This window comes from Tamandua tetradactyla, chromosome 12 (assembly GCF_023851605.1).
Source record: "Tamandua tetradactyla isolate mTamTet1 chromosome 12, mTamTet1.pri, whole genome shotgun sequence".
In the NCBI taxonomy this organism is placed as follows: domain Eukaryota; kingdom Metazoa; phylum Chordata; class Mammalia; order Pilosa; family Myrmecophagidae; genus Tamandua; species Tamandua tetradactyla.
Window position 1 is genome coordinate 4,730,840 of NC_135338.1, and position 144,179 is coordinate 4,875,018.

Here is a 144,179-nt window from a genome sequence, read left to right on the forward strand (position 1 = left end):
GGATGCAGAATTCAATGACTTCAGACTTTTCTAAAACAATATTTATAGAAACCCTCAAGCAGAACGTAGCCAATGAAAACATATATTTAAAACAAGCCCAAAAGGAAACAAAACAAAACAAAAAACCACAAACCTGGAGACTAAAATAGGCAAACAATCTGATTTCAGACATAAAAATAAACCCAAAGGAAGAAGGATACTAAGCAAACTTCTTTTGATTGATCTAGACATAAACAGTTTCATTGCCCTTATTACATGTAAAGATCTCTCTCTCTTTACTTGACTAAGAATCACTGCAGCATGGTATAAATATCCTGTTGAAATATATCAAGAAAGATGGACAGTTACAAAAGTTGAATTTACAGCCAATTATATAAAGACTTTTGCTATGCCTAATGCCAAGTTTTTTAAAAAGGTCTCTTTCAGGGCAGTGTGATGGTGGCTCAGTGGCAGAATTCTGATCTGCCATGCTGGAGACCCGGATTTGATTTCCAGCGCCTGCCCAGGCAAAAAAAAAAAAAAAAAAGTGGTAACATTAAAAAAAAAAGTCTCTTTCCGTGTGCCTCTAATCACTAGAAAATTTTAATTATTTTTTAGAAATGTCACGGAAATTTTTCTTTAAAAAGATCTTGTCAGCGATAGTAAGCATAAGTTCAATGGCTAAAATGATTGAGAATAATTTTGCTCTTAATAATATATATAGCAAATCCTTGGAAAAATAATTTCTTCATTAAACAGAATCAAATACACATTCAAGTTTGTTATAGTGGCAATGTATAAGACAGATAATCCCAGAAAGGTTTCAGTACACTAATGTAAAGTACACATATATCTCCTTTGACCCAGAACAGTCACCAACTTTTAGCAAACCCTTTGGTTTCTAAATACTAGACATTTTTAGTTACCTGTACCAAGCCAAATACAAACAACAAAATACAGTACAAAAAAATCTTTAGAAAGCATACAGCATGGCCCCAACCTGAGTCAGAGTTTGACTGTCACCTAAAGCATCCTCATCCACCTTTGACAAAGATTGCACTTAAAAGAACATTTTCAGGAAATATCTCAGCAATATCTCACAGGCATAGACTGAGCAAGATGCACACATTTCAGACCTTAATAAAATATTTAAAAAGTATTCTCCATCTACCTTAATTACCTAATTTGAGGTAAATCTTAAAAATAATTTCCCCACCTTATTTTTATTTTCTATTGTCACCCTACCCTGAACACTGAAATTCTGACATTATTGGAATAACATTTCACCAATGTCTAAGCAGTGAGAGATTTGCTCTAATACCAAAGCGTGAAAAGATGGAATGACAAAGGATAAGTTGGTAACTTAAAATAAAAATAGCTGATATCTTAGCTTTCATTTAACTTCAAGGTAAGAATTATAAATTTGATAATGTATATATTTATCCAACTTCCTATTTGCAAATTTGTTCAAATATATGTTGTATGTATTTTTTCTTTGAACCCATTATCTGAAACCCAGTTCTGAGGATTCACACTTTAACTGAAACAAAAATAATGAGAAAAGTACTAAATACTGACTCACAGTCTGATCATTCAAGAATAACTCAATTCAGAAGCTATTGAACTGAGCCACTTTTTAAAGATCAAAAATGGTCAAATATTGGAAATTTCCCTGGTTCAAATTAGTATCTGGAAAAACTTTTGCATAGCTATAAGAAAAGCCATAGAGAAAGCATTTTGGTCTAGAAGACCCAAGCCTGTACCTAAACTGTAGCAGAGAATAACATATATGTAATATGTTTAGCTAACAGTACAACTATTAACATGAGAAAACACAATCTTATAAAAAGGTTTTAGATACTTTGAATCACCTTATATAGGATATCAGAACAAACAAATATGAATGTTGTGTAAACAACAGGTAATGAGCTAAGCATAAATCCTTTACCAGTCTCTGGTAAGTAGTTGGTTTTGTGGCAAGTAAGCAAATTCCTATTTAGGGCATGCAAGCCAAGTTTTCTGGGGTAGCTCATGAAAGAATAGAGTTTTCAACTAGAATCAAGATTTCTGTGTTTTGGGGCATCCAGTCTGGACTTCTGTGGTAACAAGGAAAAAGAGAAAGAGTACCCCAATATACTTCAACTGTTATTAATATTTTCTCAAATTTTTGGTATTAGACCACATAAAAAAATAACAAACAATTTTGCTAAAGTCAAAACAGTAATTTCAGATTTCAAAAGGGACTAAAAAAAATGAATAAAAAACAAAACTGTAAATACATTTTTGATAAGGGGTACCAGTTATACATAAGCCAAATAAATTCTTATTCTTATTACTTAGTTATAAGACTTGCTAACCTTTGGTTATATTTCATTATTGTGTTTTCATGATATATTTTACATTTTTTAACAAGTGAACTCTTGCAGCTCATAGAATTTCACTTTATTACCTGTTCAGTGTATTCTAAAATCCCTATGTTTGATCAATTTTGCTTGAAGCAGGTACTACCAAGGATACCAGGTGGAGAAGTCCTTTCCCAGGCCACTGCCCACTTACCAATCTCCATTCTTCAAGAGAGTAGGAAATATATCTATACAAAGGGAGACACATAGAAATATTCTCATCCAAGAGGAACAACTTCAGGCTTCTTGATTTCTGGCCTGGTTCATGACAGTCACCATCAACCCAAAGCTTTCAGTCATCTTTCTAAGTCTGGAAGGAACAAGCCTAGTTCAAACCGTGATTTTCAGATTTATCTTTTTAAATGAATTAATCAAATTCAATTGAAAACATTTTCTCTTAACGACTCCCAATAACTAATTTTAAATTCTTAGGTTTTTCAGCAGGATGAAAATACTGCTTGTAATATTAAGCAATCATAAATACACACACATTATACAATTGCCTGTTTATTTAATGGCACCATTTTTGCAAACTAGAAATTATTTCTACTTTTCATCTCACATACAATCTGCAACCATTCACAGGCTGAATGCAATTTCTTCAACAGACTGGAAAACAAAAAGTACATTCTTAAAATCAGAACTGAATTCACATATTTTCTTTGGACCAAGAAATGGTACATAATACAAAATATACATTTATGGAATTTTTCTAAACAGTTTGAATCACATAAACTGCAAATAGTGGATGAGCTACTACGGAGAATTTTGTATACATTGTGTTTAAAATATTTCTGCAGTTATATTAGTCTTACATTTATAGATTTAAAAAATGAATCCATATATAATGCAACATGCTTTTAACACATATACGTCTCTCATTCATAACATTTATACAAATTAAGTGAAATAATTTCAAGAGTGAAACCAACCAGTATTGGGTCATATCACTAGAAACAAAATTTCCTGCAGATAAGCTATTTTGTCAAGGGCTAACCAGGTAAGCCAATGGTTTCTAAGTTTCAAAACTCCCACAAATGGGAATTAAATAAGCTGTAACTGAACATCCAAATTTGGCAACAAATTTAACAATCCAATCAATTTTTCCATTGCAGTTGTATTTTAGTAGAAATCTCATTGACCCTGGACATTAGTGGCTGTCCATGTTAGAGCGTATTGTAACATTCTGCATTAGTAGTTCAGTATCTAAAGCCTAAGACTCCGAAATGAATTAAACATTTAATGAACTGTAATACCAGGAAGCTGAAAATCTTAAAACCTGAGTGAAATCTGACAGTTAAATGTATTGTCTGTTAATATAACTGCACTACACAGGTCAGAAATATGCCAGAAATGCTAAATTCCCCTCTGATCTCTTTCCTATTGAATTTCAAATCTTCTTAGAGAAAAGTGTTATCCTCTAAGACTAATCCTAAGACTACTTTTTCTACCTTTAATCATTCTTCCTTTCCCTGAAATGTAACCTTTTTTAAAAAAGGGTATTTTAATATCAGATTCTAGCCCAGGCCCCCCTCCACCTCCCATACCTTTTAAAAAGTGAAATAATTGCTTAAAATAGACTCAAGTTATTTTGATGTCCTCGAAATATTGTTTATGGGCTTTGCAGGGCAAGGGATGACACCCCATTATGCTGTAGTATGGGATCTTAATCAGGGGCCCACAAACTACTGCAATACTGTAAACTTCAGTATTGAAGGGGTTATATACATTCTATGCATTTCTTGGCTTGAGGGAGTCCACAGGATTCATCAGTATCAAAGTGTCTGTGACTCAAAAGGTAAGAACTGCTAAAATGAACCTGTCCCATCCACACTTAATTAGAACATTACTAATTCTGTTCTGCAGCCACCCAATCTTTTACACAAATCTAACTTACTTCAGCTGGTACCACACAAATGCAAATGTTACTAAGTAGCTCTTTATGGGGTTGGAAGGACCAAGTTAAAAATAAAGAAAAACCCTAAATAGTTTTCCAAACACTTAGTTTAATCAGAAAGCCATTAGGAGAAAACTGGGTTTTAGAGCAATGAAAAGAACTGATGGGTTGGGTTTTGTGGTAAAGAAACATTGTATTTATTTTTCTCAATTGCTTCTGTTGAATAAGCAGTAACTTTTATCGTTGTCTCTCTTGTGGAAACCCCAAATTATCTAAAGAAGAAAAGGATGGTTCCTGATGGTTTATGTGATGCAACAGTACTTAATCATTCACAGCTGGGTCCAAGGAAGACATTCCTATGGCTTTTAAAAGAATTAAAAAGTAATCTTCTTCTCTCCTCACTGACATCTCCCCACCCCTCCATCTCTGGTTTCCTTATTTTAAGCCCAGTTTAACACAGTATTAGTAGGCCTTGATGAGGTAATCACTAAGCTTTCTTGCTCAAGAAAACAGAATTGGCCTGTTTCAGTTTGAAAAAAGAAAGAGATAACCAAGAGGGAAGGAGAGGAAATGGGGACATTTTGTTGTTGTCACATTGGTTTTTTTTGTCAACTTAAACACCTTCCCTGCACCTTCATCTAATAAAAGTATAACAGCAATTTCAATACTATCTAAGTTTTTCTCATTAGTATGCCTACCTGCTGGTTATAAAAACAGGAAAGCAGTGAGAGCAGAAACCATGAGTCTTATTATATAAGTGGGTGAAAGGAAAAGACTCGGTGCTGAGGTAAACAAAAGTGGAAAACATTCATTTGACAGAGAAGTGGAACCAAATACCTGTTTCATTTCTGTTATTGTACTCTATCAGCAATCACACTTAACCGAGACTTATTATGCTAACCAATAATACAGTATTATACTTATATATTTAGGAAATGTATTCTTAAATATTTCAAGCATATTCTGAAGTAATATATAATTTAAAACAAATACAAACCAAAACAATGGCATACTACTGAAGTAAATAAGGCAAAATTATGTTTCTAAAATCTTAAACCATAAGGAATTCTTCCCAATGTGTAAAGGAAAAGCTAATTAGAAGACTAAATTTCTCAAATAAAAAATGGTCATCTCACCAGCAGTATCTATCTGCAAGCAAAAGTATATGAAACTCTTTAAGGTCCCTTCAAAGAAAAATCTCAAATGAGGAACATTTATATACTGAAATATTTACATAATATTTTCTAATCAAATTCTAACATAATACTGTACAAACAGCTATCAAAATATTAAAGGCTTAAACCTCTCAATCAAACTTAATGAACTAAAAGTATACACCATGAAATTAAAAATTAAAAACAACAAAAAGTAAACTAGTACCCAGTTTAATCTGTTTTTTTTTTTGGCAGAAATAATAAATTGAATTCCTAGAAGGATTTATCCAGTAAAGATGGGCAGTGAAATTATTTTAAAAATTTAAAACACGCCGAAATTTTTTTAAACATTTTAAAACAATTTTATCTGGTTAAAATTGGATAGTAACACTGACATGTTTTCAATAAAAGAACAGTTTTACTTAAATAAGATAAATTTAACTGGAGATATATATTTCTAAAAATATCTTAAATGCAAACCCCACCTGTATTTTCAGGGCTGGAGAATGCTAAGAAATGCATGACCTAGTTCTCTGAATTGCTGCTGTTAGCAGGAAGCAAAAAGACCATTCTTTCTAGACAATCAAGCATGCCGAGTGGACTTAATTCTCATCAGTCCAATTTCATTCCTATGCTAAGAATAATTTTCTTTAGAATGAGATTTTTAAATTTGGGGTGGGGGGAGAAAATAAACAGAAGAAGAGTTCAGGTGAATAAAGGAAGCACAAATGAGTTCTTTGAGAACAGGGACCTGCCTTGTTCAGAAGAGTACCTGGTAGGCGAGCTGGAGGACAGTTACTATTTTCTTGGATGAGTGATGCAGTTATAATATTAACTTACACTAGATTCTAAATTCTGTGAGAACATAAATTCATGAGGACAAGGACCTATGAATTCTCTTTAGGTGCTTAGCCTAGAATAGTGTTTTGTAGATAATGCTCAATACATTTTGTGGAAAAGCAAAGTTTTAACTGGATTAATATATAGCCCAAGGGATGATCAGTAAAAGTACTGCTACAATTCAGATCATTTTAATTTCATAATTGATTTATTCTTTAATCCAAATTTCTTAATGTTATGAAGTTAGTAGAAAAAATTAACTGGCTGGAGTTACACGAACTGCAAGAAGTAAGTTAATACACTGTAATTAAAATGTTTTAGATAGTTTTAATGCTGAATAAGGAAAACACCCACTTTAATTTTTAAAAGTTAGTGCTAATATTGAGAACATCTTCTCTTATCTGTAAAAGTACATTCCCCAAGAAAGTGGAAATTAGATCTTATTTTGCGAAAATATTAAGAGAGAGATCAGTGAAGTTTTTTTTAATTTAGGGTAATAACAGTCTGGTATACAAAATTGAATTTCCTATTAAAAGCAGCAAATTGGACTCATTAAGAAGTTTAAATCAAAGTACATTTAGAATATTATGTTATCAGCACATTATCCCTCCAAAGAAAATAACATAGAACACATCAAAAATTTTAAAGCGTTGCCCTGAGATGCTAATTAGCACAAAAAGGAGGGGATGGAGGTCAAGAATTTAAGTGGTACAAAAATGAAATGCACAATAGAAGTGCAAAAGTGCTTTTTAAAAATGTGGTTGATTCTCCCCCCCACTACCACTGCCCCCCAAAATCAGAAATACATACAATCTGCTGTTATAATGTATACTTCCTTCTTGTATTGTTATAATGAAAAATCTTATCTAGTATGTCAGTGCTGACTCACGTGGGAAAAGATTTAGTCTTCTTATATCACAATTAGTTTGCTCTCACTTCCAAGCCTAATTTCAGAAATAATTCTAAGAGAAGGATATTTTAATCTCCTCTTTTTTCATTTAGCTAAAAACTCAAATAAAAAGGCTCTTACTTTGAAATACAGTTTTCCATCATATATTTTACTTGTGGTTAAGATTTTGCATCTCAAATGATTCCACAGTACAGTTCAAGGTTTTGAAATTTCTGGAACTAAAAACTTCAGTCTACATTAAAAATTAAGGAACTTGCTTATCGTAATAAGGGATATTTAACTTTCAGGACTTGTGTGTCTGATACTCAATATACATTAGAAGCACTACTATTCATTAAATGTACATTTACAGCTTGCAAAGCCATAACTTAGAACATTATGATACTTCGCACTCTACCACAGATTTAGACATTAAGCATTTATTTGTAAGTTAAGTATGGAATTGGTTATTTAGTTTCAATGGTTATGAGTTTCTAAATATAATACTTCAATTTTTCTTCACTCATGCTGAATTAGGATATAAATTAAATACAATTAAGTAACATTTAATCACCTCACAAATAAGAGGGATAATGTTAAGATTTTGCTGGTATGTAACTACTTAAATCTGAGACGTTTCACATTAATTTTCCCACTACTCCCCTAACTTTACATTAGTTTTAAGGTTATATATACAAATAAGTATATTTCCAAGTTAGGGGAAAAAACAAATATAACAAAGTGGATTATACTACTTTTTATACACAAAGTTTTGATTTGGTCTTCTTATGATGTTATTTTAATCTTACATTATAATAGTTTTCTGGTGGGGAATCTGCCTACTGAATGATTAAAATACATAGTGATAAATACAATATTCAACCAAAAGAGACAAAAATACAGGGCACAGAACAGTAGTCTTTTCAATGTGACAGATTTGAAAAACTAACTTTCACATGCTTAATCAGAAGAATTTAAGCCTAAATTAAATTATTTTTTAATCTACAATTCCTTAAGCTCTGCAAGTTATTTTAAAAGGCCAACAGCTAAATATTATCAACATGCTATATTTCAAATCACAAATACATCTTAACCACTTGTATTCTAAAGACATGGGCCAATTAAAAATCACAGGCAAACACACGCTCACAAATGCACACATACCTATCAGAGAGTGTTAGACTGTCAAGTTTTGACAATTATTTTAACTAAACAGTAGGCAAATCCAAGCTGATGCGCATCTCAATGTAAAACAAAAACAAAAACAGGCTGAAACAAACCTATTTAAAAACAGATTAAGGAACAACAGAGACTTAATCTTTCAGTCTTTCTAATAGAAGGGAAACATTTCCAACTCTAAGCCTTGAGTAACATTATTGTCCATCTCAAGAGACTAACATCTTTCCCCATGAGAAACTTCTCATTACAATGGCATGGTGTTTTAGAAGGCCGGGATAAAAGAGGAATTACACGTACATGATTAAATTTCTTGTTTGTTAAATCAAGCTTTATTGATAAAATGGAATTCAGAATATCTTACTAGGAACAGCAGCAGGCCCAGCCAATCATGATAGCAAAAATGTGGCAGTTTCCTACTATATGTAGGAAGCTGCTGCTTATCAATTAGTAATTTAATGTAAGGAAGGACTTGTAAAACAGGTGCAAAGAATCAAGGCATTCTAGCCCCAAGATCGATATTCTTATAAATATACTGTATTACCTGCAATACTCATGGCAACAAGGAGAGAATATCTTAAAAGACAGTTAAATGAAGGGACCGGCTTTATCTACAATGCCAATCACACTGCCAAGAACATTAAGATAGCTTTCAATAAATCCCTGCATGTTCGGCTTTGTAAGGTTTTGAAATTATCTCCACAATCATGTGCATGTTTAAGCATCTAGCTGATGTGGCTGCTGCTCTCCCTGTCCCAACCCCAAGTCCAAAACACAGCATGACTTGAAAGGGCTATGTATCTGTTGCATCACACAACAAGCCAAACAGTTCTGTAACTTTGATAGTGATTTAAAGCAGTTCATAATTAAATATCAGCATTTTGCACAAGGACAATTACTTTACAAAAAACAAAATCATACAACAAAAATTGCTGGAGTCTGATTTACAACATGAATTATGGTTTGAAATCACGTTTACATAAGTCTCAAATTTACAAAACAAAAACAAAACAAAAAAGATCAGTTCTGGGCTAGCTGTTGTACGGCTGAAGTTCTCTGGTGTAATCAATCACTCTCACCCATGTCATATCCTTCTTTAAAGTTGAGGATGGATGTTAAAAAGTTTCATCGAAGTTGAGCTATACTCTCCTTTGGAGGTGAAGGCAAACTCCATAGCTAGATGAGCAGTTTTACCACATATCATCAGTTGATGTAGAGTCCTTTGTAAAAGGAAACAAAATGAAACAAGGAGCTAAATTAATGCTTGGAGGTGTCAAAACATACTACTTTGTGGGTCACAGAGATAAAGTTTTGTCAAGTTGATTTTTAGAATACAAATGTTTTAAAAAGTATGTAAATATGTGTGTATATACATGAAATACCAATATTTAATTTGTTTAAAGAATTATTATGCCTTTGTTTTTGGAATAAAATACTTGAAATCTGGTTTTCCTAATAGGTCGACCAAATGTATTTCTAAGTCAATAAAACTACTAAAAATAATTTCATGTATTTTCTTTGATTAAACCCAATTTATTTGCAGAACACCACTTTTATGAACTTTTATTGCATAAAAAGATTGAGACTTCATGTAATATGAGATTTGAAGAGGGTTCATAATGTAATATATAAAATATTTCAGAGCTATCTATGCTCAAATGATTTTAAGTTACCATTTTTCTGTAAATATTCTTTAGCAGAATTGAAAGAGAAAACTTACTTGAGAATATGGCACCTTTACGTCTTTTTAAAAAAAAATCAAAAAACTTTTTTCTAATGTCTATGTTAATAGAATTTTTTATTTTAATATTTAAATGAAGCATACATTTTAGGGTCCTTGGCAGGGGTATTTCCAACCATAAAAACTATTTGGTGGAGATAAGCATTTTGAAGTTAAATATTGCAGCTGTTCATAAACCTAGTCTAACTGAAGATTCTGAATAGAGATATTAATCCAAACTTCAAAAAAATATTCAGTGGAGGCAAACGTTCCGAAGTTGATTGCTTGTAGAAACTTACAGAACCCAAAATAATCCAAAAGAACTTTCTTCTTTTTTGAGAGAGGTGGCCACTCACCATGATTATGTCCTCAATCACTAGAACTGTGGTCAAGGCAGAGCTCAGAGCAAGCAGAGTTCAGAGCAATCAATCAGGGGTGTGGGTAAGAGAATGGGTGCAGTGAACAATTCTGCAAAAACAGGTAGGAAGGATATGCATTTAGAGTGAAGGGGAAGGGTAAGCAGAGGAAGCTAAAATGTTACTTACAGTGTCATCATTTTTGTAAGGATTCAGTCTATTGTAAACGGCTTCAATTACATTCCGCCTAAATTTTAAAAAATGCAGAGAATTAATTCTTTGGAAAGCAAAACAGTGCTTAATTCATAGTCAGGTGCTCATTAAAATGTCAAAATAATTGAATACTTAGATATTACTTTAGTTTTATTTCTTACTCTTAATAAGCAAGCCTACTTTAAGATATTTGGACCTCAAAGTTAAAAGTAGAGGTGAATTAATTCCAAAATACAACATTCCACCAGCCCAGTTAATAGAAGACTAATTGTCATGATTTAAAAAAATCAGTCTATAGAGTCTACTTCTATTTGAACTGGCTTAAGTGTTTATGAGTCAGCAATGACAATGAGGTTCTTAAGATATGATATTAATAGCACATAGCAGTTAAAAGCTGCATGTTAGTTTTCAAGTAGAAGTAACTTCAACATGTGTTACAGTAAATTAATTTAGATACATTTTATATTTAAGATTCTGCTTTTCTTAATGCCCCTATTAAAACTCAATGTCAAATACAACATTTCTATGACAAGTCTGCAGTGGTACTGATAGCCTTCCTGCCTCCAAAATTGATTTGAAGCAATTTTATAGACAATTATTTCATAGAAAGTCATAGTGGAAGAAAACAGTTTCTAAAAAATAAAAGCTTCAAACAGGAACATTTGTAATTGTCATTCAGTAAAAATGATTATAAAGAGCATGGCTCTTAGTTGCAAAACCCAGTGGAGATTTCAAGAAAATTAGTCAATAATATATTTTTGTAGGCCAACTTTATGGATATTTAAGGTAAAAATATTTTAACATTTGAATTATAAAATTACTTGAATTCATTTTCTACTATTAAGATGTAAGCATCAATATTCAACACAAATTAGTCCAGTTCTTTGAACTAAAGTGGAAAGGGAAAAAAACAAGCTTCCCTGACTCCTAAAACTAACCAAACAAAAACACTGGGCGGGGGGGCCCATGGTGACTCAGCCGGCAGAGCTCTCGCCTGCCATGACAGAGACCCAGGTTCAATTCCCGGTGCTGCCCACGTCAAAAAAAAAAAAAAAAAAAATATATATATATATATATATATAAAATGGCAAATGTGAGAAGGAGAAAATTCAGCCAGATAGAGGAAGAGGAAGATGTTTATTCCTGGGATGTCACAGTTAACCAGCAATTGACATGATCAACAATAAGAACAGTAGTAAAAATAATACAATAATGACACTTCAAATTTTATAATGCTATGTAGTTTAATTTAAAAAGTGCTTGTATTACATTATCATTTATGCTATATTTGGAAATCAATGTCATCCAACCTCAGTATAACTAGTTACAACTGAGGACATTCGAGCATCTAATCTAAACAAGCACCATATATCACTAATTTCAAAAACCACTGATCTGTAGGCTAAATAAAATATTTTGAAAGCATATAATTATATCATCTTACAAATTAGGCAAACATATTTGACCAACTGCATCAACATTTGCCTACACTAGCCTCAAGTATGAGAGTGTGCAGAACGTAACTTACTTGCTTGCCAGTTCACCCCCTGGTGGGAGGCTGGGGATGTTCTCGCTCGCTAATGTGCGCATCACATGGACTAAGTCGGGGACGCCTTCCCCCTGCTTCTTTATGATTTCTGGGAATCAGAAGTACTTTTTTTGTAAGTGCTATCCAAATTTAATTTAAAAATTGAAACAAAGATAACTTAGCTTTTAAAGGATGTATTTACCACATCCAAGATTTTCTAAACTGGTGTCATAAGAGAAAAAAAATCAAGTTGACCTTTGAAAATTTATGACAAAAGGGTGCACAAGATGATACAAAAAATGAAATACTTTCCTTATTAACTTTAAAGAATGAAAACAATCTAGATCACAATATAAAAAGAATTTCACGTTACATCAATATATTACATAATCAGGAATACATGTGTACAGATGAGAATATCCTTCTTAAGATGACAACCAGTTACTTCTGAGGAGAGCGACTCCTCTCTTTAGACTAGGAACATGCTTCCTGAACTTTGCCCTGTAAAATACATTGCACAGATTTTTTTGGTATAATTTTGGAATTTTAAAAAAGCAACCTTTCAGTATAGGAAATGTATTGGTTACATACTAAACTAAATCATTTTTAGGTACATCTTTATATTTGCAAAATGGTATTAAGTAGCATGCACAGGTTAGATTATATACTAAAACAGGACTCAGCTTAATTTTTGTCTAAAGTATCTTTAAACAGTTAATAGATCCAGAAAACCATTTTCTTGGTTGATTATCTGAACAAAGCCTTGAACGAAAAAGATCTAAGCTTCATGAAAATTTTCTAAAGAGAAATATTTGACAAACCATACATCTGCATTTAAATTAACTTCAAAACATCCAGATGTTAAATGGGTAAAGTGATATGATCTGCAGTGTTGTGCAGATGTATACTGTTATTCATACCACACAATATCAAAATTATGTACACAGAACTTAACAAAGAACTCTAAAACTATTCACTTTACGGGCAAGTAAGTCTTCACTTGGAGTCTTAACACAGTTTACTCCAAATGCAATATTATGCCAAAGGTATTTGTAAGTTTTATCTTTAAGTTTTGTTCAGTCTTTTATTTTTCAATGTTTATGATAGGAAATTTTCTTTTAGTCAACACTGGTGCAAGAAAATTATTCTAGTTTAAATTTGTAAATACCTTTGAAAATAAGAACACAAATAAAGAGCTTCCATTCTTTGATCAAGCCTTGAAATATTAATTCATCATTAAAGGTACACTTTAAAAGACAGACATTGCTACCCATATTTCTTGAAATGACTCAAATTGTCCTTTATAAATTAAGGCCAAATTTTACCATCTATTATTTTTTGCCTTTTTTTTTTTTTAACCACTTTTAAATCTGAACAAAAAGCAAGGATCTCAGATTTGGTTTGCCAAGTTCCTTTATTGTGTAATCTTTAACATCTAATATATTTATTCTACATGATTCTAATGCTGGAAAGCTGCTGTACAAAAATAAAGGGATTTGATGTTTACCTAAACTGCACAATTTTACAATCTAAAGCTGTAATACACTTAACATACAGTCTCTGCTAAGCCAATACAATTATTTGGATAGATAACTAGATACAACAGAAATGAACACTGATGATAAATGTAATCAATGATGGTTTCAGGTCTAAAAAAATATTACCTCAAATCATCTATATTTGATGTATCTTACATCTCTTTTGTCAAATATAAATTAGGATATTTTAACTATGAAGAAAATTACAGGAAAACAAACAAGTTCTTTTTTTAAAAAAAATAATGTAAGGCTTTAAAAACAGTTAATATCCCATATTCCATGTGGGACAATCCATTTAAACTACCTGACCTTTTATACTATACTATACTAGTTGTTCTTTTTGCTTTTGAAAAAGAATTGAATTTTAAGAAATATTCTTAATATTGCTCGTGGACTATATACTTTAATCATAGTTGTAAAAAGACTGGTTATTTTAAATTAAAGAATACCTATGTATAGAAGATCCATATTCTACATACCCATATACAAACATATTCTTCTACCCCTCGCTCTCCTTCCTCAAGTCTGAGGAATTCTACCACTTATCTCTAAATCAGCAATTGTAAATGACACTCAGGCAATCAGCAGCGAAGATTTTTAAACTATACACAAATAAACAATCTTAAATTGGCTTAGAAGGAACACAAACTCAGTAGAGGTATAGTATAAACTATGAGTTAAATTGTTTATGTGCCCAGAAGGTGATTTAGAAAGGCAGGTGACAGGAGAAAGGGAGGTGAAAATCCTTTACCCTTTACTATGGTGTAGAGAGAAAAGCTGTAAGTATTCAAAACAAGTAACATGAAATTTGGCAGCTCACAGAACTTTAGCGAAGGCATGTATTTAAAAAAAGAAAGAAAAAGGTGTTCAGTGCCTGCTTCGGAAGTTGATACGCTGTTTTTCACGTTTTAAGACATGTAACAACTTTTACAATGCAAACAATTACATTCTTTCTATGTTTTTAAATAGCAGCAGTTTTAAGTAATGTTATATTTCTTCTCTAGTTGCAGTCTCATCAAATATATCTTAATAAAGAATACCATAGATTTCATTCATGACACAAAATAGTTTTCCAATGAATGATACAAGTATAACAACATTCAACATATTGAAAATATCAAGTATCAAATAAACTCTGCTCAAATGGCAACTCTTGCTTGATAATAAGCAATATGAAGCTTAATATTGTTAACAAATTATGTATCTGAAGTTAGTATTTTTAATTCCACCAAAATTTTACTTTAAAAGAGTACACGCTAAGGTAAAAGTAGCATTTCTAAAATTCGATCCCATTTCATAGTAAATAAAATACTTATTCCTATTTAAGTCAATAGGAAACCATGTATGTTCCCAAGTCACTTTAAAAGTACCAATGCATTAAATATCAACTTACCCCTATACACATTAATTATTCTCTCCTGATTTCATATTTTTCCCAAATAGCAATGTGAACTAATGTGATAAACTCTGTAACATTAAATATTTTGCTATTTTATATTATCTATAAAAAACATATTTAAAATATAAAAATTCTATGATCCTTGCTAATAGGAAACAAACTCACTGAATATTATGTCCAATGAATGAAATACCAAATGGTACACGCATATATCAGATCTATCACTATAAAGGTGGTAAGGGTAATAAAAGCAAAACAGCAGCTCTAAGACAATACTGAAAATAAAAAACAATCATGACTCTAATATAAGACTGATTATGATTGATATCAAACAGCTAAAAGTGAGAAAATAAAATTAAGGTACATACTCATTTTTATAATGCAGACACAGCAGGATTTAAGAGGTGGTAGGTCAATGCTTGCATGCAAGTAGGGGTCTTCAATGTGCAAATTAATGCTATGAGGAGGCCAAAATACCTTCCAACACTACATAATCATGTCAAGCCCTTCTTAAAGAAACTGCTTACTTCACAAGTTTATTGCATATATGCAGTAAATCTGCATTCTCTGGAGAGACTAAACTATATACCAGGTAGTAGCTATAGTCAAAGACAACTTCAGTTCTTTCAAATATTTAAAGGCACTACACTGGAAAGTTACAAACATCTTACTAATTGTCTCAAAGAAATTTCTGGAATTATGACAAATACGCTCCTGGAATTCCCAATTTACTTAGAGATTCTATTCAGCATTCACATTTCTGCCAAGCAGACATCTAGTATTTTTGTTATACAGGTCTATCTTTGCTTAGGTAAGACAGGATTTAGGCAAAAAAAAAGTCTTGAAAACAGTTTAGAATAAATTTTAAAACGCTATGGCACAGGGCAGGCCACGGGGGCTCAGCAGGCAGAGTTCTCACTGCCATGCGGGAGATCTGGGTTCAACTCCTGGTGCCTGCCCATGCAAAAAAAAAAAAAAAAGCTATGGCATATGCACAAGGTATGACCTTCAAGTTATAAAAAAAAAACCCTACCAATCCTAAATTAATGTACACAGCTTTTCACACAAAGATGGCATTCAAATTATCACCATCAAATAATTTCTGAATTTGTAATTAAAGAAACCACAAAATCAGATTTTCCTCGCATAAAATTACTTATGCCAGTGAATTTATCAAGAATTTTAAAAGCACATAAAACATTTTAGCTTTTTTAAACAAATGAGTCCTGAACAGAATACATAGGGCCACACCAGCTGATAATTCTAATATAAGTGTGATAGGACAGTCAGCACACGTCTAAATTACTACTACAGAAATATTCTTCCCCACTTTTGTACACTTAACACTAGATGTCAAAGATCTAAAATCTAAAAATGTTAAGTTTGTGTTGAAGGTTTTTCTCTAATAAAGTTACTTATTTTTTGTTAAATGATCCACCTTCTACTCTGCATTCCAGGTACTTGTCCAACTCTGCCTCCTTCTTCACTGCTTCGGGCGATACTTTGGGTGCGTTTGGAAAACAGATCAATATCACACTCATGTTGTCTCGACTTCCCTGGGAAGAAAAGAGTTTGAGAAAATATTTTGGTTTTCTTTTTGCCCTCCCATACGTCTTCTTCAAAGCTGTGAGAACCTTTAGAGGCATGCCAATTATATTTGTTCTAGTGAGACCATATAATATTTTTAAAGAGAAAAAAATAAGACATGTACATATTGGGGGAAAGGTACACACATACACAGACACACAGATTATATGCAGTATGTAATAAATAGAATAGCCAATACTCGAAAAGACAAGAGAGAAATATTACAGGTTAAATCCCACTACAATATTTAAAAGAATTCTATAAAGCAAAAAAAATTTCTGAGCATTTACTGGTAGCCTATTTAACTTGAAGTGACATCTAATAAGAATATATATATATATACACATATTCACTCGATGAAAAGAAAATTTCAGTGGTATTCCTCTTAACAGGATTTGGACTGTAGTTAAATTTGATCATCTTACATTAAAAATAAGTTATAATGAACACTGTGGAGCTAATTCATTCACTTCATAAAAAGCAGAAATAGGGAATTAGAGGTAAAACTACAAATAAAACAGGCTGTAAGTTTTATAATTTAAAAAACTTACAAGTTTTAGAAAGCACATTCAATTTTAAGGAAACCTAAGTATTCAAAATGCTGAAATGAAAATACTTGAATCACTGCTTTCTTCCCCGCACCCCTTTTCTGTTAGTGACTGGATTTAATTTTTACATATTTCATTCTGCTACTGATCTCACAGGATTAGTTTAAAAAATAAACAATATAAAGAAATTAATATTTAAAAAGACAATTTGGGGGGAAAATTGTACATAGAAAGAAAGTGGAAGCTGAGTCATTATTTACTAATATATGCTCTGAAAATTCTCTTAAGAAAATGCTTTTTATCTAGCTAACAAGTATTTCAAGTACTATAGAATAAACTCACCACATGGATACTATTTTCATAAAAGGTACAAAGAACATATGTTCCTTAAATCATTTTTCAGTTCTCCCAAAATTCAAAAATTGGAATCAGTGTGCTCTATCAAGTTTTGTTCTACTGACTTTTTTTAACATATGGTTGTGTTGGATGTTACACATACCTGATTTCTAAATATGATTAGATTTTAAGATTTCAAGTAGAGCCAGCAATGTATGTATAAAACTACAAAGAATATTATGTTGGCTTTTTATTTCTGCACTCTAAGAGAAAATAAAATATAGAGCCTCAAAAATGTTTTATTAATGCAACATTTGTTTTAAAAAATTAAAGAATTAATTAATGAGCATTGCTGACAAAATGGAACAGCGTAGTTCAAGGGCCTAGATTCTAGTTTTTGTGCTGCTACTTAAGAAGTAATTGCGTAATCCTGGAGAAGTCATTTAACATCTCTAGAAAAGAGATGTATCAAGTATAATTAATTCAATTTGCTAAACTAGCTACATACATAAATACATCAGTTCATTAATTTAATCCATCAACAGTCCTATGGACTAGATATCATCATCTAAATTGTCGAGTACAAAAGTAATAGTTAAGCCTTGATCCCAGACAGGTTTTTCTGCCTCTGAAATCAACAGAACTTTCTCTGGCTTCGCTTCCTTAGCGGTAAATCCAAAGCCTGTGCTGCTAGCTCAACTATGTATATGATTATATTTAATCTACCAAGTAACTGTCTTATCTTTTTTACAATTAAAGAAACTGATCTTCCAGATAGTTTAAATAGCTTACCTTAGTTTAAATAGTCACAGATTCTCAAATCAAGTTCTTCTTATTCCAAAACCCAAGGCTATTTCTAATACAACACACCAGATGTCCCTAAAGTCCCTTTGTCAGTGCTATTGATTCATTAACCATAGTATCAAATAGCTGCCATAAATGTATATAGTTATCATACGGTAAAAATAAAATGGCAAAATTCTAAAATGCTTTTCATTTGTAGATACTGAGGTCTAACTCTCCCCACTCCCTCTTTTAAAACCTGAAATAATCCTTTTACCTTTGATAATCTTCCACATGATTAAAAAGGTTGAGTAGTCATGGTTATCAAAATACTAAACTTTCAGATTATAACTCTTGCATAGGTGGCAGTTGGGTAATTTTATTTCTAAAAAGTGTTCCTATGATGTATTTTTCATAGTTGATGAACACTATTCTACACTGTGACGAAAACTTACTTCTGAGAACTTAGGTTCTAAGATGATTAAATACCAAGGTACTAATTAAAATGACATAAAATAGTTTTTCTAAAAACATCTATCTACCTTATACAAACAGGTGTCGACTACTTCATTGCAAACTTTCTCAAGATCGTCAGTGACTTCAAGTCTGGATCTTACAAAATCACAGAGCTCTTCATTGCCCATAACATCCCAGATACCATCACATGCAAGAATAATGAACTGATCGTCTTCTTCAGATCTTTCAATATCATGGACTTCAGGCTCTGGGGAGACAAGCTGCTCTGTAGGACCTTTTCCGTGGACACATTTGTAATCAAAGTCCCCAAGGGCCCTGGACACAGCCAGAGAGCCATTCACACGCTGAATCATCACAGAACCACCTGCGTTTTGAATTCGTTCTTTTTCCAGTGGATTACTTGGTTTATGATCTTGTGTGAAGAAGTGAACTTTCCTGTTTCTACAGAGTAAACCTCTCGAGTCTCCACAGTTAATGAAATAAGTATGATGGGGGGAAATTAAGACACCCACAGCTGTCGACCCACTTCTATCTGCGCCATGTTTCTTCTCTGACATGACTCTCATGTGTTCATCAATCTCCAGAAAACCTGTTCTGATTCCATTCTTGACATTTTCCACCGAAGGTGCTCCCGCCGACCCTTTAAAATCCTGGTTATTGGTGATGTGATCTAACAAATGCTCACAGCAGTATTTGGCAACCTGAGACCCAGCGTGCCCATCATACACAGCAAAAAATGACCAAGTTTCAAGTCCACTTGGCAAACCGATCACAGCTGTATGTGCATCCTCCATCTCAACACGCCAGCCTTGCATGCTGCTTAACCCATAGCGCAGCCCATTACCCTGCCCCTGGGCATTATGCTTTTCCATCTTTGGCTTGTCTAAAAATGCTCCCATTATGTCTTGATCCTCTAGGTCTGCAAAGGAAGAGAAACAGGAGAGTTACACACTTGTTTCATAAACATTAGACACGTCCAACAACTCTTACAAGCATGAAGGAGATGTACAGCCTTCAATTAGAATTCACCACTCTGGTGGTAAGCAGGCACTCACTGTGTTGCTGACTTGAAATAGGGAGATTAACAGGGAGATTTGGGAGAAAGGCTAATTGAGCGCGGTTTAGAACGGGCAAAAGGGAGAGCTAAAGCACCGGGAGAGAAGCAGCAGACGGGTCTTTCTTCCTAAGGCACAACAACCACTTGCAGTAGAAAGGAAAGCGAGCAGCAGTCACCGGCTTACACGAACCAGACCAGGCTTTAAGGAGACACTGAACACGCGTAATCTCTTGGGGAATTTCAGAATTGCGTCGTGCGTGTTTATCAATCAAGAAAAGCCAAATGAAGTCGACTAATCCAAACATCTTACTCACACGTTCAGGATTTTCTACAATTTGATTCCAAACTACCTAGTTGTACTCCCACTAGCAAAAGTAAAAATGATCTACTCATACACAACACTCCAAATTAGCTCCTTCCTTTAAGCTTTTGCTCATATCAGTGCCCTTGACTAGAATCCTTTGCCTCTCCCTCCCTAGTCATATTCGAAAAAGTATACCCATTCTTTAAAGTGGTTTTTGAGTCTTTGATAAAGCCACCTAGTTATTAAATGACTATAAATGTTCCTGCCCCAATTTTCAAGTTGGAAGAATTATACATACATAGAAGAAAGCTTATTGAACACAAATAAAAAATTAATCCATTGGTAATCAAATTAATCCATTAATCTAATGGTAATAACATACACCATTACTGTATGAAATGATCGTTAGGTATAAATGATAAACAGAGATCAAAGGATCTAGTGATCGCCCTGCTGAAAACCTGAAAGTTCAGCTACCCTAATCTTTTTCCAATACTCCAAAGTTAAAATTCCTGGTCTGGAATAGGCCCACACAACGTAGGGAAACAGGTGGTCAGGACTGAAGCTGTTCCTTACTTGAGTAATAATCTAGAAAGGTAGACACTTGGAGTCAAAGTCATCAAATGAGTCGTAATTCAATTCAAAGAAATCCAAGAGAGGACTAGAATGATGAACAGAGCTGCAAGGGGAGCTGGGAAATGGCAGGCAGGGCACGGGGAAAAGGACCTAGGTAAATCAGGACGTGGTTCTGAGATGAGAGGGTTGCTGATGCCATTGATGCTAAACTCAGAGAGGAAGCTGGGAGAGAAAGGGGAAGAAGAAAAACCTGTTAGGAGGGAAATAAAAACAACATGTGGTTTCTCAGAAACCTTTTTTTCCTTCTTTATCCTTCTAGGGTCAAACTGATCCATAGGCAGAGAGGACTGGTTGCTTAAAAATTAATTTTATTAATTAACGATAAAACACTCCTGTCTATCCCCTGCCCTCTATTCCACTAACGGAAGGTGAGTAATGGAAACCAGCCATCATACACCCCTATTAGTGGTAAAAGTCAGACTATGTTTCTGATACGAAGTGGAGACCCTCTATGGCAACAGTGAGTTTTGACTGGAGAAAGAATAATGTAATGATTAGCAGGTAATGTTTAAGAAGAATTCCAAATTACTCTGCTAAGTGTTTTACAAGTATTTCCTTATTTAATCTCAATAACCCTTTAAGTAAGTAATAATATTATTATTTATAGATGAGGACACTTTGGGTCACAAAGATTGACAAATTTGGCCAAGGTTAATCAGCTAATATATTTAGGGGAAATCAGTATTCTGATTCAAGTTTGCCTGAATTCAAGTTTGCTGAACAGCACTAACTTTAACCACTAAGGAAAGGGTCTCAATCATGGCTGTTTAACAGAATTACTAGTGGACTTTTTGGGAGAAAACAAAATTCCAAGTCAGAACGCCCAGAATAAGGTTGAAACTTAGGCATCTGTACATTTAAAAAGTGTCACATATGATTCTGAGGTACTGTCAAGTTGACAACCACTGAAAAAATTAGATGGAATGTTCCAGCAGATGATGGGGGAAAAGAGACAGACAAGCTAAGGGCCAAACAGAAAGATTCGACACCAAATGTGTTGAATCAAGACCACTCTACTAGGCTAAATGTACAAGGAGAAGTCTTACAGGAAATAAGGTTCCACTATTTTTAGGAAATAAAATTAAAAGATATGAATAAAATTCATAAATATACTCAACAGACAAACCAAAAGAAGGCAGGAATGGCAAATTTTCCTTTACTCCTTTAAGAATTTCCCAGCACTGTGAAAGTCAGACTAAGCAGTTATGAAGTTAGATCAACCTGGTTCAAATTTTGTCACTACTACTTAAAACTTTGACTACTTATCCTTCCTGAATCTTTCCATCTGTATAATGAAGATGGTAGTAATTTTACAGGGTTCTTATGAAAATTAAATTAAATAATGCACACAAAGCACTTGTATAGTGACTAATACATTATAAGTACAATATAGTATAGATATTATATAATTATTACACTATTTTTTCCTGCCAGAGGGAGGAGTCAGCTATAAAATTTTTGCTCTTTGCCACCATTTTGACTGACATTAAATTAAAAACTTTCTCTGAATGATAAACTTTAAAACACAGTTTTAACATCATCAATAATTAGAGAATGGCAAATGGGCAATAAAATACTACTTCGCATCTAATGGCAATACCAAGAGTTGGTGAGGTGAGGAAATAGGAACTCCTCTATACTTGGGAGTATAAGTCCATACAAACACTCTGAAGAACAACCGGCAACAGGTAGTAAAGTTGAAGATGCACATAAGAAACTACTTAGCAATTCTACGTTCTAATTATATATCTGAGAGCAATGTTTTGCAAATTGTGGACATGAATGACGAAATCAGGTTAGTGGGTTTTGTGTGGCTGCATTTTAAAAAGATAAAATAGAATGCATCCAATATGGTAAAGGTAAATATTACTTCTTGAAGTTTTTGCTTCAGATGCACAGATATGTTGACTGAGTTGAAGTATGTAATTCTTAATGTGCTTACAGCCAAAAAGCTTGGAACATGCTACCTTAAAGAAACTCTTTCATGTGCCCAAGGTGACATGTACAATGATCTTTTTAGAGAACTGTAATAGCAAACAATTGGAAATAACCTGCTTCTAACTATTCATTACCAGCGAGAATGGATAAATTAACGGAATATTAGTTAGCAAAACAGGTCTACAAATACCAGATACATGTATTGTTCAAGAACAACAACAAAAATGGCGATATGCTGAACAAAGCAGCATAAGTTGTATAAACTGTACACACAACTTTATTATGAAAGGATAAAAACAAGGACAGGAAGAGCAAGTCCCACCTCAGGACGGGTAGTCCACCACAGCAGGGACTTTTTATTTTTATTTCTTTGACCTTTTTGTTTTTATTTTCTTCTCTCAGACAGGAAGTACTGTCATTTTGAAAGCAGGTACACTCGACGGGTACATGTTGTTTTTAACAGCATCCAGGACTGTTCTGAATTTTAAAATGAGAAGAAATTTATTCTTCTTCTAACGAATAATGTGCATGGGGATTAGGTGTGAGTGGATGTATTTCTAAACTGTACAGGCAGAGATAAATTTGTGTGCCTTCAGCAGACCCAGACTCGTCCAGGGACAGCTTGTCAACTGTGGCAGCGTTGGGGGCAGAGAGGAGCTGCAGTCAGGGCAGAGTTCATCACAGGGATAGAAAAGAGGGTGCTCACATGGGGAAAAGAAGAAGAGGATGAGGGATATAGGACAGATGAATGCCAGTCACCCCAAGTGGGCAGCCCTTTGAGGAGGGACTTAGGAGTAAAGATTCAGGGGTGAAAGAAGGAAAAAACAGAAGATAAATAAGCACTGTGGGTGAAGGCAAGAAGGGAGCTGCGAAAAGTTATAAACCATAAAGCATTTATGAATATAACTGTCCCTTCCCTAGACAACAGCAGGGATGAGACACCAGAACCCTTTCCAAGGTTATTCCCCCACTTCCTTAAAACAGCAGACAGCAACAAGTTAATTCTGCTGTTCTTAAGGCACTTCTTTCTCCATGCTCCGTGGGGACGAGAGTGAAGGGAGGACAGGGGATGCTACACTACAGACACAGAGCTCAGAACACAGAGACAGAGCGGTTGTCACACAGCCATGGTGACACTGACCCCACCCAGGGCCCCAGCACAGCTCACGACCACTGGAGGGCTGCCTCTGCCTGGGTCACATCCCAGCCCTCCTACTGCATATTCTCTGGGTCAAGTCTTCTTTAGACCCTCCTCAGAGACTTTTTATTTTATTCACTGGTGTCTCCCAACACTTAAAACACAGTCAAATACATAGCAGAAGTTCAATAATATTTGTTAAATGACTAGTTTCTCTCTGGAGAGAAAAAGAAAAGAATGGCCCCAGGAAACTGTTTAAAAGGAGTTTCAACTGCACCTGTAACTGGTGCTTTCTGGGCTTTGAAGCAGTACAGGGACATGCAGGAATAGAATCTAAGCATTAATCTTAGTTTTTCTTTTGTTACTTTTACTAAGAAATCAAAAAGCACATAGAATTCTCATGAAACTCAACTAACATATATTTAAGTATATCTTAGATTAGGAGGGGCCTGGCTTTCTCCCTCATTTTTCCTGTTGTCCACATCTTCACTCTGAACAACTAGATGACAGGTGATCACAGGCTTAATATCAACATGTGACATTTATGGAGGGATTACTACTAGCCAAGCACTGTCCTAAAAGTTTTATTAACTCCTTTAATTGTCACACCATCCCTAAAAGGTAGGCACCATTACCATCCTGGTTTTCCAGATGAGGAAACAGAGCCATGGGAGATTGCTGCAGGGCAACAGCAGGTGGCCCAACCTCTTCTCTCAATGGCCAGGCTGAGGGGAAGGTGGGAGGTACTAGCCCTTAACTTTCTCATCTGAAATGGGCACATCTGAATGTTGTAGAAAGATTTAAATAAGACAATGGCTGTGAAGGGGACACAAGAAGCTTTGCACAAATGAGGCACTCGACAAATGGAAACTATTCCTATATACAAAGCTACATGTAGACTCTGACTACACCCCACAACAGGGAGCTTACTTTCCTTTTTATAGAAAAGTCCAGTAGTTATATTCCAGATATGTGTATGAAATGACCAAATAATTTTTGAAGCTAAATAGGGTATACTATCTAAACACCAAACCAAGACTTTTGAAAACATATTAGATATTAAAATAAATAAAGTCAACCATCTAACATAATTTTAAGTCCATCTCCATAGGAACTATAAAAATATAGCCAAGGGCAAATTAATAAATTTGTGGTTTGACTTATATTATAAGACAGGCAATTCAGAAATCTTACCTTCCTGGATTCTGAGTAATTTTTAGAGTCCTGGTGAAACAGCTAACTATAGCTACATAAATATAGCAGATGGTTATATAAACATAATACTTACCAGAAGTATTTACTTATTATAAATACTATGTTTACAGAGTCATTTTCCATAAGTGAACCATAAAGAGTATTTTACTTACTCAAATTATTAAATTGGCATATACCTATAAATGGTGAATGAACCCTATGGAGAGTCAATTCACTCATGAATTTGTTAGTTTCTGAAGGAAACATTAGTATCATCAGGTGATCTGAATTTCTCACAGTGCTGTGACAATCACAAGATTAAACTCAATCCCACCCCCCCATCCCCTTTTGGGTCTCTTCTCACTTTTTTTTATTTAAAAAAAAAAAAACAGATTTAGGATATGGTAGGAAATTACTAAATTACATTTTTAAAAAATCTGCCAAGTGGTATGGTAATAGAATAAATACGATTTTTAAAAGCTCAATGCTTACAGACCTATTTATAAAAATGAGTGGAGTAGAGGACATTACATAATGCTGATACACACTAGGGAAGGAATTAGGCAAGAAATGGCACACTGTTTCACCACAGTGGGAGACTAACAGCCAGCTAAAACTTTAGATCTTGTGATAGTTTTCCTAGATCTGGAGGGTCCTTATGGTGGAATCTTCTTTATGGTACTTAGCTAGAATAAAGAGAGCAATTGCAGAATTTTACTCTGTGACCCCCCTGTAATGTTAAAAAGAAAACACTTGTTTTATAAACCTGGTGCGTGAAGAAGGGAGGCAGAAAAATAAAAAGCAATTTGACAGTTTGGAAGATCCTCTTGATATATTACGGTGAATTAAAAACAAGTTTTTTTTTTGGTATGCTGTGTGGTGGGGTCACATTTCTTTCTTTTTCTATGTGAATATTCCATTATTGCAGCACCATTTATTGACTTTTCCTTTGTTTGTTTGTTTGTTTGTTTTGGGAAGTGCATGGACCAGGAATTGAACCCAGGTCTCCAGCATGGCAGGCGAGAATTCTACTACTGAATTATGCTTGCACCCACCCCCCAATTTTTTAAATAAAAATAAAGACTAACCCTTTTTCTCTAGCTGAATTGGAGTTCTATAGTCACACAGTCAAAACTTCAAGTAAACCTTATTTTTCACTTTCTTTATTGTAGACAGACAGTATAAACAGCTGCCATATTTCACCTCAGATGAAGCTACATGCCAATATGTAGGGAAAGCCTCTTAGCTAATTATGCTACGTAGCTTGATGGTCTGAAAACAGCACTGACATCTCCGGCTAGCTGACTGTCTACAACAGCCAAGCGGACATGAAGTCATGACAACGATAAGAGACTCATCAAAGAAACTAAAGGGTTTCTAGTTGAACAGATAGTTACTGTACTTTTACTGGCAGGTCTAACAGACAGAACTATTTTGGGTTAGTTTCCCACTATCGATTTCCGTTCACAAATTTGTGCCATGTCTCTACCACTCCCTGGACTCTTGAACCTAGATTGGTTTGTTCTGAAGATGGAATCCCTCAGAGTCAACCACATAAATTTTAGTGGTATTAAAAAAAAAAACCCATAAAACTGTGTCCAGTGTATTTGTATATATTAATGAGATGGATTTTCATAATAAAATGGTAAATCCAGAAAACAAAACAAACAAACAAAAAACTAAGAGCACTGGGAAAGAGGCAAAGGAAAATAAAAATGCTAACTGTAAAGCAGGCAGCATCCTATTCACGCCGGGTAATATGCCTTCATTAAGGTATACTCTTCCTGAGAGGCGAGTAGCCCAGATGAAGAGAGCAGAAGTCATGAACTGTAAGGGGGCTGAGACGCAAGCCAGGCAGAAGGACCATCCAAATTCACCTGACACATTCTCAAGCAGCTCTCGTTTCTGGTGGAGGTTCAACTCCAGCACTAATAACAGTTTACTGAGCCTAGTGTAGACAGACCTGCAAGGAGATGGACAATGTATGTAGCAGTAATAGAATAGAAGCTTCAGCAGATACAAGCACAAAGTCTAATCAAAGTACCAAAGCACAGAAAACCCAATCTAACAAAAGGCAAAAAGGAAATGGGGACATCAAAGATAGGTCCTAAGGAGATCAATCCCACTCTCGGGGTTTCTGGGCTTAACAAATTTCTCCATGAACTGTTCATTTAGTGTGAAACTGATGCATTCTGTTTACACATCAAATGACCCTATCTTTTCTGGTGGGCTATATCAGTGTGTGTTTTGGGGTATGGTTATACACCACCTTCCACAACCCACTGTGCCATTTTATTGGAAAAGTACATCATTATAAGTCTTTTCATCTGACACATCACTTCTTCCCAGATACCTTTGTTCAGATAACTGGAGTTTACTTTGACTGGACTTTGATGCTCACATCAGAAGTCTGTGCCAATGAGGCTAACTACACAAACAACGACAAATGCTTTAGCAAAACCGTTATCCATTCTGGCATCCAGGCTGCTTGCCCATCCTACTCCAGAAGTTTTACCTTCTAGCTTAGACCACAGCACCCTACACTCCCCATGCCTCCTTTGACACACCTGGATTCATATTTGATGTAATCAGAGAATTTCATGAACATTTGTGTCTTTTAAATCCCAACTACCTCCTAAACTCCTAAACTGAAAAATTCTACAGCTGGACCAGAAAGACATTTGTTAAAAGTTTAGCCAGTGCCTTATAATAAGCAAAGCTGATATAATCATAGCAGAGTCTTAAATCTAGTCATTTAGTTTAATCTGTGCAGAATTATTCTAAATAAAAAAAACTCTACAGATAATTCTTATGATTCCTAAGCAACATATTAGATCAGAAGTAACAAGAATTATTTAACTCACAATTTAGGCAGAATATTTTGATATAAAATTGAAGAATAAAATCCTATATGACAGTTGGTGGCCAATGTGTAGGAATGAGATGCCAAGGGACTGCAGAAGGGCAGTGGTTCCAGGGAGCCTTCTACCCCAGTGTCGATAGGTGCCCCTACCAATGCTAGGCACTGTGGCACTAGGACTGTGTCAGCCTGGCTGTCTACAAGATAAATTCAAAAATTTTTAAAAATTTATTTATTAATTAAAAAAAAATTAAGAACAAACAAAAACATTAACACATAATTCCGTTCTACATATATATTCAGTAATTCTCAATATCATCACATAGTTGCATATTCATCATTTCTTAGAACATTTTTATCAATGCAGAAAAAGAAATAAAACAATAACAGAAAAAAAGATTATACATACCATACCCCTTACCCCTCACTTTCATTTATCACTAGCATTTCAAACGAAATTTATTTTAACAGATAAATTCAATTTTTATATCACAAATGCAAATTCACTTCATCATGTGGAGGATGCAAAGAGGAACTCATTTTATCCTTACTATCACACCATAATTACTGCATACTTAATTGTTGGCATGGCTTAAAATCAACTAGGGAACACTCCATGACAAAAATCCTCAACTAGTTAAGACTAGAAGAGAACTTCCTCAAACTGATGAAGGATATCTACAAAAAAACCTTGGCTAAACCATACTTAATGATAAAACACTGAATGCTTCCCCCTAAGTACTGGAACAAGTCAAGGATGTCTTCTTTTACCACTTCTATTCTACATTGTACTGGAAGTACTAGCCAGGGCAATTACGCAAGAAAATGAAGTAAACAGCATCCAGATTGGAAAGGAAAAAGTGAAATGATCTCTATCTGCAGATGACATGATTTTGAATATAGAAAACTGTAAGGAATCCACTAAAAAGTCTACTAAAACTAATAAACAAGCTCAGCATGGTTGCAGGATACAAAATCAATATACAAAAATTCATGTATTTCTAAAGAATAACAATGAAGAAACCAAAAAGGAAATTAAGAAAACATCAAAAAGAGTAATATATACTTAGCAATGGATTCCAAAAAAGAAATGCAAAACTCATACTGAAAACTATAAAACACTGTTGAAAGAAATTAAAGACATAAATAAAAGACAGTCCATGTTCATAGATTGGAAGACATTAACATAATGGCAATACTCTGCAAACTGACCTATGGATTCAACACAGTCCCTATCTAAACTTCAGCTGGCTTCTTGCAGAAATTAACAAGCTGATTCTGAAATTCATTTGGAAATTCAAGAAACCCAAATAATCAAAACAACCCTGAAAAAGAAGAACAAAGCTAGAGGACTCACATTTCAGATTTTAAATTTACTACAAAGCTAAAGTGATCAAGAAAGTGTTGTAGGCATATAGTTCAATGGACCAGAATTGAGAATCAGAAATAAACTCTCGCGTTGATGGTCTATTGAATTTGTTTTGTAATTGGGTTGGCTGTCTTTTTGTTGTTGAGTTGGACAATCTCTTTATAAATTCTGGATACTAGACCTTTATCTGATATGTCGTTTCCAAATATTGTCTCCCATTGTGTAGGCTGTCTTTCTCCTTTCTTGATGAAGTTCTTTGATGCACAAAAGTGTTTAATTTTGAGGAGCTCCCATTTATTTATTTCCTTCTTCAGTGCTCTTGCTTTAGGTTTAAGGTCCATAAAACCGCCTCCGGAATTTGTTTTTTGTAGTCATAAAAATATTTTATTGATAATCTTACATAAAGTGAGTGGGGCTGTAAATACTTCTATTTCAAGATATTGAAAAATGCATAAACTGACAGTTATGTCTGAAAATAGGGCACTATGATTTTCAAAAGGATTGCTACATTTAATAGGAAGCCAATTAAACTGATTTAAGATGAGCTATTTCCCAGTCTGTGCAACAGTCTGTATTCTCATTAATGTATTAATTACTTCATACATCTATGATCCTGAATAATTTGGGGGCAGGGAAACTGTGATAAAACTCTCATTAAATTAAAGCTTCTCCAAAATTGCAGCTTTTAAAATTTATCAGGTTTCTTTTGTTTTTGCCAAATGCTTACAATTATTTGAATCTTAATGTTTTATAATAACACAAAAATAACATTGAACACAGTGTTCAATGACAATAGCACTAAACCTGAATTATAAAGCTAAATAATCAATTTTTATTTACCTTACTAGTAAAAATTAGTAAACATTACAATAGACAAATGTTTTGAAAAATAAGCACAAAAATGAAAAGAAAAGAATAAAACTAGAAACGCAATTCAGGAACAATAATTTAGTAAAATGAGTCCAAAACATTGGCAAATTTTCATGTAAATTCTTTAATAACAGTTTTCTACTTAACCATTCTAAGTACCAGCAGTTGTATTTAAGAGGATTACCGTTTAAAAAATCTTGTTGCACCAATAACTGATTAAGTTGATCTTAGGCTTGTATATTCACAATTCTCAAATAATACATATTTAGGCAGCTTGAACTATTTCATAAAAATTTTTAATTCATTACATGCCAATAGTAGAGAGTTAAAGAATTAGGTGTCAGAATTCACTAAACTAAAAGTGAAAATAGACTTACCAATAACATTGCATAATAAATAATTCAACCACATTTTCATAGCACCTTTAACTGCAGAGACCAAAATATTGTCCGAAAATGTTAAGTAGGCCTAGATTGCAATAAAATCTAATAAATTCTAACAAACAACTATGTGCTGATTGTGCATGAATGTTTGTCATGAAAATGTGGTACTTCTTGGCATAATCTGTGCATTTGCATGGTACAACAGAAATGACTAAGAAATTGGAGAAGATAAACTTTAATTAAATTCTCCATTCAATAATAAGGCTTCTCTTCTGGGTGAAGATGACCTACCTAGACATTTCCCTCTCTGTGTTATCAGAGCTAGAACCACCCTGACTATATCGATCTGCAGAAGAAGTACGAGATGCTGGTGGTGACTTTGCTTTTTCTTTAAAGCCTGCAATAGCGACTGTCAGATCTCCAGTGGTAACTTTCAAATGCTGAGCAATTCCAATCCACATTTTTCAATCTTGGCCCGGTTTTCTTATGATTGTTCCTTTGGCTATTTATTTCCTTTTCACTTTCATCTTTTTCTACTTTATCATTTTTTTTCATTGACTATGGCAGGGGGCACAAACTGCTGAGTAACTTGCTGCGCAACCAACTAGGAGACAAGTTGAGGTTTCTTTTAGGAACAGAGTGTCCCTTAGACTTCTGGTGAATTGCCCAGAGCCTCTTCAGTTTCAATCCAAATGACAATGCTTCTTGAGTCCTCCTCAAGCAATGTTTCAACCACTAAAAACTGGATCTACAAGAGCTCAGAAGAAATGTCAGGGCCCCCCAGACAGGCCTCAGGCCTCTTTTAAACTAGGTCTACTCCCCTGTCCTGGGCTAGCTCTCCTGTGCACTATATTCTTCTTCTTCTAGGCGCCAGGCAGCAATAAAGAGGATAATAAACCCGGGGGTGAGGGGATGGGGGGCAAACAAGGGTGCCAAGAAAATTCAACGGGACAATTCAAATGGCTCTAGGACAACTGGATATTCATATGCGAAAGAATGAAATTGGAAACCTACCTCGTATCATAAACACAATTAACTCAAAATGGATCACAGAGCTAAATGTAAGAGCTAAAACAATAAAAGGTTTAGAATAAAACACAGATGTAAACCTTCATGACCTTGGATAAAACAATGGTTTCTCAGATATGACATAAGCAATGAAAAGACAGATACATTGGACTTCATCAAAATTTTAAATGTTTCTGCTTCAAAGGACACCAAAAAGAAAGTTAAAAAGACCCTTAATATCCTCCCCCCTACGTGGACATGACATCCAGGGTGACTCCCAGGGATGACTCCCAGGAATGAGTCTGGCCCTGGCACTGTGGGATCAACAATGCCATCCTGACTTCAAATGGGGGAAAAGAAGTGTAACAAATAAGGTATCAGTGGCTGAGACAGTTCAAATAGAATTGAGAGGCTACCCTTACACAAGCTTCAGCTAGACACTGCTATCTATCATAGCTTGCCAAACCCCAACCAAAACCATTATTGCCCATCCTAAAGAACACCTAGGCTTTATATGAGATTCTACAAAGCTTCCATCACTAGGATTACTTTCCAGAAACCTACAACCTCCAGATGGGTTCTCAAACCAGATAAGCCCTAAAATCCCCAGAGCATTAACTAATTACATCCCCCATCCCAAATTATCGACAGCCCCTTTCCAAGATGAAAAAATTACAATGAGCACAGCCCAAATAGCCCTAAAGAGTGGGAGAAAGATCAAAGGAGATGGTGGAGTTATATAGAGAAGGTAGGGTTTAACAAATGAGTATGACTGCTATATCATTATACTGATATTTCTTTTAGTCTCCAGTGTCTTGAAGCAGTTAGAAGGAAAAACTTAAAATTGTGTGTGGCGTTGTAACCCATACCAAACTCTGAAATCTGTTCTACAATTAGCTGTTGCAATGTGCTTTGAAATATATTACTTTTTTGTATATATGTTATTTTTCACAAAAAAGAAAAAAAAGTTTGTGATGATGAACGTACAGCTATATGACGATACTGTGGGCATACACTTGGATGATTACATGGTATGTGAATATATATCAATAAAATCACATTAAAATAAAAAAAAAGACAAAATCTAAACTTTTCTTACAACTACACCCTAAATGTAGCTGAAGTTCATAAACTATATTGAACAAAAGAAACCAAACACAAGAACATATACTGTATAATTCCATATAAAAACAAGCAAAACTAATCTATGTTGTTAAAAGTCAAAACAGTGGGTGATGAGAGGAGAGTTTGGAGGGGTGGATAGACAAGGGAGAGTAATACATAGGGAAGTTTCTGCAGTACTGGTAATATTCTGTGTCTTGATCCATGTTCTGGTTATATGGATGTGTTCGGTTTGTGAACATCCACAGAAGTAAAAGTCATACATAAATTTCAATAAAAGTTCAAACACAGAAGAGAAAATAAGTATCAAACAAGAGTTACTTCTGAAGACAACAGACTCTGTTCTAGTTTGCTAGCTGCTGGAATACAATATACGGGAAACAGAATGACTTTTTAAAACGGGAATTTAATGAATTGCAAGTTTACAGTTCTAAGGCTGAGAAAATGTCCCAATTAAAGCAAGTCTATAGAAATGTCCAATCTAAGGCATCCAGGGAAAGATGCCTTGATTCAAGAAGGCCGATGAAGTTGTGTTTCTCAAGTGAGAAGGCACATGGTGGACACAGTCAGGGTTTCTCTCTCATCTGGAAAGGGACATGGCGAACACAGAGTCATCTGCTAGCTTTCTTTCCTCGCTGATTCCTATTTCATGAAGCTCCCGGGAGGCGTTTTCCTTCTTCATCTCCAAAGGTGGCTGGCGGACTCTCTGCTTCTCGTGACTATGTTGTTGTTCTCTGCTTTCTCTGAATCTCTCTCTTTCTCCAAAATGTTTCCTCTTTTATAGGATTCCAGTAAACTAATCAAGACCTACCTGAATGGGTGGAGATAGTCTTCACCTAATACAGTTAACAACCACTCTTGACTGAGTCACATCTCCAAGGAGATGATCTAATTACAGTTTCAAGCATATAGTGCTGAACAGGGATTAGAAGAAACAGCTGCCTTTACAAAATGGGATTAGGATTAAAACATGGCTTTTCTAGGGTACATACATCCTTTCAAACCAGCACAGACTCCTTGGTGAGATATGAGATGTCACTGAATGAATAAAACAATTGTACATTATCAATTTAAAAAAAGGTATTCTGAAAGTAAGTTCATATAAATGAATTAAAAATTTCAATAGAGACAATGAGTAGTAGGTTGGCGACCACAGAAAACAAATCAATATATCAGATGATTACATCAATGAATCTTCTAGAATTCAGAATCAACTCATATAGTTGATTCCAAACAGACAAACTCACCGTATCTGTACCCATCCTTTCTCTTCTCTTTTTGTTATAATTAGAGGACTGTGTCCTCTCACCTAAGAGAAATCCCTCCACTTTAGCTTTGGAGTCCCTGCTTCAAAGGAATCTTACACTACTTATGGTGTTCTCAGGGACCTTACATTATCCTTTTATTCTCCTTTATATTCAAACTCTTCCTTTCAATTGGAGTGCGATTTTTAAAGACACTCCAATGTCTCCCATGAAAAATCCATCTTCATGTGCAGATTTCCTTTCAGCTATCCATCTGCTGCTCTCCACCCTTTATTAAACTTCTTGAAAAAATTGTACATACCCCAAACTATTGTTTGGCCAGTCCACCAAAACAAGTTCTTCCAAGTCACTTAGTCCATTGGACATTTTTAGCCTTCATCTAATCCATTGCTCATAACAGCATTCAACACAGCACTCCCTCTTGAAATACCCACTGCCTTTTCAAGATGCCACATATTCTCTCCCAGCATCTCTCTTATCCCTAGCTTTTCCTTCACTGTCTCCTCTGCAGACTCACCCCTCAACTCCTAAACCATTAAATATTCTCATTCTTCAAGGCTTAGACCTAAGCCTTGTTCCCTAAGTCCTCTCCCTAGGCACTCTTTCACATATCTTCAGCTTCTACCAGTGAATGTCACTATCATCCATCAAAGAGAACTGAAACCAAGAGGTATCTTTGATCTTCTCTACTGTATCTTCCATATTAGTCTGTCATTAAGCTCCATGAATTATACTCCCTAAATATTCTCATATCTGCCCATTTTTTCTATCACACTCTAGTTTCCAAGCTACCATTATCTCTCTGTAATTATTCCATACCAGCCTCCTAATTTGTCTCTCCTCACATACATGCTTGCCTACCTCCAATTCATTCACCAAACTGCAGTCTAAGAAAACTTTTCAAAATACAAATTTCACCATATCACTTTCATACTAAAAGTTTTATAATAGTTTTCCAGTGTTTGGGGGATAAAGAACTGCTTAATATGCCTTAAATGAAGGCCTTGAGTGGTCAGGCCCCACCTATCTTCTTTAGCCTCATCTCACTTCACACTGCCCCTCCTGCCACATTCTCTCCAAACATAAGGCCATCTTACAATTCCTAGTACCTGCCAACCTTCCTTCCTCCAAACATATAAGCAAATGCTATATTTACTCTACCTAAAATGTTATTCCTCCTTTCTTGGTCTAGTTAATTCTTGCTCATTCTTCAGATCCTAACTCAAGCATTAGTAATTCAGGAGAGCCCCCTTTGATTTTGTAACATCAACTCTCAAGTACAGTCAGGGCATATAGCAGACCTTCACTAAATATTTGCTGAATAAATGAATTCAAAGAAAAAACAGATGAAAATAATAAAACTGATAAAAGAAACAGAACGTGCACTCAGAAGAGTAAATATACACCAGAAATAATGAGTTTATGAGAAAACAGAGGCTATAATCAAAGTAATAAGAGAAGCCACTTTCTCTGAGTTGAAACCTTTTCAAACCTAAAAAGTTCACTGAATACCTGGCAGGATTAGTTGCTTAAAACCCACGCCTAATATGATGATACTGTGAGCCAGTGATTGTATATTTTGGATGGTCGGTATGGTAGGCAGGTGAATATATCTCAATAAAATTGCAAAAAACAAAAGCAAAACAAAACACAACAACAACAACAAAACAAAAAATAAATGAAAAGCCCAGCCTGTACCTAGTTACCCACTACTGAAGAAATCCAAAGGAAAAAAATTCTGTAACGTAAGCTTCTAGACAGAAACCATGGATAACTTCAAAGGAAAGAGTAACAATTGGTATTAGCCATCTTCATTGCAAAAGTGAATCCTAAAAGACAACAGAGAAAAAAGAATAAAGGATCATGAACTTAGAATTCCAGAATCACCTAAACAATTATTTATATGTGTATGTAGGGGGGGAGGAAGGGGTAAAAGATATTTTAGAATAAGTAAAGTCTCAAAGTACCACCCACAACCTCTTTATGAAAAAAAAACAAAAACAAACCAAGAAAAGTCCAACCAAGCAAGCATCTATTCTCTCTCTCTCTATATATATATATCACTATATTTTTAAATTACCAAGATCATCTCCACATGACCCATCACAAGTCCAATCCTCTAATAATATTACCGAAAGAGTTAGGAGTAACCTGCTTTGAAACAACATATCTAAGAAGAATATTCCAAATATGCAAAGTAAAAAAGAACTTAGAAAATTGCCCAATTATCCAATTTAGTATTAGGATAACATTATTTTCATGTCTTTAGAATCCTCACATGAACACAAAACAAATATGAAACATCAAAAAAAAACTTTTCATAAGGTTAAAGCTAAAAGTTATATGACTTTAGACAAGTTATTTAATTTCTAATTTTCCTCATTCATAAATAAGTGACCTGGATTATTTGCCGATTACCATATTCCAAGAAATCTGTAAGAAGTTAAGTGAGAAGACAAATATTCTAGGAATATCTAGGTAAACATTATCATTTAATAGTTAAGTCTAAATTCATGCTGATGAATTTTATTTTTTTAAAAACCCTCATTTTTAGTACCAAGATGAAGATTATAAGATATACAAAATTATTTTACTAAAGGAAGACTGACTTATAACAAAGAAAACCAAATGTTTTATGTATTTTTTAAAAAATGCAGTCCATATAAAAGGAATGAGAGAAGTGCTCTGATTACAAGTGTTAAAATACAGAGAAAAAAATTTTTAATTTAATTCAACTGACAAGAAAGATGGTGACATAAATACACTTACAGACCTCCCCTCTAGAAAGTACCAAAATGAATAGAAAGTAATCAATCAAAACAGGGAAGAAAACGTAGCCAGGGCAAAATGCCAGAAAATCTACCAGTACCATCAGCTCTAATTCTCCTGGGACAGAGAAAGGGACAAACAGAGGAAGATTGAGAAGGAGATTGAGAGAGAGAGATCATTTTAAAAGTGGATGGAGAAAATCCTAAAGTCTCCCACTAATAACCCCCAACTTAGAGAAACTCGGGCTGAAAGAAAGGGTTAAGAGAGATAGAATCCACTTCACGCCTTCTTCCTCACCCTGGTACCATTACAGTTTGCTGTCGTTGTTGTCAGTCATGGAGAAATAAAAATGGATTTAATATACACCTTATTAACAGCGATCTACCTCAACTATATATTTTTGTCTATTTTAAATTTACATTGTTTAGATGTTACACTTGGTTAAATTTACATGCTATAAAAATATAACGTCAATAACAAGCACTTGTTCCTTAAAAACTACTCTGTAAGATTAGGCATGATAAGCATATCTGAAATGTTCCATATATATATATGTAATATTTATTAAAGAAGTTGTAGGTTTAGAGAAAAATCATGCAGTAAGTACAAAGTTCCATGTACTCCCCCTTTCACATGCAGTTTTCCCTATTATTAACATTTTGCATTAGTCCGGTGCCTTTGTTACAAGTGATGAGGCAATATTATAACAGCTTTTTGTTTTGTTTTCTCTGACCTTGCTCTCTTAACAACGTCTTGGAGTCTACTGAAAGGAAATCTTTCTAAACTAGAAAAATAAAATCTAGAGATGGAAGTAAACAGTGGGAGAGAAAAAGAACAGTGTGCTTGAGCCACATTTACACACAGAGACATGAAGGTAAAAAAATTAAGAAAATAAAAAGAAGAAGAAAAAAAGCAGCTGCAAACTAGGACTGCAAACTGGTAGCCTGAATTTGACCATCACACATTAGCCTATCTTCCCCAACAACATGCATTTTCCAGAGTTACTACCACTCCTTACTAAATTGTATCCAGCCCATTTTATACCTTTCTCTGCCACGATATCTGAGTTAGCATCATTTGGTAAGAGGATAATCCCTGTGACTCTAACAGTTTATAATCCATGAAACCTTATCCTAATCTGATTTTTCACTAATGTGAAAAGTAGAGAAACAAAACAATACCTGTAGTAGGCTGAATAATGCCCCAAAAGATAACAGTCCTAATTCCTGGAACCTCTAAATATTAGTTAATATTTAGAAAAAGAGTCTGCAAATATAACCAAGGATCTCTGAGATGGGGAGATTAACCTGGATTATGTGATGCTAAATACAATCACAAAATGTCAGTATAAGAGAGTAGGGAGGTTTGATATACACAGAGAAAGTGATGTGAAGACTGAGCAGAGAGAGATTTTTATTTTTTATTTTTTTAATTTTTAATCTTTTTTGCATGGGGAGACACTGGGAAATGAACCCAGGTCTCTGGTATGGTAGCTGAGAACTGTGCCTGCTGAGCCACCTGCCATGGCCCGCAGAGAGTGATTTTGAGATGCTGGCCTTGAAGAGTACTGTGAGGTGGCCAAAAGCCAAGGAATGCTGACAGTCGCCAGAAGCTGGAAAAGGCAAGAAACAGGTTTTCCTCCAAAGTCTCCTGAGTGAGTGTGGTCCAGCTAATACTCTGTGAGCACATTCCTGCTAATACCTTGACTTTGGCTCAGTGAAACTAATTTTCAACTTCTGGCTTCCATAACTGTAAGAGAATAAGTGTACATTGTTTTAAGTCACCAAGTTTTTAGAAATTTGTTAGCGTATCCTAAGGAACTAATCCAATACACAGCAGTTGAGTCCCCTTGCTGGGAAAGAAAACCTCCCAAACTGGTTAGGATAGAAATCTGTAGTAATTTCAGCAAGGGATCAAGAGAAAACTAACACAGACAAAGCTTCTTACCTACAAGCACCTAATAGGATCAGCTCCCTATCACCACTCAAAAAATTGAGTATCATAACTGAAATAACTTCACATTCTATTCACATACCATATAATTATCCAAACTGTACAATCGGTAGTTCACAGTACACCACATAACTGTGTAAGTAATCACCACAATCTATTTTTTTTCTTGTTTCAGCTATCATTTTAAGATAACACACCTAATTTAAACTATAATTTGATAAGTCTAGTCAGCTACTAAATTTCATTAAAAGCAAACTGCTTATTCAAAAGTGATCACAGAACAACCCAAAGGGCAGAATAAGAATAAGAAACATTTCACTGGCCCAAAAGATTGTTTTGTTCTCTTACCATGTCAAATTAAAATTTTTCATTTTTAGCTAGGGTAAACTGTAACTTCAGTAGACAGCAAATAGTCGTCACATAACTATTTTCCATTTAGGCGGTCAACTGTTTCTAGCTGTGGCAACTGGGATAGATCCATTTACAGAACTGGTTGTGACTGAGCAAGCAGTATTAGATTTGCAATGCACTTGGCAATTGCTTCCTTTTCCCGCTGTGCAGAAATGCTCTGTACCACGTGCTTCTCCACCCAGTTTATCAAGTGTTCTTGCTCCTTTCGACATATCATATTCTGCAGAGATCTCCTCATATACCCTACGCAGCCGTTCCCGGTAAGTAACCTCCAAGGCCATAGCAGTGGTATTCCTCTGGACATCAAAAAGGTGACGGTGCTTCTGCACCAGTGCCTGCTGTGACTTCTCAGAGTCAGCTGCATCTTGGATGTTTCTGATAGAAGCCTGCTTCACCTCTTCTAGTTGGGCAATTTTTTGCTCATTGGGTTATCAGCAATTTGTCCAGAAGAGGCACCATATTTTTTAACTGCACAGATGAGTAACCCGACTGTCGATACAGTAGAGAAGGTCTCTGCAGTAACCACATATATTCCTTTGGATAGAAAATATAGGATAAGCCCAGTTCCGAGTATGTAGGGTCCTGTGACACCAGTTTTAGGATAAAGAAACTGGAAGAATTCCTCAGGAATCAGCCCAAGGCGAACTTTTCCTCAATACTCGGGAAGAGGCGGTAGAAGGGCAAAACTTGGCTGCCCAGTATGAAAGATTCTTGTTGCCTGTAACACCCCTGGACCTAGAAGGGCTGCATTCCTTAGCGAAGCTGCTGCGGCTGAGACAGAAAGGACCACTGGGGACAGCAGGGTCAGCGAAGGTCCAGGTAGGGGTCTTAGTATCCCCGTGACCCCAAAGGGAGAGACTATTAGGGGCAGCAGTAAGATGGCCAGTCACCACAATATATTTTTGAACATTTTCATTACACCAAAAAAAGTATAAAAGTAAAAAATACTCAAACATCCTATAATCCCTCTTCCTCCCCTATTAATTTATTTTTCATCTTTTTTCTTTTCTTCTGTCCATACTGATAAAGGGAGTATCGTCACAAGGTTTTCACAATCACACAGACATACCTTAAAAGCTCTATAGTTACTCAACTGCCTTCAAGAATCAAGGCTATCAGATTATAGTTCAAAAGTTTTAGGTGTTTCCCTCTGGCTACTTCAAAACACCAAAAACTGAAAAGGGGTATCTATATACTGTATAAGAACAACCTCCAGAATCACCTCTTGATTCTATTTGAAATCTGTCAGCCACTGAAACTATTTTTCTTTCATTTCTGAAGGGTCTTTCTCAATCCCATGATGTCTGGTTTACCTCAGTCTTACCAAGATCAGCTTCATGCATAAATTTATCTGAAGTTTGATCACCTTTCCAGTGTTTTTAACAGTTGCTGTATAGGGCAATGCTGACTTTCCTAGCTGCAGAACTCGAGCTCAGTCTCAGGTATCACACAAATACCAGAAGTTACTGGGAACGAATAGGTTATACACAAAGAGCTCAGCATCTCAGAATTTAGAAATAACTGCTAAAACTCAGGAATAGATGTGACTGCTCTAACAGCTAACAATCTAGGAAATTTTACAATAGGCCCTCATCTGATAACCTGTGCTCTTGAACTCAATTCTCAGAGTTTGCACATTATAGTTAGTCCATATTAGTGATACGTTATTAATATGTGTCTTTTCGTTTCTGGCTAATTTTATTCAACATACTGTCCTCAAGGTTTATTTCCCTAGTTGCATGCCTCACAACTTCATTTCTCCTTGCAGTTGCTCAATATTTCATTGTATGTATTTTTTTAATTTTTTTACTTTTTAATTGTATAACATACATACAAAGCAAAGAAAGAAAAAAGCAATCATTTTCACAGCATTCTTCAACAAGTAGTTACAGAATAGATTCCAGAGTTTGTCATGGGCTCCCATATGATCTCTGAGTTTTCCTTCTAGCTGCTCCAGAATATAGGAGGCTTGAAGGCATAAATTTTTTTTATCATCACAATTGACTACTTTCTTTTTTTGTGAAAAATAACATATATACAAAAAAGCTATAAATTTCAAAGCACAGCACCACAATTAGTTGTAGAACACATTTCAGAGTTTGGCATGGGTTACAATTCCACAGTTTTAGGTTTTTACTTCTACCTGCTCTATCCATTGTATGCATATACCACAGTTCCCCCCTCCATTCTTCAGTCAATGTACTTTAGACCACTTCCATCCACTGCAAAATGCTGCCACCATAAGCATCAGTGTGCAAATGTCCATTTGTGTTCCCTCTCTCAGTTCCTCCAAGTATATACCTAACTACAGGTTTGCAGGATCATATGGCAACCCCACCCCTGGCTTCCTGTGAAGCCAGCATACTACCCTCCAGAGGGGCTGCCCCACTCCTCTTACCTAATCAACAGCGAATAGGTACATCTCTCTCCACATATTCTCCAGCACTTGTTCTCTGTTCATTTATTTAAAACATTTTTTATTATGAAATGTATATATACAAAAAAGCAATAAATTTCAAAGTACATTACAACCAGTAGTTATAGAAAAATTTTCAGAGTTTGGTATGGATTACTGTTTCACAAGTTTAGATTTTTCCTTCTAGCTGTTCCAAGACACTGGAGACTAAAAAAAAAGTCAATATAAGGATTGAACAGTCATGTAAGGATTGAACAGTCATAGTCATTCATTAAATACTATCTTCTCTGTTATAACTTCTCCTTCTCTTAGGGGTATTTGAACTCTTTCTGCCCTTTCTAACTTTTTCATGTTGGAAAGGGGTGTCGATAATCTCTGTTCATCTTAAAACAGTTTTATTCACACTGTTCCCAGTTTAATCACATAGACATGCCTTCACCACCAAAATCTATATAAGGACATTTCTATTTCTTCCACAGAGAATCCTATACTTTCCACTCATATCCCCCACTTATCTGACATTTAGCTTTGGCACTGCCTTTGTTACATTCAATGGAAGTATATTACAATGTTACTGTCAACCATAGACCCTAGTTTGGATTGATTGTACTGCCCCATGCCATCCCCTTTCCAACACCCTGCAATGCTGACATACACTTGTTCCCCCCTCATACAAAAACATTCTTATATTTTCACATTTAATCATCACTGTCCACTCTAAGCATCGCTAAGTTATACCATCCCAGTCCTTACCCTCTTTTCCTAATGACGATGTCATACATGCCTCCAGCTCTGCTCCCTCAACCATACTCACACTCAGCTTCATTCAGTGTACTTGCAATATTGTGCTACCATCAGATAGTACTGTGCTATCCATTTCTGGATCTTTACAATCAGTCCTATTGAACATCGTGTACTCTTTCAGCATCAAATGCCCAGTATGTACCCTCTATCTCTTGATAGACAAAGCAAAGACAGAAGTTCTTAACTTTGACCCTCAAAGTTCACTTACTAATGTTAGTTTATATTAATGAGACCGTAGAGTATTTGTCCTTTTGTTTCTGGCTAATTTCACTTAGGACAATGTCCTCAAGGTTTATCCACATTGCTACATGCTTCATAATTTTATTCTGTCTTACAGCTGCATAATATTCCATTGTATATATATACCATAATTTGTCTGTTGATGGACATTTGGCATTGTGAATAATGCAGCAATAAACATCGGTGTGCAAATGTCTGTTCGTGTCCTTGCTTTCAGTTCCTCTGAATATATACCTATCCATGGGATTGCTGGATCATATGACAATTCTATACTTTTCAGTTGCACCATTCTACATTGCCGTCAACAGTGAATAAGTGTGCCTCATTCTCCACATCCTCTTCAGCACTTGTAGCCATTCTAGTAGATGTGAGATGATATCTCATTGTGGTTTTAATTTGCATTTCCCTAATAGCCAGTGACGCTGACCATATCTTTTTACATGTTTTTGAGCAATCTGTATTTCCTCTTCTGAAAAATGTCCATGTCCTTTGCCCATTTTTTTTCAGTTTTTAACTTTTTTATTTAATGCTTTTTTGAGTTTTGAATTGCTTTATTCCATTTTTTATTAATTTTTAAATTTTTTTTAAAATACCAAAAAACACCAAACGCAAACATTCATAACTTTTGATCATTCCATTCTACGTATATAATCAGTAATTCACAATATCATCACACAGTTGCATATTAATCATCATGATCATTTCTTGGGACATTTGCATGCATTTATTCAGAAAAAAGAAATAAAAAGAAAACAGAAAAAAATTCATATATACTGTATTAGTTAGGGTTCTCTAGAGAAACAGAATCAACAGGGAACACTTGCAAATATAAAATTTATAAAAGTGTCTCACGTGACCATAGGAACGCAGAGTCCAAAATCCACAGGGCAGGCTGCGAAGCCGATGACTCCAATGGATGGCCTGGATGAACTCCACAGGAGAGGCTCGCCAGCCAAAGCAGGAATGCAACCTGTCTCCTCTGAGTCCTCCTTAAAAGGCTTCCCATGATTGCATTTAGCATCACTAATTGCAGAAGACACTCCCCTTTGGCTGATTACAAATGGAATCAGCTGTGGATGTAGCTAACGTGATCATGACCTAATCCTATGAAATGTCCTCATTGCAACAGACAGGCCAACGCTTGCCCAATCAGATGAACAGGTACCACAACTTGGCCAAGTTGACACCTGTACCTAACCATGACAGTCCACCCCTTGTCAACTTGGCACCTGTATATATATATGTATCACCTTAGACCATACTTAATTTCCAAATGAAAACAAGCACACATTTTTTTCTTTTACCTGACAATACTCAACTGTCCTGCATATAACTGGAAACACATTAAATCTCTCCAGAATAGGGTGCAAATCCTTGGGCAACATTCATTCTTAAACTTGATATCTTACAACTTAAATAGTATAACACAAACAAAACAGCATTACAGTCCTCGTTTCTGTAACTGATCACGTGGTCGAAGTTCATATTTATCACTACCTTCTTCCACTACCCATTCCATGTTCCCTTTCCCCTCAGCAAGCACTTCAGCTGGCCGTGGTTCTTTGCCTGGTGGGGTGACCCAAACTTTCATTCCTGAAGTCTCAGAGCCATTAGTGGTCCTGCCTGGATTGTGTTGTTGCAGTTTTCCATTGATTTTAATCACAGGGCATGGTAGTACTAATAGACGCCCCAGGGGATCTCCTATATTCCAAGAAAACTCTTCTTTACCTCCATTATGTAGTTGCAGTCCTACTTCCTTCTGATAGTCAGGGTCAATTACCCCAGACAATAATGTAATTCCCTTCTTGGTGTGTTGATCCAGAGGCATAAGTAGCCCAAAGTGGCCAGGTGGCAATCTTAACTTCCAGTTCAGTGGTATCACTGTTGTTTCTCCTGGAGAAAGCACACCCTGTTTTGGAACTAAAACCTGTAGACCAGCAGAACTCAGGGTAGCAGGGACAGGAAGCAAAAATTTTCCTAGTGGATCACTAGGAGTAATAGTGAGTGGCACCACACCCATTTCCACCCCTTGGTTCCTGGACCCATGGATCCTGGCTATGGGAGAAACAGCACCATACAGTGGACGCTGATTCAGAGCATACACAGCTTCCTGGAGAACATTACCCCAGCCTTTCAAGTTTTTGCCACCTAGTTGGCACCGTAATTGAGTTTTCAAAAGGCCATTCCACCGTTCTATCAATCCAGCTGCTTCTGGATGATGGGGAACATGGTAAGACCAGAGAATTCCATGAGCATGTGCCCATTCCCGCACTTCATTTGCTGTGAAGTGTGTTCCTTGATCCGAAGCAATGCTATGTGGAATACCATGGCGATGGATAAGGCATTCTGTAAGCCCACGGATAGTAGTTTTGGCAGAAGCATTGCGTGCAGGGAAAGCAAACCCATATCCAGAGTATGTGTCTATTCCAGTTAGAACAAATCGCTGCCCCTTCCATGAAGGGAGTGGTCCAATGTAATCAACCTGCCACCATGTAGCTGGCTGGTCACCTCGGGGAATGGTGCCATATCAGGGGCTGAGTGTGGGTCTCTGCTGCTGGCAGATTGGGCACTCAGCAGTGGCTGTAGCCAGGTCAGCCTTGGTGAGTGGAAGTCCATGCTGCTGAGCCCATGCATAACCTCCATCCCTACCACCATGACCACTTTGTTCATGAGCCCATTGGGCAATAACAGGAGTTGCTGGGGAAACAGGCTGACTGGTATCCATAGAACGGGTCATCTTATCCACTTGATTATTAAAATCTTCCTCTGCTGAAGTCACCCTCTGGTGTGCATTCACATGGGACACAAATATCTTCATGTTTTTAGCCCACTCAGAAAGGTCTATCCACATACTTCTTCCCCAGACCTCTTTGTCACCAATTTTCCAATTATGGTCTTTCCAAGTCCCTGACCATCCAGCCAAACCATTAGCAACAGCCCATGAGTCAGTATACAAACGCACCTCTGGCCAGTTTTCCTTCCAAGCAAAATGAACAACCAGGTGCACTGCTCGAAGTTCTGCCCACTGGGAGGATTTCCCCTCACCACTGTCCTTCAAGGACACCCCAGAAAGGGGTTGTAATGCTGCAGCTGTCCACTTTCGGGTGGTACCTGCATATCGTGCTGAACCATCTGTAAACCAGGCCCGAGTTTTCTCTTCCTCAGTCAATTCACTGTAAGGAACTCCCCAAGAGGCCATAGCTCTGGTCTGGGAGAGAGAAGGTAATGTGGCAGCAGGAGTGGAAACCATGGGCATCTGTGCCACTTCTTCATGTAACTTACTTGTGCCTTCAGGACCTGCTCTGGCTCTATCTCGTATATACCATTTCCACTTTACAATAGAGTGCTGCTGTGCACGCCCAACTTTATGGCTTGGTGGGTCAGACAACACCCAACTCATGATAGGCAACTCAGGTCTCATGGTAACCCATGGTTAAGCGTTCAGTCTCTGCTAAGGCCCAGTAGCAGGCCAAAAGCTGTTTCTCAAAAGGAGAGTAGTTATCTGCAGCAGATGGTAAGGCTTTGCTCCAAAATCCTAAGGGTCTGCGTTGTGATTCTCCTACTGGGGCCTGCCAAAGGCTCCAGACAGCATCTCTATTTGCCACTGACACTTCCAGCACCGTTGGATCTGCTGGATCATATGGCCCAAGTGGCAGAGCAGCTTGCACAGCAGCCTGGACCTGTCGCAGAGCCTCCTCTTGTTCAGGTCCCCACTCAAAATTAGCAGCTTTTCTGGTCACTCGATAAATGGGCCGGAGTAGCACACCCAAATGAGGAATATGTTGTCGCCAAAATCCAAAAAGACCAACTAGGCGTTGTGCCTCTTTTTTGGTTGTGGGAGGGGCCAGATGCAGCAATTTATCCTTCACCTTAGAAGGGATATCTCGACAAGCCCCACACCACTGGAGACCTAGAAATTTTACTGAAGTGGAAGGCCCCTGTATTTTTGTTGGATTTATCTCCCATCCTCTGACACGCAAATGCCTTACCAGTAAATCTAGAGTAGTTGCTACTTCTTGTTCACTAGGTCCAATCAACATGATATCATCAATATAATGGACCAGTGTGATGTCTTGTGGGAGGCAGAAACGATCAAGGTCTCTGCGAACAAGATTATGACATAGGGCTGGAGAGTTGATATACCCCTGAGGTAGGACAGTGAAAGTATATTGCTGACCTTGCCAGCTGAAAGCAAACTGTTTCTGGTGGTCCTTACTAATAGCTATTGAGAAAAAAGCATTTGCCAGATCAATAGCTGCATACCAGGTACCAGGGGATGTATTGATTTGCTCAAGCAATGATACTACATCTGGAACAGCAGCTGCAATTGGAGTTACCACCTGGTTGAGTTTACGATAATCCACTGTCATTCTCCAAGACCCATCTGTTTTCTGCACAGGCCAAATAGGAGAGTTGAATGGGGATGTGGTGGGAATCACCACCCCTGCATCTTTCAAGTCCTTAAGAGTGGCAGTAATCTCTGCAATCCCTCCAGGAATACGGTATTGCTTTTGATTTACTATTTTGCTTGGTAGGGGCAGTTCTAGTGGCTTCCACTTGGCCTTTCCCACCATAATAGCCCTCACTGCACTAGTTAGAGAACCAACGTGGGGATTCTGCCAGTTGCTCAGTATGTCTATGCCAATTATACATTCCGGAACTGGGGAAATAACTACAGGATGGGTCCGGGGGCCCACTGGACCCACTGTGAGACGGACCTGAGCTAAAACTCCATTGATCACCTGGCCTCCATAAGCCCCCACTCTGACTGGTGGTCCAGAGTGACGTTTTGGGTCCCCTGGAATTAATGTCACTTCTGAACCAGTGTCTAATAATCCCCGAAATATCTGATCATTTCCTTTTCCCCAATGCACAGTTACCCTGGTAAAAGGCCGTCGGTCTCCTTGAGGAAGACTTAGAGGAAGGTCAACAGTATAAATTTGTGGCAGTGTAACAGGTTTCTTCCCCATAGGGACCTGGCCTCCCCTTCATTCAAGGGGCTCAGGGTCTGTAAACTGTTTCAAGTCTGGAAATTGATTAAGGGGCCGTGATTCTGTGTTTTTGTAATTCAGGTTAGACTTCTGTTCCCTTGACCTAGAACTCTTTTGTTTATACAGCTCCAACAAGAATTTAGTAGACTGCCCTTCTATTGTATTTCTAGGCACCCCATGATTTACTAGCCAATGCCACAAATCTCTGCGTGTCATATAATTTTGATGCCTCCTTTGAGTTTGTTGTCTATTATAATACCCGCGTCTACCCTGTCTTTGGTGATTAAGTGCTGCCACCTGGCTTCTGCCAACTCGGGATCCTGTCATCCCCATTGTGTTTAAGGATTCCAGCTCAGTGACAGCAGTTCCTACAGTAATATCTGACCTACAGAGAAGTGCAACCACAGAGCTCTTGAGGAATGATGGTGCTAGTCTCACAAACTTATTTCTCACTGTTCTGGTAAAAGGTGCATCTTCTGGACATTCCTGGGGTGTAAGAGCAGGCTTTGCATGATAAATCCACTCTAACATCCCAATCTCTCTAAGCCTCTGGATCCCCTCATCTACATTATACCAGGGCAGTTCTGGCATTTCAACCTCAGGTAATGTTGGCCACCTTTTGATCCATGTTTCAACCAACCACCCAAACAAGCTGTTAACACCTTTTCTAACTGCTCTAGCTATAACATTGAATGCAGAATCTCTGCTTAGTGGGCCCATATCAATAAATTCAGCCTGATCCAGCCTTATATTCCTCCCACCATTATCCCACACTCTTAAAATCCATTGCCACACATATTCCCCTGATTTCTGTCTATATAAATTGGAAAACTCACACAGTTCTTTTGGAGTATAACGTACCTCCTCATGTGTGATACTTTGTACCTCACCTTTAGGGGCCTGTTGGAACTTTAGTCTAGTTATAGGTCTAGAAGAAATGAGGGGTGGTGGGGGTGGGTCATGAAAAGAATTAGAAATATCTTCCAAGCCATTTGCTTCAGGGCTTTCATTTGCAGTTTCATCTGGTGAAACAGGATTAATAACTCTAGGGCTAATCCCTTCAGGAGGAGGTTGGGTGGCCAATTCCTCAAGGCAGGCTGAAGGTGGGGCGGCTATGTCCTCAGGGCAGACTATTACAGGGTTATCTAAAGAAGGCTCAGCATGGTCTAGGGTTTCAACCTCACCCCCAACATCATTATCAATCCATATGTCACCATCCCATTTTTCAGGGTCCCACTCCTTTCCAATCAATGCCCTCACTTTAACGGCAGACACCATGCAAGACTGAGATTTCAGTTTACGTTGTAAAGTTGCTACTCTAACAATAAGATTCTGAGTCTGATTTTCAGAGATCTCAAGTCTACGGCTACAGGAAATAAAATTTTCCTTGAGGATACTCATAGAAACCTCTACATCTTTCAGACGGCACTTAAGCTTCTTGTTTGAAGCCTTAAGCCCATCCCTTTCACCCTTTAATGCAGACAGTGTATCTAACAACAACCAACCAACATCTCTATAACTCTTATTTCTGCAAAACTCTGTAAAGGTGTCAAAAACATTATCCCCCAGAGTCTGGCTTCGTACAAGCGAAGCATTAGGAGAATCGAATGATGATATTTTGACTATCTCCTTTGCCAACTCAGTCCATGGATTGGGAGTGTCATTCTGATTATGGGAATCAGAGTCCTTAGTGTCTCTGAGCCCAGTCAGAGTAGAAAACCATTCATAAAAACCCATTTTTAAGATTCTGTTCCTTAAGAACCACTCCTGGTACCAAGATGTATTAGTTAGGGTTCTCTAGAGAAACAGAATCAACAGGGAACACTTGCAAATATAAAATTTATAAAAGTGTCTCACGTGACCGTAGGAACGCAGAGTCCAAAATCCACAGGGCAGGCTGCGAAGCCGATGACTCCAATGGATGGCCTGGATGAACTCCACAGGAGAGGCTCGCCAGCCAAAGCAGGAATGCAACCTGTCTCCTCTGAGTCCTCCTTAAAAGGCTTCCCATGATTGCATTTAGCATCACTAATTGCAGAAGACACTCCCCTTTGGCTGATTACAAATGGAATCAGCTGTGGATGTAGCTAACGTGATCATGACCTAATCCTATGAAATGTCCTCATTGCAACAGACAGGCCAACGCTTGCCCAATCAGATGAACAGGTACCACAACTTGGTCAAGTTGACACCTGTACCTAACCATGACATATACCATACCCCCTTCCCCTCACCGATCACCAGCATTTCTATCTAAATTTATTTTAACATTTGTTCCCCCTATTATTCATCTTTATTCCATATGTTTTACTCATCTGTTGATAAAGTAGGTAAAAGGAGCATCAGACACAAGATTTTCACAATCACACAGTCACATTGTGAAAGCTATACCATTATACAATCATCTTCAAGAAACATGGCTACTGGAACACAGCTCCACATTTTCAGGCAGTTGCCTCCAGCCTCTCTACTACAACTTGACTAACAAGGTGATATCTACTTAATGCATAAGAATAACCCCAGGATAACCTCTGGACTCTGTTTGGCATCTCTCAGCCATTGACACTTTGTCTCATTTCACTCGTTCCCATTTTGGTCGAGAAGGTATTCTCAATTCCCTGATGCTGAGTCTCAGCTCATTCTAGGGTTTTTCTCAATTCCTTGATGCTGAATCTCAGCTCATTCCAGGATTTCTGTCCCACGTTGCCAGGAAGGTCCACACCCCTGGGAGTCATGTCCCATGAAGACGGGGTGGGGAGGGTGGAGAGTTTGCTTGTTGTGTTGGCTAGAGAGAGAGGCCACATCTGAGCAACAAAAGAGGTTCTCCTGGGGGAGACTCTAAGACTTAATTTTAAGTAGGCTTGACCTACCCTTGTGGGGTTAAGTTTCATATAACAAATCTCATTTGGGCTTTGCCCATTTTTAATTGGGTTGTTTGTCTTTCTGTTGTTGAGTTGTAGTATCTCTTTATACATTCTGGATAGTAAACCCTTATCTAATATATGGTTTCCAAATATTGTCTCCCATTGACTAGGCTGCCATTTTACTTTCCTTACCAAGTCCTTTGATACACAAAAGTGTTTAATTTTGAGGAGAATTTCACATAATTTTGCCTGCCAGTTTAAATCCCAAAGGGAGGATAGGAATGGTGCCCAGATACCCTGAGGAGAGCCAAGGAGTTATCTAGTTACATTATTTTTGGGCAAGAGAGCAGAACAACATTCATGAACCTCACCCAAAATTTCTGAAACAAAACAAAAAAGGATATTAATAATGAAAAAACTCAGGAAAATGGTATGAAAATCTGAAAAACTTAGACTGAAAAAAACCAAAGAAAACTAAATAACTCACCTAAGAAAATTAAAGAAAACCTGGCCTGTGAAATAAAAGATGAAAAACAAGAATTTAAACTATAAAAAGGCATTAGCAAAGCTAAGGGAAGAAATTTTAACAGACAAAATTATTGCAATATTTTAAATGGCATGAGAAGTAATAATAAAGAGCAAAGACATAATAGAAAACAATCTGCAAGGGGAAAAACCCAAGCAAGAGAAAAACAATGTGCATGAAGACAGTAAGAATAAAGAGATAAACTTGAGCACACTGTAGAAAATATATGAAAAATGCAGGTTGAAGTTTTATTAATTAGTACATTGTAGAAAGAAAATTCAGTAGTGGAGGAGAAATTAAATTTCAGAAAAGAAATTAATCCTAAACCAAGGAAAATCTGAACTTGATGACTTAAAGTGCTCATCAACTGCTAAAGAAATTTTGTAGGAAATGACTAAGACCAAAGCATAATTTGGTGAAGATAACGAATCCCAAGAATGTAAGAATTCAGGCAAAAGAACCATGTCCCCCAAATTAAACAAAGCAAAACAAATCTTGCTGGTTTCAGGCTGCTTTGCAACATCAGATGACAGAATAATGAAGAAATGTTGAGGGTAAAGAAGAATATTCCAAGAATTCTATACTCAGCAAAATTGTCATTTATCCGTGAAGGCAACAGAAATCAAAGAAGACCTAAAGAAATGGAAGGACATTCTGTACTCATGGACTGGAAGATTACACAGAGTAATTTATAGATTCAACACAATGCCAATCAAAATTCCAACAATCTCCTTTGCAGAAATGGAAAAGACAATCATCAAATTTGTATGAAAGGGTAAGGGGCCCCAAATAGTCAAAGCTATCTTGCAAAAGAAGGACAAAGTTGTAGTACTCACACTTCCCAATCTTAAAACTTGTTACAAAGGTACAGTAATCAAAACAGCATGGTACCGTAGAAGGACAGACATAGAGATCAATGGAACAGAATTCAGGGCTCAGAAATCAACACTCACATTTAAAGCTAAATGATTCTGACAAAGAGGGAAAACCCAATTAACTGGGAAAGAATAGTCTCTTCAACAAATGATGTTAGGAAAACTAGATCACCATTTGCAAAAGAAAAAAGGACTCCTATCTCACACCTTTTATAAATATCAACTCAAAATGATCCAAAGACCTAAATTTAAGAGCTAGAACTATCAAAAAAACTAGAAGAAAACAAAAGGAAGCATCTTCAGGACCTTCTGTTTGGATATCATCTCTCAGACTTTACTTCCAAAGAACAAGCAACAAAAGAACAGATAAATGGGACCTCATCAAAATTTACAACTTTTGTTCTTCAAAGGATCTTATGAAAGTAAACAGACATTCTACACAGTTGGAGAAAATATTTGGAAACCACACATCCAATAAGGTTTCAATATCTAGAAAATATAAAGAAATCTAAACTCAACAATGAAAAGACAAACAACCCAAACAAAAAAGAGGCAAGACTTGAATAGGCATTTCTACATAGCAAATACATAATGGCCAAAAAGCATATGAAAAGATGCTCAACATCATTAGCCATCAGCAAGACAAAAATCAAAAGCACAATGAGACATCATTTCATACTCATTAAAACAGCTATTAAAAAAATTACAAGTGCTGTAGAGGATGTAGAGAAATAAGAACAGTAATTCACTGTGGGTGGAAATGTAAAATGGCACACCCACAATGGAAGACAGTTTAGCAGTTACTCAAAAAGCTAAGTATAGAATTAATAATTCTATGGTAACTGACCCAGCAATCCCAGTTCTAGGTATAAACCCCAAAGAAATGAAAGTAGGGATTCGAACAGATATTTTCACACTGATGTTCATAGTTGCATTATTTACAACTGCCAAGACATGGAAGTATCCCAGGCATCCACCAACCAATGATTGGCTACACAAAATGTGGTATGTACACAGAATGGAGTATTATTTAGCTGCAAAATATAATTGAGTCCTGATACATCTGCCACCACGGATGAATCTTGAAAACATCATGTTCAGTAAAATAAGTCAGACACGAAAGGGCAAATATTGTATGATCTCACTGATACGAAATAATCAGAATAAACCAACTCATACACTCAGAATCTAGAATATATATTACCAGGGGAGGGGGAAGAAGAAGACACAGGGAGTTAAGGCTTAAAAGGCACAGAGTATTTGGGGCAATGGAAAAGTTTTGGTAATGGATAGTGGTGTTGGCAGCCCAACATTGTGCACACACTTAGCGACACTGAACTATATATTTCAATGTGGTTAAATGGGGACATTTTAAGTTTTATATTATGGTAACAGAACAAAGTTTTTTAAAAATCCAAGGAACTGTACAATACAGTGAACCCTAAGTTAAATCATGGACTATAGTTAATAGTATAATTATAAAAAATGTGCTATCATTAACTGTAACAAATTTACCACACCAATGCAAGACGTTAAAAATAGGGTGATAAATGGGAATCATGTGTTCTTTGCATGATTATTCTATATACCTCCAACTTCTCTAATTAAAAAAGTATATAATATATACAATACATTTATAAATATATAGGTAAATATGACTGCACAAAAGAAATATGGCATCCACATATACTTCCTGAAAACTTATTATAGATTCATGCAATCAAGAGATTTTTCAAAATGAGAAACCCATAAACGGAGACGTCACAGTATAAAAGGGCTTTGGGGTGGGCAAAACTACTAGTCAAATAGAAAAAAGAAATAAAAAGCTGCAACTTTAATTTCAGACAAATAAAATCATAAAGAATAAAGAAATAAACAGGAAAAATGCCTTTTAAAAACCTTTTAAAAAACTGATGAAGGGTGTAGTACAAAATTTCAGTTTAACTTATGAATATTCTGTGCCAAATTATTTTTATGTCAGATAATTCATAGCAGACCTGTCAAAAATACTACTATACTCAATATTGAAAGTCAGAGTATATGTTCTGATTCTTAATATACACTTTACCCCAGTGGGTGGGTGCGGGGAAGAAAACAAAATGATACAGAGTATCACATAACTGTAATAGATACTGGGAACAATTAAGAAAGAAAAAAGAGAAAGGAAATCCTCAAGCATCTGGAGACTACTTAAAAAGGCATGTTCCTAAGCAATTCTGTACTATTTACATGTTTCTAAGAATTATAAAATATTTAGAAATAATAATTAGAAAAATCTCATACTGGATACTATGAGATGTGACCACACCTCACTCAGGAAAATTCATAAACACTTTCTTACTGGAAAAAAAAAAGAAAGAAAGAAAAATCAGTAAATTAAATATTCCTCCCAAGAAGAAAAACAACCCTCTCTCTCTAAAATCAAGGAGACATGAAGGACTGCATTATGAAAGATTAAGGCAAAGGATAATAAATCATATGAGAAAAAAATGAATAACATAGGTAAACCACTAGTCAATCTACTTGAGAAAAACAATCATAAAAAATTAGAAACCAAAAAGAGGTTATACTCACCTGCCAAAAATTTATTATTTTTAATATAAAACATACTATACAATTATTTGGTAATAAATTTAAAAATCTGGAAGAAACTGACAATGTTCTTGGAAAAAAAATGACCACCATTAGTTTCAAGTGCTAGAAAAAAAGATTGGTAACCTTGGGGAAAATGAGGAAGTTACCGAGGAAGTAGGATTGGATAATATGGCTGGACTGTATGTGTGTGGATATTTCTCAATAAAAATATTATTAATAAAAAAAAAAGCTCCAGGGCTTATGAAAAACTAGTTCAGGTTAAGAGACAAAAAGATGGGACAACAAAATATAATACACGAGTGTGAACTGCCTTGGATCTGGGCAGGGAGTGGAGGGGTAGGCAGGTGGTACTGCCATGAAGAATATTACTGGGACAGTGACTATGGTCTGTATATTAGATAATAATAATAATAAATGTGTAAAATTTCCTAAATTTGAGCATTGTGTACTAGGATTATGTTAAAGATATCCTATTCTTGTTTGTAGTGATACTTATTTAAATATTTAAGGCTAAAGGTCATGGCCTCCTCATTTAAATGGTCCAGCAAAACTAAAACATAGCAGGCATGTATGTATATATATATATAAAATCTGAGTGTATTCAAAGAGTATAAACACACACACACAGAGGGAAAAAAAAGAGTTTATAAAACAAAAGTTGCAAAATGTTAATTGGCCAATTTAGGCAGAGGATATATACCTGCTGTACTCCTTTCACAAATTTTCTTTGATTTTTTTTTCAAAATAAGGTTATTAAAAATAAAAGTTCATCAGGCAAGACAATTTTGCAACCAAGATGTTTCAAGCCTTCAAGGCACATATCACTTCAAAATTACAAAAATTACCTAGAGAATACAGGAAGAAAGAAAGGTTCCCACTTCTTTTTACAAACCTACCATAGTCCTGTTTTAAAATTTGATAATAGCATTAAGAAATAAAACTATCATCCAAGCACATTCATAATAAGTAAAATATAAGTAAATATTATCATGACCATATAGGGTTCATTTTAGGCATATAAACTAAATGTTTAGGCATATAAACTAAATGACTGGCTAATGTTAGCCAACATTAGACAATCTATTAATATAGCTCATCTTTCTAAAAGTTCATATGCTCATTTCAAGATATGATAAAAGGATTTGATAAAATCCATTCCTTAATATGACTAAACATATTTCAAAGCAATCATGATTAGGACAATTCCTAGGAAAGAAACAGGAACAAGGATCCTGCTTTCATCCCTATTATTCAGCAATTTCCAGAAATAGTGATCAAGGGAATAAGCCAAGATAAAGAAAAAGAAACATAAAATTATGAGACCTAATGATTATTTTCAGATAATGGCTATCTTATGGCAAACTTAAAGAATTACCTAAAACATTAGGAAGAAAGTTCAATACGGTCATCTGACTATAAAAAATAACATTAAAAACTTAACAAAACTTAGAAATAGCAATAAAATATACCTGAAAAATTAACAAATATTCAAGCCCTATAAGAAGGAAGCCTCAGAATAAAAGACACTTTTTTATGGGTAGGAAGATTCAATATTGTAAAGATATCTATCATTCCTGTATTAATCCATAAATTTAGTATAATCACAGTCGAGTCTGTCTGTTCCCAGCCTTTGACTGAATGATTATAAAAGTCATATAAAAGAATAAATGTATGAGAATAGCTAAAACATTCTTAAAAGCCTAAGAATTTACTATACCTGATGTTAAAGCTCAATTTCAAACTATAGTATTTAAGCTGGAATAAACAGATCAGTAGCTTACAGAGAGAGGCCACATCTGAGTAACAACAGAGGGTCTCTAGTGGGTGACTCTTAGGCATAATTATCAGTAGATGTAGCTTCTCCTTTGCAGGAATAAATTTCATAGGGGCAAAACCCAAGATCGAGGACTCAGCTTATTGAATTGGTTGTCCCAACTGCTTGTGAGAATATTAGAAATTCCCCAGATAGGGAAGTTGAATATTTCCTCCTTTCTCCACAGTCCCCCAAGGGGATTTTGAAAATACTTTTTTATTTTCTGCCCAAATTACTATGGGACTACTGGGGTATCACATTAACCTGTACAAACCTGCAAGATCTCACGCCCTATTCAAGATTCCATGTAATTATGGTGTTCAAATAAACTGACCATACAAGTTAAATCAGATAATGCGTCATGCAAACTATAAATTTTGCACCAATTAAATATCTCTCCCTGTGGTCTCACACAGAAGTTGAGGTTTTAATACATGGACCATATCACCCTTTATCCTGTATCTGATTTACCTGAGTCCTACCCAGATCAGCTTCACTCATATCTCTAGTTGAAAATCTGGTCACTTTTTCAACTTTTTTAACAGTTGCTGTATGGGGTAATTCTGACTTTCATACCTTCAGTGTTCTAACTCAGTCTTAGGTGTCACATAAATATACAAAGTTTCAGGGAACGACCAGGTTATGCACAAATAGCCCAGTGTCTCAGAACTGAGAACAGTTACAACTCCTGAATATATGTGACTGCTATAAGCGCTTACAATTTAGGACCCTTTACAATAGGCCCCAACCTGATAGTCCATGCTCTTGACTTTGATTCTCCAAGTTTGTGTATTATTGTTAGTTCCTATGAGTGAAGCATGATAAAATATTTGTCTTTTTGTTTCTGCCATTTCATTCAACACACTGTCCTTAAGGTTCATTCACTTAGTTGCATGCCTCACAACTTCATTCCTTCTTGCAGGCGTTCAGTAGTCCATTGTATGTTGTGCTGGTTTGAAGGGATGTATGTACTCTAGAAAAGTCATGTTTTAATCCTATTCCCATTTTGTAAAGGCAAGATGTTTCTTCTAATCCCTACTTGAAACTATAATTAGATCATCTCCCTGGAGATGTGACTCAATCAAGAGTGATTGTTAAACTGGATTGGTGGAGATGTGTCCTCACCCATTTGGGTGGGTCTTGATTAGTTCACAGGAATGCTGTAAAAGAGGAAACATTTTGGAGAATGAAGTAGATTTTGAGAGAGCAGAACGACTTAGCCACAAGAAGCAGAGAGTCCAGCAGCCAGCGACCTTTGGAGATGAAGAAGGAAAATGCATCCTGGGGAGCTTCATTAAACAGGAAGCCAGATGAGAAAGCTAACAAACAACATGTGTTTGCCACGCGCCTTTCCAAATGAGAGAAAAACCCTGAATGTCATCAGCCTTCTTGAACCAAGGTATCTTTCCCTGGATGCCTTAGATTGGACATGTCTATAGACTTGTTTTAATTGGGACATTTTCTCGGCCTTAGAACTGTAAACTAGCAACTTATTAAATTCCCCTTTTTAAAAGCCACTCCACTTCTGGTATATTGCATTCCGGCAGCTAGCAAACTAGATGTATATACCAGTTACCATAAACATCGGTGTGCAAATGTCCATTCATGCCCCCACTCTCATTTCCTCCAGGTCTATATCTAGCAATGGGGTTGCAAAATCATATGACAACCCCACCCCTAGCTACCTGAGGAACCAGCACGCTGCTGGGGGGGGGGGGGGCAGACATTGAATAGGTTCATTTCTTTGTCCACATTTTCTCTATTTCTTTTTTCTGCTTATTTTAAAAGTTTTATTTGTACATCATACAATCCAAGTAAATAGACATACCTTCAACCACCATAATCTATATGAAGATATTCCCGCCCCCCACGCCTGTTGACATTTAGTTTTGGCCTAATGCCTTTGTTATATTCAGTGGAAGCATATTATAAGGTTAATGTTATTGTTGACTACAGACTCTGGCACACTGATTGTACTTTTCTCCATATGCCATCCCATTTTCAATACCTTGCAATGCTGACATTCACTTGTTCTCCCTCATGCAAAAACATTTTTATATTTGTATATTTAATCATCATTTGTCCACTCTAGGCATTCCTAAGTTATATTATATCAGTCTTTATCCTCTTATCTTTCCTTGTTTCACATGTGCCCCCAGCCCTTCTCCCTCAACCACACTCATAGTCAGCTTCATTCAGTGTATTTATATTATTGTGCTACCATCAGAGTATTGCGCTATCCATTTCTGAATTTTTACAGTTAGTCCTGTCACACATTCTGTATTCCTTCAGCACCAAATGTCCAATCTCTACCCTCTTTCTATCTCCTGATAACCTGTGTTCTCAACTTTAACTCTCAAAGTTCACTCACTATTCTTAGCTCATATTACTGAGACATACAGTATTTGTCCTTTTGTTTCTAGGTAATTTCTAATTTTAATTTCTGCATATGAGGGCTGACCCAGAAAATAACTGCTTTCCTCAACCAATCCATTTCTTCTTTCCTTTTGCCTAAAACAAAAACCCTCAAACTCAGAGCTGGTATTCAGGTTGAAAGAAGGGGAAAACAAAACATTCAATACTTAGGATAGTAAAATGGTCATACACCACAAAATTTGGGGGCTTAAAATATTTTACACATATGAAATGTCCCTGCTAGAAAAATGACCGAAAGCATTTGCCTCTAGAGACAGACTTCCACCCATAAACATTCGTCAAAACAGATCATTCACTGAGTCTATAAATTACGATATGAGATGCTTTATGTATAGGGAGAAATGTGCTGGGGGAGGGGGGGTTGGAGAAAGAGGAAGAAAAAAAAATTTACGTGGAAGTTCTTGTCCTGCAAGAATTTAAAATTCAGAGATGCAACAGCACAAATCACAAACCCCTCTCCCACTATTACGTTTGAAGTAAAACATAGTTAAGAGAAAACTAACCAAAAGGGGGTGGAGAAAGAGAAATAAAGTCCTTAAAGACTAAGAAAACATGTGTTAGACCTTTAATGATGTCTAAGCCAGAGGTTTTCGGTTTTGCTTACGAGGTGAGGAGAGACAGGAAGAGGTGGTTTTGTTCATGAGGTGAGGAGAGGCAGGAAGAGGTGCAAGAAAAGATTCCTAGGGAAACATAACACCAAAGCAAAGAGGAGAGCAAGGTATACAAATGCCAATTAACCAAAATCATGAGGAAGTAAGAAAAAAAAGCTGAAAGAGTCAGGTGGGAACTGCAAACCTATGAAGAGTTAGAGCTATATTGTATTAGAAAGAACAGGGGAGTATTCAGAGTGATTTGAACAGTGAATAAAGAAGTATCCCTTGGGGGAATGGTGAGAAAGGGGAAAAGTTTAACTTCCCCATTCTGAGAGTTCCTGGTGTTCTCACAAGCAGTGGGGACAAATAATCAGAGGGCTGAGCCCTCAATCTTGGGGTTTGTTCATATGAAACGTATCCCCACCAAGGATAGGCTAAGTCTACTTAAAATTAGACCTAAGAGTCACCCCCAGAGAACCTCTTTTGTTGCTCAGATGTGGCCTCTCTCTCTCTCAGCCAACACAGCAAGCAAACTCGCTGCCCTCCCCTGGCATGACTCCCAGGGGTGTAAACATCCCAGGCAGTGTGGGTCAGAAATCCGAGAATGAGCTGGGACTCTGCATGAAAGGATTGAGAAAACGTTTTCAGCGGAAAGAGGGAAGAGAGAAAAGAGACAAAATAAAGAGTCAGTGGCTGAGAGATTTCAAACAGAGTCGAGAGGTTATCCTGAAGGTTATTCTTATGTATTATATAGATATCCCCTTTTTAGTTTAAGGTGTATTAGAGTGGCTAGAGGGAAGTCCCTGAAACTGTAGAGATGTGTTCTCCCAGTAGCCATGTTTCTTGAAGATGACTGTATAATGATAAAGCTTTTGCAATGTGACCATGTGATTGTGAAGACCTTGTGTCTGGTGCTCCTTTTGTCTGCAGTGTGGACAGATGAGTAAAAAATATGGATAAAAGTAAACAAATAATGGGGAAACAGATGTTAAAAAAAAATTGAGTAGACTGAAATACTAGTGATCAATGAAAGGGAATAACAAGGTAAGGGGTATTAGGAAAAAACAAGGGGGAACAAATGTTAAAATATATTGGGTAAAAAGGAGGAAAAGAAGTATAATTAACAAAGTATCAGTGGAAGAGAGAGTTCAAATAGAGTCAAGAGGCAACTATGGGGGTTGCTCTTACGCAAGCTTCAGTAAGACCATGCTACCTGCTACCTATCATAACCTCCCAACCCCCGATCAGGACCATTCCAGCCAATCCTAAAGAACACCTAGGACAATATATAAGATTCCACAAGGGTTCCATGCACTAGAGTAACTTTCCTGAAACCTACAACCTCCAGATGGGTCCCTGGTCCAGATAAGTTCTGAAACCTAGCCCAGCCTCTCCAGAACATCAGATAAGTCCATCTCCCTACCCCATATTAGTGACAAACCCTTCCAATAGCAAAAATTTAGAATTGCCATAGCCCAAACATCCCTCAAGAGAGGGATGAAAAGATCAAAGGTGATGGTGGAGCTATACAGAGAAGACAGTATTTAACTAAGGAATATGAAGGCTGAATCATTAAATTCATAAATATCATAAATATCATGATATAAATGATATCTCTTTTAGTCTCCAGTATTTTAGAGCAGCTAAAAGTAAAAACCTAAAATTGTGAAATTGTAACCCATGTCAAAGTTTGAAATATGTTCTACAACTAATTGTGGTGCTGTGCTTTGAAATTTATTGTTTTTGTATATATGTTATTTTTCACAAAAAAATGAAGAAAAAAGTCAATTATGATGATAAAAAAAAATTTAAGCCTTCTAGCCTCCTATATTATGGAACAGCTAGAAGGAAAAACATGAAAGGATAGTATGTTAGTCCATGACAAACTCTGGGATCTGTCCTGTAACCACTTGTTGAAAAATGCTTTGAAAACTATTGCTTTTTAATTTTTTGCTTTGTATATGTTATACTATACAATAAAAAAGTTAAAAAAATATAGACATATCTATATGGGGTAGACGGAAATACTAGTAGTCAATGAGAGGGAGGGATAAGGAGTATAGTATGTATAAGTTTTTTCTTTTTATTTCTTTTTCTGGAATGATGCAAATGTTCTAAGAAATGATCATGGTGATGAATATACAACTGTGTGATGATATTGTGAGCCACTGATTGTACACCAAGAATGAAATGTTCTTATGTTAACAATGTTTGTGTTTGTATGTTGTTTGTTAAAAAAAACAACAACAGGGGAGTACAAAGTAGCAAGAGTGCTTTAAAACCTTGAGCAGTACTAGTATTCCAGCAGACATCATTTTAATGATAACTTTTCACTATTAAAGAGAAACAAGAGATTAGGTGAAGAGAGGCAGAATCAGCTGCTGAAGATGAGTTCTGGTGTACTTTGCTGAGCTTGGTCTTCACCAAAACCAACATTCAGTCTCTCAACAAGCAGGTTTTCCCCGGTGGCCTTTGTTGGAGATAGCCCCTTAGCTCTGATATCAGCCAGGACTAAAAAACTAAGAACTTCATTCCTCCTGGGATCACCATCATTTATTTTCTTCTGGGAAGGCAATGCACAGAGGATACAAAATTTGTCTGAAGTGTCTCTTGATTGTAAACAGACCCCACTGCTGCCTTAGTCAGAAGGGTGCCATCGTGGAGGGAGGGAGGAGACCGCCTCCCCGGAGACTGAAGAAGAGTTTCCATAGTGGATTCTACAAGGCTTGTCTGATAGAAAGGCTTTGGGCATAAATAACGGTGCCTTACTGGAGGCATTTAAACTACGATTCTCAGGCTTTTAAGATCTGTCTGGCATCTTTGGCTAGTTTAAACCCTATGGTTCTTTCTGGTTTCGAAGCTGCTTGGAAGTCATGACTTTTGTCTGTTTCTTTAAAAAACAAACAAACAAAAATATTTGCATGACTTACAAAACAAAAAGTTTTGTTTGACCCTTGTTCTTTTATTATTACCAAGTTACTGTGCTCCGTGAAATTTTCTTTATACTTCAAGACTATGTTAAGACGGTTTTCTTTCTTCGCTTTCTGAGTCATGTCTGTCTTTGAGGCACGTTTACTTTCCTGTCCTGAAAGGTACTTCAGGTCCACTCCTGCTCCTATACCAAACATTTTCTCTTGAATGGGTCAACTTCACTCCAACTCAAAATGTCGTATGTCCTGCTTCCATTCTCCTCTTTCCCTAATCTACCTAAATATCTCTGTATATTAAAGTTTCCAAAAATCTATTTTTTTGTCCATTATCACTCTCTACTTTTACAACTTCCTGTTGCCTTCAGGATAAAGTTCAAACCATGAACTAGGCATTCAAAATCTACCACAGATATGTCTCCAGCAGACTCACTTACCCACAAAGACCTCTGTTTTCTTTGTTCAGCCCCTTTTCCTTACCTCGAACTGCTTTCTTCCACCAAATTAGGGCATATGTATTCTACAACTTCAGTATCTTCTGTGAATTCTCCCTACTACTACACCCCAAAGTAATGTCTTTTTAATTGACTTTCTCTGGTCCTTAGTGTCTGCATTGCTCAGATTTATTCACATACCGTCCTTTGATTTTTTTCATACTGTAATTTAACATTCCTATTTTTTATTTTTGGTGATTGCCTTGTTCCCCTACTAAATTGTAAGCCCCTTGCAAGCAAAGATATTGAGTTATGCTTTTTTAAAAAGTATTCTCCCAGTGTTTGATTAAGTGTTCTGTGCATATTTGTAAAGTAAAGGGATGGACAGTGATAGATATTAAAGAAAAAATAACTGCGGCATGGTAAAAAAAAAAAGCTCAAATAAATATTTAATATTACATATTTCTTGTATTCCTCTTCATTTAACTAACACCAACTAGTCCATCTCCGGCTTTGGATCCATTTTCCTACTTCACCAGGACCTCACTCTATAGGTCACCTATCCCCTCTATCCTGTGATTCACCTTCTCACTCACCATCACCACTGAACCCCTAAATACCTCCCACCTTAAAGAAGAAAAACAGAAAGGCCTCCCTGTGGATCCTGCAGCCTTGATCCCACATGCCTCCCTGGCCATCATACTTCCTCTTCCCACTTCACAGTCAAAGTTCCTAAACCAAAGTTCACCGTCTCAACTACCTCACCTCCTAGTCAGTCTTCAACCTACACAATATGGTCTCAACTCTGACCATCTGCTGACCGCTGTTTCCACCGTTACCCAGGAGTAAATGACTCTACAGAGGCTCTGTCCTCCTGAAAATACTACCTTCTATTACCTTCCACTACACTGTGCTGGTTGCCTTCTTTCTCTCTGGACATGCTGCTAGGACTTGGATAGGGACTTCTCTTTCTTTGTCCATCTGTCAAATGTTGGTATTCCTCAAGGTTCTGCTTAGACCTTCTTTGGGTGATCCCATTTATTCCCAAGGTTTTAACTACTACCTATATATTCTGAGTTCCCTAATCACTATTTTCAGCCCAGATCTTTCTAATGGCTTAAAAAATGTATATCCAAGTACCTCCTATATTTGAATATCCACAACTCAAACAATATGGTCCAAAAAGAACTGCTCAACCACTCACCTCTTTTCCCACCCAGTTCCCTATTTCAGGGAACAGATCCACCATTAGTCATGATATCCCACAAAAATCCCTTATTTCCTTTTATTATAGAATTTATCCTGTGAATTGTCTCTCATTCAAGATTTTAAGATCCATGTTGGAAGGAATCATGTTTTTTTGCTCACTATCTATTAGTACTTATTAGCACAGAGTGACCCCTGATGAATATGTAGGGCAAATGAATGACAGCCATCACCTTAAATTTTCCCTTGTCAACAGGTATGAATTCTTTTCTACTCAGGAAAAAGGTATTCTCACAGAAGTGGACCTGCAAACAAACTGCAACCTACCATTTCCACTTTCTTTAGTCTATAGAATGCACAGGTCCATTTTTTTCATCTTTTCAGAAATTTCTAATTGATTTCAAATGAGAAAATACCGGACCCTAAAGCAAATCTGCAGCAATCTGGCTTTCCAATCAAAAACCTGATTTTCAATCACTGGTCATTAATAACTTTAAATAGTTTTTCAACATCATTAGATACACACTTTCCACTATTCAGTAACGTCAAATATGATATACTGGAGGAAATTTTTTTTTAAATGTAGCTATACCTTTAGCTTAAAGCAGGCAGCAAAGCAACAACAATTAAAAACAGTAGTAAGAAAAAAAAAAGGCATTGGAGAGATGCGAGGATAGTTCAGTGGTAGAATTCTCCCCTGCCATGCCAGAGACCCGGGTTGGATTCCCGGCCCATGCACTTCCCAAAACAAACAAACAAAACCAACAACAGCAATAACAAAAATTCAACAAATGATGCTGCAATAACGGATACTCACATGGAAGAAGAATAAAATGTGACCCCGCCATACAGCATATCAAAAAAAAAAAGGCATTGGGAATAAACAAAAGGCATTGCTCATCCAGTATCCTTTGTTTTAAGGATCATAAGAATTAAATTATTACTATATATTTTGCCTATTTTTAGTTGTTTGTTTGTTTTCATAGTATTGAATTTTGGGAGATTTTTCTAATGTATCTAAGGCCTTTGTTGAATTTATGATTTGCAATTTTCTCCAAGTCTGTGCTTTTCATTCTCTTAACAGTCTTTCACAAAACAAACTTTTTAAAATTAGTTTTTGCTTTTGTTTAAGTCCAGTTCATCAATTTTTTTTCTTTTGTGGGTTATGCATTTGGTGTTGTTTTAAGACCCGTTTCCCTAACCCCAGAACATGAACATTTCTCCTATGTTTTCTTCTAAGAGTGTGATAGTTTTTTTTTTATACCCATGATCTACTTTTGAGTTAATTTTTGTGTAAGGTCTTTTGTTTTGTTTTTGCTTTGTTCTGTGGAATCTTTTTGCATATGGATGTCCAGTTGTTCTAACACCATATTTTAAGAAGCCTATCCTTTCTCCACTGAATTGCCTTTGTACCTTTGTCAACAATCAATTGGCCACATTTATGTGAATCAATTTCTGGACATTCCATGCTGAACCATTGACCTATGTATCTGTCTCTGTGCCAGTATCACACTCTCTTGGTTACTGTTGCTTTATAGTAAGCCTTGAGACCAGATAGACTGATTCCTCCTCTTTATTCTTCTTTCTCAAAATTGTTTGGTTATTCTGGTCTCTTCGCCTTTCCAAATAAATTCTAGAAACAGTCTGTCTATATCTAGAGAAATCCTGCTGGGATTTTTGACTGGAATCGCATTGAATCTGTGGATTAGTTTGGGAGAATTGACATTTTTAATTATGATGAGTCTTCTAACCCATGGGTACAATGTGCCTCTCCATTTATTTAGGTCTTCTTTGATCTCTTTCATCAGTGTTTTGTAGTTGTCAGCATAGAGATCTTGCACAGGTTTTGTTACATTTATACCTAAGTATTCTCTTTTTTTATTGTAAATGGCCTTTTTTTTTAAACTTTTGTTTTCAAATTGTTTATTGTGAGTTTTGGAACTATGATTAATTTTGGTGTGTTGACCTTATATCCTCTGCCTGTGCTAAATTCATTTATTAGTTCAGGAGATATTTTTGTAGATTCCTTGGGATTTTATACATAGAAAATCATGTCATCAGCAATCAAAAACATTAATATTTCTTTCTTTCTTAAAAAAAAAGTAGCTATAACTAGGTTAGAGCTATTCATTTATTCATCTGCTCATTCATTTAACGTTTACAGATACGTAAAATTTTTTAAACTGCTTTCTATATGAAAAGCAAAATATAAGGTAATTTAGATACAAAAGAGGAATAATTTCTGGGAGGCAGTAAATCCATTTTCAGTGCTTTTTAGACAAAAATGTCTAACTTAATCTTGGACTTCTACTGTCAAAACATGAATAAAAGCATTTGCACATAAGGAACTCCTTAAGCTATTGACTGTAGCAAACCAGTACAAGACCATGCTAGATGGCTGAACAGTTGTTGAAGTATCAAAAAGCATTTATGTAGACATGAGAAAACAAAGACGATAGATACGGAATAATACAGAGTTAGGTGGAGGTGGACCACAGAACAAAAGCTACTACTTCTAAGACTAACCCCTTGACATCCAAAATAGCCTTACTGATTTCTCAGCGATTATAATGTTCAATTACTTTATAAAAAGTCAACATTTTATTTGCTATTATCTATTGACATTCTGAAGCATGATGGCATAACTGAAAAAAAAATTTTTCTAAAACTTGATAAAAGTTTGAGATTTGCAAAACAAAATTAAAAAAAAATACACAGCCAATTCTCACTTCTTTCATCATTAACATTTTCATTTCTGAAGTTTAGTGACAAAAGTAAGCAAGCTGTACCTTCTATAGGTCTAAAACCAAATTTGAAGCAATTTTTTACCACTCATGCTAAATACAGGAAGCTGTGCTCAGAAGCCAAGACATTCAAAGGGGGTGATGAATCATGTTCTTATTCATTGAAACATTTAATACAACAGATAGTCCTTCAATAACATATTCTTTAAATAAAATAATTAAGTGACATAGCACGATAAAAAAGCAAAAAACAAAAAAACGCAAAACCTGTTCATCTGTTCATCTACATCCTGCCTCAGATGGGAATATTGCAGATGAATACAAATCACCAGACTAAATTTAAATTGGATTATAAATGACCTTTGCCCTCTCATAATCCGCTGTTTTCTTGGCTCACATTAAATTTTTCTGTCATGTGTTCATCAGTAAATGAGTAGGGAGACTATAAAGATTTAATAGTCATCTACGAAGTACCTATTTTAAATGAATGAAACAAAGTCCCTGCTCTCAAGGAATTTATTTTCATTAAATTTTAGCATTGAAATGCTCCACTTACAGTATAATCTCCATTATTAAGTCCAATTTAGGTAGCTCATGCTTAAGCCTTTTCTTGACCTCATTAAAAATCTTACTGGAATAAAGGACTAGTGAAATAATTTATGTCAGTGGGTTGCAAAGTCGTGAGCAAACAGGTCATAAGACAAAACTATGTATAACGTGGAATTAGTAACATCATAGCCACACCTTTTATGCTTTTTTATATTAAAAAATTTCATTGCTTTTCTTGGTGAAAAGAGCTGACATGAATATGATAGTGTACTTTTCAAATTTAGTGTACACTTTCTCTTCAGATAGCAACTCACTCACAAGATTTCCTCTCCAGGTACAATGGCACTGTATTCATATCGTTCATAAACAAAGATTTTCTGACTCATCACAACTCCCCCAGAGACTTTATTTCAGCAGCATCAATAAAACTGCAGTGACCCACATATATAATCATTTTGAAAAGTCCAAGGACATGTATTTGGCTTCCATAACTAGCAGTGAAATCGTGGGCAAGTAATTTAACCTCTGCCTCAATTTCTTTATCTGTTAAGATACAGGTAAAAATAGGATGTATCTCACATGGGTATTGTGAGGATTTAACGAGATAATATTTGGAAATTTCTTATGGTAGTGCCTGGCACATAACTGCTCAATAATGTTAGCTATCATTGTTACTAGCTTATGTCAAGGGGGCTGGACATAAAAAAAAAAACATAAGAGGCACACAAAGAATCAAATTCATGAGTCTTGTCTCATTAGCATTGTACTCCAATAAATGGATCGCCTATATGAAATTACCCACTTAAAAATCCAATAATGGAGTGGTTCAGTGGTAGAATGTTCGTCTTCCATGAGGGAGGCCCAGGTTCGATTCCCGGTCCATGCACCCCTCCCCAACCCCACCCCCCCAAAAATCCAATAATGGAAATTTTACTATGTATTTTCTAAATATTGGAGAAAGCTTAATATTTTGATAAGGCTTAAAATTTAGCTTCCAGTTTTATGTGAACATAGACTATTCATATATTAGAGATTTGCTTGTTTCAAATTAAATCAATTGATATTTATCTCTCTTCTTTAATACACTAATTCCTGTGTTTCCACAAATCCTCCTGATTGGAAGGATGTCTAGTTCCTAATATTTGCAAATGTAATGCTTTAGAAGATAGACATGATTATGAATATCCTGTTAACCCTCAAAATCAAAACACAGGTCAAAATGAAACTGTAAGGTCCAGAATCAATCAACCTGTTTTTTTATATCAACATAAGCACTTTGCCACACCTCAAATTTATATAATTTTAACACTTAAATATCTAGGTTCAGCTAAAATAGCATACAAGAAGACAGTCAGAAATGTCTGCTACTAGAAAGCTCATAACTATTTCCACCATCTCCTACAGCAATCACTCCCATTCCCAAGCAGATTTTACCTAATACCAAATATCTGAATGTCCATTATCCACAAGGTACTACTCCAGGCTTTGTGTATAATAAAAAGTTACTGTATTTTCCCCTCCAAAATTTATAATTAATCAAATTACACAATTATAATTATGATACAAATATCCAGAATCATGATTAAAGTCAAACAAATAATACACATAAACTGCTACAGAAGTTCATAAAACGGAGAGATTAAATACTTCAGCAGTCAGGGAAGTCTTTGTGGAGGAAGGAATATTAGAAATGAGCTTTGATAAAAGAGAAAACATAAGCTGGAAAAGGTAAGACAAGAATTCCAGATTGTGAATTAGCATGAGCAAAGATCCAGGGAGAGAAAAGTACAGTGTGTTCCAGAAATGGCAAGTGTGCCAGTTTGGTTGCAAGAGAGCAGTCCCTATCATGGAAAATGTCAAAAGCCAAATCAAGAATTCTGAATTTTATTCTAGAGGCAAAGGGGAATCATTGAAGTATATTGAGCAGAGAAATACAATGAAAACAGTATTTTAGGAAGAATTTTGTGATGCTTTATAGAATGTGGGAGGGAGATGCTGTACAAGATGCTAGCAGGAAAGAGACTAGTCAAAATGCTAATACCATGGTTTGTGTATGAGTTAATAAGACCTGAACGGTTCCAAGACAATTTTTTAATCTTAAATAACCCAGGACCCACATATAAAGCCTTAATGCCTTTTATGAAGAGTCTCTCTGTTTTGTTTTTTACAGGAAGGAATGAGTTAATCAGAGTAATTTTGTTTCCTTACTCTCACTTGCATCTTTTGCTGTAGCAATATCTTTTTGCCCATTTCTAATCATGAACTGTAACTTCTCTTCAAGATACCAACCTTTGTCCTTCTTCACTAATAATTCTAGTTTGAACATTTACCTTTGCTTTATTACTGGCTTTTTATGCTCAATTTAACTATCTACTCCCACCTACTGATTAACTACAAAATCAAGGCTTCTTCCAGATTCATTTACCAAATATTCACATTTCTTTTTCTTCTATCATCTCTAATTTTCAGACCATTTTCATGCAAGCACATAAACAAGCCCTATATACTCACAGCCTTTTAAAGGCTAATAACTCATTCTCTTCTTGGGTGGCTTCCAGGACCCCTGCTAACACTATATCTAAAGACTGTCCTCTCAAGTCCATCAAGTTTTTATTCCTCAAAAATATGAGGATTTCAGGACTCAATGATAATAATGGCAGCTACCATTTATTTGGCACTTTCTTCATGGTAGAAAATATGTCAAGTGCTTTACATATATTATCCCATGTAATTTTCAAGATAACCTTATGAGAAAAGTATTTCCATCTGATAAAGAAAACTGAAGCTTAGCGAAATCCTGTAGCTTGCCTGTCACCCTGCTAAGAAATGGGGGAGGAGGGCTTCAAACTTTCAAGGTATAGTTTTATCACCTTCTCCTCTCTGGAACATTTAATGTAGTTCTACTGACAATATCTACTCAGAAACATTTCCCTCACTAGCTCGTTAAGGACAACAACCATTCAAAAATTAATACTGATTCCATTTCTCAAGCTGAACAATAGCTGAAGACACGAAATTTTTAGTTCTTTAAAATTCTTAAGTTCTTTAGTTTCTGAAATTTTGGAAATGAGAAAATGAACTTTATTTCTTAAATCTTTTCTGGATGTTTTAGAAGGGATTCTTGCATTGGAAGACAGCTATATAAACTTCTAAGGTCTCTTTTAACTCTAGGAAGCTATGACTCAGAAGTGCTACCATTCAGCTTTTTACATTTTGGTAGCTAGGAACAAGAAGGCTCATCTAATCAGAAAAAATCAACTCAGGAATCTGAAAACACATTTTTATCTACACAGATCTGATCTCAGGTATGTTACTCAGGTTCTCTGAACCTATGTTTCTTCATTTGTAAAATGAAGATAACATCATATACTTTAGAGAGTTGTGAAAAATTAAAGCCTGACAAAAATAAATGTTCAATAATTATGGCTTTTATTATTCACTTTCTTCTTTGTCTCGTGGTTCAGCCTCAGAAGACTTTAATTTAAATCATACCAGCCACAAAAACTAATGACTTTCAATACAGATCCAAAATACGTACATTACAGAAACTTGGTCAAAGGCTTCCAGATAACCATATTAAGAATTGTAAGTTCCCTCCTTTAGTATATATTTATTCAAGGGATGTTAAAAAAAACTTCTAAAACAGTGTCAACAGAGTTTACTTTGATACATATTAATTTCTAGTACCTTAAAAAAAAAGGCTAAAGTCTATCACACTTTAGATAAAAGTATACAGAAGCTCACCTCTCTCAATAATTCACTTTCTCTAGGTCCTCCTACCTGCCTCAGGGAAAGAGAAGCCAGGTAAAGAGATTATCTAGGTAGTACATAGATAGCTAGAACATACAAAGGTCAAAACCAAGGAATACATTCTGGAGGGAATAAAATTGTTACTTGTATAATCTGGAGCTCATTAGACTCAGGGAAGAGGAAATGAAGAGACAGAAAATCAATTTTTGGTCTTGATATAAATTAACCCTAGCTCGTTTCATATAAGGGTGGTTAATCCCAGGTAGAGATTCAGAGAATTACATCCAGGCTTATAGTGAAATAATAAAGAAGCAACTGTCAGCAGTGCTATTTGAGATGGAAGAAAAGGCATATTCTAACATAAAATTACCACTCGAGGTATAGAAGACAACTTTTACCTAGTTGTCTCACACTGCCTTCACCCTTGTACTTCACATGGCCACACCTTGTTTTACCTTCTTGTTTAACTCTTACATGACTCTGCTTGGGCCAGTTTTCTTACATGGCTGTCTTCTTACTCTGATTTGATTAAGGATGGAAAGTAGTCAAGACTACTACTCAGAATCAGGTGCCTAGGTAAGAGTTAAACTACTTGGGGGGGTGTGATCACAGATTTACACCTTAAAAAATCAACACAGCTCTCACGGGTGAGCAGTTCAGAGATAAACTCCATATGGATAGATGTCTGTCTCTGGCTTAAAATTATAAAACAGATATGCATTCACAGTTAAGCCAAAATCAGCTACATATTCTATTAGCAGTTATAACCACTGTAGGTGTAATCCGAATAAATTCAAACACTACAGGTTTTTAGTAACTGCTTAGAAATATTACCGTGTGACAAAAATATGTTGCTATAGATTTCCTGGAGGAAAAAATAGGCATTAGGGAGCAAACTGAAATTTCAAACAAAGGTTTAACAAGTAGAGATACGCAAGACCCATCTTGACCTGTTAGAAAAACCTTCATGTTTTTTTTTTAATACCCTTCACATCAACCTACCAAGAGGGTAGAGTCTCTATTCAAACCTGCAGTCTCAAATCATCCTTTCACTCCCTTGAAATTTCCACCTTTCTTCCACCCAAGAGTTTCTCTAGACTTCCCAATCTCAAGAGAATAAATAATAAAGGCTGTGTAGAGGAATATCTTTCCTAAAGAACAAATACCAACTTACATTCTTAAATTAAAAAAAAAAAATAGAACACAACCCAGAAAGAAAATCAGCTTTAGAATCTGAGGCATATTCTAAGGCATCTAAGCGCCTGGCATACAGCAAGCATTTGTCAAGGTATATTTAATAAGCACACACTGCTGATAAAAGAATTAAAAAAATTCAACAAGTGGACAGGCCATTTGAAACTCGAACCTACTCTTTTCACTCTACTGATTTGGAAACTGATATGCAAAGGTTAAAGCAATTGTCTGTGGACACAGAATGGAGCACAGCTATGACTAAACGATTCTTCTCTCAGTGTAGTATTCCCTTCAACAGGTTATACTATAATTATGATCATCACTTCAGCCCTTCATATTAAATATAAAAAGATGCAATTCATATAAAAAGCAATTTTGATGACTCCAGCACTCAACCATCCAGTTCACAAATATTATACTGAAGTAGCTAACTTCAAACTATCTTAAATATACCTCTCCACATTAATTACTTCACTGATATGAAAAATTCTTAATGACATAAAAAATGCCTTAAGCAACTTTCATGTGCAGTTCAATATAGCTTTAGTAATGTGATATTTCTATAAACCTGTAGTTAAAAGCAAGCATCTCTACACAATTGAATGTTTAATCAAATATATGTGAGTTAACAAAAGAGGAGAATTACATTAGGCAATGAGTCCTACTTTATGGTTCAAATTATTTATTGGCAATGGAACCATTAAATCAATAAGTGTAACATCTGAGATTAGATAATGAGGGGAAGACAGGGTCTCTATCTACGAAGTCTCAGTTTTCATACCTATAAAGTAAGAAGTTACAGAAATACAATCTTTGGAAGAGGCCCAAAATGTAAAAAGATAAAAGTATGTAAGTGAAGTTGTTCCCTTGGGAATCAAGCCCTGCCAGTTAAATTCGGGAGCGCGCTACAGTCCCTAACGCTCAGCAGAGCCCTGTTTAATAAATCCTGACTCTTCAAGGGCTCTTTGCATGTCAAAAAAAAGCCTGCGTTTAAAATCGAAACGTACCAAGTCTGAAAAAAATTATTTTTTCTCAACTAAATTTCCTCAGCACAATTTTTAAAATTTCATATTTTTCAATAATCCCAAAATCACTTATTCTGGCCAAGCAATGAATGTCTCACATAGGTTTTTTTGCCTCCCCTATCTCCAATCACTTCTTAAAACACATTCTGTTCATTATTCCAATAAGCAGAAAACTGCGGGTTTAGGGGAGCAGCACGAAGATTCCTCGGCTGGGACTACCGACGTGACATGGCCTCGGTGGACGTGTAAGTGCTGGAGAAGGGAAGGAAAAGACCTCAGGTGATGAAATTTGCAAAACGCATCTAAAATGCGGTCGGGAGAAGGCTCCACAGCCAGCTGTCTTTCAAGAGCAGGCTCCAAGTTCATGTAACATCTACAAGCAGAGCAGAACCGTACCTCAACCAAACTCGGACGCCGAGAACTTTTACCCTAACAGACACGGTTAAAGGATAGGGACAAGTCGGTGTAATTCGCTACTTCAGTGCATCCGGTTCGGCACCTTCATAATGAATGAGCCCGACGCGTCCCCGGCGACCTCGCCAGGGCCTCCCTCCCACCCCGACCCCTCGAAAGCCTGAAGCACATTCCCCAGAACCGGGTGTTTCGAGGGCAGGTCCGGCCCGGGGGCGCCTCCCCCGCTCCCTCTCCGGGCCGCGCGCCCGGGCCCGCCGCGCCCCCTCCCCGCCGGGGAAAAGTTCCGCCGGCCGCCCCCGGGCCCGCCGACCCCTCCCGCGCCGCCGCCGCCGCGCGCACCCCGCCCGGGCCCCTCCGCGCGTCGCCGCGCCGCCGCCACCCCGCCCCCGCCGCCCGCCGCCGCCCTCCAGGCGCGTTAACCCCTCGCCGCCCGCCGCCCGGCTCGGAGGAGGAGGAGGAGGAGGCCGGGCCAGGGGGTGGAGTCGCCGCGTCTCCTCCCCGGAGCGGCCGGGCAGACGCCCGGCTTGTTTACAGGCCCCAGGCCTGGCTTCGCCGCCGAGCAGGCCCGCGCCGCCCGCCCGCCCGCCCTCGGCCCCAGCGCCGCGCTTACCCCGAGCAGCCGCGGGCGGGCAGGTCCCAGGTCGGCCGAGGCGGCGGCGGCCGGGGAGGGGGCGGAGGAGGGGAGGAGCCGGCTGCGTCCAGGCCCCCGGCTCTCGGCGCCCTCGCGGCTCAGATCATCCGGGCGTTGGAGCGGGAGGCGGAGGACGGGTCCCGGAGGAAGAAGAGCCGAGGAGTCATCGCTTTCGCTCCCCACCTGCCTGGCGCCCCCCCACCCCCCCTCCCCAACCACCGGGTCCCGAGCTGCGGCCGCCCGAGTTCCCGAGGCTCCGGGCCGGACCGGCGCGGAGACCGCTGTTCCCTCGCTCCCACGCGCGCTCCCGTCTCCAGCGCCGCCGCCGCTGCCTCTAGCGCGCCCCCGCGCAGGCGCGCTCACGACGGCGCCGCCCCTCCTCCACTCCTGCGCTCGCCCCACCCTGCCGGCTCCGCCGCCGCTCCAACTGCGGCGCGGCGGAGCAGCTGAAAAGACCCGGATGTCGTGGGGCAGGCACTGCGGCGAGCGCTGGCGCGCGGTTGAGGGCGGCCGCGAGTGACGTCACTGACCTCCCCAGCTTCTCCCGCCGACGCCGTCGCCTAGCTGTCCGGGCGACGGGAGCCTTCCGATCTCCGCTCCGAACCATTATCCGGCCCTGGATCCCCCAGCGGCGGAGACTGAACAAGACTGCGCAACCGTTCGGGGTCTGGGAGGCTCTAGAGCCTTTCCCCAGCCGGCCCTCGGAAGGTTACCCCTCGCCCCTCGGGCGGCTGCGCCTCGCTGCTGGGCGCGTCCACCTGCCTGCAGATCCCCATCCCACTCGCCACCTCTCCGCGGGCCCCGCTAGGGTGCTGCCCGCGCAGGGCCGAGGTCAGCTCCGGAGCTTTTTCCTCTCGCCGCTGCCGCTCCGAGGCGCGGCCGGTCCCGCGGCGTGGCCGACCCCCTCTCTCCCAGTGCCCCGCGACCGCAGACCCTCTTCCCCGAGTGTCCCCGGGAGCCCCACGGACGGGCTCCGGCCACGCACTTTGCGCCCCGTAGGGCGGGCACACACGTACCCTGCCCCCACCCACCCACCGACCCAGAGCGCACATGATGCACGCACGGGGCACATGCCCCGAGTTTCTGGCAGGCTTTCCGCCGTAGCTCATGGGATTCCAGGGTATTTATTTGCACATGTTGGTCACGTGATTTTGTCACAGCGAACCTCCAACGACCTCCAATGAGATTAAGGGAACAGAGGATTTTTCCAAAAATCTGGAGGATAATCAGAAACATAGCAGCTGCTTCCATTAAGAGTTAGAGATGAGCTCAACTTAATTGAAGTTGCACGTGCAGGCGGCCAAAATCCAGTTTAGCTAGCTAGCCTAGGGAAAACCCGACCCACGCCGCTTGCAGACGCCGGGGATAGAATGACAAACCCTAGGCGACCAATGAATCAGAACTAGGGAGCAGTACATCACCAACTCGCGTTCCCATTGGTTGGGGGGCCTTTCCTTCTCGTTAGAGGCTTAACCTGTTCGTGGATTTGACCTACACCACATTCTCAGAAACAAGCTAAAAGAAAAGATTCCTGAAAAATTTAGAAGATGTCCTGACACATACAAAGAAAACCTGAGTGCGTTATTGCTGAAGGGAAAGACGTATAAAAGAATACCTGAAAACACTAGCCAAATTGAGCCTAGCCAAGGTAAGTTTGTGATGAGCCCTCTCCATTTTATCTCAGGAGTTCAATGTAGCATTTTGCACCCAGCCACTTTGTATATCCTGTAATCACTTTGTTGCCCCAACTCTTAGATCAAAAGCAACTTATTCTTTCATTCAGCAAGCATTATTTAGTACCTCTAAAGTTCTAAAAGCCGTCTTCATTTTTTGCAACGTGACTTGTGGGGGAACTTCTGTGCCCTCCGCTTTGAGACCTCACAACGGGATCAAATAGTAGCTCCAGTCAGTGACAGACCAAATCTTTGGGGAACCCAAAAATCACTCTACCCAACATCTTTGGGATTAGAATTTCTTCGAGTAAGATGTAAATGGATCATTTCCAGGAATATGAAGTAAAAATGAAATTCACTTAAGAATTTTGTCCCAGTATCATCTGAGGACATAATTCTTAATTGCTTCCCCATATACCTGCCAAGAAAAGAAATTGGATCAAAGATCTTTGAATTTCTACCTATTGAAACCCTTAATTCTTCAGACACGAAACAGCATGATTAGCATGCGACTGGACTCATTAATGGTCCAAAATAGAAGAGCCCAGGTGGTGACCAGGATTTGGAGAGCTCGTTAAAAAAAACTGATTTTCTAATTCACGAGGCAGAAGCTGGCTCATCAATGACAGCAGGGGACCACAGAGAAATTGAAGATTTTGTCCATTTTTCTGCTTCCTTCCTTTAGATGTCCTCACCTTTCTTCACTCTGCTGTACACTGGTAGGAGAATCTGGGCCAATTGTAGCAGGAAAGGGGGGGAAGTAAAATATGAGCGTAAAGATAGATTTTTAAGGAATATGCACAGTGTACCACAGACTGCCAATAAATCCACAACTTCCTGCAATCTCTTATTTCAGGACACAGTTTGCATGGACATTTTGGTAAGAAATGGAAAATTCATGGATTGTAAGATCAATGTTTTAAATTTGGAGCAAATCTTAACTGTTTCTAATGAAATATGCTTGATATTATAATATCCCCTTCCCTGTTATTAAAGTGTAAACTAAGGGGAGAAACCTAAATGAAGTGAAAAACATTGGGAAAAAAAGAGTTGAAGATTTTCTTCTCTTTTGAGCTACAAAGCTTAGCTTGGGCCTCCCACACAAGTCTGAGACGTTCATAGTAGGTTTTGTAGAACAGCAGCAGGGAATATATTGCCGTAACTGTATTTTAGGAATTTCTATGGGTATGTTATTAAACTTTGGAAATCTCTTTGTATTTCAGTTAACAAAGATTTTATCAAAGATTAGCTTTAAAGTCTTGAATTTAAATCCATGCAATTAGGCCAGTAGTTGTAAGGTTTGGGGTGGGGAAGGGAACTGTGGTGGGGAGTCTGAATAGTCCAGCAAGACTCAGACCCCCATTCCTCCATAAGTCTTATTTTAAAGAAGAGGTTTACTATTGTGAATGCATCCAGGAGAGTCACCCTTGAGACAGCCTTACCCAGGTCTCTCAGGATAATCTCAAACAATTTAAATGACCTCTGGAGGGGCTGCCTGAGACTCTCCCTTCCCCCGGGCCATCCCTCCATTCACGCTAAAGCCAGCCACTACACAAAAGTTACAAAGCCAAGAGGGAGGTTCAGTTCTTCCTCTTCTACCTTCACTACCTGTTTCATGTTTTCCTTTCTCAAAAATCCTCTTCATTTGTCCTCCTGTTCTCTCTTTTATCCTTATCGTTCTTCTCCCTGTCTTCTGTTCTTTTTTCATATCCTTTATCCTTCTTTTCCCCATTTTTCTCTTCTCTTTCTTCTTTAGCTTAGTCCTCATTGCAGCTTCTACTACCCACTTAAATAGTGCCCCAAAACTAATGTGGTTTAGGGTGTGTAAACCCCCCACACCCCAGTTTTCTTTCCTCCCTCCCTCCCCAGCATATCGTGGCATGAAAAATTTAGCTGTTTAGGAGGCTGTCATAGAATTAAAAGGAACAGAGAATCCTGTCCTGTGTGACATCACTAGGGCAGCTCTGTCAGGGTGGGGCAGAGAGGAGCCAGCCATCCTTGCTGCCGCTGTGCCTTCTCCTGAGCCCAGAGAAAAATGTTGCTATTATGAGAGCCACACACAAAGTCCTGGCTGGTCTTTATGGTAGGCTCTTGCCTCAAGATAAATGTATGTGCCTACATCCGTTGGTGTGGATCTCGTCAGACAAGTCAGTTCAACAGGTAGTTACTGTGTGCCATGCACTATGCTGGACACTGGGGACAGATAATGACATCAGTGGGCAAGGTCCCTGTCCCCAAGGAGCTGACATTATAATGAAAGATATGCATGAAGAAGAAGAAGAAAAAAAGACAAGGAAATCGCTCATTGTGATCAGTTGCTGTGATGGGAATAAAAAATAGATAAAGGAGGTGACCTGTAACAGGTGTTCAGGGCAGTCCTTTCTAAGGAGGTAGCATTTGAGTTGAAGGATGAAAAGAGGTGAGCCCAGAAAATAATTGAGAGCTTTCCATGCAGAGGGATTGGCATGGGAAAAGGGCCTGAAGTGAGAAAGAGCTTGGCAGAAAAAGTTTGCCCATACAGCCCAAAGAGAGACTCAGCAAACTCAAGGCAAAAATTTTGTAGTCGACAAAGTTTAGTTGGGGTTCCAACTTAGGATATTTGGGATATCCAACTTCCAGTTAGGAAAACACATTGCACAGTGGGACACAATCCATACAAAGCAACTTGGTGAAATGGTCCAGGCAAAAAAGCACAGAGGCTTCAAAGAATCAAGTTTAAAAATCAAGTGACTCTTGCTCAATTATGAAAATAGAGAGGCATGCCACAACCTCCAAGAACAGGTTCCTTTAGACATGATAAGTAAACTATAAGCTTTGAAAAAAAAAAAAGAGATAGCTTTTTTCTCCCAATATGGTTATCTTAAGTAAGGATCAGTAAGATTTTGAGTGGACATCTGAGTACATCCTTTCTGAGTGTTTAATATACAGTCCAGGCATTATGGAAAATCCAAAATTAAACCATACCTCTGAAAACTGCAACACATTTTGCACCCTTAACAATGGAGGCCTGGCTGAAAAGCAGTGATGAAATGATCATCATAATAAGCCATTTTTATCTGTTTCCTGCTCGGCAGTTTACAAAGCACTCTCTCACAGGCCAACCAATTAAATCCAAGCCTTGTGGGTAGATAGGGCAAGGACTGTCGTTCCCATCCTTTACAGAAGGGAAAAATTTGACTGGCACCCAGGTTTTCTCCTGTACCCTACAGATCATCACTGCATTTTTTACATGTGAGTAATAAAAGCAGTATGGACAATCAGTAGAAAAAGCACTAAACTAAGAGAGAGCAGTGTGTTGGAGCTGGCCTGTACTGGCTCACGAGAGCCAACTTAAATTTTAGGAATTTTGATGGCAGTTTGTTAACACGGCCATTATTAAAAATTAAATTTTATAAATTTTTATTAAATGGCTTTATTTTAAAACTAAGGTAATTGTGCCGATTTGAATTTGTTGTGGACCCCAGAAAAGCCAAGTTTTTAATCCGCATTCAGTATTGCTGGGTGGGAGCTTTTTGATTATTTCCATGGAGATGTGACCACTTAATTATGGGTGGTAACTTTTGATTAGATGGTTTTCATGGAGATGTGTCTCCATCCATTCAAGGTGGGTTACTTGCTGGAGCCCTTTAAGAGGGAACCATTTAGAAAAAGTTATAGAGCCCACGCAGCCAGAGACATTTGTAGATGAAGAAGGAAAACAGCCTGGGGATCATTACGAAACAAGAAGCCTGAAGAGGAATCTAGCAGGTGTCCACATGTTCGCCATGTGCCTTTCCAGTTGAAAGAGAAACTCTGAATGTCATCAGCCTTCTTGAACCAAAGTATATTTCCCTAGATGCCTTAGATTGGACATTTCTACAGCCTTGCTTTAATTTGGACATTTTCATAGTCTTAAGAGCATATAAACATGCAACTTAATAAATTCTTCTTTTTAAAAGCCATTATGTTTCTGGTATATTGCATTCTGGCAGCTTGCAAACTAGAACAGTAATGAATACTAGAAATGCATCACTTTTATATATTTTAATACTTTTTATTATTATATATGCTTTTGTGGTTATTTATGCCTATTTTGTCTGTGTGGTGGAAATTCTCTATAAGTTATTACTGCACATCTTTACCCAACTCTGTATTCAGTGACTTCATGTTGGAATTTGAAATTAGCCATGGAAGGAGTATTTACACCATGGAGTTAGCCATGGAAGAAGTATTTGCACATGTGCCACAAATTAGGGCTTCACTTATTGCTTTGTTGATGGTCTAGACTTGAGAAAGTGATGGAGAAAATGTTAATAATGAAGACTAAATTTTAAAAAGCATGTCCTGTCCTGTTTTGAATATCACAAAAAACATCCAATTTAGTAAAGAAGTCACCCGCAACATTGGCTCTAAATTGTCTTTGTTACTTCTTCAAAAGGACTCCAAACTCTATTTTTGTATTTTATGATTTTTTTAAAATAATTTTTATATTATAGAACTTGGGCCACCATGCATTTATTCAATCAATTGGTATTGATCTCCTGGAATATGCTAGGCACTGCTGTAGAGACTGGGGATATTGTGGTGAAGAGGGGATACAGTTTTCATGGAGCTTACACCGGCCCAACAGAATGCAAGCAAGGTCATTGCAGAGAGGGATAAGTAATAAGGATGTGGAGAAAAGTACGACCCAGGCAGGCTAGGAGACAGAAGGGTCAAAGGAGAGGTTACTCAGCATGGGTTGGTCAGATAGTCTGTTAGAGGAGATGGCAGCTGGGCTGAGGCCTTAATGACAGGAGGAAGCCACCACATAAAGATCTGGGGGAATAGTACGTAATCTGTCTCAACCTGTGTGGATAGATCATTTAAGCAATTCAGATACAGGCAGCCCAGAATAAGAATGAGGGCCTTTAATCCTGTAGGGCATAATGTAATGCCTGGATACATCCCAGAGTATATTAAGCAGATAATCAAAAAGTGTTGGCAAAGTCCAATACTTTTGGACTTTGGATGGAAGAAAAATTATGGGACTATTAAATTTTACCACTGGGGAAACCCTGGATACTGTGCCAAACATTAGGGACACCACATCAATAGACCAAGCTCTTAATCTTGAGGCTTGCTCTTGGGAAGCTTATTTACATAGCAAAGAAGCTTAGCCTACCTATAGGTATGCCTAAGAGTTACTTCTGGAGGACTTCTGTTGTTGCTTAGATGTGATGTCACTCTCTCCAAGCCCAACTCTGTAAGTGTAATCATTGCCCTCCCCCCTACGTGGACATGACATCCAGGGGTGAATGTCTACCTGGTGGCATGGGAGATGATTCCCAGGGTTGAGCCTGGCCTGTGATTCTGACAAAAAGGAGAAAAAGGAGTTTAACAAATAAGGTTATCAGTGGCTGAGAGAATTCAAATAGAATCAAGAGTCTACTCTGGGGGTCACTCTTATGCAAGCTTCAGTTAGACATTGCTGCCTAACATAACTTGCCAAACCCCAACCAAAACCACTCCTGCCAATCCTAAAGAACATGTAGGGTATTATATAAGATTCTACAAAGTCTCCATGCACTAGGGTAACTTTCCAGAAAACTAAAACCTCCAAATGGGTCCTTGGGAAAGATAAGTCCTGAAATGCAGAGAGGCCAGCCTCACCGGAACATCAGCTAGTTCCATCCCCCATCCCATATTATGACAGCCCCTTCCAACATGAAAAGGTTAGACTGGGCATAGCCCAAATACCCCTAAAGAGTGGGAGAAAGATCAAAGGTAATAGTGGTGTTATACAGAGAAGGTAGGGTTTAACAAATGAGTATGATTGCTAAATCATTATTTTGATATTTCATTTAGTCTCCAGTATTCTTAGAGCAGCTAGAAGTAAAAATCTAAAATTGTGGAATTGTAATCCATACCAAACTCAGAAATCTGTTCTATGACTAATTGTTGCGCTGTACTTTGAAATTTATTACTTCTTTGTGTATATGTTATTTTCACAAAAAAACAAAAAAAAAAAGTCAATTGTGATGATAAATGCACAGCTATATGATGATATTGTGAACCAATGATTGTACATTCTGGGTGATTACATGGTATGTGAATATATAATATATATCAATAAAATTTTTTTTTAAAAAATCAAAGGAGAAGGTGGAGTTATAAAGGAGAAGATAGGATTTAACAAATGAGTATGACTCCTGAATCATTATATTAATATTATTTTCATCTCCAGTGTTTTGGAGCAGCCAGAAGGAAAAACCTAAAATTGTGGAACTGTAACCCATACCAAACTCTGAAATCTGTTCTATAACTGATTGTTGTGATGTGCTTTGAAGTTTATTGCTTTTCTGTGTATATGTTATTTTTCACCATAAAAAAAGTGGACTACTAGCTCTATTCTATAATATTTATAATGACCAAGTGTGTCTCAACTTTGATCTTAGGTCAAAAGTTAGCAAACTTTTTCTGTAAAGGCCCAGGTAGTAAATATTCAGGCCTTGCAAGCCAAGAGCCAAAACTGAGTTATAAATGCTTTACTAGGAATGGTTTTGCACTGAGCAGCAGTGCAAAATGACAACAGTACCAAATACTGTCTGTCCTGGTTTTTCAAATTGTCCACGGCAGTGCAAAAGCAGCCCCAGAAAATAGGTAAACCAATGGGTGTTCCAAGAAAGCTTTATTAACAAGCACACACACACACACACACACACACACACAAATCTGGGGGAAGAGTATGCCAGTCAAGAACGGAAGCCCGGGGATGGAAGTGAACTTGGCTTGTTTAGGAACAGAGAACTCCGAAATGGCTGAGGCATAGTGAGGGAGGGAGTAATTAGGGTCCCTATATTTCGTGGCAAGAATTTTGGATTTTATTTTGAGTGTGATAGAAAATCACTGGAGATTGTTATGCACAGGAGTGATAAGATCTGATTTATTTTTTGCTTTTGCTGCAGTATGGAGAAGAGTTTAAGGAAAGCAAAAGTAGAATTAGAAAAGTCCTTTTGTGTCAGTTTCAAAGTCTATATGAGGAGGTAAAATTAGCTTTCAGTTTTAAATTGCGTAGGTTGATTATATTTTGGTGATAGGAATGTGGTCTTTTAAAGAGCTCTTGTCACTGGTGCTCTTGTTTTTAGCTTCTGGGAACTATCCTTGGGTATTTTTGCCAATGACTCTTCAAGTAACCTTTCTTGGTAATTTTAGAAAAATGCAATAAGGAGTATCTTGTGGGAAAGTCTAGGTTAAGTGTAGGTAAAATAGAAGCCCACTTAACTGGTTTGATCTCAAGTGAAGACCTATTATCCTCAAAAATATTCTTCAAAAGCCTCATTACTCTATCCCTTTTCACTCACCACCTGCATCTGAATGCAGGCTGAAGACTAAAATTCTTCTAATTAAATGATTACTTAATTTTTCTAATTAATTTATATTTTGTGCTATATAGTGAGAATGATAGTTAAGGTGTGTTTACCTAAAACAGACATTTACATCTTAATATGACAGTCTTTAAGTCATTTATAGAGTCAAGTTGTAAATCTTGGGAAGCAAGTCCCTTGATGTGTTGGTGAGACTGAGTAAAGGAAGTGTGAGAAGGGATTCAGTGAAGACCTCAATAACACCAAGACAAATTTTATTTCTTCTAAACTGTACCTAGATTTAGTCTTTCTCATGGACCTGTGAAAGAAGTAGTTCACATATCAGTCTTCTTATTTGCTATGAGGCTTTCTTTATTTAATTTAATATTCATGTATTGGTACCCTTCAAAATAAACCTGGAATAGGCCTCTGGAAAAGGATAACTAATTTTATGTTTGTATTAGTTAGGGTTCTCTAGAGAAACAGAATCAACAAGAAATATTTGTAAATATAAAATTTATAATAGTGTCTCACGCAACCGTGGGAACGTAGAGTCCAGAATCCACAGGGCAGGCTGTGAAGCTGATGATTCTGATGGAGGATCTGGATGAACTCCACAGGAGAGCCTGGCCAACCGAAGCAGGAAGAGAAACTGTCTCTTCTGAATCCTCCTTAAAAGGCTTCCAGTGATTAGATTAAACATCACTCATTAAAGAAGACGCTCCCCTTGGCTGATTACAAATAGAATCAGCTGTGGATGTAGCTGACCTGATCATGACTTAATTCTATGAAATGTCCTCATAGCAAAAGACAGGCCAGCACTTGTCCAACCAGACAAACAGGTACCACCACTTGGCCAAACTGACACATGAACCTGACACATGACAGTCCACCCCTTCTCAACTTGGCAGCTATACTCATCACCTTAAACTATACCTAATTTCTAAATAGAAAACAATAAGACACATTTTTTTTCTATCCTAACAATACTCAACTATCCTGCATATAACCAGAAACACATTTAAATTTCTCCAGAATAGGGTGCAAGTCCTTGGGTAATAGTCATTCTTAAACTTGATATCTTAGAACTTAAATAGTATGACACGAACAAAACAACATTACAGTCCTCATTTCTGTAACCGATCATGTGGTCATAGTTCATATTTATCACTACCTTCTTCCACTACCCATTCCATGTTCCCTTTACCCTCAGCAAGCACTTCAGCTGGCCGTGGGTTTTTGCCTGGTGGGGTGACCCAAACCTTTTTTCCTGAAGTTTCAGCCATTGGGAGTCCTGCTGGGATTGGGTTGTTGCAGTTTTCGATTGATTTAAATCACAGGGCCTGGTAGTATTAAAAGACTCCCTAGGGGATCCCCTACATTCCAGGAAAACTCTACCTCTATTGTGTAGTTGCAGTCCTATTTCCCCCGATAGTCAGGATCAATCACCCCCGCCAGTAATGTAATCCCCTTCTTGGCTTGTTGATCCAGGGGCATGCGCAGCACAAAGTGACCAGGTGGCCGTCTTAGATTCCAGTTCTATGGAATCATTGTTGTTTCTCCTGGTGGAAGCACTCCCCCTTTTGGAACTAAAACCTGTAGGCCAGCAGAGCGCAAGGTTTCAGGGAAAAATTTTCCTAGTGCATCACTAGGGGTAATAGTGAGTGGTACCACTCCCATTTCCACCCCTCATTTCCTGGACCATAGTTCCTGGCTATGAGAGAACAGCACCATACAACAGATGCTGATTCAGAGCCTGCACAGCTCCCTGGAGAACATTACCCCAGCCCTTCAAGATATTGCCACTTGGTTGGCACCGTAATTGAGTTTTCAAAAGGCCATTCCACTGTTCTATCAATCCAGCTGCTTCTGGATGATGGGGAATATGGTAAGACCAGAGAATTCCATGAGCATGTGCCCATTTGTTCCCTGATCAGAAGCAATGCTATGTGGAATACCATGACGATGGATAAGGCATTCTGTAAGCCCATGGATGGTAGTTTTGGCAGAAGCATTGCATGTAGGGAAAGCAAACCCATATCCAGAATATGTGTCTATTCAAGTTAGAACAAATCGCTGCCCCTTCCATGAAGGGAGTGGTCCAATGTAATCAACCGGCCACCATGTAGCTGGCTGGTCACCTCGGGGAATGATGCCATGTCTGGGGCTGAGTGTGGGTCTCTGCTGCTGGCAGATTGGGTACTCAGCAGTGGCTGTAGCCAAGTCAGCCTTGGTGAGTGGAAGTCCATGCTGCTGATCCCATGCATAATCTCCATCCCTACCACATGACCACTTTGTTCATGAGCCCATTGGGCAATGACAGGAGTTGCTGGGGAAAGAGGCTGGCTGGTATCCACAAAAGGGATCATCTTATCCACTTGATTATTAAAACCTTCCTCTGCTGAAGTCACCCTCTGGTGTGCATTCACATGGGGCACAAATACCTTCAAATTTTAAGCCCATTCAGAAACGTCTATCCACATACATCTTCCCCAGACCTCTCTGTCACCAGTTTCCCGATTATGTTCTTTCCAAGTCCCTGACCATCCAGCCAAACCATTAGCAACAGCCCATGAGTCAGTATACAAATGCAACTCTGGTCAGTTCTCCTTCCAAGCAAAATGAACAACCAGGTGCACTGCTCGAAGCTCTGCCCACTGGGAGGATTTCCCCTCACCACTGTCCTTCAAAGACACCCCAGAAAGGGGTTGTAATGCTGCAGCTGTCCACTTTCGGGCGGTACCTGCATATCATGCTGAACCATCTGTATACCAGGCCTAAGTTTTCTCTTTCTCACTCAATTCATTCTAAGAAACTCCCCAAGAGGCCATAGCTCTGTCTGGGAAAGAGAAGGTAATGTGGCAGGAGTGGAGACCATGGGTATTTGGGCCACTTCCTCATGTAATTTACTTGTGCCTTCAGGGCCTGCTCTGGCCCTATCTTATATACACCATTTCCATTTTATGATGGAATGTTGCTGTGCACGCCCAACTTTATGGCTTGGTGGATCAGACAACACCCAGCTCATGGTAGGCAACTCAGGTCTCATGATAACTTGGTGGCCCAAGGTTAAGTGTTCAGTCTCTACTAAGGCTGAGTAGTAGGCCAAAAGCTGTTTCTCAGAAGGAGAGTAGTTATCTGCAGCAGATGGCAAGGCTTTGCTCCAAAATCCTAAGTGTCTGCATTGTGATTCTCCTATTGGGGCCTGCCAAAGGCTCCAAATAGCATCTCTATTTGCAACTGACACTTCTGGCACCATTGGATTTGCTAGATCACATGGTCCAAGTGGCAGAGCAGCTTGTACAGCAGCGTGGACCTGTCACAGAACTTCCTCTTGTTCAGGTCCCCACTCAAAATTAGCAGCTTTTCTGGTCACTCAATAAATGGGCCCGAGTAGCACACCAGAATGAGGAATATGTTGTCACCAAAATCTGAAGAGACCAACTAGGCATTGTGCCTCTTTTTGGTTGTAGGAGGGGCCAGATGCAGCAACTTATCCTTCACCTTAAAAGGGATATCTCGACATGACCCACACCACTGGGCACCTAGAGATTTCACTGAGGTGGAAGGCCCTTGTATTTTTGTTGGATTTATCTCCTATCTTCTGACATGCAAATGCCTTACCAGTAAATCTAGAGTAGTTGCTACTTCTTGCTCACTAGGTCCAATCAACATGATATCATTAATACAATGGACCAGTGTGATGTCTTCCAGGAGGGAGAAATGATCATGGTCCCTGCGGACAAGATTATGACACAGGGCTGGAGAGTTTATATACCCTTGAGGTAGGACAGTGAAAGTATATTGCTGACCTTGTCGGCTGAAAGCAAACTGTTTCTGGTGGTCCTTACTAATAGCTATTGAGAACAAAGCATTTGTCAGACCAATAGCTGCATACCAGGTACCAGGGGATGTATTGATATGTTCAAGCAATGATACCACATCTGGAACAGCAGCTGCAATTGGAGTTACCACCTGGTTGAGCTTATGATAATCCACTGTCATCCTCCAAGACCCGTCTGTTTTCTGTACAGGCCAAATAGGAGAGTTGAATGGGGATGTGGTGAGAATCACCATCCCTGAACCCTTCAAGCGCTTAAGAGTGGCAGTAATCTCTGCAATCCCTCCAGGAATCCAGTATTGCTACTGATTTACTGTTTTGCTAGGTAGGGGCAGTTCTAGTGGCTTCCACTTGGGTTTTCTCACCACAATAGCTCTCACTGCACGAGTTAAAGAGCCAACGTGGGGATTCTGCCAGTTGCTCAGTATGTCTATGCCAATCATGCATTCTGGAACTGGGGAAATAACTACAGAATGTTATTATCCAGTGGGGCCTTGGACCCACTATGAGATAGATCTAAGCTAAAACTCCATCAATCACATGACCTCCATAAAACCCCACTCTGACTGGTGGACCAGAGTGACGTTTTGGGTCCCCTGGAATTAATGTCACTTCTGACATTCCAGTATCTAATAATCCCTGAACTATCTGATTATTTCATTTCCCCAATGCACAGTTACCCTGGTAAAAGGCCATCGGTCTCCTTGGGGAAGGCTTGGAGGGAGATTAACAGTATAAATTTGTGGCAGTGTAACAGGGTTCTCCCCCAAAGGGATCTGGCCTCCCCTTCATTCAAGGAGCTCTGGGTCTGTAAACTGTCTCAAGTCTGGAAATTGATTAAGGGGCCGTGACTCTGTGTTTTTGTAATTCAGGTTAGACTTCTGTTCACTGGACTTAGAACTCTTGTTTATACAGCTCAAGCAAGAATTTAGTAGACTGCCCATCTATTGTATTTCTAGGGACCCCATGATTTACTAGCCAATGTCACAAATCTCTGCCAGTCAGATTATTTTGACTCCTGCCTTGAGTTTGCTGTCTATTATAATAGGCATGTCCACCCTGTCTTTGGCAATTAAGTGCTGCCACCTGGCTTCTGCCAACTCGGGATCCTGTCACCCCTATTGTGTTTAAGGATTCCAGCTCAGTGACAGCAGTTCCCACCATAATATCTGACCTACAGAGAAGTGCAACTACAGAGCTCTTCAGAGATGATGGCAGTAGTCTCACAAATTTATTTCTCACTATTCTGGTAAAAGGTGCATCCTCTGGACATTCCTGGGGTGTAAGAACAGGCTTTGCATGATAAATCCACTCTAACATTCCAATCTCTCTAAGCCTCTGGATTCCCTCATCTACATTATACCAGGGCAGTTCTGGCATTTCAACCTCAGGTAATGTTGGCCACCTTTTGATCCATGTCTCAAGCAACTATCCAAACAAACTGTTAATGTCTTTTCTAACCCCTCAAGCTAGAACACTGAATGCAGAATGTCTGCTTAGTGGGCCTATATCAATAAATTCAGCCTGTTCCAGCCTTATATTCCTCCCACCATTATCCCACACCCTTAAAATCCATTGCCATACATATTCCCCTGATTTCTGTCTATATAAATTGGAAAACTCACTCAGTTCTTTTGGAGTATAACATACCTCCTCATGTGTGATACTTTGTACCTCACCTTTAGGGGCCTGTTGGGACTTTAGTCTAGTTATAGGTCTGAAAGAAATGAGGGGTGGTGGGGGTGGGTCATGAAAAGAATTAGAAGTCTCTTCCAAGCCATTTGCTTCAAGGCATTCCTTTGCAGTTTCATCTGGTGAAACAGGATTAATCACTCTAGGAGTAATCCCTTCAGGAGGAGGTTGGGTGGCCAACTCCTCAAGGCAGGCTGGAGGTGGGGCAGCTGTGTCCTCAGGGCAAACTATTACAGGTTTATCTAGAGAAGATTCAGCATGACCTAGGGTTTCGTCCTCGCTATCAACATCATTATCCATCCATATGTCACCATCCCGTTTTTCAGGGTCCCACTCCTTTCCAATCAATACCCACACTTTAACAGCAGACACCATTCAAGACTGAGATTTCAATTTATATTGTAAAGTTGCTACTCTAATAATTAGATTTCGAATCTGGTCTTTGAAGATCCTAAGTCTACGGCTACAGGAAATAAGATTTTTCTTCACGACATTCACATCTGTGATACAGCGCTTAAGCTTCTCATTCGAAGTCTTAAACTCATCCCTTTCACTCATTAATGTATACAGTGTATCTAACAACAACCAGCCAAAATCTCTATATTTCCTATTTCCACAAAACTCTGTAAAGTGTCAAAAACATTATTCCCCTGGAGCCTGGCTTCATACAAGTGAAGCACTAAAAGACTCGAATGGTGGTATTTTGACTGTCTCCTTTGCCAACTCACTCCATGGGTTGGCAATGTCATTCTGATTATGGGAATAATCAGAGTCCTTGGTGCCTTTGAGTCCAGTCAGAGTAGAGAATTGTTGATAAGAACCCATTTTTAAGATTTTGTTTTTTAAGAACCACTCCTGGTACCAAGCTGTATTAGTTAGGGATCTCTAGAGAAACAGAATCAACAGGAAATATTCATAAATATAAAATTTTTAAAAGTGTCTCACATAACCACGGGAACGTAGAGTCCAAAATCCACAGGGCAGGCTGTGAAGCTGATGATTCCGAAGGAAGGTCTGGATGAACTCCACAGGAGAGCCTGGCCAGCCGAAGCAGGAAGAGAAACTTCTCTTCTGAATCCTCCTTAAAAGGCTTCCAGTGATTAGATTAAGCATCACTCATTAAAGAAGACACTCCCCTTGGCTGATTATAAATGGAATCAGCTGTGGATGTAGCTGACGTGATCATGACTTAATTCTATGAAATGTCCTCATAACAAAAGACAGACCAGCACTTGTCCAACTAGACAAACAGGTACCACCACTTGGACAAGTTGACACATGAACCTGACTATGACAGTGTTTAAGCTTATATCTAGAGTGCATGACTGCTACACCAGAAATCTTTCATAATGAAAATTATTATGGCTACTATAGAACAACTATATGGAATCTATAGATGATACATTGATGAGTCAAAGCAACCATTTCTGCCCATAGTGCCAAATTCAGCCTATGCCCCAAATGGTATAAATCATAATCACCCACCACTAAAAAGGATTATCACTTAAAACCAAATAGTGACTAAAAACATGCTGTGTTTACATAGAACAGTGGAATGAAATGGAGAGTTTAGAAATAAACCCACACATCTATGGCTAATTAATTTTCAAAAAGGGTGCCAAATGCACTCAATGGTGAAAAAAAAGTAACTTCAACGAATGGTGACAGGAAACTGGATATCCATACTCAAAAGAATGAAGTTAGACCCCTACTTCACACCATATAGAAAAACCAACTAAAAAATAGATCAATGACCTTAATGTAAAATCTGAAACTTTAAAACTGTTAGAAGAAAAACGTGATGATTTTGAATTTGGCAAAGGAATCTTAGATATGATACCAAAAGCACAAGCAACCAAAGAAAAAATAGATAAATTGGACTTCATTAAAATTTAGAACTTCTGTGAATCAAAGGACAGTTTCAAGATGCATGAAAAAGGCCACATACAGAATGGGAGAAGATAGTTGCAAATCATATATCTCATAAGGCTTCAATTATTCAGAACACATAAAAAACTCCTACAACTTAACAACAAACAGATAAGCCACCAAATTTTAAAATGGGTGAATACAGATGGCAGAGTGAGGAGTTTCAGGACACTGACTTCCAACAGAAACTTTGAACAACTAGCAAGAACTGTCAGAAGTCTCTTTCTCAAAGTTCCAGAAAGGAGTTGAAGGTTCACAGAAACAGGGCAAGGGGTGAATCAAGATAAAGGCTACTTACATGCAGTAGGGCCTCTTGTGCCCTGGTTGGCCCCTCCCCCATCTCCTTACTGGTTCAGCATGGAGTTGGCCCATTCTCCCAGTGTGGGTCACTGTACAGAGGGAGTACAGTAATGCTTGTGCACATACTGGGGACAAGTTTGTCTGGCACAGTTTGACTTGTGGCAGTTTCAGGGACTGAACTAGGACACTGGTCATGTATTCATTGTCCCAGAACCTGCACTGCATGTAGAAAGCATGTCATAGATATCTCCTCAGAATGCTGTGGGAAAGCAGTCAAGTGGCTGCCTGGGGTAAGGGGTTGCTGGCTGTAAGACATACAGTGCAGTGTCCAGGACCTGAGGAAACTATTTTCTAGGGAAGAAGAAATATTTGTATCTGTGTGAAGGGGAAATTCCTAGGGCCACACATACATTCCCAGGACAAGGCACATTCCTAGAAAGAATAAGGGAGGACCCTACACTTTTGCCTGGAGCTATTCTTTAAACTTAATTGTATGACTAAGCCCTGGAAGGAGAACTTGGGCATAGGTCAATCTGCAAAGACTGGGAAAGGTATTTTCTTTTTTCCTTCTGTGTGTGTGTAGTGTGTGTGCATGCATGGGTTTGTGCTGCTGTTGTTATTATTGTTTGTTAGTTGCTGGCATCCAAGGAAAGCTCTAGCTGGATGAAAACTTAAGAAACAGACACCTCAGAATCTAAATTCTAGTAATGACATGTTTACATGTAAAATTTCCAAGTTTCAAAAGACTACAAAAACATACAAGGAAACAGGAAATGATGGCCCAGGTAATGAAGAACATTAAAGTGTTAGAAACCATAATGAGGAGGACCAGGCTTGGGGTACCAGACTAATCATTTTGTGTTTTTTTATTAGGGAAGTTGTGGGTTTATAGAACAATCCTGAATAAAATACAGGATTCCCATATACCACCCCACCACCAAAACCATGTATGGGGGTGAAACCCTTGCTACAATTCATGATAGTATGTTTTAATAATTGTACTATTAACTAAAGTCCATTTAACAGAGGGCCCATCGTCCATGTAGTGTAGTTCTATGGTCTTTTCTTTAAATCTTTATTCTGTTACCAATAGACAATCTAAATTTCCCCTCTTAATCCCATTCAGATCTCTATTTCAGTGCTGTTAATGGCATTCACAACGTTGTGATACCACCACCACCATCCATGACCAAAACCTTCCCACCTTTGCAAACAGTAACCCTGTCTATTTTAACTTTTAACTTCCGTTTCCCTATCCCCATCCAGTCTTGTGGTAACCTTTTTCTAGATTCTGCCTCTATGAGTTTGCCTATTCCAACGGTTTCAAAACAGTGAGACCATACATTTATCCTTTCATGTCTGGCGTATTTCACTCAACCTGATGTCTTCAAGTTTCATACATGTTGATGCATGTATCAGGACAACATTCTTTTAATGGCAGAATAATATTCCATTTTATGTATTGTTCTGGTTTGCTAGCTGCCAAAATGCAATATACCAGAAATGGAATGGCTTTTAAAAGGGGGAATTTATTAAGTTGCAAGTTTACAGTTATAAAGCCGTGCAAATGTCCAAATTAAAGCAAGGATAGAGAAATGTCCAATCTAAGGCATCCAGGGAAAGATACCTTGGTTCAAAGAGGCTGATGACATTCAGGGTTTCTGTCTCAACTGAACAGGCATACAGTGAACCTGGCAAATCTGCTAGCTTTCTCTCCAGGCTTCTTGTTTCATGAAGCTCCCCTGGAGGCATTTTCCTCCTCCATCTCCAAAGGTCTCTGGCTGTATGGGCTCTCATGGTTCTCAGGGCTCTGAAGCATTTTCAAAACGTTTCCTCTTTTAAAGGATTCCAGTAAACCAATCAAGCCCCACCTGGAATGGGTGAAGTCACATCTCCCTCTAATCAAAGGTTAATATCCACAACTAGGTGTGTCACATCTCCGTGAAGATAATCTGATCAAATTTCCAAACTAAAATACTGAATAGGGATTAAAAGAAATGGCTGCCTCCACAAGATGTATCAGCATTACAAAACTTTTTTATTATGTGCACTTTTTTTTAGCACACATAATCCTTTCAACCAGCATATGTATATACTGCATTTTGTTTATCCATTCATTCGGTTGGTGGACACTCATATTTTTACATCTTTTGACAATTGTGAATAATTCCACAATGAACCCTGGGTGAAAATGTCTGTTCAAGTCCCTGCTTTCAGTTTTTTTGGTATATATCCAGTAGTGGGATTGCCAGGTTGTATGGTAGTTCTACTCTTAGTTCTCTGAGAAACCGCCAAACTGTATTCCACAATGGTTGCACCATCTTAAATTTCCACCAGCAATGAATGAGTATTCCTATTTCTCCACATCTTCTCCGATACTTGTTTGTTTCCACATATTTAATGGCAGTTATTCTAATGGATGTGAAATAGCATTTTATTGTGGCTTTGATTTGCATTTTGTTGATGTCTAATGATATTGAGCATCTTTTCATGCACTTTCTGGCCATTTGTATATCTTCTTTGAAGAGATGTCTGTTCATATCTTTTGCCCATTTTTAAATTGGGTTGTTTGTCTTTTTGTTAACTTGAAGAATTCTTCATATATTCTGGATATTAATCCTTTATAAGATATGTGTTTTTCAAATATTTTCTCCCATTGTGTAGGCTATCATTTTATTTTCATGATAAACTCCTTTGAGGAAGACGTTTTTAATTTTAATGAGGTTCCATCTGTCTATTTTTTCTTTTGTTGTTTGTGCTTTGGGTGGAAAGTCTAAGAAACCACTGCTTAACACAAGGTCCTGAAGATGTTTCTCTGTGTTTTCTTCTAGGAGTCTGATAGTTCTAGCTCTTATATTTAGGTCTTTGATACATTTTGAGTTGATTTTGTGCATGATGTGAAGAAAGGACCTTCCTTCTTTTTTAAATTGCAAAAGACCTATACAAAGAAAACTACAAGAAACTGTTAAAAGAAATCACAGAAGACCTAAATAGATGGAAGGGCATACCATGTTCATGGATTGGAAGACTAAATATAGTTAAGATGTCAATTCTACCTAATTGATTTACAGATTCAACGCAGTACCAATCAAAATCCCAACAACTTACTTTTCAGAAATAGAAAAACCAATAAGCAAATTTATCTGGAAGGGCAGGGTGCCCCGAATTGCTAAAAGTATCTTGAGGAAAAGAAACAAAGCTGGAGGTCTCACGCTGCCTGACTTTAAGGCATATTATGAAGCCACAGTGGTTGAAACAGCATAGTACTGGCATAAAGATAGGTATATCGACCAATGGAATTGAATAGAGTGCTCAGATATAGACCCTCTCATCTATGGACATTTGATCTTTGATAAGGCAGTAAAGCCAACTTACCTGGGACAGAACAGTCTCTTCAATAAATGGTGCCTAAAGAACTGGATATCCATATGCAAAAGAATGAAAGAGGACCCGTATCTCACACTCTATACAAAAGTTAACTCAAAATGGATCAAAGATCTAAACATTAGGTCTAAGACCATAAAACAGTTAGAGGAAAATGTAGGGAGATATCTTATGAATATTATAATTGGAGGCGGTTTTATGGACCTTAAACCTAAAGCAAGAGCACTGAAGAAAGTAATAAATAAATGGGAGCTCCTCAAAATTAAACACTTTTGTGCATCAAAGAACTTCATCAAGAAAGTAAAAAGACAGCCTACACAATGGGAGACAATATTTGGAAACGACATATCAGATAAAGGTCTAGTATCCAGAATTTATAAAGAGATTGTTCAACTCAACAACAAAAAGACAGCCAATCCAATTACAAAATGGGAAAAAGACTTGAACAGACACCTACCAGAAGAGGAAATACGGATGGCCAAGAGGCACATGAAGAGATGCTCAATGTCCCTGGCCATTAGAGAAATGCAAATCAAAACCACAATGAGATATCATCTCACACCCACCAGAATGGCCATTATCAACAAAACAGAAAATGACAAGTGCTGGAGAGGATGCGGAGAAAGAGGCACACTTATCCACTGTTGGTGGGAATGTCAAATGGTGCAACCACTGTGGAAGGCAGTTTGGCAGTTCCTCAAAAAGCTGAATATAGAATTGCCATACGACCCAGCAATACCATTGCTAGGTATCTACTCAGAGGACTTAAGGGCAAAGACACAAATGGACATTTGCACACCAATGTTTATAGCAGCATTATTTACAATTGCAAAGAGATGGAAACAGCCAAAATGTCCGTCAACAGACGAGTGGCTAAACAAACTGTGGTATATACATACGATGGAATATTATGCAGCTCTAAGACAGAATAAACTTATGAAGTACGTAACAACATGGATGGACCTAGAGAACATTATGCTGAGTGAGACTAGCCAAAAACTAAAGGACAAATACTGTATGGTCTCACTGATATGAACCGACATTCGAGAATAAACTTGGAATATGTCATTGGTAACAGAGACCATCAGGAGATAGAAATAGGGTAAGATAGTGGGTAATTGGAGCTGAAGGGATGTGGACTGTGCAACAGGACTGGATACAAAAACTCAGAAATGGACAGCACAATACTACCTAACTGTAATGTAATTATGTTAAAACACTAAATGAAGCTGCATGTGAGAATGATAGAGGGAGGAGGGCTGGGGACATAAATGAAATCAGAAAGAAAGATAGATGTTAAAGATCGAGATGGTATAATCTAGGAATGCTTAGAGTGTATAATAATAGTGAAATGTACAATGTACAAATTTTAAAAATGTTTTTGCATGAGGAAGAACAAAGTATTGTCATTATTGCAGGGTGCTGAAAATAGATGATAACTAATACTTCAAAATGTCACATTATGTGTAAGACTAAAGCAAAAAATGTTTATTTGTTACAAAATTTAGATTTTGACTAGAGCATTTCCTAATATAACTCATGTAGATAATTTGATTTAATGTCATAAGTACTTGGAATCTCAGGTAGCACTTGAGATTTTGTTGGTTTGTCCAGAGTGATCCCCTGATGAATCCCAGAATGATTTGATCAGTGACTGGAAAAGTATTTGCAAGCCCCCTTCGGGGAATGGTGAGAGTGGGGAGAAATTCAACTTCCCCAAGTTGAATTCTTGATATTCTCACAAGCAGTGTGGACAACCAAAGCTATAGGCCTAGCCCCCAGTCTTGGGGTTTGTTCACATGAAACTTAACCCCACAAAAGATAGGTCAAGTCTACTTAAAATTTAGGCCTAAGGGTCACCCACAAGAGAGCCTCTTTTGTTGCTCAGATGTGGCCTCTTTCTCCAGCCAATAGGATGAGCAGTCTCACCCACCCTCCCCCTCTCTAAAAAAAAAAAAAAAATTGCAAATGGAGATCCAGTTTTCCCAGCACAATTAATGGAAGAGACCATTCTTTCACCATTGAGTTTTTGCCACCTTATCAAAAAATCAGTTGGCCATAAATGTGAGGGTCAATTTCTGAGCTCTCAGTTCTGTTCCATTGGTCTGTATCGCTTTGTGCCGGTACCATGCTGTCTTTTTTACTGTAGCTTTGTAATAAATTTTAAGATCAGGAAGTGTTAGTTCTTCCATTTCATTCTTTTTCAAGATGGCTGTAGCTATTCAGGCCCCCTAACACTTCCATATAAATTTAATGATTGGTTTTTCCATTTCTGCAAAAAAGGTTGCTGGAATTTTGCTCGGGGTTGCACTGAATCTATAAATTGCTTTTTGTAGTAATGGCATCTTAATGATATTTAGTTTTTCAATCCATGAGCACAAATATCTTTGCATTTATTTAGGTCTTTTAAACATTTCTTTCATCAATGTTTTGTAGTTTTCTGTTATTCAGGTCCTTTGCATCCTTGGTGTTTTAGTTTGCTAAAGCTGATAAAATGCAGTATACCAGAGACGGACTGGCTTTTACCAATGGGGATTTATTAGCTTGCAAGTTTACAGCTCTAAGGCTGTGAAAATGCCCAAATGAAAGCATCAACAGGATGATACCTTCTTCCTAAAGAAAGGCTGCTGGCCATCTGGGACTCCTCTGTCACATGCCCAAGCACATGGTGATGTCTTCTGGTTTCTCCTTTCTCTCCTGTGTTTCATTGCTTCCACTTTCTGACTTCAGTGGTTCCCTTTCTGTTTTCTGTGTGTCCTTTCTCAGCTTCTTTGGCTTTTCTCTCTGAGCTTCTATGGCTTTATTTTGTGTTATTTCTCTTTCTTTTATCCTCTTTTAAAGGACTCCAGTAAAAGGATTAATCCCACACTAAATGAGGTGGGTCACATCTCAAGTTATGATCCTACTCACCAAAAAGATTCTACTTACAATGGATCCACCCCCACAGGAATGGGTTAGCTTTAAGAACATGATTTTCTGGGGTACATAACAGCATCAAACCATCCCCCGTGGTTGGATTTATACCTAGATATTTGATTCTTTTAGTTGCTATTGCAAACAGAATTTTTTCTTGAATTCTTACAATTGCTCATTGCCTGTGTATAGAAACACTACTAATTTTTTGGATGTCAATCTTGTACCCTGCCTCTTTGCTGAATTCATTTCTTAGCTCTAGGAGCTGGGTTGTGGATTTTTCTGCATATAGGATCATATCATCTGCAAATAGAGAAAGTTTCACTTCTTTCTTTCCAATTTGGAGGCTTTTTTTTTTTTGGTATGCTGTGCAGTGGGGATAAAGTTATTCTTTTTTCCACATGAATATCTTGTTATTGTGACACCATTTGTTGAATATTTTTTGTTTTTGCTTTTTTGTTTGTTTGTTTTTAGAGTGTATGAGCTGGAAAGCAAGCCCGAATCTCCCATATGCAGGTGAGAATTCTACTAATGAACTACCTGTACACTGCCTTGGATGCCTTTTATTTCTTTTTCTTGCCTAATTGCTCTGGCAAGACTTCCTATACAATGTTGAATAATAGTGTTGACAGTGGGTGTTCTAGTTTGGTAGCTGCTGGAATGCAACACACCAGAGATAGATTGGCTTTTAATAAAAGAGGATTTATTTCATTAGTTCTTCAGAGGAAAGGCAGCTAACTTTCATCTGAGGTTCCTTCTTACGTGGGAAGGCACAGGGTGATCTCTGCTGGCCTTCTCTCCAGGCCTCTGGGTTCCAACAACTTTCCCCAGGGTTATTTCTTTCTGCATCTCCAAAGGCCTGGGCTGAGCTGCGAGTGCTGAGATGAGGTATGCTGAGCTGCTTGTGCTGTGCTACGTTGCACTCTCTCACTTAAGCACCATCCAATTAAGTCAAACGTCATTCATTGCAGCAGGCACGACTCCTAGCTGACTGCAGATGTAATTGGCAACAGATGAGGTTCATGTACCATTGGCTCATGTCCACAGCAACAGACCTAGGTGCCTTCACCTGGCCAAGTTGACAACTGAATCTAACTACCACAGTGGGCATCCTTGTGTTCTCCATTATCTCAGAGGGAAAGTCTTTCACCATTAAGTAGGATGTTAGCTGTGTGAATTTCATTTATGTCCTCAATCATGCTGAGGAAGTTCCCTTCTTTTCCTAATGTTCTGTTTTTATCAAGAAAGTTTGCTGGAGCCCCCTTCGGGGAATGGTGAGAGTGGGGAGAAATTCAACTTCCCCAAGTTGAATTCGTGATATTCTCACAAGCAGTGTGGACAATCAAAGCTATAGGCTGAGCCCCCAGGCTTGGGGTTTGTTCACATGAAACTTAACCCCACAAAAGATAGGTCAAGTCTACTTAAAATTTATGCCTAAGAGTCACCCCCAAGAGAGCCTCTTTTGTTGCTCAGATATGGCCTCTCTCTCCAGCCAACACAACGAGCAGTCTCACCACCCTCCCCCTCTCTGCGTGGGACATGACTCCCAGGGGTGTGGACCTTCCTGGCAATGTGGGACAGAGATCCTGGAATGAGCTGAGACTCAGCATCAAGGGACTGAGAAAAACCCTAGAATGAGCTGAGAATTAACATCAAGGGACTGAGAGAAACTTCTTGACCAAAAGGAGGAAGAGTAAAATGAGACAAAATGTCAATGGCTGAGAGATTCCAAACAGAGTCGAGAGGTTATCCTGGAGGTTATTCTTATGCATTAAGTAGATATCACCTTGTTGTTCAAGATGTAGTGGAGAGGCTGGAGGGAATTGCCTGAAAATGTAGAGCTGTGTTCCAGTAGCCATGTTTATTGATGATGATTGAACAATGATATAGCTTTCACAATGAGACTCTGTGAATGTGAAAAACTTATGTCTGATGCTCCTTTTAGCTACTATATCAACAGAAGTGTAGAACATATGGAATAAAAATAAATAATAGGGGGAACAAATGTTAAAATAAATTCAGTTTGAAATGCTAGTGGTAAATGAAAGCAAGGGGTAAGGGGTATAGTATGTATAAACTTTTTTCTTTCTTTGTTATCGTTTTATTTATTTTTCTGTTGTCTTTTTATTTCTTTTTCTAAATCGATGCAAATGTACTAAGAAATGATGAATATGCAACTATGTGATGATATTAAGAATTACTGATTGTATATGTAGAATGGAATGATATCTAAATGTTTTGTTTGTTAATTTTTTTAATTAATAAAAAAAGTTCAAAAAAAAAGTTTGCTGGGTTTTGTCAAATGCCTTTTCTGCATCAATTCAAATGACTGTGGGGTTTTTTCCCTTCAGTCTTTTAATGTGGTGTATTACATTAATTGATTTTCTTATGTTGAAGCACCATAGCTTACCAGGGATAAATCCCAATTGCTCATGGCATATAATTCTTTTGATATGCTGTTGGAATTTGCTTGCTAGTATTTTTTTATGGGTGTGTGGATTTTTGCATCTATATTCATAAAAGATATTTGCCTGTGGTTTTCTTTTCTTGTAGTATCTTTATCTGGCTTTCACATGTGGGCAATTTTGGCCTTGTAGAATGAGCTTAGGAGTGTTCCCTTCTCCTCAATTTTTTGGAAGTGTTTGAACAAAATTGGAGTTAAATCTTCTTGGAATATTTGGTAGAATTCCCCCGTGAAGCCATCTGGTCCTGGGCTTCTGTTTGTTGGGAAGTTTTTGATTACTGATTTGATCTTTTTACTGGTAAATGGTTTATTTATATCTTCTATTTCTTCTTGATTCAATGCAGGCAGTTTGTGTGTTTCTAAGAATTTTTCCATTTTATCTAGGTTATCTAATACATTGGCATACGGTTGTTCAAAGTATCCTCTTATAATCCTTTTCATTTCAATGGGGTTGTCAGTAATGTATACCTAGTCATTTCAGGTTTTCATTACTTTTATCCTCTCTTTTTCTCTCTTTCAGTCTAGCTAAAGGTTTGTCAATTTTAATGATCTTGTCAAAGAACCAACTTTTGCTTAGTTTGCTCTTCTTTTTTCTAGTTCTTCCAGTTTTGAGGTTAGGTCTCTGATCTGAAGTCTTTCTTCTTTTTAATGTAAGCATTTATAGATATAAATATCCCTCTTAGTAGTGCCTTTGCTGTATCCCACAAGTTTTGGTATGTTGTATTTTCATTTTCATTTGCCTCAAGATGTTTCTTAATTCTGCTTCTGATTACCTCTTTAACCTATTCCTTGTTTAAGAGTAAGTTTAATTTCAGCATATTTGTGAATTTTCAATTTCTCCCTCTGTTATTGATTTCTAGCTTCATTCTGTTGTGGTTGGAGAAGACACATTGTATGATTTTAATATTTTTGAATTTATTGAGACTTTTTTTGTGACCCAACATATGGTCTGTCCTGGAGAATGATCCATGTGCACTTGAGAACAATGTGTACTCTGTTTTTATTGGGTGCCTTGTTCTATATATGTCTGTTAGGACTAGTTGGTTTAGTGTATCATCCAAGTTCTTACTTCCTTATTGATGTTCTGACTAGATGTTCTGTTCATTATTAAGAGTGGTGCGTTAAGATGTCCTTCTATTGATGTAGAACCATCGATTTCTCCCTTCAAATATGTCAATATTTGTTTCACATATTTTGGGCTCTGCTGTTAAAGGCATATATATTTATAATTGTTACATCTTCCTGCTGAATTTTCCCTTTAGAAGTATGTGATGAACATCTTTGCCCCTTGTAACTGTTTTTGACTTAAAGTCTATTTTATCCAATATTAGTATAGCCACCCCAGCTCTCCTGGTTACTTTTTGCCTAGTGTGTTTTTGTCTCTTGCAGATAGCCTAGGGTTGGGTAATACTTTTTTTTAAAATCCCTTCTACAAATCTCTGTCTTTTGACTGAAGAATTTGTTCCATTTAAATTTAAAGTCGCTATGGATAATACAGGACTTTCTTCTGCTATTTTGTTTAAGCCTTTGTAAGTCTTATGCTTCTGTTAAAACGTACTTTTATATTTATTTGCTTGATGGGACACCATCAAACATACCAGTATACACATTATGGGAGTCACAGAGGTGAAGAAAGAAAGGGGGCATAAAAAATTTTCAAAGCAATAATGGATGAAAATGTCCCAAATTTAACTAAAGATATGACTATACATATCCAAGATGCCCAATGAACTCTGATGGTTAGGTTCTGGTGTCAACTTGGCCAAATGATGATGCCCAGTTGTCTGGTCAAGCAAGCATTGGTCTGACCACCACTGCAAGGATATTTCATGACTGGTTGATAAACCAGAAGTCTGGTGTATTAAATCACCAGTCAGTTGATTGCAGCTGTGGCTGATTACATCTGCGACCAACTAAGGTGCGTCTCCCACCACTGGGATAATCCAATCTGTTGAAAACTTTTAAGGGAGAAAAGAGACTTTTTCACTGCTTCTTCAGTCAGCAAGCCTCCCCTGTGGAGTTCATCCAGACCCTTCATCAGAGCTCCCAGCTTTACAGCCTGCCCTACAGACTTTGAACTCTTCCATTCCCATGGTTGCATGAGACATCTTTATAAATCTCATAGTTACAGAGATCTCCTTTTTCTATTTCTCTAGAGAACTCTGACTAATACAAACTCCAAACAGGATAAATCCAAATGGATTTACACCATGACATATCATAATCAAACTGCTGAAAACCAGAGATAAAGAGAGAATTCAGAAAGCCACAAGAGAAAAGCAATGTGTCACATACAAAGGAGCCTCAATATGATAAGGTGCTAATTTTTTAATGGAAACTATGGCGGCAAGAAGACAGTGGGGGTGACTGATTCAAAGTGCTGAAAGAAAAAATTGCCAACCAAGAATTCTATATCAGGCAGAACTGTCTTTCAAAAGTGAGAGAGAAATTGCTTGGATATTCTTATGTCCTCAAGTTTGTATTTGCCTCCCCTGCCTTGTTTATTATGTTTTGCCATAGTTAGTAACACATTGTTCCTCTTTGTAATCAAACAATTTGGGGGGAATGGGCTATTGAATGTTTGAAAAATAAGTTTAAAGTGTTTATTACCTAAAGTTTTGTACATTTGTAAACTTTGATTACATATGTGAATGTTAATACTCACAGTGAATTATTCATTGTTTGCAAAATGCACTGGACAGCAACATTTTGTGATAAATCCCATAATAAGTCATTAACTTATATCTGAATATGAGTATAAACTAAATTCCCGTCTTTTAAAATACAATGTTGTAGTTGATGTGTTTTTATACTTTATTTCAGGATAGCTTTTATTTTAGTTTCTTTATCTAAAAATTAAAACAAATCATTTTTTTTAAGCAAGAGAGAGATTAACACATTGCCACATAAATAAAGCAAAAATGAACAGAGTTTATCATCACTGGACGTGTTCTACAAGAGATTGCAAAGAGAGTTCTGCAGGTTGAAAGGAAAGGACATTAGACAATAGAATGAAACTGTATTAAGAAATAAAGGTCTTCAGTAAGGGTAAAAGTATGGGTAAATATAAATGCCAATGCTATTGTATTTTTGGTTTGTAACTTCACTTTTCAGTTCCTACAGGATCTAAAAGGTAAGTGCAGAAAATTAGACAGAAATTAGAGCACACACTCAGGAGTTAATGGGGAGTTAATTCATAGTGGGTAGGGTTTCTGTTTGGGGAGATGGGAAACTTTTGTTAATGGAAGGTGGTGAGAGTACCTCAGCATTGTGAGTGTCACTAATCCCACTGAATGGTATGCTTGGGAGTGGTTGACATGGGAAAGTTTATGTTGTATATATGTTTCCACCATATAAACAGAAAATGCAACTAAAGAGACAATGAGGATTAAATCTAATACATGATCCTGTATGAGGTCTTACAAGGGAAGTAAAAAGATTCAAAATAACATTATGGGGATATATGATAACATTGGGATATACTCTATAAGCTTCATATCAATGTTAAATTTCTTTATCTGGATAGCCGTACTTAGGGTGTTTACATAAATGAAATATCCTTGGTCTTAGGAAATGTGCGTAGGATATTAAGTGTGCAAGGAGCATATTGTATATATCCTACACTCAAGTGTTCAGAAAATGGTTGATAAGTAGACGGGCAGATGGGTGTATAGACGGATGAATGGACAGATAGACGGATTGATACATGGATATATAGAATGATATGGTAAATGTAGCAAAATGTTCAAACTGGTGGATATGGGTGTCTGGGGTGGGAGGATTGAGATATGTTGGAATTCTTTGTATAGGATTTGTATTATTTTTTAAATGTCCTGTAAATTTGAGTATTTCAAAATAAAAAGTTTTTTAGGGTGGGCAATGGTGGCAGAGTGACAGAGTTCTCGCCTGCCGTGCTGGATTCCTGGGTTTGATTCCCAGTGCATGCCCATGCAAAAAAAAAATTTTTTTAAGGGTAAAATACTTGAATAGACATTTCTCCAAGAAGTTATACAAATGGCCAATGAGCACATGAAAAATGTTCAACATCATCCGACTTTAAGGAAATAAAAGTGAAAACCACGATAAGATACCACTTCATACTGGCAAGGATGGCTATTATGAAAAGAAAAAAGAGCCCAGAAAATAACAAGTATTGGCAAGGCTATGGAAAATTGAAACCCTCATGCATTGCTGGTGGGAATGTAAAATGGTGCAGCTGCTGTGGAAATAGTTTGGTGGCTCCTCAAAATTGAACATAGAATTAACATGTAACCCAGCAATTCTGCTTCTGGGTATACGCCCAGGAGAACTGAAAACGAGGATTCAAACAGATCCTTGTACACCAGTGTTCATAACATCATATTGACAATAGCTGGAAGATGGAAGCAATCCAAGCGTCCATCAACAGATGAATGGATAAACAAAGTGTGATATATTCATACAATAGGACATTATATTCGGCTGTGAAAAGTAATGAAGTTCTCATACAGGCTACATCTTGGATGAACCTTGAGGACATTATGCTAAGTGAGTTGAGTCAGACACCAAAGGGCAAATGTTGTATGAGTCCAGTTTTATGAAATATCTGTAATAAGCAAATTCATAGAGACAGAAAATAGACTAGAGGTTATCAGGGGCTGGAGAGAGGAAGGACTGGGGAATCATTGTTTAATGGGTACAGAATTTTTGTTTGGGATGATGAAAAAATTTTGGTAAAACAAGGTTGTGATGGTAGCACAACCTTGTAAGTACAATTAATGCCACTGAATTGTATACGTTAAATGGTAAATTTTATGTTTTATATATGTTATTACAATAAAATAAAAAATATTTTTAAAGGGACCTGCTCTGTATAAAACACCATCAAACATGGAAGGAAATGAAATAACAGCTACCATAATATATTGCAAACCTCCTATTAACCAGGCTTTTATATACATGACATCAATTCTATTACAAATATCTGTTAGAAATAATTTGTTGTTCAAATTACTTTTTTATGACAATTATAGGTTCTCTAAAGAATAAAGTAATAAAATATACGCATTTGTTCTTTTAAAGAACCACACATATATCTCTAGAGGGGCAGTACAATCACTGACCTTTGTCCAAGTGGGCAAGGCATAAAAAACTCTTTTGTGTTGTCAATCACAACAAAAGCATGGAAAGGTTAAAGGGAACAATGTGAGTCCTTGAAACATGCGATGCCAAAAGAAAATGTTGGCTTGATATAAAATACCAGTGATTTATATGGCCTGGTGAGTCATGTGTTTCATATCTGGGTTATGTACCCATAAACACTGGCTTGAAGGCAATCAGAGTAGCCAGACTGCCATCACTAAAATCATCGTCACATGTAAGGCCTGCCTGAATTTAAAACGCAGAAACTGAAATGCAGTAACACGTGGAATTGACAACACACGCAATTTCTGCTGTTCTCCACTTAAATTCCCAAAGGCAATGTCACAGCAGTGTGTTCAAAAGTCCACGAGATTCTCCTCGTCGTTCTGTTTGGATTAGATAGATCCTTCTTGTTTATTTTATATTCGTTTGAAACCTGTTTGGGGCAGGGACTTTTCTAACATCTCAATAAAATGCTCTAGGTGACGTAAATCATAACTCCCCACCTCTGAAAAGAATTGAGTCAGTCAAATGCCAACAATGGAAAAAAAAATGTAGCATGTGGTTTTCCAGTATTGGCTTGGAAGCAGCAACTGCCAGGAGGTTGATGGCTAAAAAGAACCAGATTTTCCATTTATGAACTCCTTTTTAAGGAGGGAGAGATAGTGGCTAAGAAGAATGCCACTTGCCAAAGTGCCCCAAGCTCGCAGACAGGAATGTGCCTGGCCTTCCTATCAGGAAGGCCATGCAGTCTCTCAAACGGTGAGTTACATGAAGGAGCAGTTTGCTGGGAGACAAACTGCCCCCTGAGGTTGTGTCTGCCATCCTGTGGCTCAGCTGGCCTGAGATTGGCGGGCAGTGGCTCCAATACCTGGAGAGTGAACAGCCTGTAAGACTCACTTGAGGGGAAGCTGGCAGATACCTGCAGATGGAGCACTGTGTCCTACGGTGCTGACAAAAAGCCAAGGCTGGGTCTGCATCAGCAGCCGAGTTCCAGTTCAGAGGCAGATTCGGTCATGGACGTGGTCAGCTGCCTCCGTAAAGCTGGAGTGGGGGATTGTTTTGTGTTGAATAAACTTGTAACCAGAAACAAACTAACAAAATTGTAGCATGTGTCAAGATTTTATTAAGCCTAGGAAAGAGATGTGAATAATAGCTACCACTTATTGAGCACTCCCTGTTTGCCAAAACTATTTCTGTGGTATCTAATTCAAATCCTGACATTATCATTTCAAGGTAGGTGCTGTAACTCAGTATTTTACAGATGAGAAATGGGGGCTCAGAAAGGTTAGCTTATCTGTTCAAATTTTTAGTGAGTGGATAGAATTCGAATGTCATCTGATTCCAATGTTTATGATTTTTTGTAACAGGAAATTGAAGTGTAAGCATAATCTTGATGTATTTTAAGACATCAGGCTGTACAAAGAGCCTCTGGTCTGGGGAGTTTGAACATAAGATTTTAGTTTTGATGCTAACACTAGGTTGCAGTGTAGCTTAGGCAAGTAATTGCATCTTTTTGAGTTTCAACTTATCTGTAAAATGAATGTGTTGGACCACATAACCATATGGTCCTCCCCAGCTGCAGCATCCTACTACTGTAAATGAAAAGTGTAGAACATGTTTTGAAAATTACAAAACATTATTGGAGAAACTAAAGAATATTTAAATAAATAGAAAGACATTCTTAAGACATTGATACATGGAATGTCTTAATTAATGTTAAGAGGCAACATACTCCAAATTGATCTATCGCTTTAATGCAATCCTTATCAAAATAATATTCTGCCCCCCCCACTTTTTTTGCAGAAACTGACAAGCTGAACCTAAAATTCTTACAGAATACTCAAAACAATCTTGAAAAAGAACAAAGTTGGAGGACTCACATGTCTCAATTTCAAAACCTACTATAAAGCTACAATAATCAAGAGATTGGGGTGCCAGCATAAGGATAGATATATAGATCAATAGAATAGAATTAAGAGTCCAGACATAAACCCTCACATATGGTCAGCAGATTTTTGACAAGGGTGCCAAAACAATTCAGAGGGGATAGAATAGTCTTTTCCACAAATAATGCTAGGACAACTGTATACACACATGCAAAAAAAAAAAAAAAAATGAAGTGGGATCCCTACCTCATACCCAATATAAAAAATTAACTCAAAATGGATCAAAGTCCTAAATTTAAAAGCTAAAACTACAAATTTTTTAGTAGAAAACATAAGCATAATTATTTTTTTACCTTGGATTCGGTAAAATTTCTTAGATATAATACCAAAAAATACAAACAACAAAAAGAAAACATATATATAAATTATCCTTTGTTGAAATGAAAAACTCTTGTACTTCAAAGAACACTGCCCAAAAGGTGAAAAGATACCAACAGAATGGGAGAAAATTTTTACAAATCATATATCTGATAATGTATTTGTATGCAGAACATATGAAGATCTCTTATAGCTCAATAATAAAAAAAGATAAATAACTCATTAAACATGGGCATATCATACTAGGAAGAAACAAGGGAAATCACTGGGTTGAGGGTAGTATGCCAGACCCTTTTAGGTGTCTTGTTACAGGGTTTTTATATTTTTCAAATTTCACTGAATTACATTAATTTAATAATCATACTTTTAGCAGTTTGTAAATCATGCCAAATACAAAGAAAACCCTATTAAAAAATTAACTTCTTTTTATTATATGTGTCCTGAAGTTTTTATGGGTGAATATTGCTCATGTTCACAATCTACTTTGACATAAAAATAAATTAAAAATATAAAAAAAAACATGGGCATATCAACAGACATTTCTCCAAAGAAGATGTACAAGTGGTTAGTAAGTGCATGAAAAGATATTAAAAATCATTAGTCATTAGGGAAGTACAGGTCAAACCACAACGAGATACCACGTCACATCCACTAGTATGGCTATAATGAAAAAGATAGACAAATCAAGTGTTTGCAAGGAGGTAGATAATTGGAATTTACATACACTCAAGAGAACTGAGAAGTATATATATATCCACACAAAAACTTATGCATAATGTTGAAAGCAGCAAAAGGCAATGATTAAGAACACTGTTCCTGAGGGTGGCATCCACTGTAAATAGGACCTTTTGAAGATGTTGTTTATTTATTTATTTTTGCATGGGCAGGCACTGGGAACCGAGCCTGGGTCTCCAGCATGGCAGGTGAGAAATCTGCTGCTGAGCTACTGTTGCACCACCCTGAAAATGTTATTTTTAAAGTGTGGCCCAACTGTATGTGTTTGAACCTTAATCCTACTACTGGTGGTTTTATGAAGAGAAGTCATATGGAAGAGTAGAAGGTGGAAGTCAAGAGACCCCAAAGGAATCCTGTTCCATGTGAAGGGAAAGCCAAGGAATTGCCAGCCAGTCAGAATGCTATCAACTCAGAAAGGAAGCAAGCCTTCTAGGCACTGAAAACATGAGCCAATAAATTCCTGTTTTAGGCCAACTCATTGTGTGGTCTTTGTCATAGCAGCTGGGAAACTGAGACATTTCTTTTCCAAAGACATACAATATTAGTATCGCAAAATTGCTATTACAAAATGCTTACTCCTATTGAAAATCAGAATGTGGAGAGGATGGCCAGGCAAATAACCACAGACCTAAAAAGTTCAGAATTGTTAATGGGGAGGGTGTGGCTCATTGTCATCTCACAACAACAAAATGAAAATATGACCTTCTTACACTGTGGTAAACAGAATTATGGCTCCCCAAAGATGTTCAGGTCTTAATTTTGGAACCTGGAAATATGTTATCTTACACAACAAAAGGGGCTTTGAAGATGTGATTAAAATCTTAAGGAGGGAGATTATCCTGATGGAACCAATGTAATCACAATGGTCCTTATAAGAGAGAGGCAAGTGGATCAGAGTTAGAGGAGATGTGACAATGGATCCACAGGCTGGTGTGATTCAAAGAAGGGGCCATGAGTCAAGATGCCTGTGGAATCTAGAAGCTAGAGAAGGCAAGGAAACAGATTCTCCCCTAGGACCCCCAGAAGGAATGCAGCCTTGCCAAACACCTCAACCTTAGGACCTCTGACCTCCATCCAGAACTGTAGGATAATAAATCTGGGTTGTTTTAAGCCCTTAAGTTAGTGATACTTTTTTATAGCAGCAATAGAAAATAATGCATATAATTTACTTATTTAGGTTACGGGTTTGCTGTTTATTGCTTTCAGGTGATATTTTTAAATGCAATTAAATAATGTCATTTAGTTCAGCATCTTCAAAATCACTTGGAAAGGCTTTTTTTTATTCAGCATGTCAAAAAGAACGTTTATTACTTTTATAACCGCCTCTTCTGCTTTCTTGCCAGATGCCTTCGGAGCAGGTGCTTTCTGAGCTGGAGCTTTCTGACTCTTCTGAGCTTTTGGAGCCCCTGCTCTTTCTGCCTGTGGCTTTTGGGCAGAAACTTTCTGGGCTGAAGCCACAGTGGTCATCAATTTTGCTGGAACTTTAGCAGCAGCTGCTGCAGGTGCTTTTTTCGGACAGGCTTTCAGGAGCGCTGCCTTTTTCTTAACTTTATGCTTAATTATTCTGTTTCTCATTTTCTTTGTCTTTATGACTTTAAAATGACCAAAACCTGTCATCTTGGCTTCACTTTCTCTGGCTTCAATTTCTTGGCCCATCTTGTGGCTGCCCATTTTGTATTGATATCTGCCTTCTGCCAGGCTTATCGGACATACTTTTGGTGGTTACTGTGTGGGAACTTGAGGATGAAGTCAGTGAGCTGCACAGATTTAAAAGGCATGGCCTGTCTTCTTACTTGAGTGCAAGGTCCACCAGCCAAGTCCTGTTTTGATCAATCACATCTACAATGACGACCAGCTTCCTGGCATGAGGCCCAAAGGAGACATAGGCCACCTGACCACTTTCCACAAAGCTCCTGGACACCATGTTGGCAGCGTCTGGCAAGAAGCTTGGAAAGTATTTTTAAAATACATTTTCCTGAGGCTCATCCTTAGAGATTCTATGCTGAGCATCATTGCTTCAGAATAAGTGTGGTTTGAAGACAGAGACCACTCTAATAAGATGGATGGTTAAAGTGTAAATGGCAACTCTAAGCACATTTACAGTTAAGGTATATTTTCAGTAACACTTTAAGACTGGTTTGTTTGTTTGTTTGTTTTTCTATTTTTTCTGCATGGGCAGGAGCCGGAAATCAAACCCGAGTCTCCGGCATGGCAGGCGAGAACTTTGCCATTGAGTGACCATCACCCACCCTAGACTGATCTTTTTAAACCAGTTTCTAGACTTCAGCATTCACAGATTTCCCTTCTGATGACCCTTCTCTGTTCAGTGAACTTGACATCAAGAAAGGGTCTCAGAGGGGAGCTGATTGTGATCCAGGGACTATAAAAGACACTGAGTAAGTACTGATAAAGCTGTACCGATGTCACACTGGGCAGGGGGTGTAGGCCCCAGAGATGAAAAAATAAGACCTGTTGTAGTTTGCTAGCAGCCGGAATGCAACACACCAGAGATGGACTGGCTTCCAATAAAAGGGGATTTATTTAGTTAATGTATAGTTCTTCAGAGGAAAGGCAGCTAACTTTCATCTGAGGTTCTTTCTTACATGGGAAGGCACAAGGCGAGCTCTGCTGGCCTTTTCTCCAGGACTCTGGGTTCCAACAACTTTCCCCCCGGGGTGATTCTTTCTGCATCTCCAAAGGCGTGGGCTGAGCTGCGAGTGCTGAGATGAGGTAGGCTGAGCTGCTTGGGCTGTGCTATGTTGAGCTCTCTCATTTAAGCACCAGCCAATTAAATCAAACATCATTCTTTGCAGCAGGCACATCTCCTAGCCGACTGCAGATGTAACGAGTAACAGATGAGGTTCACATACCGTTGGCTCACGTCCACAGCAACAGAACTAGGCAAATTCACCTGGCCAAGTTGACAACTGAATTTAACTACCACACCTGTCAAGAGAATAGGTGGGGTAATAATGATAGTTTTTATTCTCACAGTGACTTTCTAAGATAGGTGTTGTTTTTTGACAAGCCCCAATTTTTAATTATTATTTAAACAGTTATTAAATTACATTTCAAAAATAAAGAACAAACATAACATAGGGAAAAATGAAAAATTATAAAAACTGTCCATGTTGTTGACTGGAAGTGTGCACAAAGCACTTAATTTAGAGACACACAGTTGAAGTTATAACATTCTATTGTTCTGTAGTCATAACTAAGCAAAAAGTTATGATTTTCCATATTAAATATCTATATTGTCACTTTGAAAATTGAAGTTTAAAGTGACAAATGAATGGCTTCTTGGTAATTTATCTCATCTAGTTCAGATTTACAATAGTGCTACTTGCAGGGAATAATGTGTATTTGCAGGGCTTCTACGTTCCTTTTTAATAACATCAAGGTGGGGAAACCAGCCTCAGGGGAGGATGTTGATGGCAACAGAATATGAGATTTTCAATGAATTGCTTGACAAAAAAGGCTAGTGGGATTTGTTTTTCAATTTGTGAAATTATGGCAAAGCAATAAACAGTACAAATTTTACTTCCCCAACGCAGATAGTAACGTTGAACTATAGATATAAAAAAGTTTGGCTAAAAATTAAATTGATGATAAAAACCAAGTTATAAGAGTAAATAAACACTTATATTTGCCCGTATTTTTATACATATTTGACTTACAGTTGACAAATTGACTTTAAAATGTCACATGTAACATGACCCTACTGCATCTGAGTAGCTTGCAGTGGGTGCCATTTGAAACTTACGGGAAAGTTCAATGACGCCAGAACAGGTCCATGCCTGTTGGTCACATGCATGGACAATGTGGCAATGTCCAATTGCTCTAAATATTTCTAACCATTTTCTGTGCGTTTTTGTTCTTATTTCATCACACAGATCAAGGACTGACATTGACCCACAGGCCAACCTTTATGTTAGAAGACATTCTTTTCATAAAAATAATAAATCTTTGCTTCTTAATGTATTAAAATAATTGGGATTGATATTATTATTATTATTATTTTTAGCAAGTTAACCCTCATTACATGGAGGGGTGGAAGGAAGGCAATCACCAAATTTCAGTGCTTTTTGGACACCCTGGCCAGAACTGGGGGAAAGGCAATATCTTGGAATGTGGGTACCAAGAGCTCCCCTCTTCCTCAGAGTCGTGTTCTCACAACCATTTCCCACTGGAACCCCAGATCCTGGTAAACAGACTTCCTGACATTCTTGACTTCCCACACCTCCTGCCTGACCAAACCTGGTTAGTCCTAAGAACCCTGTCTTCCCAACAGCCTCTATGAAGCGGATTCTCACTCCCGTGTTCCTGAGGCACCTGTTCCTCCTTGCTCTGCACCGCTGTCTTTGGATCACTCCTCTTCCAACATCTTTGGTTGAGACCACTGCCATATTGAAGTCCGCGCTTCCTGACTACGACCTGCCACCCACCCCTCAGTGGCTGTAAGGTAAATGTTTTGATCCCTGTCTCAGAGGGGAAGAAACTGAGGCTGGAAGGGGGGTTAGGCAATTTCTTCAAGTTCACACTGCTAGTATGTGCAAGAGCTGGGTGCTACAGCCAGGCTTGCAGGCTCCAAAGTCCAAGCTTTTAAGCACTTTACTCTAGTACCTCCAGGGATGATCAAAAATGCAGAAGACCTGGTTTTGAGACCTAGTTCTGCCACTTACTAATCATGAGGCATTCAGGAAATAGTTTAACTTCTCCAGGGTTTAATTTTCTCCCCAGTAAAATGAACTTTATAATATATGGGGAAGTACAAGCACTTTACAAACTGTAAAGCACTCTCTGTTATGGGGAATGCCAATAAGAGCAAACAGCAAAGACAATTAACATGTGCTCAGAGGAGAGTGATGATGCATTGTGTTCCCCAGGATTTCAGAGTTTCTGTTGTTTTAATGACCCTGTGCATGTGGGCCTCCCATCAGGCCATACACCGATTTTCTGATTTTCCCCAATTCAGACATCCTGCCTTGGGTGGACAAATGAATTTCAGGTAACTCTTTTTGACCCAGTTTCCTAAGTTGAAAACATTGCTTTATTGAGACAATTCTTTGGGTAGTTGTGAGAAAAACACAGTAAATGGGCTGTTAGATCTCTTCAGAGCTCATCAAATCTTCCCCTTCCCTTCACCAGTTGAAGATTCATCATCAGACTGCACAAAGCAAACACACAAACCAAAAAAAAAAACCAATGAGCTCACTTGACAATTCCAGATAGAGATTTTTTTTCTGATATATCCTTTGTTTGCTTTATTTTTGTTGTTGTTGTAGGTGGAAAAAAGTATGTTTGTTATAGATTAGAAGATACACAAAAAGTAAAAAGAAAATAAAACTCATCAGTAATTCCACATTTAAGAGAAAGAAGCTGCCTTCTACCAAGACAAGGTGGGAAAGTCTGCCACGACCAGTTTGAGAGGCAAAAGAACTAGGAGGAAGAAGAAAAGAAAGTGAGTTCTTTGGCCCTGCTCTCTAGATCGATGGCTATCCATCACTCATGTGACAGCAGTGGGAAGTTACCTCAAGAAGAAACCAGAGAAAGTTTTGGGACTTCCCAGGGATGTTTTTATTATAGATTGACCAAAGGTGCTGGGGTGGTACTTTCCGAATCCATCAGCCTTATCTTGGGCCCGGTTTTAGCAGCATAAGGTACAATCCACATTATTCAGTCATTCACCGCATAGTTGATGAGCATCTCCCTAATGTCTAGAACTCTGTATCAGGTGCTAAAGGAAATACAAAATTTACATAGGGCAGAATTCTTTCTCTCCAGGAACTCCCAATCTCTGTGGGGGGATAATAGGATTTTTATATAATATGGCAATCCCAGAAAGTGTATAAACATGTGCCAAGATGAAGAGCATGGAAAAAGTATGTTGTATTAGAAGTTGGTAAATTTGCTTAGAAGTGTATTGCTCACATTTTATGCCTTAAAGAACTTATAAGGAGCAAGCCACGTTATATGGTGAAACAGTTTTTGAGCCCAAGCTCTTAGGTAACCACAAACTAAATAATAATTGAAGTTTTTATTGCTTTAAAAAATGTGGTCATTTTAGTTCATGTGCTTGCAGGCATGTGGTAAGGAAGTGTGGAAGGGAAATCTCCTCACTCAGTCATCACTTCGTTCTGAACCCAGTTGGGTAGCCCTGAGCTGGAAAGTGTTCCATTCCTTCAATCTTCAGCCAACCCTACTGTGCCATTCTCCTTGCTCCCTCTTAAGACACTTTGGAGATGGTTGGGGACCACAACTGGAGGGATAAATTGAGCTTTGGTCATTTGGAGTGTCAGTCAGAGACAGTCAAAGCCAGTTGGAGACTTTCCTAAGATATCTTTCCCTACTAAGGGCTGGTGGTGGGGGGCTTGGCTGTCCCTCAGTCACCTGTGTAGGTTTTAATCCTACTGGCCCAGGTCCCATCCCCAGAGATTATGATTTCAGAAGTATGGGATTAGTTCTACAAAATCTATATGTGTCAGGGCTGAGATGAAGAACAGACACTCATTCAAAGTAAAGGGAAAACTTTTAACAATTACAACTGATCAATAATGTAATCACCTTTCTGTGAACTCATCCCTGGAAGTTTTCCAGCAGAGGCTAAATTTATGCACAATCCCTTCTCTTTCTCCATCATAAAACATAACTATACCCTAGAGTACCTTTTCTATACTATCTCATTAATTTGCACAAATGTCCTGAGAGAGAGAGTCATTGTTATTTTCATTTTGCAGAGGAGAAAAGTGAGATGCAGGGAGTGTGCATGATTTGCCTAAGGTCAAACAGCCAAGTAAAGATGCGGCAGGACTACTGTGACTGTAATTCCAAGTTTTCTACCCCACATGGCCTCAATCTGGAGAAATGTCCCAACCCACAGAAATGGATGGGAGCCTCAGCCTTCTGCATTTCCTTCAGAGATCCTTAGATTTGATTAGACACCAGAGTGGGAAGGGGTGGGAGATTGTCATTGCCAGAGTTTACAGTATTTCAGATTTTCTACCCTAATCCATCCTGCTTTTCCACCCTCAGGCCCTTGACTTCTGTTTGACCATCACTGAGGAAATAATTGCAACCATCTATTGAGGACGTACCATGTGCTCAGCACTGCACAAACTGCTTTCCTTACAGTATCTCAGTTAGTCATTAACCCCAGCAGAAAGGTATTAGATCTCCATTCTACAGATGGGAAAACTGAGGCTGAAGCTCTTGTCCCGGGTCACAGTGCAAGGCCATGAATCAAATTCAAATTCAAATTTGATTTGTGTGGTCAAAGCTCGTGCCCTAAAAGGGATTGCTTCTTGGGCAAGAATATTCTGAAGGGCACAGAGAATCTATAGGTATGAGGTGCTGCTTGGATACCTAGGTTCCCAGGTATCTCCCTTTGTAGGCCAACAGATATTCCCTTGATTAGCTTGTGGGGACATCCTGGGAGCTATTATTACCCCAAGGATGACATTTCATTAGGGGCATCTCTTAGCAGAACCATTGTCAGGTATGAGGCTCTAGGACCCCTGGAGCTCAATAGGCCACTAGAGCCACAGCGGGCATAAGAGGCAATGTTCTGAGGTGGAAAGAACAGTGTGTGTGCGTGTGTGTGTGTGTGTGCGTGTGTGTGCGCACGCAAGCACAAATGAGTGTGTGGTGTGGACGGTGTCAGGAGAATGGGAGTCTGGCCTTGGTCTGCTACTCTACGTTCAAGAATTTTCAGGGTAGAAGGGGAGAAATGGGCAGATTGAGGTCCTTTTTTGAGGACATGCTTTTACTCTACATATGAAGTGGACTGCCAGAATCTTAGATCTTCTAAAAGGTCTTAAAATCAGCTCTGCCTGTTCTCACCTTCAGCTTCAAGCATTCTTTGGCAGCTGTGAGTCTACTCAGTCTACATCCCAACCCCTCTTCCTAGGTCCTGGAGCTTCCCAGAGGGGCTGTGGGGCCTACAGTGCTGGCTTGGAGGCCCATGGGGAGTTCTTGAGTGTCTGAAGATCGCATCGCTGCCACCTTTCTGGATTCAGAACCACAGGAAAACTAAGACTTCTGAAGGCCATTCTGGTTTTCTCCTCTGCACGTGGGAGGACAGGCTGTGACACAGAACATTGTTTTTGTTCCTTTTTTGTTACTCAAATTTGTGCTCAGTGTCTTGCTCTCACAGTTTCTAACAGAGTGTGGCATCTGCATTTGTCATCCCCCTGCCGCACCCTCACCCCCAAAGAACCTGGAATCTCCCAGAAGATTTCAGGGAGCTAGGGAGCTCCTGGGGCAGGAGTGGGTGATGGGACAGGCCTTTCGAATCGGCAGCCATCTTTCGGAGGAGTTACTTTGGCAGAACATACAGCTGAGCTTTGGACTCAGACAGACTTGGGTGTAAATCCTGACTGCCCCTCAGGGGCTGGATGCTTTGGGGCATGTCACATGCCTCTCTGGCCTGTGTTTCCTGCTCTGGTGGATAAGGGCACTAATGCCTGCCTGTGTGAGTGACTGACACAGCCTCTACCTGGGGCATAGCAAGTTCTCAAGGCACAGAGGTGTTGTGATGGCAGCAGTGCTGAGAAGGTCCCTTGGGCCAAAGTAAATCCTTCCCCAGTCAACTTCCTGAAATGGTCTGGCTTCTACCCACCTCCCCAACCTCAAACTGGAAACATGCCTTTACTCTGCTTCCTTGCATAGCACCACACTTTCTCCTGTCTCGGGATGTTTGAATCTGTTATCTCCTCTTCCTGGCATTCCCCTCATACATCCTCCCTGTTTATCCTCTCAGTGTCTGCCTCCAGACCTCCTCAACTGTATCTACTGCAAGGAAACTTTCAGAAGCTTCCCTGGCTCGGCCATTTCTCTCACTTTGTGTGTTGACTGTATTAAAATTTATTAATTATACACAAACTGTGGGTGAGAAAAAGATTTTTTAAATAGGGTAAACCCCATGAAGGTGCCTGTTTTATTCACCAGTGCTTTGCATGTATAGACCTCAATATGTATTTGTTGAAAAAATAAATGAATGAATGAATGAGAGGTGAATTCATTTAACTTAAAGGAACACATTTCTCACAGTGCCAGGGCCCTTCCAACATGAGCAGTTATTTTGAGAGGGAAAAAGGGGTCCATGCTCAGACATATTTGGACAGTGGATAAAACAAAGTCAGGCAGATGTCTTTGTGGGATTTCTCAGGTACTTTAATATGCTCATGTGCCTTATGAATTTCCTGTAGGAGGAGGATCAAAATCCTTTCGAAAAGGAGACTCATATGTCATTTATATGTCACTGTGAATGAATTTCATGGAGATTTTCTCGGAGAGGGAGTGACGAGGAAGCGGAAGACTTCTAGAAGTTGTGAGCTCTGCAGGTGATGAATCCTGCCCAGGTCCAGCACAGCCCTGAGAGCAGAGCCCCTGGGCTCCTGGGAGCTATTTCTGCCTTGTGCACCTGAGAGAGGTTATGCGTCTTCGTGACGGACACCCCACCAGTAAATCTTGGCCCAATGATCTCAAGCCGGCTTCAGTTCTGCTTCTACTGTTATTCTTACCAAAAGACTTTTTTGTATTACATCAGCTAGGGTGGGGTTTTATCTAACAAAACATTGCTGTTTGTCATCTTCAATAAAAAATGACTCTGACCATACGGTAGAAGGTTATGTCCCAAGAAACAGACCTGCTCTCTGTCTGGTTTTGTTTTCTTTTATTGCTTTTTAAATCTAGTGTTCCTCTTTTCACTGTTGGCTCGGGTGACAGGGCAGGGCTGGTTTTGCTCAAGCAGAATATCTATTTGGAGTTGATTAAAAAAACAAAGCTGGCAAAAAGAAAGGTCAGGCCGGCTCTAAACATAATTACAATGGAAGTAAGAAGACGATATGCAAATCAGATGGGTATCTAAACCTGGATAGTTTCTATATACCTAATATTGGCTTCTGAAAAGCTATGCTTGATTGTGAGTGTGGGACAATACCTAAGGCCTCATAATGGCTGAAGCATGTGAATGAAGCTGAATAGGTTAGAGCTGAGTGTTGGCTGTGATTGATGATGCTTCCAAAATGGCCCCACAGGAACAGGGTTAGCATTCGTGGGCAGGGCAAAGCTGCTGCGTCAGGAGGATTTTTCTCCAGCACTTCTCTCTCCACATTACCTGGGGGACTCAGACCTCCCCTACACTGAACGGGCTCTCTGTTGCCTCCCATCTCAGCTTGCCTAGAATCTAATTTATTTCCATTCCATTGATTCAAGAGCCTGATTCTGCTTTTTGCACTAATTTAGTAAACACACTCACTGGCTGGTGGACTCCTGCCTCTGAAGGTATTTGGATTTTAACTAGGATTTGCTGGAGATGTGATGCCTAAAGCCACAGAACTCACTGGATGGTGAGAAGTCAGGCAGTCGGACAGATACCTCAGGAGAGGTTGTCCTTATGTTCCCTTCCAATCTTACACAGAGGCAGCTGTCTGCCCTGGCTTGGGCAGGACTGGTGCAGTTTCAGGTCTTTGCTGTGCAGTAAGGTACGGTAAAGGGTGGCAGTGCATCCAATGGAACCAAGAATAGAAAACAGCACATCGAGATGGTATTTATCCATGGATTGAGGCTTGCTATCCTAAGCAGCCAGGACTTTTCCAGTAGAGTTTTATACAATAAAATAAATGTGTTCTGCACTTCTAGGGTTTAAGTAAACATGGATGATTTATTTCCAGCCATAATGTAAATTGGTGATGTGGAAAGTTATGAAAAGAGAATGTACGGTAAATCTTCAGACCTCCTGGTTTCTGTCACTGCTCTGTGTGCTTAAACAATGAGGGTTTCTATGTAAATAACTCTCCCCTTATAAAATGTTTGTAATATAGTTCACTCTAAGAACTTTTCATTTTTTTTTTTTTTTTAAAAAAAAGGTACTGGTAATGTAAGCAAAGGTTTATGGAACCTAGCACGAGAAAACTAAGGGCAAACTGCAAAAGCTACATAGGTATATATAGGGGTTCATTGAAGCGTTTGGTTTTCTCTACTGAAATTTAAATAGAACTTTATGATCTAGGATACCCACTCATAGTAAAAACCCTGGAATTTCTAACCTGTTTTGATTTTGACCTGTAGTAATAAATCTATTTTTCTTTGTGAGCCAATACACACATACACACACACCAGAAATAAAAGTTTCATAAACGAAGCTTCTATTTGTTACATGCAATGCTGTCTAGTATCTTACAAATTTTATTTTTTCTTCTTATTTTCTTTCTTCTTTTCAACTAAAAATTGATGTTAGTACTCACCTGCAGGTCAGGACCTATAGTTTGAAAACCACTGTCTTAAGAAAAACTCTCACACATATGTAAGAAATGTTCACAGCAGCACAGTTTGAAATAGCAAAAAATTGGGTAAATGCATATGACCAACGGTGGACATCACGTATAACGTAATAGTAGGGGAATCATTTGGATTGGGTTGCTAAGAAAGAACTTTCTGAGGAAATGATATTTATATTTCACCTAAAAGGGAAAGCCAGGCAAACATAATTGTAGCCTCTGCAGGCAATGAATAAGCAAAGAACTAGTCACCTCAAGGAACTGAAGTCTAATGTGGTTGGACAGAATGAGCCAAGGGGAGAGATGTGATGAGACTGGATGTGGTGGGAGATAAACTACGCAGTGCCTTCTAGGCAGTATTAAGGATAGAAGGTTTATCTGAGTACAGTGGGTAGCTATTGAGGATTTTTTAAAATGAAATTTTACTGGTATATAGTACATATTCACATACTATATAATCATCTAAAGTGTGCGATCCGTGGTTCACAGTATTATCAGTTTTATCATAGCTGTGCATTTATCATCGTAATAGATTTTTGAACATTTTCATTACTCCAAAAAAAAAAAAAAGAAAAAAGAACCCCCCAAAACATCCCACACCCTTCATGTCCCCTGTACTATTTATTTGCCTATTGTCTTTATTTTCTTACCATTGAGTGGTTTTGAGCCAGGAAATGGTGCAATCAAATTCACCTTTTTTTTCAACCATTGCCCTGGCACCTGTGTAGAGAATGGATTAGAGAAAGGATGGAGGAAAATCATTTCAGAAGCTACTGTAAAAACCTTTGATAGCTTGGATTGTGGTGATAGTGTAAACAAAGAGAAGTGGATTGACGCAGGAAATATTTTAGAGGTATAAACTACAGGACATAGGGATGACTTATTTGAGTTTGGGGTTGAGAAAGGGAGGTGAGATTGAAGATGAGAGCTATGTCAGGATGACCCACCCCAATATTCTAGCAAAAGCACCTGCATAGATGTAGGTGTCACTTATTGATACAGAAGACCAGAGGGGAAGTAAACTTGGGTGGGCGTAGATTAAGAGTTTGGTTTTGTAAATTTGAAATCTGAGATGTTTAAGATATCCAAATAGAGAAATCAAGTTAGCAATTACCCATCTAAGTCTGGAGCTCATCATGAAGATTAGGTTGAAGATACACATTTGAGAGTCAGCAATCTACAGATGAGGTCACCCTATGATAACAGAATGTAGCACAAGAAATTGAGAACCCGTTAAAGAACTGTGAGGAGCCCAGCACTCAGAAGTGGCTTGAGAAGGAGAAATCAGAAAAGGAATCTGAGATTCTATGGCCAAAGGAATGGAAGGAAACTAAGAGTGTGTGTGTGTCATAGAAGGCAAATGAAGAGAATGCTTTAAGTCTTGGCCAGTAGTTATCAGTATCAGAAGTCAAATAAGAGAAAACTGAGATACGACCATTGGATTTAGCAGTACGAAGGGCACTGGTGACATTAGCAAGAACAGTTTTTATAGCTTGGTAGGAATGGGAGAACGAACAGAAGAAAAGGAAGTGCGGCTGTGTACAGATGACACTTGTGAGCCTTGGACAGAAAGAGGAGAAGAGAGATGGGGATATAGCCAGAGGAGAACTTCTGATCAAGGAAAGATTTGTTTGTCTGTTTGTTGTTTGTTTGAGGGTGGAAGATACAACAGCATGTTTGAATATTGTTCGGAAGGTTTTGGTGGAGAAGAAGAGACTAAAGATGCAAAACAGAGAGGGTAACCTCCAGAGAAAGGTTCTCAGATGAAAGTCTGACCACATGCGGCTGAATGACTTTCAATAGGAGAAGAGAGGTTTCCTCCATGTGACAGGAGCAGAGAAAGAACGGGTGCAGATGCAAGGAAGTCTGTGAGTCTGATGGTGAGGCGTGCTTACGTGTTGGCTGCAATATTCTCTGTTAGGGATGAATTAGAAGGGAAATCAGCCAGGCTGCTTTGCCTGTGTGTTGGTTTGAAACCGTCTGTACCCCAGAAAAGCCATGCTCTTTAATCCTCATGCAATATTGCTGGGTGGGATCTTTTTTATTGTTTCCATGGAGATGTGACCTACCCAATTGTGGGTGTTAACTTTCAGTTAGATGGTTTCCATGCAGATGTGTCTCTATCCATTCAAGTTGGGGTTGCTTACTGGAGTCCTTTAAGAGGGAACCATTTTGGAAAGAGCCCACAGTGCTAATGGAGTCAACACAGTCAGAGACCTTTGAAGATGCAGAAGGAAAATGCCTCTGGGGAAGATATGAAACGAGAAAAGAAAGCGAGCAGACATGGACGTTGTGTGCCTTTTCAGCTGATAGAGGTGTTCTGGACTCATTGGCCTTTCTGAATGAAGGTATCTTTCTCTGGATGCCTTAGTATGGACATCTTCACAGCCGTATAACTGTAACCTTGCAACTTAATAAATCCCCCTTCTTAAAAGTCATTCCATTTGTGGTATATTGCATTCCAGCAGCGTTTACAAGCTAAAACAAGCTTCAATTAACAGAATACCCAATTAGAAGTGTCTTAAACAAATAGAGGTTTACTCTACTCCCTTGATAGGAAGTTCAGAGATGGACAAGCATTACGACGGCTGGATCAGTCGCACAGCAGCACCGTAAAAGGCAAAAGTCTTCCATCTTTTCATTCCACCACCCGCAATGTAGTGGTGACATCTCTCCTCAGGTTACAGAATGACTATATTAACAAAAAGAGTCACACCCTCACAAGATAACATCAAAACAAAAAGAGGGAAAGGGGTTTTCTTTCCAAGGAGACCACTTCCCAGAAGCAACACCTGCCAACTTCCCCTTATGCTTCATTGGCTCGGACTTGGTCACATGCCCACCCCCACACTGGCAAAGGGGTGTAGGAATATTATGATTGTCTTAAAACAGTAATATTCACAATTTTGTTTGGATAACACCTAAAATTTTTTTGAAAAATTAGGTAACCCCTCCCACATTTTAAAGTTGATATCTGAATATTTTCATCGAAAGTTTAATTGGTTAATAAAGATGTAATTTCTGGTATGCTATAAAATTACTGTTTAATAATAAAACTATTCCTTCAATCTTTTCAAATGTATCCAGTGGAATTGTTATTTAAAATCCATTATTACCCATTTGAAAAATGAACAAGTTCTTCTTTAAAGTTGGACATTTCATCACCTGGTTCTCTTCTTGAACTCATACATTCATTCTGGTTTTACCATAGAACTTTTTTTGTGTGGGTTTTTTGTTTTTGCATGGGCAGGCACCGGAAATTGAACCCCGGTGCATGGCTGGTGAGAACTGTGCCTGCTGAGCCACCGTGGCCTGCCCTAGAACTTTTCTTTTTAACTTTTTAAATTGTATTCTGAATTACCTTAATTCCAATATGATTAGCTTCAGTTTTATCTCTAAATACTAGGTTATACATATATAAAAGAGCCTCACAAAATCCAGAAATAATAATTATCACTCCGGACTAAATGTTACTGCTATAAGAGCTTACAATCTGGTCTCCTTATAAGTATTTTCTAAAGGAGACCATACAATAATTGCTCTTTTGTTTCTGGCTTATTTTGCCTCACCAAATGTCCCACAGGTTCATTCACAATGTTGCATGCCTCACAACTTCATTCCTTTATGTAGCAGCACAGTATTTGAACATATATATATATATATATACCATCGTTTGCCAATCTACTTCTCAGTCAGTGCATCCTTCAGCCACACTTACCTTGGTCATAAAAGTGGATTCACACATTATCTATCCTTTTGTGTCTGGCTTATTTCACTCAGCATTTTGTCCTGAAGGCTCATCTATCTTGTCATGTGCTTCAGGACAACATTTAGTCTTACTGCTTCATAATATTCCATCATATGTGTATACCATATTTTGTTAAGTCACTCATCTGTTGATGGGAGCTTGGATTTTTTCCATCTTTTGGATTGTGAGTAATGCTGCTGTGAACGTTGGTGTTCAAATGTCTGTTTGTGTCCCTGCTTTCAGCTCTTCTGGGTATATACTGAGTAGCGCTATTGCTGGGTCATAGGGCAACGTGACATTTAGTTTCCCAAGAAAATGCCAAACTGTCTTCCATAGCGGCTGTACCATTATACATTCCCACCAGCATTGCATGAAGTGTCCCAATCCTTTCCAACATTTGTAGTTTCCTGTTTGTTTAATAGCAGCCATTCTTATACGTGTGAGGTGATATCTCATTGTAGTCTTGATCTGCATTTCCCTTATAGCTAATGAAAATGAGCATCTCTTTATGTGCTTTTGAGCCATCTATATTTGCTCTTTAGAAAAATGCCTATTCATATCTTTAGCCCATTTTGTAACTGGGTTGTTTGTTCTTTTATTTTTGAGTTTTATGATTTCTTTATATATACAGGATATCAAACCTTTGTCTGATGTGTGATTTCCAAATATTTTTTCCCATTGAATTGGCTGCCTCTTCACATTTTTAACAAAGTCTTTTTTAAAAGAAGCATTTGATTTTGAGGAGTTCCCATTTATCTATTTTTCTCTTTTGTTCCTTGTGCTTTTGATGTACAGTTTAAGAAGCTACCTCTTATTACTAGGTCTTGAAGATGTTTCCCTACATTTTCTTCTAGAAGCTTTATGATGCTAGTTCCTATATTTAGGTATATGATTCATTTTGAATGAACTTTTGTATAGGGTGTAAGATAAGGGTCCTCTTTCATTCTTTTGGCTATTGATATCCAATTGTCCCATGCCCATTTGTTGTAAAGATTATTTTGCCCCAATTAAGTGGATTTGGGGGACTTCTCAAAATTCAATTGACCGTAGATTTGGTGATCTATTTCTGCACTCTTGATTTGATTCTGTTGGTGTCAGTACCATGCTGTTTTGACCACTGTGGCTTTATAATAAGTTTGAAAATTGGGGAGTGTTAATTCTCCTACTTCCTTCTTTTTAAGGGTGCTTTTAGCTATTCAGGATCTCTTTCTCTTCCAGATGAATTTGGTAACTAGCTTTTTCAAGACTTCAACATAGGTTGTTGGAATTTCAATTGGTACTGTGTGGAATCTGTAGATCAGTTTGGGGAGAATTGATATCTTAACTATATTTAACCTTCTATCCATGAGCAAAGAATGTCTTTCCAACTATTTAGATCCTCTTTGATTTCTTTTAACAATGTTATGTAGTTTTCTGTGTACAGTTCCTTTATGTCCCTAGTTAAGTTCATTTCTAGCAATTCTTTAGTTGCTATTTTGAATGAATTTTTTCCTTAACTGACTCCTCAGATAGGTCACTGCTTGTGTATAGAAATATTACTGATTTTTGCACACTAATTTTATATCCCACCACCTTGCTGAATTTGTTTATTAGCTCAAGTAACTTTGTTGTAGATTTCTCAGGATTTTCCAAATATAGTATTATCACGTCATTGCAAATAATGAAAGTTTTACTTCTTCCTTTCCAATTTAGATGTCTTTTATTTCTTTTTTCCTGCCTGATTGTTCTAGCTAGAACGACTAGTATAATGTTGAATAATAGCAGTGCTAGAGGACATCTTTGTCTCATTCCCTATCTTTGTCAGAAAGCTTTCAGTCTCTCTCTACTGAGTACAATGCTGGCTATCGGTTTTTCATATATGCCCTTTATCATATTGAGTATGTTACCTTTAATTCCTATTTTTTGAAGTGTTTTTACCAAAAAAGGATGTTGAATTTTGTCAAATGCTTTTTCAGCATCAACCAAGATGATCATGTGATTTTTTTCCTTTTTGATTTGTTAATGCGCTATATTACTTCAGTTGATTTTCTTGTGTTGAACCATCCTTACATTCTTGGTATGAATCCCACTTAGTCATGGTGAATAATTCTTTTAATGTGTTGTTGCATTCAATTTGCTAGTATTTTCTTGAGAATTTTTGCATCTATGTTCATTAAGGAGGTTGGCCTGTAGTTTTTCTTTCTTATAGCATCTTTATCCAGTTTTGGTATTAAAATGACAGCTTCATAAAATGAGTTAGGTAGTATTCTTTTTCCCTCAATTTTTTGGAAATTTTTTAGCAGGATTGGTAAGTTCTTTTTGGAATGTTTGATAAAATTCCCCTGTGAAGCCATCTGGCCCTGAGCTTTTCTTTGTAGGAAGATTTTTGATAACTGATAGAAACTCTTTACTTGTGATTGGTTTGTTGAGGTCTTCTATTTCTTCTTGAGTCATTGTAGCTTGTTTGTGTGTCTCCAGGAATTTGTCCATTTCATCTAAGTTGTCTAGTTTATTGGCATATAGTTGTTCATAGTATCCTGTTATGATTTCTTTTATTTCTTCAGGGTCTGTGGTAACACACTCTTTCTCATTTCTGATTTTGTTTGTTTGCATCCTCTCTTTTTCTTTGTCAGTCTTGCTAATGGCCCATCGATTTTACTGATTTTCTTGAAGAACCAACTTTTTATTTTATTGATACTTTCTATTGTTCTTTTGTTCTCCCATTCATTTAACTCTGCTTTAATCTTTGTTATTTTTCTTCTTCTATTTGCTTTGGGGTTAGTTTTCTGTTCTTTCTCAAGTTCCTCCAGGTGAGCAGTTAAATCCTTGATTATTGCTCTTTCTTGTTTTTTAATATAGACAATAAATGTTCCTCTCAGCATAGCTTTTTTTTTCTGCATCCCTTAAGTTCTGATAAGTTGTATTCTTGTTTTCATTTATCCCCAGATAGGTACTGATTTCTCTAGCAATTTCTTCTTTGACCCACTGGTTGTTTTAAGAGTGTGTTATTTAATCTCCATATATTTGTGAAAGTTCTCATTCTTTGGTGGTTATTGATATTCAGCTTCATTCTATTGTAATCAGAGAAAGTGCTTTGAATAATTTCAATGTTTTTAAATTTATAAATCTTCTATCCTGAAGAAAACTCCAGGAGCACTAGTGAAGAATGTGTATCCTGGTGTTTGGGGGTATTATGACCTATATATGTCTCTTAGGTTTAATTCACTTGTCAAGTTGTTTAACTTCTCTATTTTCTTATTGATCCTCTGTCTGGTTGTTCTGTCTATAGAGGAGGGTGGTGTATTGAAATCTCCTCATCTATCACTCCCTTCAGTTTTGCCAATTCTGTCTCATGTACTTTGGAGCTCCTTCATTGGGAGCATAAACATTTATGATTGTTGTTCTTGGTTAATTGTCCCTTTTATTATATAGTGTTCTTCTGTGTCTCTTATGATACCTTTACATTTAAAGTTTATTATGTCCAATATTAGTATAGCTACTGCTGCTTTCTTTTGGTTACAACTTGTGTGGAATATCTTTTTCCATCCTTTCACTTTCACTCTATTCGCATCCTTGTGTCTAAGATGAGTCACTTGTAAGCAACATATAGCTGGATCATATTTCTTAATCCATTCTGCCACTCTGTATCATTTTAATTGGTAAGTTTAGTCCATTAACATTCAAAGTTATTACTGAAAAGACATTTCTTGAATCCACCATCTTTTCTTTTGGATTTTATTTGTCAGAGCTATATATTATTTTCCCTCTTTCTCTTTTTATCCTTTATGTTACCCTTACTGGTGCTCTTCAATTCTATGCTCTCCTCCAGACCTCCTTTTCCTATTTGTTTGTTTGTTTTCAACTGGCAGAACTCCTTTTTGTATTTCTTTTAGGGCCAGTCTCTTGTGACAAATCATTTCAGGATCTGTTTGTATGTAAAAATTTTAATCTCTCCCTCAGTTTTGAAGGACAATTTGTCTGGGTACAGAAGTCTTGGCTGGAAGTCTTTCTCTTTCAGGATCTTAAATATATCCAACCATTGCCTTCTTGTCTCCATAGGGCCAGCAGAATAGTCTGAATTCAGTCTTATGTGATTTCTCTTGAATATAGTAGATTGTTTTTCTCTTGCCACTTTCAGGATTTTCTGCTACTCTTCAACATTTGACAGACTGATTAATAAGTGTCTTGGGGGAGGCCCATTTGGATTTATTCTATTTGAAGTTCATTGGACTTCTTTGATTTGCATATTTATACCCTTTATAAGGGTTGTGAAGTTTTTCCCATTATATTCTCAACTAATCTTCTTAGCTTTTTACTCTTCTATTCTCCATCAGGGACACCATTGATTCTTATATTTGTGTGCCATGTTTTGTCCATCATTTCCCCTAGATCAAATTCAAATTTTTCATTTTTTTTTGCCATTTCCTGTTTTGAGTGTTCAAAATCAGTTGTCCTGTCTTCTAGTTCAAGTATTCATTTTTCTGCCTCTTCAAGTTTGCTGTTGTGTGTCTTGAGTATATTTTTTATATGGTCTACAGCATCTTTAATCTCTGAGATAGCTGCTATTTTTGTATTTATTCTTTCAAATTCCTCTATATTCTCTTCTACTGTCTTCTTGATCTCCTTTATGTCATTAGCCATCCCATTTATTTTATTTAGTAGAGTTATATGAATATCTTTGATTCATGGCCACCTTATCACATTCACCTGCAGTAAAAATATGTATATATATAAAAGTTCAGTATTTAAAAATTTGAATAAATAGGGCCCAGAATGTTAAAATTTTTCTGAACTATCATTACATGATCATTAATATGGAATAGATCAAAACAATATAACTCTATGATATATTGTGAAAACATTTAGTCAATATAAACAGAAAAATCTGTTAGAATGTGTATTTTAATGAAATAGGTGGAATTTTAAAAATTAATTCATGTATCCATGAATGAATATTACTCATTGCTTGAAAGAAACAAGGCCCAACATTGGATCTATTCCTATTTTTTGTTTTTATAGATGCAAGTGCTGTAAAAAATTTGGTCATACAAACAGGTAGATGATAATGAAAGTTTTAGCATAAATGTTACTCAATTATTTGAACTTTTCTGAGTTATATAAGAAAAATTGCAGTGATCTAAAATCAAAATCACTTTTAGTGATCTATCATTTGACCATTCAATTAGTTCTGCTGAAAAAAAAAAAAGAACTGGAATCTACATGATTTGCAAGGAAATTTGTTAACCAAGAATGAGGGTCATTCATTTTCTCATTATCTGGGAAAAATATTAAAAAGACATTATAGGGCCAAGATGGTGGCTTAGCCATGTGCGCATTTTAGTTCATCCTCCAGAACTACTAAATAACCTGAAACAGTACAGAACATCTCCTGGAGCCACGTCTGTGACTGGACATGCAGCGTACCCCAGTCTGGACCACCTGGACCAGCTGCAAGCCTCCCGAAAACCGTGACTTTCCCAAGCCGCCGCAGCCAGCACCCAGTGCCCCTCCCTCACAGGTGGTTTCCCAGAGGGAAAGGAAAGAGACTAAACCTGGTCAAGGCGGAGTTCACTCATTGGGCTCACAGAAAAAAAGGAAAGGGAAGGAAATGGAGGTTATAGTGGCTGTGTTTCTACAGAGACTTGTCAGCCTCTGGATTCAGCGGAGGGGCTTCTCGGGCTGCAATTGCCCCAGGCATAGGCAGAAACAGGCTGCTTTCAGGGCTGTCTCCTGCATGTGCCTTCCCCAGGGGAGTGGTGGAGCCCAACTCAGGTGGAATCCCTCCCTCAAGGAATTCAGACCCCAGGGCTTGGCAATTTGAAGCCATTAAAACCAGCCTACATACAACCTCTCCTCTGTCTCCACCATGACCCCAGCAGGGAGAGTCTTCCAAAGTTAAAAGAACATCTTTTGTTGGTGCGACTGGCAGGCAGATGTGCCACATACTGGGCAGGATAAGCAAAACAGAGCCCAGAGACTTCACAGGAAAGTCTTTCAACCTGTTGGGTCTCACCCTCAGGGAAAACTGATACAGGTGACTCCTTCCCCCTGACAGGAGGGCAGTTTAGTCTGGGAAAACCTGGATGGAGTCTATAATACCTACGTAGACCTTCCTAAGGGTGGAGAGGGAATAGGCACCATACAAGCAGGGCAAGAAACAAGAAAGCAAGAACTGAAAAATTATCCTCTGTTAAGCAAAACCTAAGCTAGAGGGCGGGCCGCAGTGGCTCAGCGGGCAAGAGTGCTTGCCTGCCGTGCCGGAGGACCCCGGTTCGATTCCCGGCCCCAGCCCATGTAAAAAACAAACAAACAAACAAAATATAATAAAACAAGAAAATGTTTAAAAAATGTTTCCCTTTCTTCCTCCCTTCCTTCCTTCCATCCTTCCTTCCTTCTCTGTCTTTCCTTCCCTTCCTCCCTCTCTCTTAAAAAAAAAAAAAAAAAAAAAAAAAAACCTAAGCTAGAGGTCCGGAAAAAGCTGAACTGAAGGTCAAAGAACAGATAGACAACAAATTCATCTAGCAAGAAAACCCTAGGTAAGAGAAGTGAAAACAATCTCCAGAATAAACTAATTAAGGTAATTAAATGTCTAGACGCCAGCAAAAAATAACAAATCACATCAGGAAAATTGAAGATATGGCCCAGTCAAAGGAACAAACCAATAGTTCAAATGAGATACAAGAGCTGAAACAATTCATTCAGAATGTACGAACAGACATGGAAAACCTCATCAAAAACCAAATCAATGAATTGAGGGAGGATATGAAGAAGGCAAGGAATGAACAAAAAAAAAGAAATGGAAAGTCTGAAAAAACAAATCACAGAACTTATGGGAATGAAAGGTACAGTAGAAGAGAAGAAAAAAACAATGGAAACCTACAATGGTAGATTTCAAGAGACAGAGGTTAGGATTAGTGAACTGGAGGATGGAACCTCTGAAATCCGACAAGATACAGAAACTATAGGGGAAAAAATGGAAAAATATGAGCAGGGACTCAGGGAACTGAATGACAATATGAAGTACACAAATATACGTGTTGTGGGTGTCCCAGAAGGAGAAGAGAAGGGAAAAGGAGGAGAAAAACTAATGGAAGAAATTATCACTGAAAATTTCCCAACTCTTATGAAAGACCTAAAATTACAGATCCAAGAAGTGCAGCATATCCCAAAGAGAATCGATCCAAATAGACGTTCTCCAAGACACTTAGTAGTCATAATGTCAGAGGTCAAAGAGAAAGAGAGGATCTTGAAAGCAGCAAGAGAAAAGCAATCCATCACATACAAGGGAAACCCAATAAGACTATCTGTAGATTTCTCAGCAGAAACCATGGAGGCGAGAAGACAGTGGGATGATATATTTAAATTACTAAAAGAGAAAAACTGCCAACCAAGACTCCTATACCCAGCAAAATTGCCCTTCAAAAATGAGGGAGAAATTAAAACATTTTCAGACAAAAAAATCACTGAGAGAATTTATGACCAAGAGACCAGCTCTGCAAGAAATACTAAAGGGAGCACTAGAAACAGATACAAAAAGACAGAAGAGAGAGGTGTGGAGAAGAGTGTAGAAAGAAGGAAAATTAGATATGACATATAAAATACAAAAGACAACATCATAGAGGAAAGTACTACCCAAACAGTAATAACACTAAATGCTAATGGATTGAACTCCCCAATCAAAAGACATAGACTGGCAGAATGGATTAAAAAAACAGGATCCTTCTATATGCTGTCTACAGGAAACACATCTTAGACCCAAAGATAAACATAGGTTGAAAGTGAAAGGTTGGGAAAAGATATTTCATGCAAATAACAACCAGAAAAGAGCAGGAGTGGCTATACTAATATCCAACAAATTAGACTTCAAATGTAAAACAGTTAAAAGAGACAAAGAAGGATACTATGTACTAATAAAAGGAACAATTCAACATAAAGATATAACAATCATAAATATTTATGCACTGAACCAGAATGCCCCAAATACATGAGGCAAACACTGCAAACACTGAAAAGGGAAATAGACACATCTACCATAATAGCTGGAGACTTCAATTCCCCACTCTCATCAATGGACAGAACATCTAGACAGAGCATCAATAAAGAAACAGAGAATTTGAACATTACAATAAATGAGCTAGACTTAACAAACATTTATAGGACATTACACCCCACAACAGCAGGATACACCTTTTTCTCAAGTGCTCATGGATCATTCTCAAAGATAGACTGTATGCTGGGTCACAAAGCAAGTCTCAACAAATTTAAAAAGACTGAAATCATACAAAACACTTTCTCAGATCATAAGGGAATGAAGTTGGAAATCAATAATAGGCAAAGTGCCAGAAAATACACAAATATGTGGAGGATCAACAACAACCAGTGGGTCAAGGAAGAAATTAAAAGAGTAATCAGTAACTATCTCAAGGCAAATGAAAATGAAAACACAACATATCAAAACTTATGGGATGCAGCAAAGGCAGTGCTAAGAGGGAAATTTATTGCCCTAAATGCCTATATCAAAAAAGAAGAAAGGGCAAAAATACAGGAATTAACTGTCCAGTTGGAAGAACTAGAGAAAACAGCAAACTAACCCCAAAGCAAGCAAAAGGGAAAAATAACAAAGATTAGAGCAGAAATAAATGAAATTGAAAACATGAAAACAATTGAGAAAATCAATAAAACTAGAAGTTGGTTCTATGAGAAAATCAATAAGATTGATGGGCCCTTAGCAAGATTGACAAAAAGAAGAAGAGAGAGGATGCAAATAAATAATATCAGAAATAGAAGAAGAGACATAACCACAGACCCCACAGAAATAAAGGAGGTAATAACAGGATACTATGAACAACTTTATGCCAATAAATACAACAATGTAGATGAAATGGACAAGTTCCTAGAAAGGCATGAACAACCAACTTTGACTCAAGATGAAATAGATGACCTCAACAAACCAATCACAAGTAAAGAAATTGAATCAGTCATTAAAAAGCTTCCCAAAAAGAAAAGTCCAGGACCAGACAGCTTCACATGTAAATTCTACCAAACATTCCAGAAAGAATTAGTACCAATCCTGATCAAACTCTTCAAAAAAATTGAAGTGGAGGGAAAGCTACCTAATTCATTCTATGAAGCCAACATCACCCTCATACCAAAACCAGGCAAAGATATTACAAAAAAAGAAAACTACAGACCAATCTCTCTAATGAATATAGATGCAAAAATCCTCAACAAAATTCTAGCAAATCGAATCCAGCAACACATTAAAAGAATTACACATCATGACCAAGTAGGATTCATCCCAGGTATGCAAGGATGGTTCAACATAAGAAAATCAATTAATGTAACACACCATATCAACAAATCAAAGCAGAAAATCACATGGACGTCTCAATTGATGCAGAGAAGGCATTTGACAAAATTCAACATCCTTTCCTGTTGAAAACACTTCAAAGGATAGGAATACAAGGGAATTTCCTTAAAATGATAAAAGGAATATATGAAAAACCCACAGCTAATATCGTCCTCAATGGGTAAAAACTGAAAACTTTCCCCCTAAGATTGGGAACAAGACAAGGATGTCCACTATCACCCCTGTTATTCAACATTGTGTTGGAAGTTCTAGCCAGAGCAATTAGACAAGAAAAAGAAATACAAGGCATCAAAATTGGAAAGGAAGAAGTAAAACTATCACTGTCCACACATGATATGATACTATATGTCAAAAACCCTGAAAAATCTGCAGGAAAACTACTAGAGTTAATAAACGAGTACAGCAAAGTGGCAGGTTACAAGATCAACATTCAAAAATCTGTAATGCTTCTATACACAAGTAATGAACAATCTGAGCAGGAATCAAGAAACGAATTCCATTTACAATTGCAACTAAAAGAATAAAATACTTAGGAATAAATTTAACTAAAGAGACAAAAGACCTATACAAAGAAAACTACAAGAAACTGTTAAAAGAAATCACAGAAGACCTAAATAGATGGAAAGGCATACCGTGTTCATGGATTGGAAGACTAAATATAGTTAAGATGTCAATTCTATCTAAATTGATTTAAAGATTCAACGCAATACCAATCAAAATCTCAACAACTTACTTTTCAGAAATAGAAAAACCAATAAGCAAATTTATCTGGAAGGGCAGGGTGCCCTGAATTGCTAAAAGTATCTTGAGGAAAAAAAAAAGAAGCTGGAGGTCTCATGCTGCCTGACTTTAAGGCATATTATGAAGCCACAGTGGTCAAAGCAGCATGGTACTGGCATAAAGATAGATATATCGACCAATGGAATCGAATAGAGTGCTCAGATATAGACCCTCTCATCTATGGACATTTGATCTTTGATAAGGTAGTCAAGCCAACTCACCTGGGACAGAACAGTCTCTTCAATAAATGGTGCCTAGAGAACTGGATATCCATATGCAAAAGAATGAAGGAGGACCCGTATCTGACACCCTATACAAAAGTTAACTCAAAATGGATCAAAGATCTAAACATCAGGTCTAAGACCATAAAACAGTTAGAGGAAAATGTAGGGAAATATCTTATAAATCTTATAATTGGAGGTGGTTTGATAAACCTTACACCTAAAGCAAGAGCACTGAAGAAAGAGAGAAAGAAATAGGAGCTCCTCAAAATTAAACACTTTTGTACATCAAAGAACTTCATCAAGAAAGTAAAAAGACAGCCTACACAATGGGAGACAATATTTGGAAACGACATATCAGATAAAGGTCTAGTATCCAGAATTTATAAAGAGATTGTTCAACTCAACAACAAAAAGACAGCCAATCCAATTACAAAATGGGAAAAAAACTTGAACAGACACCTCTCAGAAGAGGAAATACAAATGGTCAAAAGGCACATGAAGAGATGCTCAACGTCCCTGGCCATTAGAGAAATGCAAATCAAAACCACAAAGAGATATCATCTCACACCCACCAGAATGGCCATTATCAACAAAACAGAAAATGACAAGTGCTGGAGAGGATGTGGAGAAAGAGGCACACTTATTCACTGTTGGTGGGAATGTCAAATGGTGCAACCACTGTGGAAAGCAGTTTGGTGGTTCCTCAAAACGCTGAATATAGAATTGCCATATGACCCAGCAATACCATTGCTAGGTATCTACTTAGAGGACATAAGGGCAAAGACACAAACAGACATTTGCACACCAATGTTTATAGCTGCATTATTTACAATTGCAAGGAGATGGAAACAGCCAAAATATCCATCAACAGACGAGTGGCTAAACAAACTGTGGTATATACATACGATGGAATATTATGCAGCTTTAAGACAGAATAAACTTATGAAATATGTAACAACATGGATGGACCTTGAGAACATTATGCTGAGTGAGACTAGCCAAAAACTAAAGCACAAATACTGTATGGTCTCATTGATATGAACTGACATTGGTGAATAAACTTGGAATATTTTGTTCATAACAGAGACCATCAGGAGATAGAAACAGGGTAAGATAATGGGTAATTGGAGCTGAAGGGATACAGACTGTGCAACAGGACTGGATACAAAAACTCAGAAATGGACACCACAATACTACCTAACTGTAATGTAATTATGTTAAAACACTGAATGAAGCTGCATGTGAGAATGATAGAGGGAGGAGGGCTGGGGACATATTGAAATCAGAACGATAGATGTTAAAGATTGAGATGGTATAATCTAGGAATGCGTAGAGCATATAATAATGGTGAAATGTACAAGGTACAATTAAAAAAATGTTTTTGCATGAGGAAGAACAAAGGAATGTCATTATTGCAGGGTACTGAAATTAGATGGTAATTAATATTTTAAAATGTCACCTTCTGTGTGAGACTAAAGCAAAAAATGTTTATTAATTACAAAATTTATATTTTGACTAGTGCATTTCCTAATATAACTTATGTAGATAGTTTGATTGAATGCCATAAGTACTTGGAATCTCAGGTAGGACCTGAGATTTTGTTGGTTTGTCCAGAGTGATGCCCTGATGAATCCAAGAGTGATTTGATCAGTGAGTGGAAAAGTATCTGCAAAGCCCCCTTTGGGGAGTGGTGATAATGGGGAGAAATTCAACTTCCCCAAGTTGAATTCTTGATATTCTCACAAGCAGTGTGGACAACCAAAGCTATAGGCTGAGCCCCTAGTCTTGGGGTTTGTTCATATGAAACTTAACCCCGCAAAGGATAGGTCAAGTCTACTTAAAATTTAGGCCTAAGAGTCACCCCCAAGAGAGCCTCTTTTGTTGCTCAGATGTGGCCCCTCTCTCCAGCCAACACAACGAGCAGTCTCAACACCCTACCCCTCTCTACATGGGACATGACTCCCAGGGGTGTGAACCTTCCTGGCAACGTGGGACAGAGATCTTGGAATGAACGGAGACTCAGCATCAAGGGATTGAGAAAAACCCTAGAATGAGCTGCGATTTAGCATCAAGGGATTGAGAAAACCTTCTCGACCAATAGGGGGAAGAGGGAAATGAGACAAAGTGTCAATGGCTGAGAGATTCCAAACAGAGTCGCGAGGTTATCCTGGAGGTTATTCTTATGCATCAAGTAGATATCATCTTGCTATTCAAGATGCTAAGAGAGTTCAAATAGAGTTGAGAGGCTATTCTTATGCAAACTTGAGCTAGATATTGGAATTTACTATGATTTACAAAACCTCAATCAAAACCGTTCTTGCCAGCCCTGAAGGACACTTAGGAGAGGCCGGAGGGAACTGCCTGAAAATGTAGAGCTGTGTTCCGGTAGCCATGTTTCTTGAGGATGATTGAACAATGATACAGCTGTCACAATGTGACTGTGTGATTGTGAAAACCTTGTGTCTGATGCTCCTTTTATCTACCTTGTCAACAGACGAGTAGAACATATGGAATAAAAATAAATAATAGGGGGAACAAATGCTAAAATAAATTTAGTTTAAATGCTAGTGATCAGTGAAAGCAAGGGGGAAGGGTATGGTAGGTATAATCTTTTTTTTTCTTTCCTGTGTTCGTTTTATTTCTTTTTCCGAATTAATGCAAATGTTCTAAGAAATGATGAGTATGCAACTAAGTGATGATATTGTGATTACTGATTATGTATGTTGTTTTATTTTGTTTCTTTTTAAATTAATAAATAAATTTTAAAAAGACATTATAAAGAGTCTTTTATTGTAAAATATAACATATATATATATATACGCACAAAAGCAATAAATTTCAAAGCACACTGCAACAATTAGTTATAGAACAGATTTCAAAGTTTGATGTGGGTTACTGTTCCATAATTTTAGGTTTTTCCTTCTAGCTGCTCCAAGACACTGGAGACTAAAAAGAAATATCAATACAATGATTCAGCAGTCATACTCACTTGTTAAATCCTATCTTCTCTGTTACAATTCCACCTTCTCCTTTGATCCTTCTCCCAATGTCTAGGGTATTTGGGCTATGTCCAATCCAACTTTTTCACACTGGAAAGGAGTGTCAGTAATACTGTATGGTGGATAGAACTAGTTTATATTCTGGAGAAACTGGCTCGTCTGGGTTTCAAGGACTTATCTGGCCTAGAACCCATCTGGCATTTGTAGGTTTCTGGAAAGTAATCATAGTGCATGGACTCTTTGTAGAGTCTCAGTAGGGCCCTAAGTGTCCTTCAGGGCTGGCAAGAACGGTTTTGGTTGAGGTTTTGTAAATCATAGTAAATTCCAATATCTAGCTCAAGTTTGCATAAGAATAGCCTCTTGACTCTATTTAAACTCTCTTAGCCACCGATACCTTATTTTGTTACAAATCTTTCCCCCCTTTTGGTCTGTAAGGCATTGTTGATCCCATGGTACCAGGGCCAGGCTCATCCCTGGGAGTCATCTCCTACATTGTCAAGGAGACTTTACCTCTGGATGAATGACTTTTAATTATACCAGTTACTCTTTCCTTAGAGGCAGATTTTTGTGGAGCTAAAATTAAGCCAAGCCTAGTAAAACTAGAAATAGTCCATTCTAGATTTTTCCCTCTTGGCCATGAAAAAAAGTGTACATGTATGCCAAAGTTCAAATTTTTAGGTCCTCTCAAAGAGCCTTAAAAAGGTGAAACAAAAGTACCCTGTTCTAGTTTGCTAGCTGCTGGAATGCAATATACCAGAAACAGAATGGCTTTTAAAAAGGGGAACTTAACAAGTTGCTAGTTTACAGTTCTAAGGTTGAGAAAATGTCCCAATTAAAACAAGTCTATAGACATGTCCAATCTAAGGTATCCAGGGAGAGATACCTTGATTCAAGATGGCCAGTGACATTCAACATTTCTGTCTCAGCTGGAAGGGCATGTGGCAAACATGGCAGCATCTGCTGGCTTTCTTGTGGCTCTAAAAAAGGGACTCTCTCCAAAAATGTTTCCTCTTTTAAAGGATTCCAGGAAGCAACTCCACCTTCAATGGGTGGAGACACCCCTCCATGCAAATCATCTAATCAAAGTTACCATCCACAGTTGGGTAAGTCACATCTCCATGGGAACAATCAAAATGCTCCCACCCAGCAATGTTGAATGAGGATTAAAAGACATGGCTTTTCTGGGGTCCACCACTGACTCAAACCAGCACAGACCCAAAAGCAGATATCTATAGATAAACTAATAATTTCATTTTATGATTCAAACAGAGTAAGTTTATAGCTATGTATTTGACATTGTTAGAATTGTTTATCTTACTCTGAGAGGAGGGCATAACCCTACATAAATGAAGCTGGTTGTATATGCTAGGGAACTTACTGTCTTACATATGCACATAAATGGAAATTCTATTTTTAATAGTGAAGTTGTCCCTACTTTTGAAAGTTTACAGACTAAAAAAGAGAGAGAGACACACACAGAGAGAGAAGATTGTGGACCATTTACATATTTAGGTTTACAGAGATTATTAGTGATCGTTACTAACAAGACTGCCTGGGAAATGTGTGTGCCCTCTGGGATCATGAAATGCAGAAGCACTAGCTGTTAAGTGCTTTGTTTTTTAGTAGAATCCACTATATTTGCTTGTTTGGATAGTCTAAAACATTTAAGAGGATGGTAGGAATAAATAAAATTGGAGAGAAGTGTTTGATGCTGACATCAAGTAGATGTTCACTTAAGGAAAAAAATGAATGTGGATTCAAAGTATCTAGTAATCTCTTGGTAAAAGTTAGTGAAAATCTTTTCCTACTAGGCTGAATAAATGAATAGAATATTAATTCTGATTCATGTTCCTTTTATTCTAAGCTATGTTGTTGATCTTTCAGAAGTCAGTATGGGATTTTTTTACATTTCCTGCTTGAAATTCAACAAAATATGCAACTGAGGCACAATCATAGACACAGATGAAGGAAGGTACTCTTCTAAAACTTTCTTACCACTATACATCATGACAATTCAGAGAGGTTAGCTTTGCAGCAGATTGATATTTCCCAGTATGCTTTTTAGAATCCTAAACACATGAATTCCTAGATAGATAAGTCCTGGAACAGCCTTGCCACAGATGAAATGAGGTATCAACACCTTAATACTTTTTACAAGTTGTTAAACAAAAATTATCACCCCCCCCCACTGTCTCACTGTACATGCCCAAATTCAAAACATCCAAATATAGACCAAATGCCCCATTTATAAAACTATGCCTCACCCTTAATAGAAATATGTTATACAGATATGACTCCTTGTAGCAAATTTATGGTGTCTTGATTGAAGAAAGTTTCTCTGATCTTAACACTTGGAAATTTTCCATTGTTTAGTACATTTTGCATCATAATATAATTAACAGCCATAAGATTTAAGAAGAGAGAGAGGTATGAATATTTTTAAGTGGAAGAAGGCAACTGTGAAATGTAAGGTGAAAATAGAGAACATGTTGGGGACATTTTCAGGTGGATCAGTTTAGAATAAACTATAAACCTGTGAGGATCTGCATCCTTATTCTCTTGGAAAGTCAATTTGGTCCCCCGAGGTTCACATAACATGATTTAAAAACTGCTGGCATTGCCCAAATATGATTCCATGTCACTCAAATAAATTTAGGATTCTGAAAACAAGGACAAAACCACAGCGTCTACAATAGGTGGTTTCTGAGAGTAAAGGAGAAAGGGAGTCAGAGAAATGGTAGTTTCAGAGAATGAAACCTCAAACTTTCTAGAGAACAAAAGTAAGTTTTCTGGGCCATGGAGACCGCCCACGGAACTCTGTAACTGAAGATTTTATTGCAGTGTCAATCTGGCTTGGCTTTGTGATTTTTATGGCAACAGCCCATTGCTTAGTTCACAGTGGAGTTTATCCAGGGCTGGGTCCTGTAGGCAAATACTGTGAGAGAAAAGAGCAAGGAAGCCCAGCATATTTGCAATAGCGTTATTTTAATGATGGACCCAGGAATCCAAGCTGATATGGGGGAAGAGAGGGTGTTCTAGTTTGCTAGCTACTGGAATGCAGTATACCAGAAATGGAATGGTGTTTAAAAGGGGGAATTTAATAAGTTGCTAGTTTATAGTTCTAAGGCCAAGAAAATGTTCCAATTAAAGCAAGTCTATAGAAATGTCCAATTTAAGGCATCCATGGAAAGATACCTTGATTCAAGAAGGCCAAGGAAGTTCAGGGTTCCTCTTTCATCTGGAAGGGCACATGGTGAACATGGCATCATCTTCTGGCTTCCTCTCCAGCTCCCTGAGAGGTGTTTTCTTTCTTCATCTCCAAAAGTCGCTGGCCAGTGGGCTCTCTGCTTCGTGGTTCTGTAGCATTCTCAGTTGTCCCTGAATCTCCTTCTTTCTCCAAAATGTTTCCTCTTTTTATAGGATTCCTGTAAAGTAATCAAGACCCACCTAGAATGGGTGGAGACACAGCTCCACCTAATCCAGTTTAACAACCACTCTTGATTGAGGCACATCTCCAGGGAGATGATCTAATTACAATTTCAAACATACAGTACCAAATAGGGATTAGAAGAAACAGCTGCCTTACAAAATAGTACTAGGATTAAAGTACCTCTTTTCTAAGGTACATGCATCCTTTCAAACTGGCACAGAGAGCAAGAGGGTATAATGAAAAGAGGAAGTGGGAAGATCTAAGGATTAGAAAAAATCAGTGATGTCAAGCAGGAAAGCTCAAGCAAAAGGTTATGGATGAGGGACAGGATCTTTAAATTTGTGGTTTGCTAGGTGATGAGTTTCTGGGGGTGACAAGAATCAGGGTATGACCATGGATGAAGGTGGAACTAGAAGAATTGAAGAGGTGATCACAAATGAGGAGATTAAGAAACTGAGCTACGAGGGTATTGGGTGGGTCCTCTTCATAGCGACTTCTTCAAGGGTCATGGCAGGAGTCTGATGGAGGAGAGGCTGTTTGAACCAGGTCGTTCAGTCAGCGCGCATATTGTTATCCCAAGGTGGGTGGTGTTGGTATAGCCATAGTGGAATCTAAGAGGGAAAGTGGTTTCTATAAGAGGGTGAGCAGAAGAGGAAGGGTTTGGAAGTGGCTTGGGAAAGCAAGGTAGAGAGTGTCTCCAGCTCCTAGTCCTGAGTGCATGGTGGTTATCAGATGTCATGCATGAGCTCTTTGCGCATAAGCAGAACCCCACTTCTCTTTCTGTAGATGAAGTACACTGTGATAGTAGTTCTTACGTGTGGGTAGGGCTGACCCTGAGATTTTGTATATATGACACTGGAAAATAAAATTAAAATGGAAAAGATATTTAAAAATCCATATTTTCCATGTGTACGGAAATATATGGATGCTTGTTTCAACGGAGACAACATGGAAGAATTGCTCCATATTTTTCAGTTTCCAACCACCTTTTTGGTACCTTTTTCCCCTGGATTTAGTTGAGACTAAGGTCTTCTAACTCTATAGAAAAGATGGAAATGTTATTTTTTTTTCTTCAAATCCTATCAAGAGAATAATTTTAGATTCAGTGGTCTGTACCATCTATTGTTGTATTTCTGCCTGTTCTTTTTTTATTTTTTAATATTTTTATTGATAAAACAACACACAAATATACAAACATTCTTAACATACAAACATTCCATACATGGTATACAATCAATGGCTTACAGTATGATCACACAGTTGTGTATTTATCACCATGATAATTTTTTTGAACACTTGCATCACTCCAGAAAAGGAAAGAAAAAAGAAAAAAGAAAAAACTCATACATACCATACCCCTCACACCTTCTTCTGATTGATCTCTACTATTTCCACTTACCCAACTTATTTTAACCTTTGTTCCCCAATTATATTTGTTTATTTTTTGTCATATATATATTTTTTACTTATCTGTCCATACCCTATTTAAAAGGAGCATCAGACACGAGGTTTTCACAATCGTACTATCACATTGTAAATGTTATATCATTATACAATCATCTTAAGAAACAAGCCTACTGGAATACAGTCTTACAGTTTCAGGTACTTTCCTCCAGCCACTCTAATACATCATAAACTAAAAAGGAGATATCTATATAATGTGTAAGAATACCTCAAGGATAATCTCTCAACTCTGTTTGAAATCTCTCAGCCACTGACACTTTTGTTTTATTTCATTTCTCTCTTCCCCCTTTTGGCTGAGAAGGTTTTCTCAGTGCCTTGATGCCAGGTCCCAGCTTATCCCAGGACTTCTGTCCCACATTGCCAGGGAGGTTTACACCCCTGGGAGTCATATCCTACATGGGTGGGGGGAGGGCAGTGAGTTCACTTGCTGTGTCGATTGAGAGACAGGCCACATTTGAGCAACAAAAGAGGTTCTCTTGGGGTGACTGTTAGGTTTAATGTTAAGTAGGCTTAGCCTATCCTTTGTGCGGATAAGTTTCATAGAGGCAAACCCCAAGATTGAGGGCTTGGCCTATTGATTTGGTTGTTCCCACTGCTGGCAAGAATATCAGGAATTCCCCAAATGGGAAAGTTCAAATATTTATTGATGGGTCTTTACAGATAGGTATTTACTGATAGGTCATTACTGATAGGCCTAATTTTAAGTAAGCTTAGCCTATGCTTTGCAGGAATAAATTTCATAGGGGCAACCCCCAAGATTGAGGACTCAGTCTATCGTTTTGGTCCCCACAGCTTGGTAGAATATCAGGAATTCTCCAAGTGGGGAAGTTGGATATTGCCCCTTTTCTCCCTATTTCCCCAAGGGGACTTTGCAAATACTTCTTTATTCTATGTCCAAATCTCTCTGGGATTTAATGGGGCATCACACTAACCTAGAAAAACCAACAAAATCTCATGCCCTATTCAAGATTCCATGTGCTTATGGTGTTACCCAAACTGACCATACAAGTTAAATTAGGAAATGCGCTACCTAAAATATAAATTTTGGACCAAATAAACATCTCTCCCTTTAGTCTCACACAGAAGTTAAAGTTTTAAAACATGGACAATGTCATCCTTTACCCAGTCTTCTGACCTACCTTAGTCCTATCCAGATCAGCTTCATTCATGTTTCTACTCGATGTCTGATCACTTTTTCAACTTTTCAGACAGTTCCTGTATAGGGTAATGCTGACTTTCATAGCTTCAGAGCTCTAACTCTGAGTCTCAGGTGTCACACAAATACCCAAAATTTCTGGGAAAGACCATGTTATATACAAACAACTAAGTATCTCAGAATTTAGAATTAACATCTACACTTCTGAATATATATGACTGCTGAAAGAGCTTACAATCTCAGACTCTTTACCATAAGCCCCAACTTGATAACCCATGCTCTTGACTTCAGTTCACCAAATTTTTATATTATAGTTAGTCCACATGACTGAGGCATGATAATATTTGTCTTTTTGTTCCTGAAATTTCATTCAACATACAGCTCTTTAGTTTCATTCATCTAGTTGCATGCCTCACAACTTCATTCCTTCTTGTGGCCGCTCAGTAGTCCACTGTATGTATACTCCATAGTTTTCCCTTCCATTCCTCAGTTGTTACACCCTTAAGCCACCTCTGTTCATTGAGGACCATGAACACTGCTGCCAGAAACACCAGTGTGTACATGTCCATTTGTGTCCCCATATTCAGTTCCTCCAGGTATTTGTTGAGCCTGTATATGGAAAGATCATATGACTTCTGTCTATTCTTAAATAATACTTGGTGAGTGCCAGACACTAAGTTAGTCATGGATTCAACAGTCAAGGAGACATAGTCCTTCCCCTCAAGGAGATTAATGTGATAGGGAAGATAGTGTAGATTGTCATCAAAAAATTCATTCATTCATTTATCCATCCATCCATCCATCCATCTGTCAGCAACCATTTCTAAAAATGCCTGATTTGGGCATAGTATTGCTGTAGCAATTTTGACCATTGTGCACCTCTAGAGATCAATAAAATGTAAATGTGGATCTGATCAGTGAAGATAATTTCTAGAAGTCCTTAATGTAAAAAGCACACATCACTGATACTTGAAATTGGATAAGGAGCATGTGGATGATCACAAAAATACTCTGAGAGGCAGCATAACACAGCTAAGACCCTTGACTTTCACATCACATAGACTTGGATTCAAATTTCAGTTGCATCACTTTTTAGCTGTTTGATGTCAGGCAGATTTAATCTCTATGTTCCTCAGTTTCCTTGTCTGTTGAATGGGAATAATATCTATCTTGTGGAGTTATTAAAATTGAACAAGATCATGTCTATATAGTGCTGGCAAGGAAGTGGTCATTAAGTGATATGATGATATTGGAAACTGACATGATGCCATCATTATTAAGGCAAAATGAAACAGACAAGATAGTGTGACAGTACTCCATACCCTCCACCTTGATCTCTTTGCTGCAAAATTCAGAAGGGGTATGAACACCCCTGCTGTCCCCCCACTCCCACCCCCAGTTTGCGACCCAGAATCAGCAGGCACAGTGGAAAAACTTGACCCAAGTGATCAAGGGATCCACATAACCTTTCTGAAGGTTTTTACTAGAAAATGAGAGGCTCACAGCACAGGTAGTAAAATCTAGTTGTCTAACAGAATTAAAATTACATTGGTGGGATGTTTTACCTGAGACTGAGAAAATCACTGGTTCAGATCTTGTAGTGTCAGAATTTTGTGACATTTCTGTTGGCGGTGGCATTAGCCATCATGGTGGCCACCTGATAATGATAATAATAAATGGGAGGTTGTTAATCTGCACAGGTTAACTGATATATTAACTTTCCTTAGAGCAGAGGCTTTTCACTTTGCCTGCACATTGGAATTGTTGTGGAGTGTTTTGGTTTGTGAAAGCGGCTGGAATGCAGTATACTAGAAATGGGTTGGCTATTATAAAGGGTATTTATTTAGTTACAAGTTACCATTCTAAGGCCATGAAAATGTCCAAATTAAGCACCAACAAGAGGAAACCTTCTCAGAGGAAAAGCAGCTGATGTCCAGGTTCCTCTGTCACATGGGAAGGCACATGGCATCATCTGCTGTC

The 144,179-nt window shown here is 37.9% G+C and overlaps 1 protein-coding gene, 1 long non-coding RNA gene and 4 pseudogenes across 6 annotated transcripts; 1 reads left to right on the forward strand and 5 right to left on the reverse strand.

Annotated features, from left to right (window-relative positions):
• Nucleotides 1-4,520: 4,520 nt before the first annotated feature.
• Nucleotides 4,521-77,700, reverse strand: PPM1A (protein phosphatase, Mg2+/Mn2+ dependent 1A). Of its 3 annotated transcripts, none has more exons than XM_077122467.1 (6): nucleotides 77,408-77,700; nucleotides 18,888-19,741; nucleotides 16,530-16,647; nucleotides 12,155-12,263; nucleotides 10,603-10,660; nucleotides 4,521-9,557 (listed from the first exon to the last, which is right to left on the reverse strand). In XM_077122467.1, the coding sequence occupies exons 1-6, from the start codon at nucleotides 77,679-77,681 to the stop codon at nucleotides 9,528-9,530; spliced, it is 1,443 nt and encodes a 480-aa protein (XP_076978582.1). In that variant the 5' UTR covers nucleotides 77,682-77,700; the 3' UTR covers nucleotides 4,521-9,527. The 3 variants fall into 3 exon arrangements, with proteins under 3 accessions (XP_076978582.1, XP_076978583.1, XP_076978584.1); XM_077122468.1 differs by lacking the exon at nucleotides 77,408-77,700 and adding an exon at nucleotides 74,106-74,449; XM_077122469.1 differs by lacking the exon at nucleotides 77,408-77,700 and adding an exon at nucleotides 27,954-28,058.
• Nucleotides 25,450-27,947, reverse strand: LOC143651740 (claudin domain-containing protein 1 pseudogene; annotated as a pseudogene).
• Nucleotides 28,153-33,963, reverse strand: LOC143652623 (YY1-associated factor 2 pseudogene; annotated as a pseudogene).
• LOC143652625 (ATP synthase peripheral stalk subunit b, mitochondrial pseudogene) lies at nucleotides 36,629-39,985 on the reverse strand (annotated as a pseudogene).
• Nucleotides 75,065-117,411, forward strand: LOC143651741 (uncharacterized). Of its 3 annotated transcripts, none has more exons than XR_013160181.1 (4): nucleotides 75,065-75,774; nucleotides 112,062-112,232; nucleotides 113,056-113,231; nucleotides 115,677-117,411. It is a non-coding gene; the product is annotated as an uncharacterized LOC143651741 (long non-coding RNA). The 3 variants fall into 3 exon arrangements; XR_013160179.1 differs by lacking the exon at nucleotides 75,065-75,774 and adding an exon at nucleotides 77,410-79,030; XR_013160180.1 differs by lacking the exon at nucleotides 75,065-75,774 and adding an exon at nucleotides 77,410-79,030 and having other exon boundaries at nucleotides 116,977-117,411.
• On the reverse strand, nucleotides 109,010-109,694 carry LOC143652626 (large ribosomal subunit protein eL14 pseudogene; annotated as a pseudogene).
• Nucleotides 117,412-144,179: the final 26,768 nt, after the last annotated feature.

Bases quoted from the DNA above. Each gene is read 5' to 3' on its own strand.
- PPM1A (XM_077122467.1), bottom strand. From the start codon at position 77,681: ATGCCACGATATGCTGGGGAGGGAGGGAGGAAAGAAAACTGGGGTGTG. The intron at 16,648-18,887 runs GTAGATAGATGT...TTTTCTTCCCAG, and splicing joins TCGACACCTGTTTGTATAAG to GGAAGTCGAGACAACATGAG. The intron at 9,558-10,602 runs GTAAGTAACATT...CCTTTTACAAAG, and splicing joins CTTACAAAAATGATGACACT to GACTCTACATCAACTGATGA.